Genomic DNA, 144,179 nt, shown 5'->3' with positions numbered 1-144,179 from the left:
TAACCTCACCCCTCCCATTCTGTCATGAGTAAAAATGCTTAAAATAATTAGGGAAAGGCAACATTAGACACCTGAGTAATTGTTCCAAATTTTAGAGACATTTTCGATATACAGATTTCAGAAAACAAGATGTTAATCATCCCTATGACATTTCAGAAATAAGTTACAACATTTTCTACTTGGTCAACTGGACAAGGCACGTAAGGAAAAATAACCATGCACCCAGGCTAGACTCTGAAGAGACAATTTTACCAAGACTAGACAGATCACTTATGGTGAAACTTTAGGGAACTTTTTTTGACCATAGCAGTGGGGAAATAACTGGGCTTGGTGAGCAAATTGGAATTGGCACAATATTTCAGACGCATCCCATTCAGGAGTACTTTGATGAACAGAGCAAGAGCACTAAAAAGCTGTAGAATTTAAAATTGAAAAGCCAACATAGGGGCGCCTGGGTGGCTCAGTCGTTAAGCGTCTGCCTTCGGCTCAGGTCATGATCCCAGGGTCCTGGAATCGAGCCCTGCATGGGGCTCCCTGCTCAGCGGGGAGCCTGCTTCTCCCTCTCCCACTCCCCCTGCTTGTGTTCCCTCTCTTGCTGTGTCTCTCTGTCAAATAAATAAATAAAATCTTAAAAAAAAATTAAACTAAAAACAAAAAAGAAAAGCCAACATAATGATCTCTACCATTCTCTGAGGTTGTGATGAAACATTCTGAAATACTCTTAAAGTCAAAATAAATATAAGCCTATTTCCACTCTCAGAATTGGCCCTTTCTTTTTTTTTTTTTAAAGATTTTATTTATTTATTTGAGAGAGAGAGAATGAGAGAGACAGCACATGAGAGGGGGGAGGGTCAGAGGGAGAAGCAGACTCCCCGCCGAGCAGGGAGCCCGATGTGGGACTCGATCCAGGGACTCCAGGATCATGACCTGAGCCGAAGGCAGTCACTTAACCAACTGAGCCACCCAGGCGCCCAGAAGAGGCCCTTTCTGACACATACTAAAACTGGACCTCCTGAGAGCTTCCTGTAGCTACTGCTGATCTTATAAACATCAAGATCAGCTATGCATTCCAAAATATCCATGTCTCTTCTAGAGAGTGCAAGTCCCTTATGAACAATCACCGTTTTCAACCCTTCACCAAAAACAAGAGTGTGCCATGCTGGAAGAAAGTTATGCAGTGGTGTGAAGATCAGAAGCACAAATTGAATAAGAAGCTGACTTTGTTAATCCCTGGAAAATGAGTGAGAAAGGGGATTTTTAAAATCAAGAAAGAATGATTTTGCTTTTTGTTTCAGTCACTGTTGTATTTCTTCCTGTCACGTTCCTTCCTACACTGCGTATTTCCTCCTCAATGCGTATGATGAGGTCTACGCCAGTGGAAGCAGGGCGATCTCTAGAGTAAGATGGTTTAAGTTTAAATGCTGGTTCTACCATTTCTTTCTATAAGATTTTGGAAAAGTGTACATTCAAGATCCTCTTCTGTAGAATGGGGATACCTAACAACACTATCTGATAAGTGTGTTGTGGAAATTGAGCACATAAAGTTCTTGGCACAGGGGCTGGCACATAATCAGTGCTCAAAAAAATGGTAATTACTACTACTTTACACATGTAGATGCTCAGTTGGTGCTGATTGGATGGACATATGGATGCATTGTTGAAATAAAAGAAAAGTCGGTGTCTACCGGCAAATAGCTCAGTTGATATAGACACAAGCCTTCTATTCAACCTGTTTACCATCATTTATCTGTCTGGAAAGACTATGAATACCAGAAATGTTGAACGAGAAGATACCCAGAAAAACACCAGCCCAGCAGACCACCACAAGAGAATTGGAATCATCCAGCAGTTCAGTCTTTCTAGCTCTGGGTCTAATTTGCTAAAATTTTGAATTCCTACAGCGTTTTGAAAAGTCATCCCATAGAAATTCCTCCATTCAGGGGCGCCTGGGTGGCTCAGTCAGTTAAGCGTCTGCCTTAGGCTCAGGTCATGATCGAGAGTCCCGGGATGGAGCCCTGCATCGGGCCCCCTGCTCCTCGGGGAGCCTGCTTCTCCCTCTCCCTCTGCCTGTGCTCTCTCTCTCTCTCTCTCAAAAAATAAATAAAATCTTTGAAAAGAAATTCCTCCATTCAGGGGAGTTTCCTCTTAGCTTTTTAGTATTGGAGATTTAAAACCACCTAAAAATCTATCAGGCTAATAATGATATATGTCTCATTCTTATCACAAAGCACTGGCAGGTAGGTCTTATCATCTCTAATTTATAAATTAAACTGAGAAAAAGTTCTCATAACTTGTCCCAAGCATATATCTAGCAAGTGGTAGAGCCAGGATGCAAACTCAGGTCTTAAATCATACTTTTGGTATGGTTTGACCATTATTTCAACAAAAAAATGTTCAATACCAACTGTGTGTCAGGCAGTATTTAGGTACTATGGATATAAATCTAAATATTATAACATGACTCTATCAAAATATTTACAGTTTCGGGGTGTTTGGGTGGCTCAGTCAGTTAAGTGGGCGAACTCTTGATTTTGGCTCAGGTCATGATCTCATTGGGCTCTGCACTGAGCAGGGAGTCTGCTTGAGATTCTCTGTCTCCCTCTGCCCTCCCCCACCCCTGCTCGCTCTCTCTCTCTCTCTAAAATAAATAAAGAAAATGCTTTTTAAAAATGTTTATGATTTAGTATAAGAAACAGAGATCTACACGCAAAACCCCTCTCTCATGTTCTAAGTAGCTTATGAAAAACGTGGATTTCTGGGTCCCACCCCAGAGCTCAGATTCAGTAAGTCTGAGTTATAAGCCAGGAATCTGCACTTTGACCCAGTCTTCCTGGGGTAATTCAGGCCACACCTAGAGAAGGGTTATAATGGGGGTAAGTCCAGGAACAGAAAGGAGGACATCCTTGGAAGGTGGTTCCTACACTGGGGATTAAAGGACCCACTGGACTTCCTAAGGAGGAAGAGGGGGAAGGGAGAGAGAACCATTCCCATGGAAAAACAGAATTGACCAAACTTTTGAAACATGAAATTCATTTGTGAAAATGTGGCAGTTCAGTGTAGCTGAACTAAGAGGGAGCAGAGGGGAAAGGGCTTAGAGGAAGTAAATCTAGAGGTAGATGGGCCCAGACCCCTGAGGCCTTGTGGGCGAGGCCCAGAGCCAGAGGACACACAGAGGGCAGTGCATGTGTGAGAGGCAGCCTCCCACCACCCCCTGATCTTCAGTTTGTGCAATCTACAGAATTGTGCGAGTTTATTCCTGAATAATTAGATTTCCATTGGAATGGCCTGTTTCTGTTAAAATGGGTCTCTAAGGAGGATTTGAACCAAGCCAGGAGCAGGCTTTGACATACAAAACACATATTTAAGATGAAATGGTGAATCTTCAAATTGCTTTTAAGTCAATACAACCAACAAAGCTAATGAAAGTGCAGCAAAGGCGAGACCCAAGTAGTAGCTCTTAATCTTCTGCACTTTACCTCATGGATCTGAAGTTCTTTCCCTCAGGTATGCTGAGCACATGTAAAATCCTTATACCAAAGACCTTGTCCTGCTTAGAGACCTCCTTAATCTAAACCTCTGTTGATATTCCCTGGGCTCCGAGTAGAAAGAGCCTGCCTCTTCCACCATGTCTCCTCCACTTCATTTGTGGGGAATGACACCCGGGCTCGATAGTCTTTGGTTTGAGGAAAGTGAAAATATTAGAATAAACTTATCTAGATAGAGAGGAAAAGGACCCCAAAACACGCAATCTTGTAATGCAGCATAGTTTTTGATGGTTACACAAAGACAGCTGGCTGAGCTTGGAGTCAGAGAGATGGAATGGCTCCATTCAAACCATCTGTGAGACCATGAAGCAACAAGGTTAGACTCTCTGTTAACCGGCTAGGGGAATCCTATCATGTCCCCTCTCTCCCCAGGAAGGGCCAGGATAGGAGACTCCAGGAAGCAGGAGATATCACCTCATAGGGTGGTCCTGGGTCTCATGGTGTTTCTCAGTAGGACACTACTGACTTTCTTTTTTTCTGGACAATTGTTTCTTTGGTAAGCCTTTACCATTTATTCTAAAATATTGGTCATTTCTGGTGCTTGCATACTAAATACCAAAACTGGGGTCTCCAGTCATTATGACAACCCAAAAACACCTCCTATGCTTCCAAACACTCCCTAATGGCAGTGGCATCCCCCTGTGAAGAACCACTGAGTAGAACTTTAGATCCCTGGTGAGGACCTTCAGCATCATCATGGTTCCACATCCCCATCTTGTAGACACAAAGTGAAATCTTCTGCAGACTATTAAGTAGGAACAGGCCCAGAACTCAATTTTCATGGCTCTCAGACAGACATCCCCTAAATCTCAGTGCTGTCAAACTCTAAAAAGAGTTCCCAACCTCCTTCTGGTATCTCTCATTCATACCCTCTAAAAACTCTCTCTTGATCACAAAGCAAATGTAAATCTCTAGCAACTTCTCCCTTTGGCAATATGTGTCAGCCCACTTTTTTTCAAACTGAAGGTACTGCCTGGTCCTGAAGCCAATAGGCAAAATCTATGCTTGGAGCTAGAAGAAAACCCAGGCATCTTCAGATGGAGAGTGTGGGCAAGATGAAAAGGGGGAATATATATATGTATATATATATATGGAAATATATTATATATGGAAATATATTATAATATATATAATATAATGTATGTATGTATTTATATATGGGGAGAGAGACTTATCCTCATGAAGTTTTAGAATGCCAAGGATAAGACAATAACTTAAAAGCTTCTATAAAGGAGAAACAAATTTCTTCAAAGGAATAATAATCAGATTGACATCATAATTCTCATCAGAAATACTATGGACTCTGAGAAACAAACTGAGGGTTCTAGAGGGGAGGGGGGTGGGAGGATGGGTTAGCCTGGTGATGGGTATTAAAGAGGGCACTTACTGAATGCAGCACTGGGTGTTATACGCAAACAATGAATCATGGAACACTATATCAAAGACTAATGATGTAATGTATGGTGATTAACATAACATAATAAAAAAAATAAAAATAAATTTAAAAAAAGAAATACTGAATTTGAGTACCAATGGTACAAGTAAATACCACTGCCTAGTAGGTAAACAAAATCTTCAACATTATTCGAGGAAAAACATTTGGAAATTAAAATTCTATATCACTCAAATGAGAAGATAAAATAAAATGCATATATATGTGTATATATGTGTGTGTGTGTACATACACATATTTGCAATAAAAAAGCTTACCTGCTGTACAAAAATACTCCAAGGTGTGTTCCACCAAAAAAATAAAAAGTCCTAGAAAGACTTTGGCTCCACAATACAATGGAACTAACCCAGGAGTTCAATAAAAAGAAATGTAAATCCTGCATACCAGCCATACAGCACACCTAGAAATCCACTGACCTTGGTGCTTCCAGGATGTTTTAGGACTCAGTGCAGGCAGGCCACTCCCAGGTGGAGCAGGAGGAGTGTTCCTCTGGCTTTGGCCTCTCGTTCACAAAGGAGCTCCAATTCCTCCTCTAAAACAGGTTCTGCATGTGGTTACAGAGATGCACTGATGAGGTCAAACTTTTAAAATTTTTTGATGATTTGAGCTTCCTTCACAGAAAACTTAAGTAACAGTAGCTTAAATAATATAGGAATTAATTTTTTTCTCATGAAATTAAAATATCCTAAGGTTGGCAACCCCTAAGGCTGGCCAGTGTAGCAGCTCAAAGGACTCCAGGATGAGGACTCCAGGAATGCCTAGCCTTCCCTCATGAGCTTGCTAAGATCTTCATGCAACCTATTAGGCAAGAAGAATGGGAATGAGAGAAGGGTCAAAGGGCAGATGCCAACTGGGTTTGCTCTCCCTTTAAGAACTGTGCCCAAATCTCTTCCAGATGATTTTCACGCATATCTCATTGAGCAGGCCTCTCCCCCAAGTACACCTGCTCTGCAACAGAATCTAGGCAATGTCATTTTTTTAAAACTAAGTATAGTGCCATGCCAACAGAATTATAGTTCTACTAGTAATAAAAATGCTATGTAAATAATCCAATTTGGGTACTTACTCACTTTTTATAATAGACTTTAATTTTTCGAGCAGTGTTAGGTTTACAGAAAAATTGAACAGGAAATACAAAGGTCCAATATACGCTTTCCCCCAACACACACACACACACACACACACACGTGTGTGCGCACTCGCGCATGCACTCAATTTCCCTTATTATGAGCATTACTGTGGTTCGTTTGTTACAATTGATGAATCAATATTGATACACTATTAATAACTAAAGTCCAAGTTTGCATTAGGGTTCTCTCTTTGTGTTATGGGTTTTGACAAGTGTATAGTGTCATATATCTGCCAATTTTTTAAATATATGAGAGCCCTCAAAAAAGTGGAAGTGGCCCCAAATTTTGTTGACCTCAATTAGACTCTGCTAAGAAGACCATCTTCAAAAGAAGTTTTTTTATTTCAACAAACAGTATGGTAAGCAAGTTATGCAGTGTCTGTAAAAAAAACAAAAACAAAAACAAAAAAAACCCCACAAACCTTTGTGCTATGATGAAGAAGAATGACAAATATTTTCTGTAAAGGGTCTGACAGTAAATATATTTCTTTTAAATTTATTTATTTACTAGAGAGAGAGAGTGGATAGCTCTTCAAGATCTTGATTTCACTTCTGTTGTATATATACCCATCACTAGGATTGCTGGATCAGATGGTGGCTTTGTTTTAATTTTTTGAGAAACCTCTATACTGTTTTCCATAGAGGCTACACCAATTTACATTCCCACCAACAGTGCACAAAAGTCCCCTTTTCTCCATATCTTTGCCAACATTTGTTATCTCTTGTCTTTTTGACTATAGACAGTCTATCAGAGGTGTGGTGATATCTCATTGTGGTTTCGATAATGGGTAAATGGATAAAGATGTGATATATCCATTATATCATATATATAATGATATATATATATAACTATATATATATATATATATATATAACTATATATATATATATATATATATATATATATATATATATATGATGTATGATACACACACACACTCAATGGAATATTATTCAGCCATGAGAAAGAAGGAAATCCTGACCTTCGTGACAACATGGATGGGACTTGGGGTTAAATACAATAAGGCAGACAAGAGAATGACAAATATTGTATAGTCTCACTTATATGTAGAATCCACAAAAGCCAAAATCATAGAGACTAGAATGGTGATAAATGGGGGCTGAAGGGTGGGAGATACTGGGAGATGTTTGTCAAAAGGTACAAACCTCCAGTTATAAGATGAATAAGTTTCAGGGATCTAATGTACAGCACGGTGATTATAATTAATAGTACTCTTTTAAATACTTGAAAGTTGCTAAGAGAGTAAACCTTAAAAGGTCTCACCACAAAAAAGAAATGGTTATTTTGTGACATAAGGGTGTTAAGTAATGCTACTGTGGTGATCATCTTGCAATACATGTGCATCGAATTAACACATGGTACACCTTAAACTTAACAGTGTTATGTGTCAATCACGTTTCTTTACTATTAAGCCTAGAAATATTCCTAAGGGGGGGAGGGGCAAGGGTGACATAAACAGCAGGGGACAGATAATCAGTCTTCACGGAAGAGTAAAAGATCAGGATAGCCATTCAAGTCCTGCGAACCTGGGACCAGCAACTATACCGTTACTGTAAGAGGTTTGTACATCTAGCTGAGTAGCAGTCTCCTGGCAGATAGACCAGATAGTCCTCGTACACATCAATAAGACTACTGTTTTTCAAATGTACTAGCTTCTATTGTAATTAAGTAAATTCCTATTTATTTAAAAGTATTATTAAATTCATTCATAGTATCTTCTATTTTCTCAATTAATAAGTATTAAAAGGCAATTCTTCCATATTTAGAAGTGTACAATCTTTTTAATTGTGAAAATGAGATTCTCATACTTAAAAAGTTAGGAACTGCTGTGTTAATAAGTGTTGGAGGCTCCATTCCCTGACCACAGTGCATTAAACAAAAGGAGAAGGGAGGCAGGGAGAATGGAGCAGCCCAGGTACACCATGGAAAACTGAAAATATTCTTCTGAGTAATATTTCTATTAAAGAAAAAATCAAATAAACATTTTATAAAAATGAGCAAGAAAGTTACATATTAAAACTTCTAAACTTAAAATCAATTTTGATAGTCTGTAATTCCTGGAAGAGACTCTTGATTTTAAATGAAATAGAAAATAGAAAGTTATCAAAATTGATTTTAAAATAAATAGAAAAACTGAATGTTCTTTAAACATAAGCAATACTGAAAAAGATGATAAACAGCCACATTCCAATAGAGCTCTCCCTTCAAAAAACAGATAATCCCTATCAAATTTAAACTGTTCCAGAGAATTGAAAAACACAATTTGCCAAGTAATTTTTCAAGATTAGCATAACGCAAATACACAAACTGGTACAAGAACAAAAAACATTTAAGAAAATCATAGGCTAATATGATTTACAAAAACAGTGCAAACACACAGTACTTTAAACAATAATAAATTAATTTCACCTTTCCATTAAATAATAATATAATGGCTAAATAGGGAATATTCTAGGATTTTATTTTTATTATTTTTTAATTTAATTATTTGTCAGAGGAGAGAGAGCGCACAAGCAGGGGGAGCGGCAGGCAGAGGGAGAAGCAGGCTCCTCACCGAGCAAAGAGCTCGATGAGGGACTTGATCCCAGGACCCTGGGATTATGACACAAGCTGAAGGCAGACGTTTAAATGACTGAGCCACCCAGGCATCCCAAGGATGTTTTATTAGAAAAATCTACATGAACAGATTAAAGGAAAAAACTCATATGTTATTTTGAAAGATAATAAAAAAACATTTAATAAATTTCACCTCACTTTCATGATGGAGGAAATATATTTTAATACCAATTGATTGAGCAAATACAGGATAAGACACCATAAATGAATTCAATAATACTTTTAAATGAATTTGTCTTTCCTTAATCACAAAAGGTAATTTGATAGTGGATGACAAGCAGAAGACTTCAACAAACAACAGAGTGAAACATTAGAAGGGTTGTTAATAATTTCAAGAATAAAATAAATACTGTGTACCCCAGGTTGTGCTGAAGTAACAGAAAAGACCCCAAATCTCAGTATTTTACAAGAACATAAGTTTATTGATTTCATCTTATGACAATTTCTTGTCAAATTTGGCTTTGCCCCACATCATATGTTTGGCTCAAATATCCCACTCCCTTGTTCTTTGTCACACAAGCACATAGATATCTATATGAAGATGTTCATTGGAGCATATTGCTTATAATAAAAAACTTTTGGAATTTAAAATCTATCACCAGGGGAATAATTTTAAAAATTTGGTAAAATCCTACTTATGGATCAAGGAAGTTTATCTTTAGGAATTGGTAAGATCTATGAATGCTAAGAAAAAGTTGTGGAAGGATACATAGAACACAGTAGAAGTCATTCTGGGCAAGTTGTAGAATTGGGAAAGGGTGATGGAGGAGTTCTCTTTTCTTGCTTTACACTTCAATATCATTTAAACTTATTGTACAGTAAATATATTTACATTTTATTTGAAATTAAAAATTAAAATTTTAAATATTGTATGTCTTTGTATTTTCCTGTCTTCTTAATTTGATGTATAAGTCTGTATACTCACTCTGTTTGCTTTATCAAGTTCTTGTGCTTCTAGGAGATTTTATGTGTTTTTTGCTATATTGTTTATTACATAAAAGTTTAAAATAGTGGTAACATCTTGCCTTTGTAGATTATATTCTTTATCATGATATTATCACTTTCTATATCTCATTTCATTCTTTGAAATTTGAATTCTACTTTCTAGAAATGTGTATTGTCATTCCTGCTCTTATTTTCCTTGCACTTGTTGAGGGTACTTGGCCTCTCACTTTATTTGTACCCTTCCCTAGTTACCTTGGTGCTTCTCCCAGATATTATATAGCATTGATTTAAAAAGTGTAACTGAAGCCTGAAACTTCAGAGTTTTAACAAAATCTTGAAACAATGAAATATGGTTCAAATTGGTTCTTTGAGAAGGAAAATGCTTAGCTAGCCATTATGTCTTATTCAACAAGAAAAATGTTAGCGAAATTTTACACGCTTGTTATCCTAAAATTTAAAATAAATATATGTGTATTATTTAACTTGTTATTATAAAGTTGAATTTCTGTGTCAGCCTGTTTGCTCACAAGAGAAAAGAATTTTCCTAATACATAAGAGTTTGCTTTAATAGTTCCAAGAACTGTTAATTTGTGACCCTGACACAAAACTGTTTTTTATGGGAAACTATTTATTTAAACTGTTTTTATTAATAAAAGAAAAATAAAACCTGTGTATTCTATCATGTGGTAAACCACATTTGTCATAGGAGGTGAATTTCAACTATCAATTTATATGTCACTGTGATGTCACCAAACTAGTGCGAATTAATTCTTTAAGGGACTGTACAGGTTTTCTGAAAATAAAACACGTTAAAAATTTTTCTTCTGGTATAAACTACTTTAAAATAACACAAGTGATTCTAACAGACTAAAACACAAGGCAGAGCTTTAATTTGCCATGTCAATAAGACTAGTATGAAGAAAACAATGATTTAATAAAGTTATCTTAAAGGTAATTTTCAGAGACACTGCAAGGGAAGAAGATTGGAAATCAGAAAAAAAAACCACAAAAACATGGCTAGATCTAGCCGTCTTTCACATTAGGACTCACACCTGCTGACAGGGTAGCTAAGTTGGAAGAATTTCAAGTACTATCCAACACACGCTACCAAAAATCCTTGCCCCCCAGCAAATCAAGGCCTCATGACCATGTCTGAGTTTGTATCCAAGAGAAAGATTAGGGGTGCCTGGGTGGCTCAGTCGTTAAGCTCAGGTCATGATCCCAGGGTCCTGGGATTGAGCCCAGCATCGGGCTCCCTGCTCAGTGGGAAGCCTGTTCTCCCTCTCCCTCTGAAGCTCCCCCGCTTGTGTTCCCTTTCTCGCTGTGTCTCTCTCTATCAAATAAATAAATAAAATCTTTTAAAAAAAAAATGAGAAAGATTAAATTGTGAACGAATCCTCTCTCAAGGCCCAGGCACTGTGAAAGACACTAGAAAACAGGAGGATATCTGTAAACTCCACCTTCCTGAGCTTACAGTTTAATATATTTGCCTATTACCCAGCTCTGCATCCAATATGGTAGATCAGCCAAATGGAGCTACTGAAATTTAAACAAAATTTAAAATTCAGTTTGTCAGTAACACTAACTGTAGCTGAAGTGCTAAATAGCCAAATGTGGCTAGTGGTTACTTTTTGGGCAGTGCAGATAGAGAACATTGCCATCATTACAGGAAGTTCTATTGAGCAACATTGCTCTAGCTGTCTGGTACATATGACTTGGACAGGGTTTTGATAAAGGATAGATCATTATATATGGTGACAAAAGCTGTTACATGATGAAAGGAATCTTGTTCCTGAATAAATCTCCATGGAACCGGGGCGCCTGGGTGGCTCAGTCCATTAAGTATCTGTCTTCGGCTCAGGTCATGATCCCAGGGTCCTGGGATTGAGCCCCGCATCGGGCTCTCTGCTCGGTGGGGAGCGTGCTTCTCCCTCTCCCACTCCCCCTGCTTGTGCTCTCTCTCTCTCTCTCTGACAAATAAATAAATAAAATCTTAAAAAAAAAATCTCCATGGAACCAAATGCCCCATAAACCTGGACATTCACCTTGGAATCTTATGTGAAAGAGAAACAAACCTATTTCTTGAACCACTGTATTTTGAGGGTCTCTTGGTTACAGCAAGTTTAAAATTAAGCTTTATCTCAGTTGTCATCAACCCTGCTTTCATACGTCCTTCTATTCCTCTTACCTTAATTAAAGCAAACTGTGCCCTTATATCTACCCATCCCTTCATCCCAGAAGATAGTCATCCATAAAAATAATTCACACTATGGTGTTAATGACTGAATTCCAATGGCTAGCATGTATTGTGTTAATCTCTCTCAGAATCACTTTTTTTTATTAATAGAGACATCAGAAAAAGGGATGGGAAGGAATCTCTGATGGAGAAATTTTAAATATTAACAACACAACAGTAGAGAGATATGTTGGAGTCTGAAGCTTTCCTGTCCTTTCTCTATACATTCATGGATAAGTCCTCTATATATAAGGGCAGCATTCAAATTCAGGATTTAATTGCAAAATCTACTTATGAGGAGAAAATAAAGGAAGAGAAAAATCCATTCCTGTGCTGTCTCTTTGTAAATTAATACTGAAAGGGGTAATCCAATTCTTTTCAAGCATCACCATTTCGTGGCTATAAAGGAGGCCACGTTACATTTATACCCTTGTTAGATCCATGAAGGAATTTAGCAAGAATTTCAGTACTTTAAAAAGCAAAACACCTTGCATACAAGAATCACTCAATAAATACTTGTTTGGACAGCCTCCATGAGGTGTCTTACATCCCTGAATTAGTCCAGTCAGCCAGTAACCTCTTCTGTCCTGAGTAAGATACTCTTACTAACTAGCATTTTTCTCTGCAAGCATCTACTGTCAAGGCCATAGCTGTGGCCCATCTTTATTACCACACCAGCCAATACAAAATGAAGAGAAGCCTCTTCTCCTCTCTGTTATACTTATGTAAGGTGGAAGGGTCCATATAGCAAGGTTGTTGGGTTCTCTCCATTGACCCAGATGCCTTGTTACTGAGCCTGAGTCTGGTTATATTGGCCAGATATTGTGGGGGAGCTCTCCCACAGGGATTTCACCATTCCTTCCTGCAATGTGACTTCTACTGCTGGTCAACTCCCATCCTCATCCCCCAGCTCCCTTCCTTGGGCCCACCCAGTCTGTCTAAAATGGATGTGGTTCAAATTTTATTTTTCTCCGGGAAGCTACTCAGCCCCAATCTAAGTCTCACATTGACTGTGTCTTATAGTAGCTCTTGGTCAATTACGATGTAGCTATGCCTTACAGTCTGGGTCAGAGTTGTTCATATTTTGTCACTTTGGTTAAGTGGTGTGCACGCTATATAAGCATATTGAGTTGAATTGCCATTTAGAATGTCTTCAGGAAGATTACACTATGATTCAGTTTTGATATGAAATGCTATTGTGTACAAAGAAAGGAACATAAAAAACAATGGGACATAAATTTGATCTTTGTAAAGCAAAAATTTGTCTTTGGTGAATGACTGAAATTCATATTATCTTGCAACAACAACAACAAAGTGCTTTGTAGGAACTCAGAAAGAAAGACATCTGCAAATAAATGAATCTACGTTACATTTTGTTACTGATATATGTGGAAAAGAATTGACGGTCATACCCAAGCAATGCATGTGAAGTCAGGAGAAATGGCCAAAACCATTAGAATGGATGAAGAAAATTGTAAAGCAATGAGAGGCCACTGTATGTGATTCATGCATCTGGCGGGATTAGCGTTAAAGCATCAAATACTATTTTGTCAGACACTTCCTTCTGACTTTGAATGGGAACTACTAAACTTCCAGTACAAGTGATTTAATTGAGAAAAACGTGAAATGGAATTTAATCAAATAGGAAAGCCTAAAGAAACCCAGCATGCTTTGAAATTACATTATCAATGCCATGAAATCAAGAAATCAAAATAGTGAATTTGGGTAACAAAAGGTAGCTTATCACTGTAACACTGTACAAGATTACCAATGGCCAGCAGTTTGACTCCATATTTAATTATAAACCACAAAAATCAAAGAATAAGAAATATCCCCCCCAAAATTAATTCCTTTCAAAAAAGATGCACAACAGCTGAGCAGATGGAGGACAGGAGACTAAACTCCATCAGGAAGGACCAGAAGCACTATGTAACCCATCAAGTGTGTTAGTTCTAGATGTTTTTGACGTGTGTGTATACAATTATAGCAAGGACAGAACAATAGCATCAAACTTGTTGGTAGATTGGAAGAAAATCCCAGAGAAGATGGCGGAGCATTCTTTAAGAAACGATGCATCATCAAGGCTCTTGAGGGCATAGAGAATGACACTGTAAAGAGTTCTGAGTCAAAAGTCGTTTGGAGGAGTCAGACCCTGAATGGGAAGAGTTTTAGGAATACTTTAACCAATCTATTTCATTTTCTTTTCCTTCATAAAGGAAAGAGTGATACATGATTTTTTTTTAAAACTATGTTAAGTCTAGAAGTTTCTTCAATACCTTTAGGTATAAAATAAATTTTTAAAAATCAGACAGAAGCATTGTGCCATGGTTTAACTTAAGATGTTTTATCTTTCTTTGAATCAGTGGCATCTTCAATTCAATGAAATAGAATGCACTTTTGGCTCCTTGCTTTTCTGGTTAGTTGTAACAGGTTAGACAACCTCAAGTACGTATACTAAGTATGGCCATTTTCAGTGGTGAAAATTAAACTCCAAACTCTCAATCCTAACTTTGCTGAGACCATCTGGCTTCTCCAGGAATTGTGTATACACACTCCGCAGGGCGGTTGATCTCCTTCAGCACCAAACCATGGTCTCCTTATGGGGTTCTCCTTAAAGAATGGGAATATTTGGTAACAAAATAATGAAATAGCCCTTTACATTTGCCACAAATACACCAAAATAATTGACGTTTTTCCAACATTCAATAAGCATTTTATATTATACTCTAGATATGACACTAGCCAGCTCTCATTTGAAGCAAACTTAACTTTTGGTATGGTCTTGCTATTTTCGCCCTAACTCATCATTAGTCAAAATATTAAACCTCAATATGTTTAATTAGAGAGGCATACTTTCATAGTTTCGTAATCTGTGTGAGGAATATAACCAGGTGAAGGCATAACAAAATGTAGTCACTCTTTCATCGAATGTTATAGTGCTCACAGAAGCAGCCTGCTGACAAGCACGATAAGGCTATTTTTAGCACATCACCTTTTTAGAACATTTGTGATTGTTAATTATGACCATTTGGAGCTCACAGATGGTATATGAAATTGTAGTGTTCTGCTTTAGATAAATGAGGATGGTGGTATAATAAATAAATCATTGTGAAATCAAAGGACATAGTTGGTGCACAGCATGGTGTATTTGGTTATTTATTACACACAGTACCTTGGTTGTTAATAGAGCTTTGTACTTCATTTCTAGCCACCATTGCATCTGCCACTCTGGTCTCCCTTTGACACGGTTTCCATCATGCTACCTCTCTACTTATAACCTATGGTGTCTCCTTTCTGCTGCCCCATCAATCCTGAGTTTGGATTCTAAGGCTCCATAATCAGATCACAACTTTGCCAATTGAAATATTTTTCCATGGCTCCCAGCAGGCAACTTTCCCCCAGTTAGTACATTCTTCACCCTGGTTCCCTATGCCTTCTGCTCATTGCCAGTCATATTCCCACTGATGATCTCCCCACATATAATGCCTATTTTCCTTCCTTCTGCCTATCAAAACTCTTCCAGTTCTTAGCTTAAATCCATGCTTACACAAAGCATATGTTTACTTCAAGTGTCATCATTTTCTCCCCTGAATTCCAAGTGCTCAATAAGTACCACATAATTTTACATTAATTGTTCCCTGATTATGTCACTGTATAGGTCTGGCTCAAAAGATGGCAAGGTTGCAAGTAACGGAAAGCCTGGCAGGCCCTTATGTAGCTTTCCCACCACACCAAATGAAAATGCAGGTGAGAGGTAGAAGAGTAGATGGTTAATAAATAAATACCTGTTGAGTGTCTAATACAGAAATAATCTCCAGCAAAACAGCAAAAGATAACGCTTGCAGGTTCATTCTCTTAAAATAGAGGAAGCTGAGTGTAGCAGCTGATGTAGAATGTTGACCCTAAATATATAATAAATCATTGCTCAGAAATTTACCTTTACAGAAAGATAAACACCTCTCCAAGCTTCATGTCACAGCAATCTAAAATTCCAGGGCTCAAATAATCGATTTAACAGCTGAGGCTTTCCAAGGCTAAGGAAGATTGTGCAACCAAAGGATGGATCTATTTTTTAGAAACCATTAGCTCTTTGTTAAAATATTCAGTGCCGCATTTCATGTTCACACAAGTATTTGGCACAGTATTTCAGTTATTATTATTCACTTAACACTTTGGTATTCCTACCACTGAGACGAATAAAAATCACATTCACACAATGAGTTATCAAATGTTACTTGAAAGCAAAGAATGAGGAGATTTGATTAACTACAAAGTGATTTACATTTGGAAAACTTAAATTTTCAAAACAAAAGTTTACGATGAACTAATATAAACAAAAAGAGAGAGAGAAGATAAAGAATCCAAGCCAAAAAAAAGTTTCAGGAAATTCTATTAGCGAGATGAAAGGTAACTTAGAAATTAATTATAGCATCCATTTGTCACATCGGGTCTTGATAGGCTATGTCTCAATGGCCCTAATTTTGTTGATGTAGGAAAGATGTAGGCTTCCTAGGGTGTGTGTGCATTCTTGCTGAGCAAACTGGAAGTGTAAAATGCATACTCTGTGGGCGATTGTTTGCTTGAGAGAAATTAATAAATAATGTGTTGAAGAAAAAGTAGAGAGACTAATCTATTGAAAATCTAATTACTTATTAACATTCCCTACTCAAAGTTTATCCTAAGATACCAATTTATTTGATAACTTAGATATTTTCCACCTCAGAGACTTCAGATAATGAAGGAGGTACATTGGATTCTAAGGTAGGTAGAATTTACTTTATTTCATTAATCCCCCGCCTCTTCTTTTCTCTTCATATTAATTTTTTCTGTAACTCTTCACACAAATTTTGGGTGACTCTTTTCAACAGTCATATTTTTACTTAGCCTTCGAGAGACACTAGATGAAAACCTAAGTTGTGGGCTCTGAGGATACCAACTAATAAGACACAGGGTTTCTTTATATACGAAGTAGCACATGAGAGAGTTTTTGTGCAGTTGAATGAAGTTAGAACTGCTGTCACAGGAAATTAACTTGTGCAGAAGAATTTGATGGGAAGTCAAGACGAGCTAAAGTGCTACTATTTCCCATTGTCTCCTGTGTGAACATACATATTTTTTTTTCTGTATCTCTCCAGTCATTCTTTCGAAGACAAAGGATTCTATAAATGGAATGCCAGGTGCCTAAGTGTGGTGTGTAATTATGTCCTAGTAGAGGTTTCCTTTTCTATAAGATTTCTGATGACTGAGTGCTTGGTATGTGGTTTGTTTTCTAATTACAATCAATCATTTTCTCCTTGAAGTCATTCTTGTAACACATCTCTGCCTTTTTTTTTTTTAGATCTATGACAAATCATATATTCTGTACTAATTCAGAAATGTTTTTCATTGAGTATCTCTCATCAAATACTATTTTAAAGAAGACATAAATAGTTGTGTGATCCCAAGGGTTGGCTTCACTTCAAATAGAAATGAAATTAATCCCATTAATTACCAGTATACCAGTTAACCATCAATGATTGCTATGGGGAGGACTAATCTTAAGCCTATGTAAAGAAGTCAATTTCTAGTGGTGGTAATGGATCCACATCCCCATAATGGCTTCCTCATACAGTTATTTATTCTTGAATTTCCTTCAATAAAAGATGGTTTTCATTTCTAAACTCCTGTTAAAATGCAAATAGTTCTGGAAGAGGTAATATCAGATCTAAATTCACACAGAAGTAAAAAATATCTAGTATCAACTGATATCAACTCTTTCCCGAGAAAATTTGCTCTGTTGCACAGCTGACTCTAAGAACTTGGAGGAATCTATCATGAAAGGAGGAAAGGATGCAACCAATCTCAGATATGCCAAGGACACATTTCTCCTTATTTGCAATCTTGCCTGCATTCCCACTGATTGGGAGGTTAGCAGAATTACTCCCAAACGTTTTCAATCTTAAACCCCATGCTCTGTCAGTTACTTGAGTCCCAGGGAGAGAAGATTGCAACTAGCATCCAAATTACATGTATAATCAAATCTTTACAACAACTGTAATTTACTGTATATATACATATGTTTAAATTAAGCGTTGAGGCACCTGGGTAGCTCAGTTGGTTAAGCATCCCACTGGATTTCAGCTCAGGTCATGATCTCAAGGTCAAGATGGCACCCCACATCAGGCTCTGTGCTCAGTGTGGAGTATGCTTGAGATTCTCTCTTTCCCTGTGCCACTCCCCCTGCTTGAGCTCTCTAAATAAATAAATAAATAAATAAATATCTTAAAAATTAATTAATTAGTTAGTTAATTGTTTAGTGAAGTTTCTAACGTTCAATCCATGATGTAAACTCAACCCAATTACCTTTTTGATAAACTGGGGAAAAAAAGAAACTAAGCCTCCTCAGATGGTCTTGAATTTCACTGACACTGTCTGGATCCTCCAAGGCATGAAGAATGAACAAATGAATGAACAAATGAATAAGTGAAAGAACAAAGAAACAAAAGAGCATAAAAATGAGTGGAAGAAATCCAGTAAGTAAACAATCTGATTACAGTAAAATCATTCTCCATAAGTGACTGCTCAACAGCTACAGGCTTTAAATATAACTATAGGTCCTTTGTGTCAGACCCTTCACTTGGTAAGATATACCATGAAGTCCGGAATGCCTAGGAAGAGTGATGACAGTTGCATTAAATGAAGGGGGGGATCGGAGGGGGAGACGAACCATGAGAGACTATGGACTCTGAGAAACAAACTGAGGGTTCTAGAGGGGAAGGGGGTGGGAGGATGGGTTAGCCTGGGGATGGGTATTAAGGAGGGCACGTACTGAATGGAGCACTGAGTGTTATACGCAAACAATGAATCATGGAACACTACATCAAAAACTAATGATGTAATGTATGGTGATTAACATAACATAATAAAAAAAAAAAAAGGAGAACTTTCCAATCTATCTCTTCCAATGGCGGGGAGTGCACCCCTAGCACGGCTGCTGGGGGTTTCAGGCTTCTTGCTCACCACACTGAGAAGGTTTGAGACTGATGGGGAATGATTCCGTGGTGATGTAGGACATTACTTGGAAAGCCCTGGTGCTTCATTGCGTTTGCTTTTACTGGCTTGTGGAAAGAGAAAAGATAGCTATTATGTGGTGCTCTGTGGTAAAACCTCTCATTTCACAAGATACACACGTGTGGGTTTCAATCCGAGGACTTTCCAGCTACACAAGTGGTGACTACTCCATATGCCTTAACCTCTGATTTACCCCAGAAGAAATAAAGGTCACACTCTTCATAAAATACAGAACCGTTTTTGCCGGCTAGAGTTTATTCTACACAGGAAAAATAAGAGGAAGTTTGATAGAATCAGAGCCAGAATATTCAAACAAAATAATTACTTGTCCGAATTATTCAGGATAAGAAGTTTCTCCCATTAAATAATGGCTTTACCAGGCCTATTTAAATAGCCCGATCAGCACTAAGTGAGACCTTATTTTAATAAATATAGAAGATTTAAGGAAAAGAGGGTTACTTTTAAAATTGCTGAAGAGATAACTAGTTAACTAAAAACCATGACATAAAATGTTGAAATATACTTACATAGCAGAAAAAAGTGCTAACTGAAGATATGGATCTTTCAGTACCAAGCAACAGAGAATTCTTTTTGGCCCTAATTTACCTGAAGAATCTTTTGCCATCACTTAAAAGACTTTCATGTAGTCAAAATCAATTTCTCACACTCCCTTGGACCATTTTGTTGATTTTTGACATCCCACATATGCAAAATCATTTACTCAAAGTGACTAGAGAAGTGGAAAAATTAGAGTTTCATGGTTTACGAATTGGAATTTAGACAGATTTTACAGCTTTGCTTTTAAAGAAAGGAAATGTTTTCTGCAGTTAAGAAATCACTCCAACAGATGGGCCTATCTCCTCTATTTTTATTTCTAGTTGGCTTACGGGTGAATTACCCTGGACATAGCTATAAATTTGAAATTATAGGAACTGCTGAGGGGTGATTTTTTTTTTTTCTGGCTATAAAATACAATGAGGACACAGCTGCAGCATCTAGAAAGTGAGGAAAGCTAAAACCATAAAAATAATACTATTTCCTCTTCCTTGTTTTGGATGCAAGCTATGAAACAAGAATGAGTTTATCTGGTTTCCCATTATGTATAATGATTAATCTGAGGCCACATTCCCAGAAGAGTAATTAGCCAGTCAATTACTTCAGTGTGAATCCAGCATTTCTGATTAAGTGTAACTTTACGATTAGAAGTTACCAAACATCCAATAAAGCATAGAACAGTGTATCTTTTTATACTGAGGTGGGAAGGGTGTGGAAAGAAGCAAAATATGACAGGAATAACTGGTTAATTTAACTCCACTGAAAAGAGCTCTTGGGACAATTGTGAATCACCTATTGATATGAGTCAGCACTGAAATTCTATCTACTTACCTTTCTATATATATGTTTGTTGGGTTTTTATATGTGTTTTGCCTGCTCCGTGCTCAGACTGTAACTATCTACTTTGTACATTATCTTTAGCAAGTTTTTCATTAAGAGCTGATTCTTCTGACATTTGACTCATTTCAGGGCTACCCACTTTTCCCCACTATCTCCCAATTACCTCCTATATATTGGTGTCAGGAGTAGGGCTCTGAATAGCCATTTTCTTTTTTCTTTTTTTTTAGTCAAGTATAATTGACTTACAGTATTATATTAGTTTCAGGTTTATAATATGATGATTTAACAATTGTATACATTACTCAGTGCTCATAATGATAAGTGTACTCTTAAGGGCCCTTCACCTATTTCACCCATCCCTCCACTCACCTCCCCTCTGGCAACCACCAATTCATTCTTACATTTAAGAATTTGTTTTATTTTTTTGTTTTCCTCTTTTTTCTTTGTTCATTTGTTTTGTTTCTTTAATTCCACATATGAGTAAAATCATATTGTATTTGTCTTTCTCTGACTGACTTATTTCACTTGGCATTATGCCCTTTATATCCAGCCATGTTGCAAATGGCAAGATTTATGGCTGGGTAATATTCCTCTGTGTCTGTGTGTGTGTGTGTGTGTGTACAACATGCCACATCTTCTTTATCCATTCATCTATGGATGGACGCTTGGGTTGCTTCCATATCTTGCCTATTGAAAGTAATGCTGCAATAAACAGGGGTGCATATATGTTTTTGAACTAGTGTTTTCATTTTCTTTGGTAAATATCCAGTAGTGGAATTACTGGATATTTTGTGGCAATTATACTTTTAATTTTTTTGAGGAAACTCTTTACTGTTTTCCACAGTGGCTATACCAATTTACACTTCTAACACGGGAGCACAAGGATTCCTTTTTCTCTACATCCTCACCAATACTTGTTAGTTCTTGTGGTTTTTATTTTAGCCATTCTGACAGCTGTTATCTCAGAGGTGTTATCTCATCATGGTTTGGACTAGTATTTCCCTCATGGTAAGTGATTGTTGAGCATCTTTTCATGTGTCTGTTGGTCATCTTCTTTGGAAAAATGTCTATTCAAGTCCTCTGCCCATTTTTAATCGGATCTTTTAAGGGTTTTTTTGATGTTGATTGTATAAGCTCTTTATATATTTTGGATATTAACCCTTCATCAGATATATCCTGTGTACTTTCATCTCCCATTCAGTAGGTTGTCTTTTTTTGTTTTGTCGATGGTTTCCTTCACTGTGCAAAACCTTTATATTTTGGTGTAGGCCCAATAGTTTAATTTTGCTTTTGTTTCCCTTGACAAGGGAGACACATCTAGAAATGCTTCTATGGCTAATTTCAAAGAATCAATGATGATGTTTTCTATGGTTTCAGGTCTCACATTTAGGTCTGTAATACATTTTGAGTTTATTTTTGTGTATGGTATAAAAAAGTGGTCCAGTTTCATTCTTTTGTGTGTAGCTGTCCTGTTTTCCCAACACTAACACCATTTGTTGAAGAAACTGTCTTTTTCCCATTGTATATTTTTGCCTCCTTTGTCATAGAATAATGGACCATATAAGCATAAGTTTATTTCTGGGCTCTCTATTCTGTTCCGTTGATCTATGTGTCTGTTTTTGTGCCAGTACCATACTGTTATGATTACTACAGCTTTATAGTATATCTTCAAATCTGCAATTGTGATACCTCCACTTTTGTTCTTTTTTTTCAAGATTGCTTTGGCTATTTGGAGTCTTTCGTGGTTCCATACAAATTTTAGGATTATTTGTTCTAGTTCTGTGAAAAATGTTGTTGGTATTTTGATGGGGATTGTATTAAACCTATATATTGCTTTGAGTAGTATGGACATTTTAACAATAACAATTCATGAGCATGGAATATCTTGCCATTTGTTTGTAGCATCTTCAATTTCTTTAATCAATGTTTTATAATTTTCAGAGTACAGGTTTTTCACCTCCTTGGTTAAGCTTATTCCTAGGTTATTTTATTCTTTTTGGGCAATTGTAAATGAGATTATTTTCTTAATTTTTCTTTCTGCTACTTCATTATTAATGTATAAAAATGCAACAGACTTTTGTATATTAGTTTTGTGTCCTGTGACTTCACTGAATTCATTTATCAGTTCTAGTAGTTTTTTGGTGGAGTCTTCAGGGTTTTCTATATATAGTATTGTGTCATCTGCAAATAGTGGAAGTTTTACTTCTTCTTTACCAATTTGGATGCCTTTATTTCTTTTTCTTGTCTGATTGCTATGGCTAGGACTTCCAGTACTATGTTGAATAAAAGTGGTGAAAGTGGACAACCTCATTTTATTCCTAATCTTAGAGAAAAAGCTCTCAGTTTTTCACCATTGAATATAATGTTAGTTGTGGGTTTTTCATATATGTTCTTTATTATGTTGAGGTATGTACACTCTAAACCTACTTTCTTGAGGGTTTTTATCATGAGTGGATGTTGTACTTTGTCAAATGCTTTTTCTGCATCTATTGAGATGAGATGCTCATATACTTTTTTTTTTTTTTATCATCCCTTGTTAATTTGTTGTATCACATTGATTTGCAAATATGGAACCACACTTGCATCCCTGGAATAAATCCCATTTGGTTGTGGTGAATGATTTTTTAATGTATTCTTGAATTTGATTTGCTAATATTTTGTTGAGGATTTTTGCATCTATGTTCATCAGAGATACTGGCCTTTAGTTCTCTTTTTTGTAGTGTCTTTATGTAGTTTTGGTATCAGAGCAATGCTGGCTTCAGAGAATACATTTGGAAGCTTTCTTTCCTCTTCAATGTTTTGGAATAGTTTGAGAAGAAGCATTGACTCTTTAAATGTTTGGTAGAATTTACCTGTGAAGCCGTCTGGCCCTGGTCTTCTATTTGTTGAGAGTTTTCTGATTACTGATTCAATTTTCTTGTGAGTAATTGGTCTGTTCAAACTTTCTATTCCCTCCTCATTCAGTTTTGGGAGGTTATATGTTTCTAGGAATGTATCCATTTCTTCTAGTGTGTTGGCATATAATTTTTCAAAATATTCTCTTATAATCCTTTGTATTTCTGTGGTGTTGATTATTTCTCCTCTTCAGTTTCTTTTTTTTTAAGATTTTATTTATTTATTTATTTATTTATTTATTTATTTATTTGAGAGAGAGTGAACTAGAGAGAGAGCACAAGCCAGGAGGGAGAGGTAGAGGGAGAAGCAGACTCCCTGCTGAGGAAGGAGCCTGATGCAGGGCTCTACCCCAGGACCCTGGGACCATGACCTGAGCTGAAAGCAGACACTTAAGTGAGCCACCCAGGTGCCCCTCTCCTCTTCCATTTCTGATTTTTATGAGTCTGGCTGAAAGTTTATCAATTTTCTTGATCTTTTCAAAGAAGCAGCACCTGGTTTCATTGATCTGTTCTGTTGGTTTTTTAGTCTCTATTTCATTTATTCTGCTCTAATCTTTATTATTTCCTTTCTTCTATTACCTTTGTGCTTTATTTGTTCTTCTTTGTCTAGCTCCTTTAGTTGTAAAGTTAGGTTGTTTATTTGAGATTTTTCCTGCTTCTTGAGGTAGGCCTGTATTATTATAATCTTCCCTTTTTTGAACAGTTTTGCTGCATCCCAAAATGTTGGACTGTCATATTTTCATTTTCATTTGTCTCCATGTATTTTTTTATTTCTTCTTTGATTTCTTGGTTGACCCATTCATTGTTTAATAGCATGATATTTAACCTGTATGTATTTGTGTCCTTTCTAGATTTTTTTCTTGTGCTTTCTAGTTTCATACCATTGTGGTCAGAAAAAAATGCATGATATGATTCTGAATTTGTTGACACCTGTTTCGTGACTTAACATGGCTTATTCTGGAGAATGTTCCATGTGCACTTGAAAAGAATGTGTATTCTGCTGTTTTAGGATGGAATGTTCTGAATATATCTGTTAGATCCATCTGGTGCAATGCGTCATTCAAAGCCACTGTTTCCTTGTTAATTTTCTGCCTGGATGATCTATCCATCATAAGTGAGGTGTTAAAGTTTCCTACTATTAATATATTACTATCAATTTCTTCCTTTATGTCTGTTAATAGTTGCTTTATGTATTTGGGTGCTCCCATGTTGGCTGCATAAATATTTACAATTGTTAGATCTTGTTGGATGGTTCCCTTTATGAATATGCAGTGTTATTCTTTGTCTCTTATCAGAGTCTGTTTTAAAGTCTATTTTGTCTGATATAAGTATTACCCCCCAACTTCTTCTTTTTGCTCCATTTGCATGATAAATGTTTTTTCCACCCTTTCCCTCTCAATCTACATGTGTCCTTAGGTCTGAAATGAGTCTCTTGTAGGCAGCATATAAATGAGTCTTGCTTTTTTATCCATTCAGTCACCCTATGTCTTTTGATTGAAGTATTTAGCCCATTTACATGCAAAGTAATTATTGATAGGCATGTACTTATTGCCATTTTGTTACTTGCTTGACAGTTGATTTTGTAGTTACTCTCTGTTCTTTCCTTCTTTTGCTCTCTTCCCTTGTGGTTTGATGGCTTCGTTTAGTGATATGCTTGGATTCCTTTCACTTTATTTTGGCACATCCATTATAGGTTTTTGATTTGTGGCTACCATTAGGTTTCTATACAACATGCTATGCATATAGCAATCCATATTAATCTATATTAAGATGGTTGCTTAAGTTTGAATCCATTCTAAAAATACTAAATTTTTACTATTGCCTTCCACATTTTATGTATATGATGTCATACCTTACATCTTTATATTTTGTGAATCCCTTGACTGATTTTTATAGATATAACTGATTTCACTGCTTCTGTGCTTTAACCTCCATACTCATTTTATAAGTGATTAATCTACTATTTTATTATGTTTGTGTAAACCTCTGAAAATTTTTCCTTTCCTAATTTTCTTTCTACTGATTATGGCCTTTTTTTTTTCCACTCAAAGAATTCCTTTTAACATTTCTTATAAGGCTGGTTTAGTAGTGATAAATTCCTTAAACTTCTACTTGTCTGGGAAATTTTTATCTCTCCTTCTATTCTGAATGATAGCCTGGGTGGATAGAGTAGAGTAACTAATAGAAATGCAAAGAGGAATGGACAAATTCACAATTATAGTCAAGTAATACCCCTGTCAATAACTGAGAACAAGGAGATAGAAAATTATATCTTCAACCAAATGACGTAATTGACATGTTTAGAACACACCATTCAAAAACAATAGGATACACATTCAAGAGTACATGGAAATTTTGCCAAAATAGACCATATTCTGAGTATTAAAACAAATAATTCTCAGTAGACTCATAAGTAACCAAGTCATGCAAAGTATGTCCCCTGGCTAAAATGAAATAAAATTAGAAATCAATAATAGAAATATATCTAGAATATTCCAAATATTTGGAAAGAAAATTACACACTTCTAAATAACCAATTGGGCAAAGAAGAAATCAAAAGGGAAAATTGAAAGTATTTTTGAACTGAATGGAAAGGAAAACACAACATATCAGAATTTGTGGGTTGCCACAAAAAGAAAAATGAATAGCATGAAAACTCTGTATTAGAAATGTAGAAAGATCTCAAGTCAATGATTTCAACTTCTAGCTTAAGAAACTAGAGGAATAAAAGATGCCCAAAGTAAGCAGAGGAATGTAAATAATAAAAGTCAGAGTGGTAATCAATGAAATAAAACACAGAAAAAATTCTGTTTTTTGAGATCAATAAAATTAATAAATCTCTAGCCAGACTGATTAGAAGAAAAAGTGTGAAGACACAAATTACCATTGTCAAGAATATGACAATTGACATCACTATTGATTTCATAGATGTTAAAATAAGGAAATATTATAACAACAATTTGAATTAAATGGACAAAGTCTTTGAAAGACACAGAATATCAAAGCTCACTTAAGAATAGATAGTCTGGGGGCGCCTGGGTGGCTCAGTCCTTAAGCATCTGCCTTCGGCTCAGGTCATGATCCCAGGGTCCTGGGATCAAGCCCCGCATCGGGCTCCCTGCTCTGCGGGAAGCCTGCTTCTCCCTCTCCCACTCCCCCTGCTTGTGTTCCTGCTCTAGCTATCTCTCACTCTGTCAAATAAATAAATAAACTCTTTAAAAAAAAAAAAAAAAAGAATAGATAGTCTGAATAGTCCTGTCTTCTTTTTTCAATTTTTTATTGTAGTAAAATACTCATAACATAAAATTTACCATATTAACCATTTTTAAGTGTACAATTGAGTGGTATTAATATATTCATAATAATGTGCAATAATCATTACCATCTATTTCAAGAACACTTTACATCTTGCAAAACTGAAGCTTTGTACTAATTAAATAACAAATATCCATTTCACCTTTCTCCCTAACTCCTGACAACCACCATTCTATTTTCCATCTTCATAATTTTGACTATTCTAAGTACTTCATATAGATGGAATCATCCAATATTTGTCTTTTTGTGATTGGCTTATTTTTCTTACCATAATGTCCTTAAGTTTCATCCATGTTGTAGCATACGTTAGCATTTCCTTCATTTTTCAGGCTTAATAATATTCTATTATATATATACCAGATTTTGCTTATCCATTCATCCGTTAATAGACTCTTGGGTTGCTTCCACATTTTACCTATTGTGAATAATGCTTCTACAAATATGGATATAGAATATTTCCTTGAGACCCTGATTTTGATTATTTGGGGTATATACCCAGAAGTGGAATTATTGGATCATATGTTAATTCTATTTTTAACATTCTGAAGAAGCACAATACTATTTTCAAGTGGCTGTACTTTCTCTAATTCTCATCAATAGTGCATAAATATTCCTTCTGTAAATCTTTGTCAACACTTGTTATTTTCTGGCAGTTTTTGATAGTTAGTCATACTAATGTGTGAGAGGTAGTATTTCATTGAAGTTTTAATTTGCATTTCCCCAATTATTAGTAACATTGACTATTTTTTTATGTGCTTATTGGCCATTTGTATGTCTTCTTTGGAGAAATGTCTATCCAAGTGCTTTCCTTGTTTTTGAATTAAGTTGTTTGTTGTCACAAAGTTTGTTGTCCAGACCATTGGCCAGGACCTGGCTGTACTTTCCATCCTACACATCCTTTTGTCTGTTCAAAAACCAGTCTGGGATCTTATACTGGTGAGGATTCTGCATAATGGTGATCACACGTTCCACCTCATCCTCAGTGAGCTCTCCGGCCCTTTTTGTTAGTAAGTTTAGGAGTTCTGTATACATCCTAGATACTAATCCTGCATCAGCCATATGATTTGCCAGTATTTTCCCCTTTTATGTGGATTACCTTTTTATTCTGTTGATTTTGATGGACAGATTTTTTTTTTTTAGTTTTCATGAAGTCCAACTTGTGTATTTTTTCTTTTGTTGCCTGTGCCTTTAGTGTTACATCCAAAAAAACCATTGCCAAAGCCTTGAATCTTAAAATCCATAAAATTCTTGCCCTCTATTTTCTTGTAAGAGTTTTAGGGCTTACATTTGAGTTTTTGATCCATTTTAAATTCATTTTTATGTGGTATTAAGAGCCCTACCTGATTTTTTTGCATATGGATAGCCAGTTTTTCCAGAACCATTTGTTGAAAAGACTCTCCTTTCCCCTTTGAATGGTCTTGACACACTTGTCAAAAATCATTTAACTATTATGCAAGGGCTTATTTCTGGACTCTATTATATTCCACTTGTCTAATTTGTCTGTCTTTATGCCAGTACTACACTGTTTTGATTATTGTAGCTTTGTAGTAAATTTTTAGATCAGGAAATGTGAGTCCTCCAGCTTTGTTCTTTTTTTTTGATAGGAATTTCATTGAATCTGTACATTGGTTTGGGTTACTATTAACATCTTAACAATATTAAGTCTTTCTATCCATGAACATGGAATATGTTTCCATTTATATATGTCTTCTTTAATTTCTCTCAGAATTTTTTTTTAGTTTTCATTGTATGCCTTTCATCTCCTTGGTTAATTCCTAATATTCTATTCTTTTTAACACTATTATAAATGAAATTGTTTTTGTAATTTCTTTTCAGATTGCTTATTGTCAGTATATAGAAATGCAACTAATTTTTGTGTGTTGACTTTCTATCCTGCTACTTTGCTGAATTCATTTATTCTAGTTTTTGTGTAATTTTTAAGGTTTTCTATGTATAAGATTATATTATCTATGAATAGAGATCATTTTACTTCTTTTTCAATTCGGATTACTTTTATTTCCTTTTTGTGCCTAATTGCTCTGGCTGGAACTTCTTGTACTACGTTAAACAGGATTGGTGAAAGTGAGTATCCTTGTGTTTTTCCTGATCTCAGGGGAAAATCTTTCAGTCTTTAACCATTGCATATGATGTTTACTGTAAGTTAGTCACATATACGGCTTTTATTATGTTGAGGTAGTTTTCTTCTATTCCTAGTTTGTTGAGGGTTTTTATTATAAAAGAGATTTGAATTTTGTCAAATGCTCTCTCTACATCAATAGAGATGATCCTGTGGGCTTTTTTCCTTTATTCAATTAACATGGTGTATTACATTTGATTTTTATGTGTTGAACCATTGTATTTTAGAAACAAATCCCACTTGGTTATGGTGTATGAGCCTTTTAATGTGCTGTTGAATTTAGTTCATTAGCATTTCATTGAAAGGTTTTTCATCAGTGTTCATAATGTATATTGGTCTGTAGTTTTCTTATAGTGTCTTTGTATGAGTTTGGTATCAGGGTAATGCAGGCCTCATAGAATGAGTTAAGAAGTGTTTCTTTTCATGTTTTTGAAAAAGTTTGAAAAAAGTTGGTATTAGTTCTTCTTTAAATATTTCATAGAATTCATTAATGAGCCATTAATTTAAAGCCTCTTCTTTGTTGGGAGATTTTTGATTATTGATCCAATCTCATTACTACTTATTGGTCTATTCAGAGTTTCTATTTTTACATGATTTACTATTGGTAGGTTTTGTGTTTCTAGGAATCTGTCTATTTCATCTAGGTTATCCAACTTATCTCATAGTATTTTCTTACAATTCTTTTTTATTTTTGTAGAATCAGTAGTAATGCCCCCACTTTCATTTCTGATTTTAGTAATTTGAGCCTTCTCTCCTTTTCATAGTCCATCTAGATAAAGGTTTGTAAATTTTGTTGACCTTTTCAAAGAACCAACTTAAGTTTTCATTGTTTCTCTATTGTTTTTCTAGTCTCTATTTTGTTACTCACTGTTTATTCTTTATTATTTCCTCTACTCTGCTAGATTTGGGTTTAGTTATTCTTCTTTTTCTAGTTCCTTAAGTTCTAAGGTTGCCTATGTCTTTTAAACAAATTGAATTTGTAGGTAAAAACCTTCTCACAAAGCCAGGCCTAGATGGCTTCTGTGGTGAATTCTACCAAACATTTAAAGAAGAAATAATACAAAGTATACATAATCTCTTCCACAAATTAGAGAAAAGAAAATAACTCCCAATCAATCTAGGAGACTAATATTATTCTAACACCAAAACTGGACAAAAATGTTAAAAGAGAAATAAACTACAGACCAATATTTCTCTTGAATTTGCAAAAATTGAAAAAAAGTTAGAAATTGAATCTAACAGTGTGTTAACAATCACAACCAAGTAGTTAACTTTTGAATATCAATCATGTAATTCACCATAATAACAACATTAAAAAAATAAAACCATATAATTAAAGATTCATTTGTCCAACCCAACATCTATCATAACAAAAAGACTCGCAACAAGCAATAGAAGAGAATTCCTTCAACTTGGTAAAAGACAACTATACAAAACCTAGTTAACATTACACTTAATTGTAAAAACTGAATACTTTCCCCCTAAAATCAGGATTAAGACAATATCCATTGTCACAACTTCTTTTCAACAATAAATAGATGTTCAAACCAGTGCAATAAGATAAGAGTTATCTAGACTTGAAAAGTGGGAGTAAAATTATCTTTATATACAGACATCATGATCATCTATGTAAAAAGATGGAATTTCCAAAAATCCTACTAAAACCAGCAAGTTTAGCAAACATTGCAGGATACAAAATCAATACACAAAAACTATTGTATTTCTAAATTCTACCAACAATCAGAAATTACAATTCAAAAATAATAGTATCATTTATATTAGCAAAAGTTACAATATACTTAGGGATAAATCTGATAAAAGGTGTAAAGCTGTACACTGAAAACCATAAAATGTTGCTGAGGGAATTTAAAGAAGATTTAAATAAATGGAGAGATACACCTGTATAAGTCAAAAGTGTCAATATTGTTTTTTTTTTTTTAAAGATTTTTTATTTATTTATTTGACAGAGAGAGACACAGCGAGAGAGGGAACACAGCAGGGGGAGTGGGAGAGGGAGGAGCCGGCTTCCCACCGAGCAGGGAGTCCGATGCGGGGCTCGATCCCAGGACCCTGGGATCATGACCTGAGCTGAAGGCAGACGCTTAACGACTGAGCCACCCAGGTGCCCCTCAAAAATGTCAATATTGTTAAAGGTTAATTCTTCTCACAATGATGTGAAGATTTACTATAATCCTAATCAAAGTTGAAGCAGAATTTTATGCTGAAATTGATGAGATCATCTAAAATTCTATGGAAATGCCTAGAACCTAACACAGCCATAACAACTTGGAAAAAGAAGAAACAAGTTGGAAGACTACCTGATTTTAATACTTATCATAAAGCTAAAGTTATTAAGACAGCATGGTTTAGGATAAAGATATACAACAGGTTAATGAAAAAAATATAGAATTCACAAGTAGACATATGCACAGAAATGGACAACTGATTTTTTACAAAGGAACAAAGGCAATTCAGTGGGGAAAGATAGTTTTCAGGAAATGGTGCTGGGACAATTGAAAGTCCACATGTAAAAATACAAACTTTAATCCAAATTTAGCACCATATACAAAAATTAACTCAAAATGGATCATAAACATAAAAGTAAAACTATAAACTTCTAGAAAAGAACACAGGAGAAAATCTTTGCTTACCTTAGATTTGGCAAGGATGTCTTAGATTTGACACCATAACCATTATTTATAAAAGAAAAAGATGATATATTGGATTTTATCAAAATTTATAATGTATGCTCCTCCAAGGACACTGCTAAGAGAATAAAGACAAACCACTGTCTTGGAAAAAAGTATTTGAAAATTCATAGAATTGAAAAAGGCCTTGTATCTAGAATACAGATCTGGAATACATATTTAAAACTCTCAAACTCAGTAAGTACACAAAACCTAATTTAAAATGGGCAAAAAACTTGTACACTTCTCCAAAGGAGATGTATGGATGGCAAATAAATACATGAAAGATGTTTAAAAAAAACTTTAATAATAAAATCCAAACACCTTAAAGATTTAATTTATTTATTTGACAGAGAGAGACAACAGCGAGAGAGGGAACACAAGCAGGGGGAGTGGGAGAGAGAGAAGCAGGCTCCCCACTGAGCAGGGAGCCTGATGCGGGGCTTGATCCCAGGACCCTGGGATCACGACCTGAGCCGTAGGCAGACGCTTAATGACAACGCCCCAGAATCCAAACACCTTAAAAAAAAAAGATGTTCAACACCATTAGTCTTTAGGGATATGCAAATTAAAACTGCAACAAAACTACTCTAAAATTGAAAAGTAGATGATACAAGTATCAGAAAAAATGTTGAGGAACTAGAACTTTTGTACACTGCTTGTAGGATGTAAAATGCTAAAATCACTTTTGGAAAACAGTTTGGTAGTTTCTTAAATAGTTATACATATACCTGACACATGATCCAGCCATTCAATACATAGATATTTACAAAAGAAAAATGGAAGCATAAATCCACACAAATATTCACAAAAGTTTTATTTGCAACAGCCCCAAACTAGAAACAGCGCAAATGTCTATGTCTATCAACAGGTGAATGAATAAACAAATTTTGATACAACGATATACTTCCTGCTCAGGAAAAAAAAGAAATGAACTACATATACTGAGACAACACAAATGAATCTCAAAATAATTATGTTGGGTAAAGGAAGTCAGACAAAAGGGACTACATACTCTATGATTCCATTTATATAAAATCCTAGAAAAATCAAACTTATTTCTAGTCATGTTAAACACATTAGTGGTTGATTGAGGGAAGACAGGGAAGAGGAGGAGGGAGGAATTACGAAAAAGTGCAAGGAAACTTTTGAGGATGATGGACATGATTTTATCTTGATTGTGGTTATAGTTTCACAGATAGATATAAATATATGTCAAAACTGATCAAATTGCCCAATTTAAATATGTGCAGTTTATTGCTAACCATACTTCCAAAAAGCTGTAAAAATTAGAGTTAATTTTAATAAATCAACAGGTTATTAAGAGTAGGATTTTAACAGTATTTTAAATCATCACTATTTATCACATAGATAAAAGCAATCTTTCGAAACCAGAGAGGGAGACAAACTATAAGAGACTCTTAATCTCAGAAAACAAACTGAGGGTTGCTGGAGTGGAGGGAGGTGGGAGGGATGGGGTGGCTGGGTGATGGACGTTGAGGAGGGTATGTGCTATGGTGAGCGCTGTGAATTGTGTAAGACTGATGAATCACAGACCTGTACCCATGAAACAAATAATACATTATATGTTAATTTTAAAAAAAAGCAATCTTTCATTTTGTTTTTCAAACAGGTGACACACTTTAAGTTACTTTGAATTTGCTACATGAGATGAACATGCTTATTAACAAATTTAAAATAATATGTCATGTTTGGGAGACAAATGAAATCTTTAAAATGCAGATTTAGGTATACATACAGCTCAAAATATACCAAAAAAATGTTTTGTTTAAAATATTTGGGATCTTTATATTTGGAAAAAAATAATCAACTGGCTTATTTTTATACATATTATGTTCTATTTCTAAACATAAATACAAGAGCGACTGAGTGACTAAGTCACGAGTTCTATCATCCAAATATATTCAGAATCTCACTGTTTCTCACCACCTCCATTGTTCCCACTCTAGTCAAACACCATCATCTGTCCTCTGGATTATTACAATACTTTTCCACCTGTTCTCCCTCCTTCCCTTGCCCTTCCTCTAGCCTATTCTTAATGCAGCCCCCAAGACCTTATGGCATTCCTTTGTTCAAGTCTAGCCAATGGCTTCTTCATAGAAGTGAGAATTCTTACAATGGCCTTCAGGGCATTATCATTCATACTCCAATCATGCTGGTGTTTCTCCTACTCAGACATGCCCACCACATTTCTACTTCAGACCCTTTGACTTGCTTTGCCTGAACATCTTATAGCTTGCCTCCTCTTCTTCTTCAGAGATTTCCCAAACGTCACCCACCTTGACTCCCTACCTCATTCTCTGTCTTGTTTTTCTACATAATATCAACATTATCGGATATGTTATGTATTTCACTTATTTAGTGTATTGTATTGATTGTGCTGAAGACCCTAATTATTGGCCTTTAAGTATTTTACACATTTAGTACATCCTCCCATCAGAGGAGGAAGAATCTATCTTCATGCCCCTCAAACCTGGGCTGGCACCCCTCAAATTCCATTTTGAAAAGGACAAGATTTGAGTAATAACTTCTCTGCTTGCTTTTTTTTTAAAAATTAAATTTGCATCAGATGCCATTATTGCCTTTGATAATGTGAGTCTTTGAGGGATTGGAAAAATCTGAACATTAGATTTCCTTGCATGCCCAAGATTTTAGAGCAAGTATTTAATTCAAGGGTGATCAGAGCAGACAGTGTGATTTAAAAGTATGGAGTAGAATCTCTTGACAAGTTTTTTTCTCTTATGATAACTAAACATTCACTATCACTCATCTCATTTGGTCCAAAAGCTCTGTTTTTAAGAGTCATCAATTTCATCAGCTAAGAATCCCTAAGTATCAAATTATAGTTAAATTGAAAGCATTATAAGAATTAAAAATATGTTGGGACACCTTGGTGGCTCAGTCAGTTGAACATCTGCCTTTAGATAACAGCCCTACATTGGGCTCCCTGCTCTGCAGGGAGTCTGCTTCTCCCTCTCCCTCTGCCCCTCCCCTCTGCTTGTGCTCTGTGTGTGTGTGTGTGTGTGTGTGTGTGTGTGTATCTCAAATAAATAAATAAAATCTTAAAGAGAAAGAATTAAAAATATGTTATCATCCCTCCTCTCAAAAGCTTAGAGTTTAGTTGCAATAAATAAGTAACCCCAAGAGGGAGGGGGAGCCCCTAAATGATCTTCAGCAAAGCAGTCCCTTTTTGCCTAAGAAAATAAATGGCTAAAATGTTACTAAATATATATCTTCAATGATTTTAAAATAACTCTTCCATATCTCTACTCTTATTTGGATCATGAAAAGAGAAAAGACATTTTCCTTAGTAATATTCCCATTTCATTGACTCTTCTGGCAGGAGCAGCAGGCTACCTGTCACCACCAGGCTCATGAGCTCACATCAGCTAAATTATTATTGTTCTTCTATTACAATTGTTAATTACACAGAATGCCAAGAGAGTCAGCAACATCACTAGGATAAACAAGTGGAAAAAAGTGTCTAAATCAAGGCTTGTCCATGAAAAAAACAAATGATACACATCTCATTTTGTACTGGATAAATGTGAGGCCACCCATGCATTGGCATGTAAACTTCCTGTTCTGATCAAATAAGCTAGTCATGACAGATACATCATGTGGATATGTGTCAACACCCTCTAAACAATACAGCTGGTGTATAGTTGCTACAAGAAAAGATCCTGCAGCAACTAAGGTTTATGATCCCCAGCTATGAGTTCCACGTCAGTAGGATATAGAGTCTTGGGCTAAAAGGGCAGGGACACAACCAGATGAGAAGGGAGTGAGGCAAGAGAGATGGAAGTTACCATTACCAAAGGTGCCTTGTCTTACACAAACACAAACACACACACACACACACACACACACACACACACTATCTTTCTGAAAATCAGGAAATTGAGAGAAAAATAATCACATATTCTGTGGTCATACATGACTTTATTTCTTTTAAGATGATAAATTCCCCCCAAAGATCTACTCTATTTAAGTTATGTAGAATCATTAAAATCCTGATTGATAGAGCAGATGTGGAGAGCTATGCTGGCTTCCATATGACTTTCTAATGAGACTGACATTAGCCCAACAAAACACTTACTCCATGAAACAATCATACAAGTACCTTCTCTTTAATTGAACACTGCCATTCTTACCTCAATAGAGTAGTATCTGTGAGATTTTTCCTCACATTTTTAAAGAATCTATCTTACACTTCCAGGGAGAAAGAATCCATTTCTTGAGTGAGAGTAAAATAAAGAAGTAAGCTCGTTATCTGTGTAATTGAAGCAAAATTAAAACAACTTTACATCAATTATCTGACCAAGATAATCTTCATTCTCAGCTTCACTTCACACATGTAGTGTGTCTGTTTTCCAAGATGTAAAATTTTAAAAATAATAAAGTATTAAAAATACCTACCTCATAGGAGTTTATGAAAATTAATGGAATTTAAGTTAGGAGGAATGTAATTAGCTTGCCTGGAATTTGGCTAGTCCAGCTAAATTAACACCAGAGCTTTTTCAAAAATGTGCCATGAGACCCCTAAGATTAAGGAGTACAATAGCTACTCATGATCTCAAGTACAAATCGCCCCAAGAAAAAGTCCTCTCAAATCAGGGGCAACCCCTTGCCTAATGCATATGACCAGTCACCAGCTACAGGCTAGTGGAAAGAATAGTTTCCACCTCATTTACCAAAAATTCCTTCTGCAATAAATCAGCGAAAATGTACTAAGTGCCTTGTGTGAAGGAAGCCTGATCTATTGCTGGAGGGTCTGCTCACATGGGGTTGTTATACCCAGCATTGCATCCTGCTTAAAAACCCTGACTTTAAGCTCTGTGTTCAGAAACTCTGTAACCCTTAATATTTGGATCAATCAGAATTTCTAAAAACCTCTGCTCCTTCTAACAACTTTGTCCTACAAATTACTGCTTCTTATTAACCTACATATTGCAGCATAAAAACTAGTAATGTTACAAAATTATCCTTGGTTGGATTAATGAAAGCATTCCTATGACTTTCTGAATGCTGTCTTTGGACCATGAGCTTGGAAATTTTTCCATGTACTTAAACATTTAAGAGCGAATTGGATACTGGTCTCAATTCTGTATTTGAAAAGCTTGTGTTTGACTCCATAACCGGGAGCTTTTCTCCTGGGGTTTTCTAGATATCCATTAACCCTTGACATTTTAAACAAAATTTGCAGTAAGGGATGATAAAGGATTTGTCTCGCTTTGCCTTGGGTTCCTAACATGTAGCTTTTAAAAGTCAGAATTTCTTGAGTGATGGGAGTGTCTTTATTATTCATGAGCCCTTTAGATCACACCTGAGTTTCTACTAATGAGATGACTCAGGATGGAGGTTGTTACCTTCTGGAAAACAGCCGTGTGATTGAAGGCTATGGGCCTTGACCCAGCCAAACCTCTGGGAGTAGGAGGAGGGCTACAGACTGAGTTCAGCCCTATGGCCAATGATTCAATCAATCATGCCCATGTAATGAAACACCAATAAATACTCTGGATACCAAGACATAGGTGAGTTTCCAGGTTGTTGAACACATTGATATATCGATGTGGAGGAGGTGATTCACTCTGACTCTGTAGGGAGAAGACAATGGAAACTGTGTTTGAAATCCTCTCAGATCTTGCCCTAGGAGTCTCTTCATTGGGCTTTTCATTGTATCCTCTGTGATACAACTGTGCTTGTAATTACAACACTTTCCTGAATTCTATGAGTTGTTCTGGTCTAGTGAATTCTCAAAATCCCTGGATTTGTAGCAGTTGGTCAGAAGTATGGGTGGCCTGGGGACCGTGAACTTGCAATGGGCATCTGAAGTGAGGAAGTTTTGTAGGGATGGTGTCCTTAACCCTGTGGAGTCTGACACTAACTCTGGATGGTTAATCTCAGACTTGTACTACAATACACTAAGGATCCATATCTGTTGTCCGATTTTCAAAGGGCTCTTTGACCCAAATACTTACATTACAAACCACTGCTCTACAGAGTCCTAAGCAAAGAGTTTTCCAAATGAAAGAAAGGTTATTAAAGAAAGAAGTAAGAAGCCTCATTTACTATGAAGAATAGTCAGGTGGTTTCCAAAACTTATAAAAGATGGCTATTAAGTTATCAGAAATCAACAACAACAAAAAAAAGTTATCAGAAATCCTGCAGCTGTTTAAAAGCCAGAGTAAGTCTTAAATCCCCCTCTACTCTAAACTTTCCAAATGAAAAAAATAAAAAATGAAAGTGGAACACAAGGTTTCCCAACACAGAAAATTCAATACCTAACTCTTAATCTTTTCTACCTAACACTTCCCTCCCACTCTGCTCTCTAGACTCCACCCCATCACCTGCTCCCTTCCCAGTCTTCCCCCATCTCAGCAAATATAACACCGGTCGTTCAGGCCTTCAACCTTGGAATCTTCCTTGTCTCCTGTATTTTTTTCCTACTCCACATCTTCAAATCCTTCAAGATGTATTCAACAGCAGACAATATCTCATCTTCTACTGTACTGGTTCTCAAATTGTGGTCCATGAATTCCTGGGAGTCCTCAAGACAGTTATAGGGTGTCCACAATGTGTCCACTAAAGGGACAGTCCAAAAGAGTGAGCCCATCATTTCAAGGGAATATTTTTCATAACACTCCAATATTATTTGGCCTTTTCACTGCATTGATGCTTGCAGTGATGGTGCAAAAACAATGGTGGACAAAACTGTTAGTGCCTTAGCACAAATCAAACCAGTGGCACCGACCCTACTTAGCTTCTGAGACCAGACAAGATGTGCTGCCATCAGGCTGGTATGGCCATAGACAATCAGAGAAAGACATGTATCATATGATCTCACTGATAGGAGGAATTCTTAATCTCAGGAAACAAACTGAGGGTTGCTGGAGTGGTGGGGGGTGGGAGGGTTGGGGTGGCTAGGTGATAGTCATTGTGGAGGGTATGTGCTATGGTGAGCACTGTGAATTGTGTAAGACTGTTGAATCACAGACCTGTACCTCTGAAACAAATAATACATTATATGTAAACAACAACAACAACAGCAAAAAAAAAAAAAACAGTGGCACCAAGTGGTACTAGTGCTTTTGTATTCCTCATTGCCACACGTTCACAGGAAAAAGGAAAGAAAGGAAGAGGCAGTCAGTTTCATTTAAGAATGCCCCTAATGAAACAATACTAATTTTTAATTTTAATTTTATTAAGTATCAACCTCTAAATACATGCTAGATGACAAAATGGAAAATACACACCAAGCACTTTGTTACATGCTGAAATACACTTCTGCAATTATTTGTTGCAAGCTCAACTAACCACCTTGTTCACGGAACACCACTTTGACTTAAAAGATCACCTGACAGACAAACTATCATTCACATTGATTGCTTGCAGATATTCTCTTGAAAAATGGACAAAGTGGGCCTGTCATTTCAAGGAAAAGAAACCACAGAAATTGGGACTAATGGTAAAATTGAAGCTTTCATAGGGAAATTAGATTTTTTGAAAACTTGTATCTATCACTGTGGTCTTAAAATCTTCCCAATACTTAAAAATGTTTTTGATGAGATTGATGATGTTATTAGTGAATGTGATTTTTATATTGTACAGTAAAAAGTGCATCAACACTTGGAAAATCTGCATAACTCCATATTCAATATTTTCTAAATGACCAGTTCATGATGTTATCCAATTAGGCACGTGTAAAGATCTATTCACAGTCTGAAATAGACCAACGGGTTTTAAGATAACTGAGTACAAAAACTTCATTGGTTTGGCTTCATAGAAACTAAATTGTATATTACAGCTAAACTTGAAAAACTATTACTTAAAAATTTTGGTAGAATATCCACTATTAACTGAAAACTCTTCTGTTTTCTAAGTACATATCTCTGTAAAAATAGATTTTCTTCATAGACTTCAGCCAGAACAACGCATCATAATAGATTGAATGCAGTAGCAAGTGTGAGACTCCAGCTGTCTTCTATGAAGCCAAACATTAAAGAGACTCGCAAAACTCTAAGGCCATGCCAATAATATCACAAATTTCTTTTTCTTTTGGAAAGTACATTTATTTTTCATAATAATGTTAGTATGTTATAGATTTATTACTGTCATTTTTTACATGAATCAATAAATGTATTTTTTATTGATTGATTTTTTGAGCGAGAGAGAGCGCATGAGCTGGAAGTGGGAGAGAAGGACAGATGGAGAGAGAGAGATAATCTCAAGGAGGCTCCACGCTCGGTGCAGAGCCTGAGATGGGGCTTGATCTCAGGACCCTGAGATCATGACTGAGCCAAAATCAAGAGTTGGCACTTACCCGACTGAGCCACCCAGGTGCCCCATCAATAAATGCATTTTTAAAGACCTCACTTTTAGTTTCGAATGTGGTAAGTATTGATAGATATAAATCCACATCAACAAAAACTTTTTGAGGTCTTCAATAATTCTTAGGAGTGAATATAAACAGGCTCTGAGACCAAAATGTTTGAGAAATACTGCTTTGCTGTTGCCACTCCGTTCCAAGCCATTATCATCACTCTCTGAATTTTTGTACTAACCTCTCACAGATCTCCCCGCTCCCATCTTGTTTCTTTGCATAATATTCCCAAACCACATCCAGATTCTTTTTAAATGTAAATCAGGTCATGTCACTCCTCTGATCAAAATCCTCCAAAGACTTCCTTTCAAAATCATTTAAGGAAAAAGGTGAAGTTCTCACTGGCCTACTAACATTACACGTGATCTTTACTGATGTTCTGCCATCACCCCCTCCTCACATCTGCCCCCTCCTCACATCTGCCCCTCCTCACATCTGCCTCCTCACATCTGCCACAGCTGTACAGCTGCTTGCTGTTCCTGGAATAAGTGAAGTGAGCTCCCACCCAGCTCTTTCCTCAGGTGAGAGTTCATTTCCCTCATATATCTACACAGACTGTCTCTTTGCCGGCTGTAGGGCTCTGCACAATTTCACTTCACTGAGGTCTTTCAGGACCAGTGTGCCTTCTATGACTGCTTAAAATCACAACTTTCCCGGCCCCCTGTCCTGCGTTCTTTTTCTCCATATTGCTTTACTACCCTTAGATACACTGTGCAGCCTATCAATTCTTTTTTCAGTTTATTGTCTGTTTCCCTCCACTAGGAGGCAAGAATTTTGCCTGTTTTCTGCACATGTTATCCCCGGCACATAATAGGCACTCAATGTATATTTGCTAAATGAGTAAAGGAGTGAGCGAATGAATGATAACATATGGGGAGAGCAAAAAGTCTCCAAAAGTTCCAAAGAATTTAGTCTAATCCAAAACATTCTTTAGTGGTCTCAAGGAGTAATCTAATCTTTTTTCAGTCTTACCCTGAACCAAGACTAGATAAAATTAGGCAGTAAGCAAAGTCAGGAGCCAATCTGAGTCACATATTTATGCATTCCGGTCTGATGACCAGCCCATCCTCTAGAAGCTTCCCCGGCATCCAGTTCCTCAGTTTTGCTCAAAGCTTTGTCAATGAATTCTCCCAGCAATGATCTGCCACATGTCCACCCCACCTTTGGCCTCTGGATGTACAGTCCTACCTCAGGCTAATGTGGCTTCAGAATTACAAGGTTGGGGATGACAATGAGGTCGCCATGCTATGTTAGCTTTCAGGTATTCTGATAGCTGGACCTACCATGCCTCAGAAACCTGATGAACAGGTTGCAATACTCACAGGTTGTTTGTTGGGATAGCTACCTGTCCACCTGGACCACCTGGAAGACTTCTTACTCTGCTTCTGCTTGTATAAATATCCAAAACTTTGACCTTGGTTAGATTAGCCAATAATACTGTATCTCACCTGTCCTTACCTTTTAAAGGGTCTCCTGATTCACACTAATCTATGCTCTATGACTCCTTATTTCAGTCCCTAGAGCAGTGCTGTCCAACAGAACTGCCTAAAGTGATAGCTGTGGCCATCTCTGCATGGTCCAATATGATATCTACTAGCCAAATAGGTCTATTGAGCACTGAAAATGTAGCTAGTACAACTGAATTTTAAATTTAATTTAATTTTAATTAATTTAAATTTGAATAGTTACATCTAGCCAGTGGTTACTGTATTGGATACTGCAGGCCTGGAATTATAGACCAGCCTCATGCTTCAGACTCTTCAGAATTTCTAGTCTGGGACCACGAAGGTCTTTCTCTAGCTGCCTTAAGTCACCCAAGGCATTAACTCGGGCTTTATAATGCAAAGGCCATCTGCATTTTTAACAATGGCCTCTTAAAGACCTTCACTGATTCAGGGATGAAGGGAACAGGAACCTTACATGAAACAAACCAAAAAAAGTGAACTATTTCCAAATATATGCGAGGCTAGAATTGTCATTTGGAAATAAAAACTTTTAACTTCCTCCATGACTTCCTTCCTCTCTAAATTTGTATTTGCATCAGCTTATTGATCACTATCCACACCAGAAAAAGTATTTGGTTTATTACTCTTCTAAATCACTCTTGCCTTTTTGTAAGCAACTGACCCTCTCTTTCTAGTATTGATGTTTTAATGGATGAATTATTACCACTTTTCCAAAGTTAAAGAAAATTGATCCAAACATTTTAAATGTAAAAATCTATATGTACAACCATTGGACTAGAGAGATGAAATGTCTATACAAATGAAATAATTAAAAGTGAATTTACTAGAGGTCATCCGAAACCTTATTTGTATATTCAGAACAAATCCAAGGACAAATTTATAGAAAGAATTTAAGTCACACTCCAAAAAGTTATTCTCTGTCCCTTTAAGATTTATATATATTTACATATATACATATACATTACATAATGTATATATATATATATATACACATAAATATGTATACGTACATTTGTGTGTATATATAGGTAAGGGATAAATCAAAACAAAGAATTCTGAAAGTCCTTTATGCTGAATGATATAAAAATCATGACATGAGGAGGCCCGGATATCTTACACACAAGCAAACACACACACACTGAAGCTGGTTGTGTTACTGAAAATAGTGATGATAGTAAAATAGCATACTATCTTTACCCATTGGTTGGTGAATTTGCCAGTAGTTCAAACAATCCAAAATGGTGAGTGATGTCATCTGGTCACTTGTCTATCCCATTGCTTCCCTGGAAATTTCCTGTTACTGTAGCTGCCTCTACCACTTTCACTGGGAGCTCTCTTTTGATCCCAAAGCTCTGTGACTCTAATCTCCCCGAAACTACAACTTTGGAGTCAATTTATGAATCTGCCTGCTCTATGGAAGCAATAGTTGGAAATAAGGGAGCGTATCAGGAAGGAAAAAGTCCAGAGAGTGTTTTCAGTTGCTGGCTAGCAGAGGACTTTCCCTAAAGGAGGAAACTTCGGGATATATCTGCAAGAATAAAGCCCGGGGCATAGCAGCCAGACATGTGTTCATATTTCTTTATCGTTTGTCCACCAGCTTCACTACTTTTGAGCATTTTTATGAAAAAAGAAAAAAGAAAAAAAGAACTCTACCTATGTAATGTCTTGTTATCCTCATAACAACCCAAGGAGGTATAGTACTGGTTATCCCCATTTTACAGAAAGATATGGAGTCTAAGCAACAGGCCTGGAGCCCCCAGGCTAATAAATGGCAGAGTTAGTTCACAGAGCATGTTGAGTGACCTGGAAATTGCTTTTCTCCTCTACGCAGATTATCTCATCACACAGATAATGTGCATGAAGGTCATTAGGGGTCATCTAAATATCTTGCTTCATTTCCTCCTGTCTCACAGTCTGACTGAGTGAAGAGAAGGAACAGCTGGGTTAATTCCTAGGCAGCAACACCCAGGAGAGCTTTCGACAGTAGTCTAATTTTATATGAAAATGCTACAAGATCACTTATGGCAGAGACATCCCCCAAATGAATCTATCTTAAAGTGAACACATCAGCAAATTATATTCATGTTTAAGGAAAGAGGTCTTGTAAAGACACACCCTAAAATATGCCGTTACATTTCTTTGGAGTGTGTTCAGGAGGTGAAAATAGCTAAAGAAATTGGCCAGCATTCCTTATCACACGATATTCCTAACCATCTGCTGCTTGTGCTTATGAAGACGGTACTCAGTGCTTAAAATTCTCATCAAAGAAAATGTGAATAACCAGTTTACAACCTGTGAGAAAAAGGGAAAAGAATGCCTCCTTCCCACAGCCCCAAGTTCAGATTTACAGCTAACACGTGTAGCTGTGGGTGGCCGTGCTTGTTTCTTAAAAGAAGATAATTGCACACACCACCAAATAACAAAACAAAAGGGGAAAATGTGTGTGGGAGGTGGGAGTGAGATGTTAGAATAATTTAATTACTGTCAGGTGGTTCTCAAGCTGCAAGGGGGTGGGGGAAAGCTTTGAAACAAGATCTATTACCCAGAAAACAATCTAAGCTTCCATCTCTACTCACTTTTACCAAATGATCCCAAAGTTTTCAAGAATTTGACAAACTTTAGGTTGATATATGAGGCCATTGCCTAGTGCTCCAAGCATAAAGCTAATGAGGTTAAAGTCTCAAGTTCAATTAAGGCCCTCAAGGCTAATAACTTTCACTCTATTCTAGGACTACTAACTGCATATTACACACTGGTGAACACTGAGACCACCATTTATAAAAGCAACTCTCTAGCCTCCTACAAACAGTATGTGTGGCCCAGGGTTCAGAGAGAGACTGGCAATTAATCCTGTTTTTGCATGAAACCCAAAAAAGAGGCAACTCATCTTACACGGGTAATAAGGAATGTAAGTATAAGAAGCCACTAAAACAGAAAGGAGAGGCTTTTAAAAGAGAGAGAGAAAAGACGTGTCTCCCTGCTGCCTAGCTAGGACCTGTGGTCTATGCTCCACTTCAATGGCCTTGGGCTTTAAGCATGGCATTAAAATGTACCACAGGCTCGGTCTGTGCCCTGCACTGAAGAGATACAACAGCAAACAAGATACCCAGGGTACCTTGTGGGGCCCCCCAACCTGTGAGAGCTCAGAGGCCAGAAGAGGAAGAAGACCCAGAGGAGAGGTCCCTGTGTGCTGGAGGCACGCACGGCCATGAGCCCTGCAAAGACGGAATTCTATGTTCAGGGAGTGGCCTGGAGCTCGTGTCCATAGGGACGTGGCCCGTTCCACGACAATGATGAAAGTTATAGCAGCAACAATGCTCTGATGAGCTCAGAAATCGACAGCCCTCGAATAGCAAGAAGCTGTCATGGACAGAGGTGACCGGGTCATTTGGGACAGGCCTTGGCTAAGGAGCGCGGTACATTGATTCAGATCATCTTTGGAACGTCAGCCGGCTGAAATAGAGGCCAGTTGAAAGGGTCCTGAATCTGAGAGTACTGACTTGATGGACTACCCAGCTCCATTCCCTACACCCCGCCACAGCCATCCCCAAATCCCACACTCAGCTTTGCCTCAGAACTGGAAACCAGTTGAAGATACATACATACACACATGCATACACACATACACACACACATACTTTGTGCAGTGTAATAAATACACCCATCACTGCTCGCCATCAACATGATCACAAATGTTGGCATTGACCAACATCAGAGTGTTAAAAGGCTATCGCAAACTAGCCACAAGACTGAGGTCTGTGAGCATCTCTGAATGAACAGAAAATCACAACTGTCATCTTGACACACTACAGAGTTAATTACACACTAATAAAAGTCAAAAACGGTTATACCATTATGGCTACTAAAATCCAAATGACGTTGTTTGTTTGTGAATTATTGGATTAAAGATATTAGGGCAAGTGAATTAATCCTTGCATTCCTTTTCTTACACACAGCACAGCAAAGTGCTTGTTTACTTGGCATGCTCCCTATTAGTCAGGGAGAAGCGCTTGGGCTGAGCCGAGTTCCTTGGTTACAAGTACGTCATGCGCCACACTTACACCAGGAAATACAGGGCTCTCAGGAAGTGCATTTGATAATGAAGCACTGAGAGCCAAAATTAGCCAATAATCGGCATTACTCTTCATCCTGAAATGATGCAATCATTTTTTACAAGGTAGTCAAGTGGTGGAGATCGGCCTGGTGGACGCATTAGATCTGTTTCCTAGCTTGTCGCTAGCTGGCTGATTTGAAACAGCCAGGTTTTAATGACTTCCCAGGGTTTCAGCTTCTCTTTTTTAAATTCTCAGATAGAGCCATCAGTGGTAGGATTTAGAAGTTCATATGGTGGCAAATATTCTAGACTATAAACTCTTTAATGCTAGGGACAATGTTTTAATCTGCTTTATATCTACTGAGCACAATGCTTAATATTCAATTAATGTTGGTAAATTATTAACAATGAGAAAATTAAATGAGCCCCATTTGTCACTAGCTGATTGGACAGGCTTTCTTGCTGCCCACTAGCATTATTAAGCACAGAGATGGGAATGACTAGCCCAAGATCACTTACAGACTCACATGGAAAAGCCTGGTGTGACATTCTAGCCCATGGAGACCATAAACCTGCCCAAACAGGACTATCTCAGTAATACACCGTCTCCTCCTCCCAACACAAAGAGAAAAACAGCTTTGTTAGATTCTCAGGATTCTCAGGCCCACTGGTTTCTGATTACTTGTTTTTGGCAGGCACTGCATAAATACCAAAGAAACAGTGCTGAAATTGAAGAGATTTTTCATCTCCATTCCTAGAAAATTCATAGGAATTATTATGCCTTGTGGTGGATGAGTACAGCTGGAATTCTCTCTATCCTGGAGAGCACATAGCAAAGATACTGAGACACCATTCCCAGGGAACCATAGAATTCGATTTCTGTCCTCTAGTGATTTATAATCTAACACTTGAGTGACTCTCAGCATTAAGACACCGTTAATGAACATGTAGGGTTGCATAGGCTCTGAAGTGACAAGAACTGTGTTTGAGATCTGTCACTTACTAGCTGTGTGACATTGGGCAAATCGCTTAACCTCTCTGGGCCTCGGTTGTTATAACGATTCCCATCTCTTAGCCTTCCTGTAAGAAAGACCCAGATGAAGCCAGGTATATTCTGAGAGGCTCAGTAAACTATAACACAAATTATACATGTTATTCATTATTGTTTTATAGATGCTTCTTTTTGTTAATCTAGAAGGTAGAGATCTAAACTGCAGGAAAATGCAATTTAAAAGCAATGATTCTGAAAGATACAGCTGCAAATTGGAGTGAATGCCAGCACCACAGAGTGAGTGAAAATCAAATCCTGGATTTAGCCAGGTGTCCGGAGATAACAGTAAACACCAGGAAGGTAATGATGTCTTTCTGCACAAGTGTGTTTAGAAAACGAAAGGGTTCGGCTCTCAGTCTGGTGTCTCCAATATCACAGTGATTTTTGACACCCAGAAATGATAAGAATTGGCATTTGCGCAATGTCGATCACATGTACTTATTTTTTTTTTCTTTAAATTTCAACACTATTATCTATTCCATAGGCAAGTTTAGCTTTTCATACAGGCCTAAAAATCTAATGACCAAACTTTGCCGATGTGCTTGCGTGAAAACTACTACTGTCAGTAGAAACAAACAAACAAACAAAGGCTGGAATATGCAAAGTGTGAGCCCCTCCACAGCAACAGGCTTCCGGCGCATTTATACTTTCCTATAAACCTGGGTGCCTTCTCCATAAAATAAGCAATTTTTTGTGGCATTTTTAATGGCCCAGTTCCTCTAGTGATTAAGAAACAAATTCTTTATGTATTTTAGTACTTTTCTGTTCAGAATAATTGTGTGTTTTATGGGGCAGTTGCCATATATTTCTCAGGTGTCTAGTTAACAACCTTTCCTTTGCACAGTTGGACTGCTGGTGTCAGTTGGTTGTAAACCCCTTCATTTTCTTATCTTCTATCCCTCTCTCTCCTTCCCCTTTGGGTCCTCCTGAAAATTGCCGCGGCTTTCCTGACACGGAAGCACCGAAAACAGATGGCTCTCCTCTCCGGACTTCGTTGAGTTACATCTGCAGAACTACACGGGGGCAGAAATGTAGGTCCCAAACACATTTTGCTCCTCTAAGAAGGGATAACTGCCGCTTTCTGCACTGCGATCAAAGAGAAGCTGCACCCACGAAGTGTCCGGTGAGGCATGCCTTGGGATACTGTGCACGTTCCTTCCTCGGAGCAGTCTGTCTCCATGGAGATAGACACACAACAGAAGAATCAAGCCAGGGCCAGGTGGGGACCAGCAGCAGCAGGGGAGATGCCAAGAGTCAACAGATGGGAAAAAACAAGAAACACTAAATGGGAGACTCAGTTGTTTGGGTGGGTGAATTTAACTTCTAGCTGTTTTTAAAAATATTTCCTCATCTTAAAATGAGAAAACAAACAAGATGGTCCTCAGGTGAGTAAAACTAAAGCTTTGGCGGTTCACTTAATTTCATATAATTTCCTGAGGGTCAGAATATTCTGTAATCACTTCAATGTTTATCGTTGTAGATCTGCTTGATTTTCATTAAGCGGCATTAGTGAGAAAGTAGATGATCATGAAAACTGTTGGGTTCACTTGGCACATGATCACATCCCCACTTAAAGCCCTCATCAAGTTGCACACATGATATGATCTATTAAGCTCTTGGCTTTCTCTAGCATGTCATTAATTTCAGAGAGTGATTTCTAACTATCACATTTCAGAAATTGTCAGAAACGTTTTTCTTCTTTTGTTGCTTGTCGCCAAGTGAGAACAATCATGTAATGACACCACATGTTTCAACATGCCTTTTCCTAATGAGTCTTTAGGGGGAAATTCAACTTATGAGAATTAAGAAAACAGTCTGCTACTCCCCATAACATCAAAACCATAGGAACATGGCTTTGCATGCATAATACTGCATGACTATAATGTCTGCAAGGGGGTGGTTATATTCCACATAGAATATGAGCTACCACTGCTAATCAGTACAAGTATAGTGTTGCTTGCACATGCCAATATAAAGTCTCCAATAACATATAATTTGCTACCATTGCTAAGAACTAAGGAATAAAAGGGAACTGTAAAAGATCACAGCACAAGCTTTCAGCTTTGCTTCTGAACGGTTCTGTTACATGCCACATGTCACAAAAAGCGAATGTGCTCAACAGTACAATTTTTAAAAAGCAGGAATATGTTCATTTTGCTCCAGCCCCACTCAGGATTAACCTTAGCCATTAGTCTTGTTTTCAAAATAAAATTGTGAATAATAATTGGTGTAGGAAAAATAAGGTGGTAAATGAGGCCCCTTTATCCAAACCCTCTGTCCTCCAAGACCAAGAGTGACTTACCACTTGGGACTTGAAGAGCCGGTGTGAAAGCCAGTGTCACGGTAGCCAAAAGTGAAATGAGAGTGATAGTCCCAACTACATTCCCAAGGTTATGCTTTTTAAAGAGATGCCCTCAAGTTTATGTCAGTGACACAACACCTTTTTTATGATACTGCGACGCTGTTCCGTTACATTGTGAAGACTCTTTGGATACAGCACAAACCTGTGATATTTCAAAAGGCCGAATAATTCACTTACTTAGGAAGTACTCTAACAACCAAGACATGAAAATAATATAATTTTTTGTGCTCAATGTTATAGTTTAATTTAATTCATGATAATCAAAGTCAGTCCTTCTCTATGATTTGAGTCAAATGGAAAGGTCTGCATGCTCCAAATATAACGCTTTTGTCCACCTGAAGTCTTCTTAGAGTCAATTGTAGATTCTGACATTATTTCCAGAAGAACACTATTAAACTTAAAATTCTAGAGACACCTGGGTGGTTCAGTCACTTGAGTGCCCAACTCTTGGTTTCGGCTCAGGTCATGATCTCATGGGTCATGAGATCCAGCTCCGCGTCAGGCTCCTCACTCAGCGGGGAGTAGTCTACTTAAAGATTCCTCCCTCTGCCCCTCTCTCAGCTCATGCTTGTGCTCTCTCCCTCCCTCTCTTTATCTCTCTCTCTCTCTTTCTTTCTCAAATGAATAAATAAATCTTAAAAAAATTATTAAACTTAAAATTCTATCATCAAGAATTAAATTATAGTAGTAAAAAACAAAAACAACATGGTTAGCTAAATTAGTATCCTTCAGGAAATATGACCAGAACAAATAATACAGGTAGAGATATTGAGATTGAGATTAAGGGAGAGAAAAAGATTGACATTTACTGAATGCATGCCATGTACACAGAATTGAGCACTTTCCATGCATTATATTTTTTAATCCTCAGAATGAATTATTATCGCTCCCGTATTACATAGTAGTTCACACAGCCAATGAGGAGCAGATTCTGAAATCCAACTATACTGATGAGAAAATAGGGGTAGTCGGTGGGTGTGGAGAAAAGTGTGGAGAAGGTCCAGTGCATGAAGAGGTTCCGGGACAGCCAGGACAGTAGTAGGATGGGTGTCAGAAGAAAAAGCTCCAAGGCAAATTACACTGAAGGGATGACCTAAATAGAATCCCAACATTGGCTCTACACTATTTCATGATTATGTTGACAACTTTTGAAAAACAGAGGGGAGAGTGATTCACATAGTGGAAATTACAAGTGTGCTTCAATCTTCAGATACTTCAAAAACAGTAGTAAAATGCTGTTGGAGGGTTACTGTAAAAATTAAGTGGGGTAGTACTTGTGAGTGTGATGTGTGAGTGTGTATATGCATGCACATGGGAGTGTACGATGCACGTGAAGGAGTGTGGCATGTCTGTGTGTGTGTGTGTGTGTGCGCATGCACGTGCACATGCAGGGTAAAGCCCATTTAGCATATCATTGCTTTATGATCCTCTATTCACTTACCTGGGAAAACCACCAACTCTACTTAAAACTATCTACCTACTCTGAGCCTGCCCTGTAGAAAATAAACACAGCTGTGCCAACTGGGCTCCCTTTAAATTCAAGATGGGTACCAAAAAAAATGCCCAGCAAATCTAATATGTTTTTTAGAAGCAAATTTTTCCCAAGCAAATTTTCCCCAAGGTCCATTTAACACCTTTTCATATGTTTTTTGACCTCCAATATTCCCTCTAACCCACTCTAACTTTTAACTGCTGATCTCAGTTCATATTTCACTGACAAGCTAGCTACAATCATACAGGAATTCTCAATTTTCCCGTCATCACCTCTACCTGCATCTACACCCAAACGCTCTGCCTTTCTTCTTGTTACAGCCGAAGAAGTTTTTATCTTCCCATGAAAGGCTAACACATTTGCGCTCTGGATCCCATCCTCTCTCTCCTTCTCAGGGATTTCTGCAACTCTTTTGAATCATTAGTCTTTCTCACTTCCATCAGCATGCAAGCATGCTCTGATTCCCCATCTTTAACAAGTGTCCCTGTGATCTTGCATCCCTCCCCAAAGACTGCTCATATTTCTCTGCTCCACATCACAGCAAAACTTATGAAAGTAGTTGTCTAATATTTATTACCTATGTTTTCACTTCTAGTCATCACTTTGACCCTTTCAGTAGGGCGTCTGTCTTCCCTTCCAACCCAACAGAACTGTTCATAACCAGCCATCAACAACTTCCAAAATACCAAGGAAAATCTTCACTTCTCTGACCTCATTTTACTCTCAATAACAGTCTATGGAGTTGCACTCTCTTCTCCTTGAAAAATGTTAATCTCTTGGCTTTCATGAAACCAACTCTTTAGGTTTCCTTCTACCCCATCACCCATTCTTTCTCAGTTCCTTTGCTGGCCCAAGCCCAAATATATCAAAACACAAAAACACAATATATCAAGACTTATGGCAGGCTGAGAAAGCAGTGTTCAGAGGGAAATTTATAGCTTTAAATACCTATATTAAAGAAAAGAAGACCTCAAATTAATAGCCTGACATTACAGAAATAAAAAGACTATAAAAGCATACTATGAAAAATTATTTGTCAACAGTTTGATAACTTAGATAAAATGGGCAAATCTCTAGAAAGACACAAAACTTACTCAAGAAGGAATGAAAACTCTAAGTGGACTTAACAACAAATAAACAAACAGAAATAATAGTATTAAAACTTACCACAAAGAAATGCCTAGGCTTAGATGGCTTCGCTGATAACTTCTACCAAACATTTAAAAAAAGAAAACCAATCCTTCACAAACTCACTCAAAAATACAAGAAAACACTTCTCAATTAATTCTGTATGGCCAGTATTTTACTTTTGCCCAAACCAGAAAAAAACAATATAATGAAATTACATCCCAATGTCTTTTATGAATATAGATGCAAAAATCCCCAATAAAATTTTAGCAAACTAAATTCAGCAACATATACAAGGATCATACACCATAACCAAGTGGGATTTATCCCAGGAATGCAAAGTTGGTTCAAGATAGGAAAATCAATGTAATAGACCATTTTAATAAAATAAAGGACAAAAACAACATGATCAACTCAATAGATGTGGAAAAAGCAGTCAACAAAATCCAACACCCTTTCACAACTGAAACACTCAACAAGCTAGGAATAGAAATGAACCCCCTCAAGCCGATAAAGAATATCAATGAAAAACCCACACCTAAAATCGTACTTAATAATGAAAAACTGAATGGTTTCTCTCCAAAATCAGAATTGTAACAGAAATTTTTTTTTCTGATTCTGCCCCTTTTATTCCATGTTGTACTGGGGGTCATCTCCAGGGTGATTAAGCAAGAAAAAGAAACAATAGACATCCAGATTAGAAAGGAAGAAATAAAACTATTTGTATATAATGTATAAATGATGACAGCAAAGTTGCAAGATACATGGTCAGTATACAAAAAAAAATCAATTATTTCTATATAAGAACAACGAGCACTTTGAAAATGAAATTAAATAATTCCATGTATAGTACTGTGAAAAAGAATAAAATTCTTAGATATAAATTTAACAAAAGAAATTCAAGACGTCTACAATGAAATCAACAAAATATTACTGAAAGAAATTAGAGAAGATCTAAATAAGTGGAAAGACATCCCATATTCATGGACCATTAGACTTATTGTTAAAATATCAGTAATCCTAAAAATTGATGTTCAGATTCATCGCAATTCTTAAACTACTGTCCTTTCTGCAGAAATTGTCAAGCTGATCTTAAAATCCATATGGAATTCCAAAGGACCCGGAATAAGCAATCTTGGAAAAGAAGAACAAAGACGGAAGACTCATACTTCCAAATTTTAAAACTTGCCACAAAGCTACAGTAATCAAAACAATGTGGTAAGGCATAAGAATAGATATATACATCAATTCAATAGAATTGAGAGTCCAGAAATAAACTCACGTTTTTGTGGCCAATTGTATTTCAACAAGCCTGCCAAGATAATTCAAAGGTATTAAGTTCAATGGTACTAAGATATCCACATACAAAGTAATGAAGTTGGACTATCTCACTTATACACAAATGAACTCAAAATGGATCAAAAAATCTAAATGTATGAGCTAAAACTATAAAACTCTTAGAAGAAAACATAGAGAATTAAATCTTCATGTCATTGGATTAGTTGATGGTTTCTTAAATATGACACCAAAACACAAGTGAGAAAAGATGGAAAAAAATGCATAAATTGAACTACATAAAGTTAAACCCTTTGTACTGCAAGTGATACCACAAAGAAAGTAAAAGTATAACCCACAGATTGGGAAAAAAGATTCATAAATCATATATAAGCACCTTAAAAAAGACAATATCAAATGCTGATGAGAAAACAGAAAAACTGAAATCCTTCTTCTTTGTGGGTAGAAGTGTAAAATAATACAGTCACTTTGGAAAACTGTTTGCATTCCTCAAATTCTTACAAAGGAATATCTAACATTAGAAATTGACTGAAAGCACTGATACATGATATACAGAACAGATGAATCTTGACAACATACTAAGTGAAAGAAGCCAGTCACAAAAGACCACATAAGGTATGGTCCCATTTATATTAAATGTCTAGAATAAGCAAATCTGTAGAGACAGAAAGCATATTATTGTTTGCCAAGGGTTGGGAAAGGGGCAAAGGATAATGACTGCTAATGTGTATGAGATTTTCGCGGGGGGGTAGTGATAAAATGTTCTAAAATTTTATTTTGGTGATGGTTGCACAACTCTATGAATATACTAAAAATTGAATTGTATATTTTAACTGAGCAGATTTTATAGTATATGAATTATATCTTAATAAAGGTGAGAAAAGGGGAGCCTGGGTGGCTCAGTCAGTTAATCGTCTGCCTTCAGTGCAGGTCATGATCTCAGGGTCCTGGGATCAAGCCCTGCCTCGGGCTCCTTGCTTAGAGGGGAGCTTGCTTCTCCCTCTCCTTCTGCTACTCTCCCTGCTTGTTCTCTCTCTCTCTCTCTCTCTCTCTCTGTCAAATAAATAAGTAAAATCTTAAAAAAAAGGGGGAAGACACAAGGTTCCTGGATAAGATGCAAAGACAGAAACATATGTCACTTAAAAATATTTCATCTGTCGGCAGCAAGGACTATAAGAGTACATTAATCTTAATTTGAAATATACTGGTAGTTCCTACATAGAAAATAATTCATAAATTATATGAGAGAGCTATGTATTCATGGACCCCCATCTTAAAAGATTTGTAGGTAGAATGAAAATTAATTCAGGTTGGGGCACCTGGGTGGCTCAGTTGGTTAAGCGACTGCCTTCGGCTCAGGTCATGATCCTGGAGTCCCAGGATTGAGTCCCGCATCGGGCTCCCTGCTCAGCAGGGAGACTGCTTCTCCCTCTTACCCTCCCCTCTCTCATGCTCTCTCTCTATCTCATTCTCTCTCAAATAAATAAATAAAATCTTTAAAAAAAAAAAAAGAAAATGAATTCAGGTTATGACAACACTTAAACCCTTCCCCTAGGGCTTCGCATTGCATCGTCAAGAGACATAAAGATTACATCATAATAAAGATGATTATAAAAGTAGAGGGAAGGTCTGGTTGAGGATTACATCTAAGTTTCCTCAAAACAGAAATTCCAGGTTACTGCCAAAATATCTATGAAGATATAGTACTTTAGGCAAAATATAGATTTCCTTGTACAGGGAATTTCATTCGTTTGTTTTGGATTTTTAAAATAGACTTTATTTTTTAGGGCAATTCTAGGTTCACAGCAAAATTAAGCAGAAGAAGCAGTGTGGAAATGTCCCCATATTTGCACAGCCTCCCCCACTATTAACATCCCGCACCACAGTGGTACGTCTGCTACAGTGGATGAACCTACATTAACACATCATTTCTACCCAAAGTCCATAGTTAAAATTTTGGTTCCCACTAGTTGTTGTATATTTTTTTGTTTTGTTTTGTTTTTTGTTTTATATCTTCTTTTTTCTGCTCAAAATTTATTATGGACATTTTTTCATACCCATATATATACATCTACTTCTTAAAAAACAAAATCACTTTTTAAAAAAACAAAATCATTGTATTCCATGCATTGGTAGGTATGGATGTACTTTATGTAAATGGTTCCCTACTGATATTTGAGTAGTCTCTAATTTTATGGTATTATTCTAAGAATATTCTGGTAGACAAATTTGGGTTTTTCTTTTTTTTTTTTAATTAACATAGAATGTATTATTTGTTTCAGGGGGACAGGTCTGTGATTCAACAGTCTTACACAATTCACAGCACTCACCATAGCACATACCCTCCCCAATGTCCATCACCCAGCCACCCCATTCCTCCCACCCCCCACCACGCCAGCGACCCTCAGTTTGTTTCCTGAGATTAAGAGTCCCTTATGGTTTGTCTCCCTCTCTGGCTTCATCTTGTTTCATTGACAGATGAATGAATAAAGAAGATGTGGTATATATATATATACAATGCAATAATACGCAGCCATCAAAAAAAATGAAATCTTGCCATTTGCAATGAGGTGGATGGAACTAGAGGGTATTATGCTAAGTGAAATAAGTCAATTGGTGTGGTATATTCTATGGGTTTGGAGAAATGTATAATGGCATATATCCACTATTGTAGTATCATACAGGATAGTTTCATTGCCCTAAAAATTCTCTGTGCTCTATTTCTCCCTCCCTCTCCACAAACCCTAGCAACCACTGATCCTTTTACTATCTTCACAGTTTTGCCCTTCCCAGAATGTCATATAATTGGAATCATATAATGCACAGTCTTTTCAGATTGGCTTCTTTCACTTAGTAATATGCCTTTAAGCTTCCTCCATGTCTTTTCAGGGCTCACTTCTTTTTAGGACTGAATAATATTCCATGATCTGGATGTACCACAGTTTATTTACCCATTGACCTTGCTTCCATGTTTTGGCAGCTATGAATAAAGTTGCTATAAACATTGTGCAGGTTTTTGTGTGGACGTAAATTTTCAATTCATTTGGGGAAATACCAAAGAGAGGGATTGCCACCCAGGGTCCTGGGATCGATCCCCGCATCGGGCTCCCTGCTCAGCGGGGAGCCTGCTTCTCCCTCTCCCTCTGCCCCTCCACCCCGCTGGTGCTCTCTCTCTCACTCTCTCAAATAAATGAATAAAAAAAAAATCTTAAAAAAAAAAAAAACTGTAAGATTCAGACAGAAAAATAAATCTACCTAAAGAGGAAACATCAATTCTAAGTCACATTGTCAGATGACAAGAATTCAAATTCTAGAAGAGTTTTAAGAGAGGGAAATTGTAACTTTAGCTTTTTCTATACCAGTGTTGTTGGTCATTTATGAAAGTGGAAGACAAATATTCTCAGAGATGCAAGGGCTCTGACAAGCTGTTACCCAGGTAACCTTCTTTCAAAATCTACTTGAAATGAACTCTAAGTTAGATAAAGCAAATTAAGCATTCAAGCATGGAGAAATTATTGTGTAAGAAGAGGGGTGATAAATACAATTTTCCCTGTCCTCCGTGATTAGAACATAATCCTGCACTATAGGTCCCTAGGACTCTGTACGTTCTGGATGACACTTGTCACAGTTGCTGGTGTATACATGTTGCTATAACTGCTTGATCTGTGTCTGTCACCGCCCACTACACTGTGTGGTCCTTGCAAACAGGCGGTGTGTGCTATTGCTCACCTTTGCACGTATTCCTGCCAACCACATGATGCCTGGCATCGGAGCGGACTCTCGCTTCTTTATGAAGAAAAAGAACCTGGCATTTCTTCTGTCGTTGTCTTCACTCAAATGTAATTTATTTGTGACCTGTGTCTCAAGTACCAGGACTAAGCTGCATTTTTCCCTCCACCCCAGGAGCCCCTGGACAGTGCCCAGGCTCAAGAGTCACTTAATTCATATTTGCTAAGTTATTGAACACGATCCCTTGCCACACCCTCTCCCTCACCTTACACCCCTGCCACACTCTACAACCAAAAGCCATATGCTTTCTTACACTTCCATGCCTTTCTTTCTTTTTTTTTTATTTAAGATTTTATTTATTTGACAGAGAGAGACACAGCGAGAGAGGGAACACAAGCAGGGGGAGTGGGAGAGGGAGAAGCAGGCTTCCCGCCGAGCAGGGAGCCCGATGCGGGGCTCGATCCCAGGACCCTGGGACCATGACCTGAGCCGAAGGCAGATGCTTAACGACTGAGCCACCCAGGCGTCCCTGCTTCCATGCCTTTATATATGTTGTTTTCACCTCTGATTCTTTGCCCCACCTTCTCTGCTTCATGAACTCCCAGAGCCTTCCAGCCAGCTCCAGCCTTGTCTCCTCTGTCAACACTCGGGCGGAAATTGCTGCTTCCACAGCAATTGGACTATGTCGTACTAAAATTATTTGCTCATTTGTTTGTCTAGCATTTGGAATGGTGGGCTTCTGAGGGCTATGATTTTTACTTTCCCAACTTTAGGTGCCGTGTTACCCAACTCATAGTAAATGCTCATTAAATGTTTGTTTTTAAAAAATGAACCTACTGGGGCACCTGGGGGGCTCATTCGTTAAGCATCTGCCTTCTGCTCGGGTTGTGGTCCCAGGGTCCTGGGGTCGAGCCCCGCATCGGGATCCCTGCTCTGTGGGAAGCCTGCTTCTCCCTTTCCCACTCCCCCTGCTTGTGTTCCCTCTCTCACTGTGTCTCTCTGTCAAATAAATAAATAAAATCTTAAAAAAAAAAAATGAACCTACTGAAGGAGCCACATGGGCATGTAAATAGTTGCTGATCTATTCAGAAGGGTTTCCTTGGGCCATATTTGAAGTAGCAAAATAAAAATGGATACCATGCATGGAGGGAGGGTGCGCAAATGATGAGCAGGCATTTCCGAATTTACCTGAGGTTGGTTTCAGTATGGAGGAGGATTTTGTCCTCCATGTGTGTCAGAGGACACAGAACTTTCCAGGTCTGGTAAATGCAGCTAAGCTCAAGGTTTAGGTCCATCACACTGAAATTATTTTCTGTCTTTTGGTTACCATCATGAAGTTTTACTGCTTTTAGGCTCTTCCCTCAACACTGAAAGATGAAAAGAAGAAAATTCTTCAGTGTCTCAAGCTTTTTAATTAATAGTTAAATCAAGAAATTCCCCTTATCAAAATTTCCCTTAGTCTATTGTACTAGGCTAATTTTCTCTGTCATGTGAAAGTGCCATAATTTTTGGTACTTAATGGACTTGAAGTTTTAATGGGAAGATTTACTTAATCTTTTAAAATCTGGTTTTAGTTAATATATACTTTCTTAGCTATAGACACTATAGTTAGATTTGCTTGGTCTATAATTGGTCTCTCTTTTTTGAACCTATTTTTGCTGAGGTTTGTTTTTTTTTTTTCTGCTCTTGAAGAATGAGATAATCTAACTCCAGCTGCCTATTGATGAGAGCTTTCATGTACAGTCGCCTTGTAAATAGCACTCCTGCTGAGAAACTGCACATAAGGAGAACCGAAGTGTACAGCCTTGCCTGAGAGAGCACAAACACTTTTGGATGGACAAAGGGATCTGAATAAAATGAGAAGCAGCATAACCTAATAGACCCATGGGTCAAAATATGCTAAAAAGAATTCAAATTGCTATTATAAATTCATCTGGAAAATATTCTACAAAAGTCAGTACTTTCAATCTCACATAAAAGCATCCTATTAAAACAGGAAATGCCAAGGTATTACAAGAACAGCTACACCATTCTTGATAGCATAACCGAAATATGGATGTCCTAGAAAGCAGTCTTCAAATCCTATCTTTACAATGCCAAATCCATTTTATAAAACTTGCGAAAGACATGTATCATATGATCTCACTGACATGAGGAATTCTTAATCTCAGGAAACAAACTGAGGGTTGCTGGAGTGGGGGGTGGGGTGGGAGGGATGGGGTGGCTGGGTGATAGACATTGGGGAGGGTATGCGCTATGGTGAGTGCTGTGAATTGTGTAAGACTGTTGAATCAAAGCCCTGTACCTCTGAAACAAATAATACAAAACAAAAAACAAACAAAAAAAAGAGATCCAAAAGCTTAAAAAAAACAAAATTTTGGAAAGTTCTAGAAGCAGTCAAACATCATAGGAAGGATTGCTCAAGATACCATTTCTTTCACATAGGAAAAGGTGAAATAATGTTGGTTCTTGCCTACAAATGCAAGAAAGAGAAGCTTGAGAAATTAATGTTCCACTGTTAATCAATTGCACCCAATTATCATCACAATTATTGCTGATGTTTAATTACTCTTGTCATTTCTGATTTGACCTTTGCAAAGTACAGGTACTAGAATAGGACTCAGGGGTTGAAGAGTCTAGTTTCAATGTTGCTATGAGCCCATGGGTAAATCCTTTCATCTTTTTGGGTTTCAGTTTCTCTATTTACAAAATTAAGAGGTTGAATAAAATTATTCCAACTTTGGTTTTGTGACTAAAGTTAGTTATATAAAAATGAGATTTAATCATGATCTGGAAATAACAAGATGAAAATTTGATAAAACTTCAGAGAGGATATTTGACTTCAAAGACAAAAAAACAACATTCAATTCATACTTTGCCATGTCACCATCTATAGATAAGACTGGTGTCAAAGGCCCAAAAAGAAAAATGGTAAAACTTTAAGCCAAGAAAGGCAAATAAATTGCTGATGGCATGCCAACACTACCTGATTGGTAGAGGCTGTCTAGAGAAGGATATAGAGGATTTTAAGGCCACGTCTGAGTTCAGTAGGAAAGAATGCTGTGATTTATTAGTACTGTCTACTGCGGGCTCCAAAGAGAAGAGTAGTAGTGTATGCAGGATATTTGCCACATAAAACAATACTCTGACCGTGTATAGTGGATTCCTGTTATTTGTGTCTGAGGACTTAGAACGACCTCCATTCTCAACATAACAGTCTATCATTTGTCACATGAATACAACAAAATGGAACTTTAAAATGGAAGTAACTTCTTTCAGGCTCTTAATTATTGTATAAGATTAAAGCAGAAAAGCTAGTTGCAGCTACAGTCATCTTTTGAGTACCAGTAGTAGAGGCTCTAGAAATTTACGGGGCACACAGCTGCCCAGAATAAGAACTCCACCTTCAGCCTCTCTTGCAGATAGATGGGGCTATTTGCCTAAGTGCTGACCAATGAGATATCAGAAGAGGTGATGTGAGCAGCTTCCAGGTTGTGCTCTTTCCCCTTCCTGCTGGTTCCAAGGCCGACTGGGTGAAGGGGAGCCACGAGGGAACGACAGTGGGGTAACCCCTGGAGTCACTAGATCAGCCATATACTGCTGACACATGGAAAGTTACTATCATGCTCAAGCTGCTATAATTTCAGGTCTCTGTTAGAGACACGTGCCTTACCTAATAAAATAGTTACTTTGGGGTATGGAAATGTGCATAAGAAACACACGCCTTCTTACGGAATATGTGATTTAGGAGAAGGTCATTACCATTGTGTGGATATTCCGAGGCAGTAACAGGAGGTGAAAGTAGCGGTATAACTACAGGAGGTAACAGTAGTCATGCAGCTACCAAGCAGAACTTTGTAAATGTTTATTTCTTACACCGGGGTTACATGGGTCAAAGCCAGCCAACCATCTGTTTATAAATAAAGTTTTATTGGAACACAACCATGTTTGTTTGTATGTTGTCTGTGGCTGCTTTCTGAGCTACAATAGCAGAGTTGAGTAGTTCTGACAAAGACCATATGGTCCATAAAGCCTAAAATATTTACTATATGGACCTTTACAGACAAAGCTTATTGGCCCCTGACTTAAAAGATGGAAGCCTTGGGTGCCTAGGTGGTTCAGCCAGATAAGCGTCTGCCCTTGGCTCAGGTCATGATCCCAGGGTCCTGGGATCGAGTCCTGCATCGGGCTCCCTGCTCAGCGGGAAGCCTGCTTCTCCCTCTCCCTTTGCCTGACGCTCCCCCCCACTGCTTGTGCTCTCTCTCTCTCTTTCACTGTCAAATAAATAAATAAAATCTCAAAAAAAAAAAAAGATGGAATTTTCTCACCCACAGGATCTCTAACTGAACTAATTTCAGATATCACTTTTTTTAATTTCCATATGGTACTTTGTCACATCTCTGTGTTAATATTCCATATCCCCCTTTCAATTTATCCAAATTCTCTATTTTTTATCAAAGAACCATTTAAAACTTTGTAATCTCTCCTCACTTCTCTCCCTAGTAGTAATTGCACTTGAGTGCCACTTAACCCAGTGGCCATTTTTCACAAAAAGATATTATCTCTTCCCCAATAATTAGTGCATTACAAAGGTGAGCTGGGAAAACCAGGGCAGGGAGGCACAATCTCCCTGTTATGCTGCTTAGTGACTGATTCCCACACTGGTCGCACAACCAATGAAGTCCAAGTTCATTCCCTGATTTCAAAGGTCACCTCGAAACAGAGCCTGTCTGGCACTGTGAAAGATCATGTACCTACAACTTGTAAAGAAAACAAGACTTCACGTTAAATCCAGAATGTTATGGGTCTATTCTAGCAGAAGTTTTAGGAGATCAGCCAGTCTGCTTCAAAGGTGAATTTGACTTGAAAGGAATTTTAAATGGAAAGAAAAAGTGAGACTAATGAAGAATATCCTGCATTTATCTCAATAGCAGTCAAATAATCAAAGGGAAAAGCAAATTATTGTGTTTCTAAATGTAAATTAAAAACCACACTTGTGGGGCGCCTGGATGGCTTAGTCGGTTAAGTGTCTGCCTTCGGCTCAGGTCATGATCCCAGAGTCCTGGAATCGAGCCCCGCATCGGGCTCCCTGCTCGGCAGAGAGCCTGCTTCTCCCTCTCCCTCTGCCTGCCTCTCTGCCTATCTGTGCTCTCTCTCTATCTCTCTGTCAAATAAATAAATAAAATCTTAAAAAAAAAAAAAAACACACATGTCAGAAGTGGGCATCCAACTAATAGGGAAAAGTTCATAATGTTCACTCTTAAATTGCTGGCCTCTTGCATTCATTCTTTCAATATATGTTTAAAAAGAAAAATTAAGAATCCTAAGATATTAAGAGGTGAAGTCTCTGCAAAAATAGCTATAGATCAAAATTAAGAAAAGACAGAGAAACTCAGTTAATATATGTGAGTAAATCTACACATAAAAAAGTTGTGCCTGTATTTTTAATGCAGTTTTAAATTAAATTTATTTCATATAACCACCATCTATAACATATCTTAGTACCTATGAGACTTCAGAATCTAATTAAAAACAAAATATTCATGTTCAGAAAATTCCAACATTGTTGGAAGTAGGAAATGTTTTAAAATTATATATAGTTATGTAGATATTTAGAACATGCACTAATTTTAGTACATTTATTATCCTTCAGAGCTGTGCTATCTAATATGGTAGCTACTAACCACATGTGGTTTTGAAATGTGCCTAGTCCAAATTTAGATAGCAGAAAATACACACTGAATATTGAAGACTTAGTGCAATAAAAAGTGTAAAATACCTCCATTTTTTACATTTTGATTGCATGTTGAAATGATAATATTTTAGATACATTGGATTAAATAAATACACAATTAAAATTAATGCATCCTTTTTTAGCCTTTTAAATGTAGTTACTAGAAGATTTTAAATTATATGTGAGGTTGGCATTGTATCTCTGTTGGACAGCGCTAGTTTTGAGTATCGCAAAGTACTCTCTTGCTCAGAGAAACCTACCACCACAACGCTGGTACTCAATGAAAACTGTGTGCTGGATACCTCAGTGAGATTAAAAAATCATTCTGTCTACCCCCAATGAACCTAGCAAATTCTAAGTCTCTAACAAGAAATTCGGAAATAAGATGTTCAAATCCCATTGTTCTCCTTGCTTTTTCCACCTGAATTTCACTGATTCCAAAGAGAAGATTTTCTATGTGTGCAGAGCAAGATGCAGTGTTAGTTATAAGTTGGGAGGGAAATAGCTGGCCCCAAATAGCACAATCAACAAGAGAATGGTGCCCATGCAGGATACAATAACTATACTTGGGACAAAATTTGACCCAAAATAACCCCCTTTAAAGAACAAAAATTTAGTTCCTTACGTTATTTCTTTAGATGAAAACTTTTTCTAGTGTTTTTACCTTCACAATCAGCTGAGGGTATAGCTTGGTATAGAAGTCGATGAAAAAAAGACTTCTACAGAAAAACACTCATTGCTTCCTAAGGTTCTTCTCTGATAGGTTCTCCACAAATAAGATAATACTGCTTAGAATATGAATTCTAAAACATCATATTACGAAGTATTTATTTTACTGTAACAGTTCTGAAATGCTGACTTGATTTCCTGGCCATCTAATTTTACCTTAATGAACTATTTTATTCAATGAATCACTATTCTTGTAAATTCTTCTTCTTAACAGAACAGAAGGTGACAGCTAACAGCATGTGCCGCCTGACAACATCAGCTTGCCTCTAGCCCTGTTGCTTTGAACGATTTACTCAGGATAGAGATATTTGACCCTGCACAAAGGCAGTCCTTTGGATTTCCTCCTAAGGCCCACTTGAAAGTTATCTCCCACTGCTCTTTCGATGTCAGGCCTTGCCAAGAATAAAAGTGCTGTGTCACTCACTCCACTGGTTCTTTGTCCCTAAACAGATGAGAAATCCTTGTTTTCACTTCTCAGATGTCAGAGAATGAGAAGAGAGAAAAGTAATTTCAGTGCCCAGAAGTAGAGATGCCTGGGTGATCATTTCCAAACAATACCAATTGCTACTGAGGTCAACAGGAGAACATGAAGGCTGATTCTTCTGTTTCTAATTCACAGGTAAAGAAATACTTCACTTGTCAAAAAAAATCCATATTTTATTGTTATTTTTTAATTTAATGTGAGAACAAAGGCAAAAAGAAGCTGTGTTAAGTGTTCAGAGCATGGTTTCATTCATTAATAGGGATCATGACCATGGGGATAATAACCCTACCTCCTACCTCCAACTTAACCAACCCCCAGGAGGATCTCTCAGCTGTGCCTAACATACAAACGCCTGGGGGCTTTTCATACTGGGAAAGACAGAGGTGAGAAGTGATATGTATGGCAGCTTTTAGTACTTGGACTGATGAAGGGGAGAAGAGTTTACACAGGAGCCTTGGGGGAAAACAAAGTTGGAAAAGACAGAGAGAGAAAGAAGATGAAATGGTATCTAATCCCAACCAGCCTGTGAGACTAGGTCGAACCTTCCTAAGAAAGGGAAGAGAATGCCATTTGGATGCAGAAACTTATAAGACTCTGGATATAAGCCTGAGAGTGTGAAGGATAGAAAGTGGTTCCTCCAGTGTCCAGAGGCGTGAGCAGGCTAAGATGCGGTGTGGGCAGCCAGGGGCAGCCTGGTGTGCTGGTGGGTCCTTCACCAGGGGTGGCTGAAGGAGTGAGCATACGTATGGGAAGCACCACATTTACCTATGTCTTCTGTCTGTATCAGTGTCCTGCCATCAATTTCTTCCTTGTTTTCCTGCCATCACAGTCTTAACAACCAAATGTCAACATAATACCTTTTTTTAAAAGCCATTCATCAATCGTTTTGGAGAATGTGATGGATGGGAATCCCTGCTTTTGTCACAAGCTCTGTGCAGCAGCGGTGAGCTATAGGATGAGCATGGACACACCAGCGAAGACTGTTGTGCTCCCAGCCCAGCACAGCGAAGTTCTCACAAGTGCCACCGACAGCCGCTGCAGTCAGGTGCCTCCCGGGAACAGATTCTTGGGGTGGGCAGAGAGGCAAAAGATTAGAGGTCTTGATCAAGGGCACAAGTGAGACAAAGTTGAGGAGACTTTGAAGAGAGGCTGCGGTCAGCCAACACGTTCACGTGTCCTCCTCCTTCATACACAAAGCCTGGAGAGGCCTACATGCATTCAGATCTCATGCAACTTTTCTACCAGAGAATGAAGCAGGAATCAGAGTATGAAGTGAGAATCCCCAATCCAAGAGTGATGTTATTACTACATAACTGGAACAAGGAGAGAGAGAATAAAGCTGGTTCCATATTTTAGATGGGAGTTTTTCATTGGAATATATATTTCAAAATAAATCTGATATTACTCAGTAGATGTATTCATGAACATAATATGAAATTTTTTTGAAAATTAAATTATCTTTTAAAGTCTCTAGGAAAGATCATATTAGAAGGAATCTGTAGTAACACCCCTCATTAAAACATCACCCACTGAATGTATCTATTTTGTATAATTGGATTTTTACATCCCATTTTCTTGAAATGAAATATAATTGATATTATATTCACCATATTTTATCAGGTACTTAATATGTACCATGCTTTGACCTAGGCCCTAGGGGTTCAAAGATGAATAAAACTATAGTCTTTATCCTTAAATAGGTCATGGATTGTCAGAAACGATATTTACCATAACATGTGGAACAAAGCATTAAAAAAGAAGTGATTAATTCAGCACTAGTGGGAAGAAAGTTGGGAAAGCTTCATGACTTTGATGCTGGATATTAAGGATGATGAAGAATATGCCAGAAATTATTAAACAAAGGGATATTCCAAACATAAAAAGAATATGTACTTGGTTGCAGCATTATTTATAATAGCCAAATTATGGAAGCAGCCCAAGTGTCCATCGATAGATGAATGGATAAAGAAGAAGTGGCATATACTCTGGAAAACAGTATGGAGTTTCCTCAAAAAGTTGAAAATAGAGCTACCCTATGACCCAGCAATTGCACTACTGGGTATTTACCCCAAAGATACAAATGTAGTGATCCGAAGGGGCACCTGCACCCCAATGTTTATAGCATCAAAGTCCACAATAGCCAAACTATGGAAAGAGCCTAGATGTCCATCAACAGATGAATGGATAAAGAAGATGTGGTATATATATACAATGGAATATTATGCAGCCATCAAAAAACAAAAAACAAAAAACGAAATCTTGCCATTTGCAATGACGTGGATGAAACTAGAGGGTATTATGATAAGCGAAATAAGTCGATCAGAGAAAGACAAGTATTATATGATCTCACTGATATGAGGAATTTTTAATCTCAGGAAACAAACCGAGGGTTGCTGGAGTGGAGGGGGGTGGGAGGGATGGGGTGGCTGGGCGATGGACATTGGGGAGGGTATGTGCTATGGTGAGCACTGTGAATTGTGTAAGACTGTTGAATCACAGACCTGTACCTCTGAAACAAATAATACATTATATGTTAAAAAAAAAAAAAAAGAAGAAGAAGATACTAGGAAGGGAAAAATGAAGGGAGGGAAATCGGAGGGGGAGATGAACCATGAAAGACTATGGACTCTGAGAAACAAACTGAGGGTTTTAGAGGGGAAGGGGGTGGGGGGATGGGTTAGGCTGGTGATGGGTATTAAAGAGGGCATGTATTGAATGGAGCACTGGGTGTTATACACAAACAATAAATCATGGAACACTACAATGATGTAATGTATGGTGACTATCATAACATAATAAAATAAAATTTTAAAAAAAAGAACATTGATTACCAAAAAAAAAAAAAGTGGCATATGTATATACAATGGAATATTATTCAGCCACAAAAAAGAACAAAATCTTGCCATTAGCAACAATATGGATAGAACTAGGGAGTATTATGCTGAGATAAGTCAGAGAGACAAATGCCATATGATCTCACTCATATGTGGAATTTAAGAAACAAAATAAATGAACAAAGGAAAAAGAGAGACAAACCAAGAAATAGACCCTTAACTATAGAGAAAAAAACTTATGGTTGCCAGAGGGGAGATGGTGGGGTGAATGGGTGAAATAGATGATGGGGATTAAAGAGTGCACTTATCATGATGAGCACTGAATAACATATAGAAGTGTTGAATCACTATATTGTATAACAAATACAACATTGTATGTTAACTATACTGGAATTAAAATAAAAAACTTAGATTCAAAAAGAAAGTGAAAAGACCAAAAAAAAAAAAATTATATGTACCTGGTAGAAACTGGATGAAGGATACACAAGACCTCTCTATGTCATTTAAGCAAATATCTATGAATCTGTATTTCCAAATTAAATATATTTTAATGTGCTAATTCTCATATGTATTAATATGCAGCTTATTTAGGAAAAATAGCAAATTATCCTGGGTGAGGGATTGGGATGGGAGGATGCTGGGTAGGAAGTCAGGAATCAGTTTGTACTGCAGAAAAATAAAGCCAGCAGCAAGTGAAAAAATTCTTGAAACAATGGAAATAGAAGATAAAAAACTTAAAGAGGAATTTTTGAGATAAGACAAGCAAAAGTCTTCCATGATTCTGATAAAGAGAGAAAGAGATAAAGAGCATTTTAAGATTGGGGTAGAAATGCATGCCATTAATCATTACAGAATAATAAAGGAAGTTCTTATAGTGAAAGATGATGAGTTCAACTTGAAACTGTTGAAATTGAGTGTCAATACCAACATGGGATTGGAATTCAAGAACAAGGTCTTAATAATGTGTACTTCCTATGTTTGAGAATATTCAATTCTGCAGTAGAAGACAGAAAAACAAACAGGATGGACCAAACTCATAAGAAATGTTAAGTATGGTATAATTTTTAATAAGCAAACTTCTTAGGATATGTTGTTTGTGCGCATAACAAGTAAGCAAGTAATTTGTGAGACATAGGTAGAATTCATATGATATGTTAAATTTAGACAGTAAGTTAGTAACCTATAAGACATGTCAATAATCAGTCAGTGGAATAAATAAAAAGCAAAAGTGTTGGGGCGCCTGGGTGGCTCAGTCGTTAAGCGTCTGCCTTCGGCTCAGGTCATGATCCCAGGGTCCTGGGATCGAGCCCCACATGGGGCTCCCTGCTCAGCGGGAAGCCTGCTTCTCCCTCTCCCACTCCCCCTGCTTGTGTTCCCTCTCTCGCTGTGTCTCTCTCTGTCAAATAAATAAAATCTTTAAAAAAAAAAAAAAAATCAATCACCCAGTGGTGACATCCAGGATGGCCTCAGGTTGACGCCATGTGCACTCTTACCCAAAAAACGCACTAAGACCTAGGGCTATTTAGCAGGCTAATTGACAAGCTAAGCTATGTACAGATGTTCTTGGCCCTGAATGGCTCCTGTAGAGCAAGTATGTGTCACTGGCCCAGGACACCTTCTTTCTGGAACCCCTACCTCGAACCTCACCTCTAGTCCTCATAAGCACAACTGTAGCAGGGAGGACTGAGATGGCGGAGAGAGACAGCAAGGCTATGTGAGCCTTCTGAACCCCAGGTCTCAGGTTTCATAGTCCCTCCATCTCCTCATACCCTACCCCAGGAATGTTAATTTACCCCATCTCTTTGCCCTTGTTTGTTACTGTATGTTTTAAATTGATTGAATAAACCATGTGATTCAAGCACTGTAATTTGGTCTATGAGTCTTTCTGCCCTGTGCCTTCCAAGATAGCATGCCTCATAGCATACTTGGAATACACAAGGTAGTTCCCCATCTGATAGGTCTGAACTAGAGGATTATAATCACTGAGGTAGTTGAAATAATCCAACTAGACCCCAATTACTGTGGTTTAACATGGTTAGTTTTTGGTGTATGCAAGCTTTCAACAAATGTAAAACCCCGTAAGACATAATCAAGCTTCCTCCTTTGGAAAAGTACAAGCTACCTCTTTCAGAATATCTATTTCTGAAACCTTAAAGCAAACCTTTCGCAGACAAAAACCACGCCCTATTTATCTTTGTATCTCCACACCTAGCCTATCACAGCAACAGGGCAGATACGTAATGGTTTTTGCCAAATTGAAGAAAGTTACAGTGCATTTTCCTAACTGAGACATTTACATGCTGATATTTATATGTTGACTCTGACAAAGCTCATCACTGAAATCAATAAGCAATTTTATTAAAAATTGTGTGGATTAGATCATTTATCCAGACAGAGGCTGTCATGGGAAAATACTGACTGCCTCCTGGGCAGAACTGAGAGAAGGGAAATGACTTCCATAACACAGTGGTTCAAGACTCCTAGACCAGTGAACCTCAACTTAGTTTTCAATGGATTATGACAGAGATCCCAAATCCTCGATTCATTGTCAAAGGGAGTTAGCAAACAATTTGAGATTGTGGAGATGTGGAAAAGTAACCACATGTCATATAGATTGTTTGCTGAGGCGGAGTGCAGCACATATCATGACAAGCCAAGCCCCAACACATAAAATAAAAGGAAGAGAGAAAAAAAGTGAAAGTGTTTTTGTTTATTTATCTGGGATGATTATTAAATTGAAGCCATGTTAGATAAATTAGGGTTCATTCATACAACAGAATATTTTGAAGATTTTTAAAAAGAGATGAAAAACAGTTTACAAACTGCTATGGAACAATCAATCAGATATGTCGTCAAGCAAAAAAAAAAAATCAATGTGAGGAGCAATTTGTATAGCATGTTTATATTTTGGGTTTAAAAAATGTAGACAGACACTTGTATACGCATAAAATTTGTGGAAGGACACATGGTATATTGATTATAGTGGTTGACTCTAGGAAAGGGAACTGGGAATTGTAACATGTAGCAGAAAGTGGACTTGCTTTTTGTTTTCATGTATTCTAAAATTTGTGGAAGTTTGCATTCATAACATTTTCTGAAAATAAAGTAAAATTATTAAAGATAAATTTTTTTAATGTCAGATTTTTTCTAAAATGCTCTTTCATCAAAAATATGTAAAACTCAATATAGTAAACAAATATATTTCAATTCATATTTATATCTACAGTGTGCTGTCTTCCACTGTGAAGTGGAAGATTTTTCATTGGAGATTTGCTGTAACTTCTTAAACAGGATAAAAGCCTATAGATTCTAACTATGTTGTGTATTTGGTTATATATTTAGAGCACTTTTCTTTCAAGGTAATATGTCACCAGATGTCATTAGCCCACTGAGCCCTGTTCAATTCTAGAATTTAGTTACATTCCAGGTTAGTTGATTACACAAATTTCACAAATCAAAAAAACCTTTCTTCCTTTCTAGGAGGTAGTACTTAGGAGATGGCACCATTAAGTCCCAAATTGTGAATTTTACCCTTCAGAAACAAGACTGAGAAGAAAATGAAAGAAATGCACCTTGGTTTTCTCATCTATAAAATGGGAATAATTAGAGTAATACATAGCTTGATAATACACATAAAACCCACAATAAGTGGTAGTTGTAACTAACACAGCTTAAAGGTCAAATGAAGATATTCTGGTTCTATGTAAATATTTATGTCTAGAAAACGTAAGTTTATTGTCTTATTTAAGTAAAACTGTAAATGCCTAATGATGCTTGGTGATGACTATTACCTTCCTATCACAACTTGGCACACATCTCTCCCAAATATCTATGATTACTCGTTTGAATCGGAAGTGGCTCATCTACCAGTGTATTCACAATTAACTGTTTCCATTGGCTTTGGTAAACAAAATAACCAAATTATTGTTCAAATTTCTTGCACAGTTGTAAAATTCAATTCATCTAAAAGAGCTTTTTAAAGGTTGGTTAAAAAAAAGAAAGAAAAAGAGGCATGTTATATATTTACCTTTCAGTGATGAAAAACTTGAACTAAGATCATAAAGATAACAGGAATACACATTTGGGAGGGGGAACATTAAATCCATCTTCCTAAGGACTGATATAAAGACGAATTTTATTTTTTGTATTAACATATAATTTATTATTTGTTTCAGGGGTACAGGTCTGTGATTCAACAGTCTTACAAATTTCACAGTGCTCACCATAGCACATACCCTCCCCAACGTCCATCATCCAGCCGCCCCATCCCTCCCACCCCCCTCCACTCCAGCAACCCTCAGTTTGTTTCCTGAGATTAAGAGTCTCTTATTGTTTGTCTCCCTCTCTGGTTTAGTCTTGTTTCATTTTTCCCTCCTCCCCTATGATCCTCTGTCTTGTTTCTCAAATTCCTCATATCAGTGAGATCATATGATAATTGTCTTTCTCTGATTGACTTATTTTGCTTAGCATAATACCCTCTAGTTCCATCCATGTCATTGCAAATGGCAAGATTTCGTTTTTTGATGGCTGCATAATATTCCATTGTATATGTATACCACATCTTCTTTATCCATTCATCTGTTGATGGACATCTAGGCTCTCTCCATAGTTTGGCTACTGTGGACTTTGCTGCTATATATACTGGGGTGCAGGTGCCCCTTTGGATCACTACATTTGTATCTTTGGGGTAAATACCCAGTAGTGCAATTGCTGGGTCATAGGGTAGCTCTATTTTCAACTTTTTGAGGAACCTCCATACTGTTTTCCAGAGTGGCTACACCAGCTTGCATTCCCACCAACAGTGTAGGAGGGTTCCCCTTTGTCCGCATCCTTGCCAACATCTATCGTTTCCTGACTTGTTAACTTTAGCCATTCTGACTGGTGTGAGGTTTCGATTTGTATTTCCTTGATGTTGAGTGATGTTGAGCACTTTTTCATGTGTCTGTTGGCCATTTGGATGTCTTCTTTGGAAAAATGTCTGTTCATGTCTTCTGCCCATTTCTTGATTGGATTATTCTCTCGGTGTTGAGTTTGATAAGTTCTTTATAGATTTTGGATGCTAGCCCTTTATCTGATATGTCATTTGCAAATATCTTCTCCCATTCTGTCTGTTGTCTCTTGGTTTTGTTGACTGTTTCCTTTGCTGTGCAAAAGCTTTTTATCTTGATGAAGTCCCAATAGTTCATTTTTGCCCTTGCTTCCCTTGCCTTTGGCGGTGTTTCTAGGAAGAAGTTGCTGTGGCTGAAGTTGAAGAGGTTGCTGCTTGTGTTCTCCTCAAGGATTTTGATGGATTCCTGTCTCACATTGAGGTCTTTCATCCATTTTGAGTCTATTTTTGTGTGTGGTGTAAGGAAATGGTCCAGTTTCATTCTTCTGCATGTGGCTGTCCAATTTTCCCAACACCATTTGTTGAAGAGACTGTCTTTTTTCCATTGGACATTCTTTCCTGCTTTGTCAAAGATTAGTTGACCATAGAGTTGAGGGTCCATTTCTGGGCTCTCTATTCTGTTCCATTGATCTATGTGTCTGTTTTTGTGCCAGTACCATACTGTCTTGATGATGACAGCTTTGTAATAGAGCTTGAAGTCCGGAATTGTAATGCCACCAGCTTTGCTTTTCTTTTTCAACATTCTTCTGGCTATTCGGGGTCTTTTCTGGTTCCATACAAATTTTAGGATTATTTGTTCCATCTCTTTGAAAAAAGTCAATGGTATTTTGATAAGGATTGCATTAAGTGTGTAGATTGCTCTAGGTAGCATAGACATTTTGACAATATTTGTTCTTCCAATCTATTAGCATAAAACAATTCACCCGGGTTTGGTTAAATTGACCAGGTAATCACCTGTAGTCCATTTTTTACTGCCTTTATAAACACAGTCAGGACATCATTTATTCGGAGCTTTAGCAAAGAATCATGTTGCTGTCTTAAACATTCCAAAGAGGGTTCTATTTCAATGACTAGTCCTTGAGAGTAAAGATAAATCAGACTAAATCACCTTAAGGTTTACATACTGTCAACCAGCAATTATCTAATTGATTTTTTAGTGATGACTAGAACACCAACTACTTACTTTGAAAACAAATAGCCATGGTGGTTTTATGAACATTCAGATCTATGATCCAAACAAACAGGGAAAAAAATATGGATCTAAGAAAAGATTGAAGATGCACAATTGGACAAGAAGATAGGGTGTAGCATGAAACACAACAGGGTTAGTCATTGGAGAACAACTACCCTGCAAACCCAGACCTCCTCCAGCCCTCTTCTGATGCTCATTCTCACACCTGCTCACCACCATGAAGGGACAGAACTAGCTGCTGCTTCAAGAGGCTGCTCCTTACCTATAGGTGACCTGCCTAGAAGCAAAGTGTGGGGGTGTGGGAGGGGGTGGGTGTGACCAAGCAGAGCAGAAAGCCTATGCAGGTCTCCTGTCTGTTACATAAAAGGGGAGGGGGAAGGAGAGGGATGGGGAGGATCAAAGACATACCTGGAGGAGCCCCAGTGAAGGACCACCTTTGGCAGGAGATCTTTATTCCATGACTCAGATAGGTAAAGAATCAGGAAGATTTTCAAATTCAATTATTTCTGAGACCTAGCTGATTTTCAGTCCACTGAATTCCACAGCTGGAACAAACAGTGAAATCTGTTCAGGTTAACAATGAAATAGTATCAAAACACATGCTTTAAAAAAAAAAAAGAAAGAAAAGAAAAAAAGGAAACAAAGAAACAACAACAACAAAAACCAGAAATCTCATCAAGTCCTCTGGAGCCTGAAAAGGAATAAGAGAACACATGTGTTTGAAATGAGGAAAATTATTCACAGCCATCCTTATGTCATGTAATGCTCCCTAAAAATGGTTGTTTTATTCTATATATTCACTTAATCACTCATTTAATGTTTTCCGTAGAAAGTGTACATTTAATGTGATAAAAGCCTTGTTCTAAGCTGGGATAGAAGAAGAAACATGCCGATAGGGAAGCCCGGGCCTTCCTTTCTGCATGAAGATGCTGGCCAAAGGCTGCAAAAGCAGGTGGAGAATGCATGCCACCATTGTCAGTGAGAGAACAAGATCAAGACACCAGCCCAGGAAAAACAGAGAACCTCATGAACCAAGCTAGTCATCCTCCTTCCTGTGAGGAGAGAGTGAGAGGAGAGTTCAAGTGTGGAGGCTACTGGCACCTGGTAAGTAGAGGCTACTTCCCCAGTACATTCCTAAGAAGGTAGAAGTGTTGGTAGAGTCCCTATTTTACACAAGGAGCATGAAGAGTGGGAGAAAAGTGTTTCCCCTCAGGAGCCCTAATTCTAATTAATACGGATTCCTCACTGCCCACGTGACTCTCCCACAAACCTGTAGCCTGTTCCCTAAAACATTTCAGGCACTTTCACACCTCGGGGTCTTCATTCATGCTGTTCCCTTTCCCTGAGTTCATTCTCCTCATTCCCACCCATCTTGTCTTCCCCAGTTGGTACATTCCTCTTCATCTCTGAGGTGATCCACAGTATACTCTCCCTTTAGCATCTTTCCCCAACCCCCTACCCCCATGGGGAAACGAATTCCTGACACTCTCATTTGCTTTACCAACTTGGGCAATTGAGCCTCACTTTTTTCATCTCTAAAGCAGGAATAATAGTACTTAACTCCTCAGGGCTAGTGTAAGGATGAAAGCGTGCCTTCAGACCTGGTTGCTAACTGGTGTGTAATAAATGTCCCTTTCCCACCTGCACTCTGAGACTGGAACTAAATTTCCTGTCTCTTTGTTAAATAAGCCTAGGACCAAACATACATTCCTGTGAAGATGTTAAAAAATACTGAGACAAGCAAAAATAACTTAGCTATTTGCTCTAGGAAATATTTGTTCCTGGAAGATACGACTGTGAGCCAACTAAAATAGTTTACATATCAAGAGAGAGTTTACTCATCAAGACTCATTTCAATCCCCTTGCCTCACTGTGCTTACCAATCCAAAACTATTATGTCATAAACCCACACACTGCTAGTTTGACTCTGTTTGTAAACCTAAAGTTGCTTAATCAACACATCGTTTCAGAGATTTGACAGTTGACACCTCTTTGCCTTAATTGAGATTCAATAGCACTTTGCTTAAACTTCTATTACAGCACGTGGCTATAACTTTGTTATTGGTGATGAGCCAGTCATCTTCCTTCTTCTATAAAGCGGTAAGCTTCTAGAAAGCAAGATCATGTCTTTTCGTCTCTGTGATTCCCGTGTTCATCTTCATAGTTTGCCAATAGTTGAGCCAGAAAATAAAACAACACATTTTTCCTTGAATGAATGAATGAACGGTCATCCTTGAGGTCACAAATCTACTTCTAATCCACCGACCTAGTGGTTTCATGGAGGTTGCTCCCCACAGAACACTTGGCAATGTCTGAAAACATTGTTTATGGTTGTGACAAGGGGAGGGGGGCACTACAGACATCTGGTGGTAGAGGCCAGGGGTGCTGCTAGATCTACAGCGCACGGGGCAATCTGCACACAAAGAATTAGCTGGCCAAAATGTCAACATGGCCAAGGTTGAGACATCCTGCCTTAACCTGCCATACAGGTTGAGAAATCCTGTCCTACCCTGGTACCTTCTCCATTCTGCTCTGGGTCTCAGGAGGCTTATCTGGAATGCAACGCACCAGCAACCTGCCCTCCATCTCTGGTTGGATTCAACCAGTGGGAAGTACCAGCCAGGGATCAGAACATAGCAGGAGAACAGGGACCAAGCACTTAGTTCCCCAGCTCCCTGCCTGCCAGACCACAGGTGCTGGAGGCTGCTGTATCTTGGGTTCCTCTAGGAAAGTCACCGTCCCTCCCCAGAGGCCTCTCTGACAGCGATAGCTCTCCCCAGGTTCTAATAATTGTCCCCATCCCTTTGCCTCTACAGGCCTCGGCTTAGTAAGTGCTCCTCCTGTTGATAACCTTCACCATCCTTCGTTGCTTTCCCTAATGCTGCTTACACCCGGGTAATTAGCCTCTTCGTCGAATGCTCCTCAATTACTCTATTTGGGTGCACCATCTGTTTCGCAAGGAACCCTGACTGATACACCTACTAGGCATAGACACCAGGTAAAAAGATGGCTGAACACATCTGCATCGGGCTGGTATGCTCTCATGACAGGCGTAGCAACTCTGATTCGAAATATATTAACAGAGTGTCAGGACTCCTTAGAAAGGACATTCGTGCCTCTGAAAAGGCTGTTTTCATTTATATCTGTTGGGAACTAATGTGGTCCCTAACGGCAGAAACTCAAGGGTACATTTTAAAGTTGTTCCTGAGGGGGAAAAAAGAAGAAAGCTTCACTTCTGAGCCTTAGTAAAGCGGTTTTAGGGCAGTAAAAACCATTATACTTTAGCAAAAACAACCACATCAAACTATAACATTTGTACTGACTGGTGAAAACCATTCCATTAGCCTCTCTGGCATGTGGGAACTGTGAAGGGAAAAACTGAGAAATAAAATGTTTGATCTACTCACCTCAATTCAGAAATTACTGAAGTTCAGAAATTTGTAACCAAATTAGGAGAAAACCAACAGAGTAAACAAACTTTTCTCATAGACCAAAAGAACCTATGATTAACTCTGATTTTTAATTAAATTTAATATGTGTTGCAATATTTACTGAGGCCCTTCTGTATAACTAATATTTGGGAAAAGAGATCGTATTTGAAATGGGAAAAAACAGCCTAACATTTTTACTGGTATATGAAAGCACAAGCCCAGGTATAAATCTTTTTAGCGCTGTCAAACCCAGAAAGGGAGAATTATATAATGGAATATACAAGAGCCGGGCTGGAGGTCCTTATGCAGATGCAAGCTGATTAAAATTAGCACTTCATGAAATTGCTTTCTTTCTTTCTTTTTTTTTTTTAGATGAAAAGTGATTCTAAGTGGGACACAGCTATAAAAGTAAAAAGTCCTCATTTTTCAATCTATGCTAAAGGTTCTTTCCATGCGCGACCTTATTTGGGATTTTAACCTAAGACTATAATATGCAAAGGACTTTTAAAATTGTTTTTCTTCTTGCTTGTTTGGCTTTAATGAAGAACTGCCAAGATTATCTGAGGGCAGAGTAACTAACGTGGTAGAAAGAGAATTCAAACCCTACGTTGAGGACTTTGAAAGTAGCATAGCTTTGGAAAACGACTGAACTTTGGGAGCCATGGGTTTATCTTTAAGTCTGAGTCCTGAACTTGCTGAGAGGATTAGGTGAGAGCATGCACGCATCCAGAGCACCTTTCACATGTCTGGCGCTCAGGAGCAGTTACTGGTGATTAGTGTCCGAGAGTCACCCCTCATTTAGCGGCAGTGCTGTCATTCCATTCAGCAAACTCCGGGTGCACACCTGTGATGCACTAAGTACCGCCCAGGTGCCTGCAAGGGGTTTCTAATTGTGTGAGTACAAAAATAGCCTGAGGCAATTGGAGTTGAAAAAGAGAGAGGTTAAGGTCCAGCAGGAATTTTAATTGAAATTGAAATTCCTCTCGGATTGCTGATTCAGATCCATTACTACCATCACACTGGAGAGGCTGTGACCTGGTGCTCCGGAAAAAGGATACTGAGAAATGTAAAGGGTCTGTCTGAAGACTACTTTGTTCCATTAGGATTTCTAAGATAATATACTCTTCTGAGATATCTTCCGCACGTGATCAAGCTAATTGGTGCACTACCCTACTAACTTTGTCAGTTACTCCCGCCTATCTTCTATCATGTGCCTGGGTTGTTTCTGTTTAAGGTTGCTTTGTTCTGCTGACTCACCAGCGTCAGAAGTACATGCTGCCTATCACTGACATTTCTCAGAGACACACAAATTGGACTGAAGCACCGGCAATTAATATTTCCACTTTTCTCTGCGTGACATATACAATATTATAAGTGGTACTCTAAGTGTAGAAGTGAAATAAAATTATGGGAAAAGATGGGGTTTTTGGAGACCAAAATCAATGACAGGTGCACTTTACTTCCAGACAGGCTTATAAAGGAGAGGAAAAGAGTAAGGCGTAATGTAGTATAAGGTACATTTTTTAAAAATCACCCCTCTTTCCTCCCAAAAGAGCTTGAGGCAGGAGGTAGAATAGCATCCATGCCATTAAATCATTTTAAAAATCCCTAAAGGAATATGATGATTATTTTGTCATTTAATTGTTTTTATTATATACAGTTAACCAAATATAATTTATGATTCAAAAGTCACATTTTTACTTATTTTTTAAATCACATTTTTTATGTGAGTCCCCAACCTACCAGCCACACGCAAGCCCCAATCTTACAAAACCTCTTTAGAGCCATACAATGGATTTTATGTATGGTTATTGTATTGTATGTAGCCACACAACGGTTATAATGACAGTAATAAATCCAAAGCTCTTAAATCGCATGCAGGCCCACACCTGGCTGTTGGGAGTTTCCCTCTCCACATCCTCCTCTCCCTTGTTTCCAGAACTCAGCAGGGGTTTGGAACACAACAATGACTCCTTCCCCACCTCACCCTCCACCGGGCACCCTCCCTCCTCACCTCCTCCAACTCTTCACTCAAATGCCACTTCCATGAGTGTTTTCTTGGTTGCCTTTCCTAAAAATCCTAACACTCCCCACTTCCCACCCCCCACTTGATTTTTCCCCTTAGCATTTTTCATCATTTAACATATTATAACATATCATCAACAGCCCTTTTTTCCCTTGAATATGTATATACACCTTGCTTATTAATCTACCTCCCTCTACTAGAATGTCAGAACCACAGGAGAATTTTGTATGCTTTGTTCATTACTATAGCCCCAGGGTCTAGTGCAGTGCCTGGTACTTAATAAATGCCACATATTTTTGTTGAATGAATGAAAGAGACCTTCCTCTTCCTGATTTTGGAAGCCCACATTTCCTTGCAAGTTCCCTGGGGCCAACTACAAAAGCATCTTGAATTAAGAAAATGAACAAAACCTGGAAAGAAGGGAAGAGGATGTCTGCTTGTCCTGATTCAATGTCATATTGAATCATTGTCTGATAGATCCATGCAGAGATTGTTTAATTCTCCAGGGGAATGTATCTTTTGTGTTTTTTTAATTTTTTATTGTTATGTTAATCACCATACATTACATCATTAGTTTTTGATGTAGTGTTCCATGATTCATTGGTACTGTGGAAAGAGCCAGGGCAATGTATCTTGATTTGTCATATCATTTACTATTGCTTAGGGTCCAGACTCTATGAAGTTACATAGTAACTATCAGATTTTTGTCTGATAGAGATTAAATAATTTCTGTACAGAAGAAAAAATAACCCCAAATGTTATATTTTTATTGCATCATTGGACCTAAACCAGTTTTGTATCTAACCTAGCAATCTTCTTTTCTTCCTTGCCTTTAAATGTATTTTGAACCAGCTCTACCACTCTGCTGGTTCTCTCGTCAATGAGTTAAATAAATCTTTAACATGTGCTTATTCTATATTTGTAGAATAGTCGCGTTTTAACTTTTTTTTTTTTTTTTTTTTTTGAGAGAGCGGGGGACAGGGAGGGACGGAGGAAGAAGGAGAGATAGAATCTTAAGCAGGCTCCCTGCCCAGCACAGAGTCCAACGTGGGGCTCGATCTCATGACCCTGAGGTAATGACCTGAGCCGAAATCAAGAGTCACATGCTTAACCGACTGAGCCTCCCAGGTGCACCCACATTTTAACATTTTAAAGGTAGTGTTTTAGCAGCTTTGGGGGCCACACCACTGAAATGCCCAAATAAATGATGGAGATCAAGTTAAGAAAGAGAAAATCTGGGTAGTTAGTATTTTTGTTTGTTTGTCAGATTAATTGTGAGCTCAAATCAATTTTTAAAATGTGCCCATTTAAAATGTGTAATGGGCAGCAACTCTGAGATCTGGGCCACTCACTTTCTGTGATTCTGAGTTTACTTGGCTGAGGCTGTGGTATTCAAGCGTCAAGCTATTTGTCCAGGTGTTTGTAGTGGAGAAAACCCTATCCCTCTTGGTGTGTGAATTTGAAATATTTTACTACACCTGCGTGTATTAATAAAATAAATTATAAAGCTTTATAAAGGAGCTCTGCTCTGGTTGTGTTATAGATACTAATAAGCCCTTACATAAATCTAATATGACCAGAATTCCTGGAAAATAAACTAAACTTCCAATACTTCAAATGTACTATCACCCATTCCCAAAATCTATGAACAAACCACTAGTGAACTCAGAATGATTTTTATATAAAAACCCAAATTCATGTAATCAAAGTGAATCCTGGGACATATTAGACTTGTTTGATCCCTTTGGTTTAAAAGCAGCTGTATGTCTGCTCCCTCATTTTCTCTATGTAGAGTATATTATGAGAAAACATGTCACAATAGATCTCTATTTGTTTTCTCATGAGTAGACTATTTAATCTGAATTCCCCAAAGTCTTATACTGGTTTACTGATCAGAGAAGCCAACATATTTTCACATAAGGTTTTGGGTTATGAAAAATATAACATGATGTATTCAATTAACAGTTATAATTCTGATACATTTTTACATCAATAGTGATTGTGTTTTATAGTGCATCAGCTTATACATAACTTACAAGACCTTTAGTTAACATTAAGAACTGAAGACATTAGTAAATTGAGTTAATGAATAATCTTTGTATATCTGGATAATTTCTAATAGGACAGAATACTATAAGATTGGCCAGCAAACATAGTTATATACATGTGCGTATATATTTACATATACATATAAATAATAAAAGTATACATACCTACATACACACACAGCTTTGCTTCTTTTAATATGTTGCAACATGGCTCTACCTTGAGGTCATTTTAAGCAGGGTTTCTCAACTGAGGTACTACTGGCATTTTGGACCCCATAATTCTTTGTTGTAGAGCACCGTCCTATGCATTGGAGAATATCTACATCCCTGCCCTCTACACCATTAGCACTGCCCTCCAAGTCACAATAATAAAAAATGTCCCCAAACATTGCAAATATCCCCTGGAAGAAAAATTGAGAACTACTTCATTAATGAAGGTGTTCATTTTTGCCATTTTAACAATGTGGTAAAATGATCCCTATGACTATTGGGAGTCATGTTAGATTTACTCTGACTTTCTAAAATGCTTAAATGTGACAAATTTACTCCCCATCCTCCCACTTTGTTCTCTCTGTAAAGTAGAAGTTAGTTAAATCAGTTAAGAGTTAAAATTAATACAGGTGATTAAGACTGGTAGGAACAAGAGTGGCAGAGAAATTACACTGTGTTTAAAAGGTAATGGAGAGTTTATTAAGGAAAAAGGATTTTGTCCTAAAATTAAGTCTGCTGTTCCAGAATATGAATGAGAAGAGTGAAGGTTCAAACTTGAATGGATAGATAACATGGTAGAAGGAGTGCAGAAAATGGTTGTATTGTCTCGGTTTATAATAAATCCAAGTAATGAACCTAAATGTAAGCAATGACTTACATTCATGATTTGACAAAGTTGGCACAGTTTTGATAAAATAGTTCAAGTCTAGAAAGAAGGATAGAATTCTGTTAATCCTTCATGACCAAATGTTATGTTAACATAAAATTAGAATTTGGTTTTCTTTCCATTAAAATTGATCTTTCCATTAAAATTGATCTTTCCATTAAAATTTCCATTAAAATTCCATTAAAAAGCAGTATTTGATCTGCTCTTAACAAGGAGTAGGAAAGGTTATTATGTATTATCTATGCACTCTGTTCAGATACCAGAGAGTCCATGTCTCACCAGAATAACATTTTGTGCTTTGGCTGATTTAGTCATTTCCTTGATTGTTTTTTTAAAATCCTCACTGAAGGAGCTAATGTCGTGATAACTTCTTCTGTACTTAATTTAATATACTCCATTGTCACTTTGATTAATAAGTGGTCTAGCTAAAACTATCCATGTACTCAGGCATCTGATTCTCTTAAGGAATGGCCCGACTTCCTCTCTTTTCATTTTTGTTTTTTCAATACTAGAGTCTAAAACTGAGTAACAAAATGTCAAGTTGTCTTTTTTTTTTAACTGAGGTGTAATTGACACAATTCTGTATTGGGTTCAGGTGTACAACCTGATTGTGACTGATATTTGTGTACATTGCAAAATGACCACCACAATAAGTCTGGTTATCATCTGGCACCTTATAAAGTTTATGTGATGTTATTGACTCTATTCTCCATGCTATACATTACATCCCCATGCCTTATTTATTTAATAACTGGAAGTCTGTTCTTCTTAATCCCCTTTGCTCCTTCACTCCCCTTAACCACCTTCTGCTCAGGCAACCAGCAATCTGTTCTCTGTATTTATGAGTCTTTGTTTTGCTTTGTTTTGTTTGTTTGTTGTTTTGTTTTTTAGATTTGACATGTAAGTGAAATCATGTAGTAATCATCTTTCTCTGTCTGACTTATTTCACTTAGTGTAATACCTTCAAGGTCCATCCATGTTGTCACAAAGGGTAAAATTACATTCTTATTTTTTATGGCTGAGCAGTATATATATATACTGGTATACCACATCTCTTTTATCCATTCATCCGTCAGTGAACACTTAGGTTTTTCCATATCTTGGCTATCGTAAATAATGCTGTAAGTAACATAAGGGTGCATATATCTTTTGAAATTAGTGTTTTCATTTTCTTTGAGCAGATACCCAGTAAATGGAATTGCTGGATCATATGGTAGTTCTATTTTTAGTTTTTTGTAACCTCCATACTGTTTTCTATAGTGGCTACAACAGTTTACATTCCCACCAACGGTGCATGAGGGTTTCTTTTCTCCATATCTTCACTGACAATTGTTATTTCTTCTTTTTTTTTTTATGTTATGTTAGTCACCATACAATACATCATTAGTTTTTGATGTGATGTGGTGATCCATGATTCATTGTTTTCATATAACACCCAGTGCTCCATGCAGTACATGCCCTCCTTAATACCAATCACCAGGCTAACCTATCCCCCCACTCCCCTCCCCTCTAGAACCCTCAGTTTGTTTCTCAGAGTCCATAGTCTCTCATGATTCATCTCTCTCTCCGATTTCCCCCCCTTCATTTTTCCCTTCCTTCTCCTAATGTCCTCCATGCTATTCCTTATGTTCCACAAATAAGTGAATGTGAGACAGGAATCCATCAAAATCCTAGAGGAGAACATAGGCAATAACCTCTTTGACATCGGCCACAGCAACTTCTTTCAAGATACATCTCCAAAAGCTAGTGAAACAAAAGCAAAAATGAACTTTTGGGACTTCATCAAGATAAAAAGCTTCTGCACAGCAAAGGAAACAGTCAACAAAACAAGGAGGCAACCCACAGAATGGGAGAAGATATTTGCAAATGACACTACAGATCAAGGGCTGGTATCCAAGATCTATAAAGAACTTCTCAAACTCAACACCCAAAAAACAAATAATCACGTCAAAAAATGGGCAGAAGACATGAACAGACACTTCTCTGAAGATGACATACAAATGGCTAACAGACACATGAAAAAATGCTCATCATCATTAGCCATCAGGGAAATTAAAATTAAAACCACACTGAGATAACACCTTACACCAGTTAGAATGGCAAAAATGGACAGGGCAAGAAACAACAAATGTTGGAGAGGTTGTGGAGAAAGGGGAACCCTCTTACACTGTTGGTGGAAATGCAAGTTGGTACAGCCACTTTGGAAAACAGTGTGGAGGTGCCTCAAAAAATTAAAAATAGAGCTACCCTATTACCCAGCAATTGCACTCCTGGGTATTTACCCCAAAGACACAGATGTAGTAAAAAGAAAGGCATATGCACCCCAATGTTCATAGCAGCAATGTCCGCAATAGCCAAACTGTGGAAAGAGCCTAGATGTCCTTCAACAGATGAATGGATAAAGATGTGGTTCATATATACAATGGAATATTACTCAGCCATCAGAAAGGATGAATACCCAACTTTTACATCAACATGGATGGGACTGGAGGATATTACGCTAAGTGAAATAAGACACTTGTTATTTCTTATCTTTATGATATTAGCCATTCTGACAGGTGTGAGGTGATATCTCACTGTAGCTTTGATTTCTGTTTCCCTGATGATGAGTGATGTTGAGCAAACTTTCTTGTGTCTGCTGGCCATCTGTTTGTCTTTTTGGAAAAATGTCTATTCAAATCCTTTGCTCATTTTTTAATCAGATTGTTTGGGTTTTTGTTATTGTTGTTATTGAGTTGTATGAGTTCTTTATATATTTTGGATATTAACCACTTAAGAAATTCATGATTTGCAAATATCTTCTCCTTTTCAGTAAGTTGCACTTTCTTTTTGTTGAGGGGTTTCCTTCACACTGTAAAAGCTTTTTAGTTTGATGTAGTTCCATTTGTTTTGCTATGTAATCGGGGAGCAAGGCAACCACCTGCACTCTCCAGTCTCGGCAGGTGATACAGCCCCTGGTCCCTGCCTATCTGAGTAAGGTGGGGGGAAGATGCTGCCTCTGAGCGTACCCGCCTATGCTAGCAGGCTATGTAGAGTGCAACAATAGCATCAGCCCGTGCTTCTGTCTCTAGGGGGCATCTCATCTGCCCTCTGCCCCTCCAGCCAATGCCACGGCTCAGCAAATGAATCACCTTCACATATACTTTAGGTGCTTTTCAAACTGTTGGGTGTTTTCCTAGGTCTCAGGGTGAGTGACACTGCACACAATCCCTCCAAGAGGGGAATCTCCATTTCCTATAGCACTTTGGGATTCCTCCCCTGAACATCAGCTCCATTGGTTTTCCAAGCCAGACAATCTGGGGGCTCATCTTTCTGGTGCAGATCCTAGAGCCGGGGTGCCTGATGTAGGGCACTGACCCCTTGGTCCTCCTGTCTGATGAGATCCCTTCCTATTGTGTTAGGGGTGGGGTTTTTTGTGAGACCTTGTCTCACCTCTCCAACCCATCTCAGTGTGGTCTTTTTATCCTTTGTTGTGGAGAAGAGTTCTTCTAGTTTTCCATCTTTTTCAGAGGGAAATGATCTATATATACAGCTATAGATTTGGTGTGTACATGGGAGGAGGTGAGTTCAGGATCTTCCTATACCATCATCTTGGACACCCCCTCTCAAGGTGTCTTTTATACCTAAACTACCTTAAGGATCTTCCAAAGGACTCCTGAGAAATCACAAAGATTTGGGTTTTTATTTAACTAATGTATTAATGTCCTGCTGCCACTGTAACAAATCACTGAACACTTAGTGCCTTAAAACAACACAGATGTATTCCCTTGCAGTTCTTGGTATCAGAAGTCCAAAATGAGTTTCAGTAGGCTCAAATCAAGATGTTGGAAGGGATGTTTCCTTCCAGAGACTCTGAGGGGAGAATCCATTTTCTTACCTTTTTCAGCTTCTAGTGGCCACCTATCTTCCTTGGCATGTGGCTCCTTCTTCCATCTGCAAAGCACATCACCAATTCCATCATCCCATTACATTCTCTTCTCTTATATCTTATAACCATAATGATCATATTGGGCAGACTTAATAATCTCCCATCTCAAGATCCTTAATTTAATCATGTTTATGAAGTACCTTTTTTCATGTAAGGTAACATATTCAAAGATTCCAGGGATTAGGACATGAAGATCTTTGGTGGACGTGTTATTCAGTCTACCACACCTTATTTAAAACAGAGTACCAGAGGGGAGCCTAGCTGGCTCAGTTGGTGGAGCATGTGACTCTTGATCTCGGGATTGTGAGTTTGATCCCCACAGTGGGTTTAGAGATTACTTTAAAAAATAAAATCTTAAAAGAAAAAAAAAGATGGGGCGCCTTGGTGGCACAGGCAGTTAAGCCTCCGACTCTTGGTTTCAGCTCAGGTCGTGATCTCTCTTTCAAATAAATAAATAAATCTTAAAAAAAAAAGTATGAGAAATAATTAGGTTTTATGGTAAACTCCGTATTTCTTGAGTAGCTCCACATCAATGTAAAAGCTATAGGAAAAAGTTGTCAAAGAAGAAAGTCGGTCTTCCTTGGGTTAATTTTGTACAAGTAAAACATTATTAATATAAATAAGTTTTATATATGTAACAAATCCGTTGGAAGGCATCTAAAATAACCAGGTCAGGTAAGTTTTTTAATGATTCATAGAACCCATGATATAATGTGGCACAACCATGTGACTATTCAGTCAACTTTCAATCTGATGTTTAAATCATAAAATACAGGTTTGTAAAACAACAATAAACAGTATCTAAGAGTAAATAACATTTCTCCAAAAGAGAGACATGATGCAAGTGTATGTCAAGATAACTTAGGTAAAATGTATTTATATGCATCTCCTTTTTATATCCCAGTTCACTATACAAATGATTACTGAAAGTTAGTGTTCTACGTGGAGTACATTACTACATAATAGAATATGATATGCTCTTTTTACTTAAGAGCATTTATCTCTAAATTTCACATGCTTTTTTCCATTTAATGTTTCATTTTAAAAATTAGCTTTAACAATATTTTCCATTTATCCAGATTTACACTTTTCCAAGGCAGATTGAAAGATTTTGAAGATTTGTCAATGACTTTGCTCTTATCCATATATGCTCTTATACCAGAGGGAGCATTGGTCAAATTCTTATGGAAGAATTATGTAGTGTATATACTCCAACAGAGAACTTCACTCTCCTTTATTCTGTGTATTGGTTACTGAAATAAATTAGCTACATTCATTCAGCCTTACCATCAACATGTGGTTTCTGCTTTGCCTTATTTGTCTGAAGACTTAAGACTCCAGACTGAAATTGTCTGAAAAACCCAGTCTTAGAGCCTTGTAGAAAGAACTGAACCAGGTACCATTCACTAGTTCACTATTGATATTTCTTTCTTTCTTTCTTTTAACTATTGTATATTTCAAGAAATATACTCATGGGAACAGGCTTTGGAGCTTAACTCAACATTACTTAGTCAACCATGAAACTGTCCTGGAAAACTGAATCAGGGTATCTAAGATGGTTTTGAGTTCAGAAGCAGATGACTCCCAGGAAAATCATTCTGCCGAACCAAGATCCAGTAGACCAAGACTTAAGTGAAAGTAGGACGTTCTAAACTAATGAGGGAAATGTCATGTGGCATTTTTGTGGGGAATATTTTTGGAATTAGTCTTCATGTTCTATTTTCTGATACATATATAAGGAAGCCCTTTATCTTTTAAAAATCTGTAATTCTCGGGCACCTGAGTGGCTCAGTCGGTTAAGCGTCTGCTTTCTGTTCAGGTCATGATCCCAGGGTCCTGGGATTGAGTCCCGCATCGGACTCCCTGCTCAGCAGGAGCCTGCTTCTCCCTCTCCCTCTGCCTGCCGCTCCCTCTGCTTGTGCTCGCTCTCTCTGTCAAATAAATAAAATCTTTTTTAAAAAATCTGTAATTCTCAAATTATGCTTTTGTAAACTGAAATTTAATTGAAACTGAAATTTAAGATTCTTTAAGTAGTATCTGGTTCTCACAATTCTAGATTTTATAATTCTGGCCTTCAGAATTCAGGAACAAATACTTTAACTGAATCTCCTTTTCATAGCAATGTAGTTTTTTTGCATAAAATCAATATAAATTTATCCTTCTTTGCTCAAAAAAATCATTTAACAAATATTTATAATCAGGCCATACCTAGAGTGTCATACTTGAGAATAAAGCACATTTGATGAGCTTTGACAAGCCCACCATTAGGGAACAAGGCTTGTACTTCATGTGTGGAACCAGTGCCCAAAGATCTTTCTTAGGAAATGGTCTGGTACCTGTCCTATGGCTGGCAGGTTCCTAGACTTAATAGCAATGGAGAAGATCAGGAATCTTAGTAGATTGTCAGGACTTTAAGGAGACAAGAATTTAGCCTAATTTATAGATAGTGCTGGTGAAAACTGGAGATTAATTTCTTAGGTTAGGTTTTCTAGAGTCAGAACACAAAAAACAATAAGACTTTTTGCTGAGTCTTTGGAATAATTGAAGCTATTGAAAATACCACCTGAGACTCCTTATAAAACTTCTAGACTGAAGTTAATTCTCTGGTCTTGTCATTGTTCAGCACCTATAAGTCTAGATTCACTAACCACACTCAGAGGCTCATATCTTTAATTAAGACTTCTTACTAAAACTATGTAAATTAATCAGGCCAAAACACAGTGATAGCCTCTTTTGTGTGTGTGTGTGTGTGTGATCAAAAATAATCCTTAGAGAATATTTATAATAACTTGAAAACTCCCCTGCCCTGTATATAGTTTGTTCTGGTCTTTTTTTTTTTTTTTTTAAGGTATAATCATAACCCTCATACAAATATGAAATGAACACATATCAAAGATTTTATTTAATGTATTCATTAATGAGAGAACCAGCAACATATTCCAACAGTGTCAAAGAAAAATTCAAAGACCAACATATATGTAGACAAGAAGGATGCTGAAATAGTTACAAATAAATGCAAATTGGCTTCTTTGGGTGGAGGGGATGGTGAGGGGAAATCAATTGTCTCTCCACAAAACAGAATTCATTTGCATGTTTATAGAGTCATTTGCATTGCTAGTTATTACAACTAACGGAGTTGTAAAGAGCTCAAAGTCAATGAAAGGTAGAGATAACCCTGAAGGGTGCACTAGAAAGGATACTTAATCATCATTGATTTATATATTTAGCCCATTTCCAAGTCTTTCAGAATTTTTTCTGACACCTATGACATCCCATTTTCCCTCTTTTTGTAGAAGGCTTCTAAACTCACCTATGAAGTGTGGATTTTCCTCCTCCCTTTCCCCTGAAAAGACTTTCTTAACCACCTTAGGACTAAGAAATCCCAATAGGAGTACTTCCTTCCCACTAATTTCTTCACAGCTGAGCAAGGTTTCCCCAGGGACTGCATCTACAGTCTCACATACCCTTCCTCTGAGGTTCCAGTTGGCTGGCTCCTTGGGGACCTTGAGCCTCAAAAGAAAATATTGACATGAAGTAATAAACCCCTTAAAGGCAGCTCATGTCTCCATTGGTGAAAAAGAATGAAACTCAATGTTACTTTAATAATTAAGCCCCAACCAAGGGGCTATCCAAATAGACAAGCACCCTAAGGGTTGGGCCACTCAAAAGTGCTTGGTGTGCAGGTTGGGGAGGGAGGAAGACCCTGGTGCTCAGGAGCCTGGCCTTTTCCCAAGCTTTCCCTATGAGGAGAAACCCTAACCCTCCCCTGTCTCTGCCCTAAGGCATTTCCTTTTGTTCTCTGTAAACTATTTTAAAAGCTACCTTCTATTTCAGTGATGTTAGGCTCTAAAGGCAAAGTTTGAAGACAACTGAAGTCATCTTAGAGTCCTTAAAGGCATCACATAGATATATGCAAATATATGCAAATAGGGTACACAATGGATTAATTAAAATAAAATCTAGTAGCCTTAAATAGACACCAAATAATAGTCCTAGGAGAGGCAATTAAATCTATTGTTTACAACTACTCTCTTTGTTAGCTGATTTTTTTTTTCCAAATGAAGAGGCAAATCATTTTCTTTTCTACTCTGATAGAAAGGCAAAAAAACATTGCACTTATTATCTACATCATTGTTGTCTGGAAAAACATAGCCAAACAACGTCCGTTAACAGGAAAAAATAATTCAGAAATAGGGCCACAGCTAAGAAGGCTTTCAGGGTCTGACCACTGCTCACTACTTCAGCCTCATCTCCTCCTTCAACTCCCCCCTGCCCAACTCTCAGCTCCCCTTATACTGAACTTCTGGCAGCTCCACCATCCCAGCAGCTCCCAGTCCCCCCCAGGGCTCACATTCTATCCCCTCTGCCAGGAGAAAGAACACAGAGCCTGCCTTCAAGAGCACTCAACCCAGTCAGGGAAAGCGACAACTAGCAGGCAATTATATAACCCAGCATGCTGAGTGCAGCAATGGAAATGTGAACAGAGCATAATGGGAACATGAACAGGAGCACCTATGGGAGGCAGGTGGGGTGGTCAGAGAAGACCCTAAAAGACATTACACTTGAGCTGAGGACTCAAGGAAGTATAGGAAGCAAGTGCTGCTAGAAAGGAAACCTAAAATAGACGATTTTATGATCTGTATTTGGAAGAGCTACAGGGAGTTATGCGTGTGAACGGTATGAAATGAAGGTCTGGGTTGGCCATGTTATAAGATAAACTGAGGCATGTCAAACTTTTAAGAGTCTATCTGAGCAAAAATCAATTCCCATCAGGCAGCAACAAACCAGAAGCAGTTAGGAGCGCGCTCCACCGACAGGAGCTCAAGCAGAGACTTTTATAGAGAAAAGGCAGAAGCAAAGTAAGGAAATTATTGATTGGTTATTGCATAAAGCCTAGTTGGCAGTTTGTGACTGGTTGTCCTTAGGTTTTGATTACATAACCTTGAGGCATTTATAGGCTTAAATTTTTGTTTGTTTCCATAGACCACAATGTCTTTAGTGCCACCTCAGTCTAATGGCCTTTTTGTTTAATTAAAACACCATACTAAGGAGCTTGCACTTACTTCATCCACTGGGGAAAAGGGAGCCATTGAAGAGCTTTCAGTGAGTGATAGGATAAACTTCTCTTCTAGGGTTGAGACCACCTGTCTGCATCTTTACAGAAGGAAAAAGAGCAAAGAGTCAAGGAAGTGATACCAAGTTCAAAGGCTGTTAGAGTAATACCTGGGAGCGACTGTGGTGGCTTTCATTAAGGCAGTTGCTGTGGTCAAGAAAGGGGGGCACATTTTAAAGATATTAAGGATGGAGAGAATTAACTGGACTGATGATTAATTAGAATATAAACAGCACTGGGATGAGAAAGAACTAGAAGTTAACTCCCAGTTTTTGTGCTTGGCAACTCTGTAGATACTGGTGTTCTGCACTGAGGTAGAGGTAGAGGAGGGGAAGATATTGAGCAGTATAGTAAATGTATTGAGAAATAAGGACTTGATGTCCAGGAGGCAGATGGAGTGTGAGTTTAGTAATAGGGGGAAAATATCCCATAAGAGATTAGTTGCCAAAACAGGGGACAAAAAGGATAATGGTGGCCAAAGTAGGGCAGTGACAGCAAAGATTTAGAAGCGACATATTCTAGATGTAGTTAGGAAGCAAACTGTTTCTTCCCCTTCATTCTCTAACCATTCAAACATTAGTCACTAGCCCAAGACTATATTAATTGTCTTTATGAAATAAGTAATCACAAGCCCCAAAATTTTGGATGGTGAAGACTTTGGCTTGTGTTATTAACATCTTTTTCCATTCTGATATCTAGAGCTTAAAGTTCTTGCAAGAAATAGACCGAAGCCCTCCCATTTCATGGGCACAATGGGGTGATTTACCAAAATTGTATCACTAATTGACAGCAGAGCTAGAGTTAGATGCCCTTCTAATACTGTATCTTTCCACCACACTATGTTACTGCTGATCTCTCAACCTGATATTTACTTCTAAGTATTTAAAACAGCCTTCTAAAAATCTACAGAACATCAAGAAGCCACATTTGAAGCCATCCATCCTTATCCCCCGAGGTACATTAGAGCTCAAATCATGAAATTAATAGTTACTTGCTTACCCAGAATCAATATATTCCCTGGCTAAGATGAGTGATTGTCTTTGGAGATAACATAAAAGAGATCTGGAGTGAGTGCCGCTGACAGATGGAAAAGCGAAGCTGGGGAGGGAGACAGCTGCAGTAGAAGAGAGAGAAGAGGCCGGCTTCAGTCAGGCCAATCCTTCAAAGTCGCAGCATGGCTCGCCCCAGGGAAGAGTGGAGACGTGGAATTAATAACTGAGACCTTGGGATTAAGAACCTGGAGACTGGAAATATTCAGGAAACCCCATTTCCTAATCTGGGTCCCCACATTCTAAGTGTCCTCTGAGTTTGGATCAACATCTCCGTCAGTTTTTAATTAATTAACCATATGTTTATGTCCCAAGTCGGGAGTAGACATCCACCCAAGAACCTGATATTCCAATGGAAAACCTATAATCGAAAGGGTAATGTGGTCCTAGGTTAGGGTTAAAACCACATAATGTGTATAGGTTATCAAAATCCCTAAAATGGGTCTGCTTTATTCAAATTATTTTATCATGAAGTGAGAAAATGAAAGAGCCATATGAATATAATGAATCTAAATTGAAATGCTCTATTCTTTATGAGCCACTTCTCCTTTCAAACTATGTCAAGAACAAGTGTTCACTAAATGCATTCCTTTTAGAAGCTGTCTTAATGTGGAAGTGAAATACTGTGTATACTCGCTATTTCCATGGTAACTATTTTCTTACTAAATGGAAAGAGCATAATCAACATTTAAAACCTTTTATTTCCTGAAGCATTCCACTTTTGTGAATGTGTTTTATACATAAGTTACATGCAGTGTCTCCCCCTTTTATTTTCTTCTTCTTCTTCTTCTTCTTTTTTTGAGAGAGGGAGAGTGAACAGGGAAAGGAGCAGAGGGAGGAGGAGAGAGAGAATCTCAAGCAGACTCCACATCCAGCGCAGAGCCCAACGCAGGGCTCGATCTCACAGCCCTGAGATCATGACCTGAGAGGAAATCAAGAGTTGGATGTTTAACCCACTGAGCCACCCAGGTGCCCCTATTTTCTTCTTTTAACTAAAACTAATTTTGTTAAATTTGGTGGCTAATGTATAGGAAGAATGATACAGTATATTTGTTGCTCTGTGGTTTATGAGATCTATTGCTTTCACATTTGAATATTTTGCTATAAAAACTGACATACATCTTTTCTCAAAGTGTTAGAATTCAGAGCTTTGAAAAAGATAATCCAGTTAGTATATGTCCTAGATGCGTTCAGTAAACACTGCAAGAAATGCTTTGTCTGTGCTAAAAAATAATTTTTTAGAAAAAGATGAAATCATATCTCTTGTACAGATACGAAAATGAATATGTTTTTAAAAATTTTATTTTACTCATTATAAAAGAACTAGGTCATAAAGCCTCTCTCTATGACCAAACTTTGGTCAAGTTCCTCTGAGCCCTGTGCTCAACTAGTCCTCAGCCTCGGTTCCTAGTCCTTCATGCCCCAGGATCTTCTAGGTCCCAGTGTTGGCAGGGGGGATAATTGTACCTTCTAGTTCTCTGTGCCTTGCAGCCGCTTAGGCATCAGCTCTCTCTGCTCTGCAAGGTCAGTTATCACCTGTCCATCTGCTTCCTGACTTTCAAAATTTGATTCATGTCTCCAATCAGTAGTCCACTTTCCTGTTCTTTTTGTCCTTTTGGTTCATTACTGTACCTTCCTTTATTGTCAATCAAAGGGGCTTCAAGAGAAGAAACAGAGATATATGTCTGTATTCAATCCATATGTTTAAATAGCTTCTTGATGATTGGTCAGTACTTTATATTTTTAAGGCCTCAATCTTTGTTCTGTCCCGCATTTTGCAAATTTACCCTCAATTTGGTATTTGCTTTCTAGTGTTGAATATAATGTTTTTTGATGGACAAAGCTTTTTTTTAATGTAGCAAGACCTACCAATCTTCACAGTAACACTTTAAAAAGCCCTCTCCACACCAAAGTCAGACAAACATTTATCTAGAGTGATTTCTAGTTCACCTAAAAGTCAATTGGTTTGTTTTTAACTTAACTAGTGCTAGGTTTTGGGTGAGTTATTTCAGAATGGTTATTTGTGCCTTGTTTTGTTTTGTTTGAACTTGCAATGTACTACAATGTTAAGTTGCTAGACACTACATTTTTATACTTAAAAATCATTTTCAACACAAATAGCCCCCCCAAATGTGGAACACTTTCCAGAAGGTGTAGCCTGAGGAAATTTTGAGACTCACCCTTGTTCAACCCCCCACTCTCATATTCCAAAGAAAATGCCAAACTATTGCTAAGTGTCCTTACAATAAACTTCTAGTTTTTCTTACGATGAATGCATTAATATTTTTCTTTAACATCCAAAGTTGCCAACTTAAGACACTTTACGGCCTCAAAGGTCACTTTCAGTTCAAAGAGAGAACTAAATCCCAGCCCTAAAATACTTTCTAGCCATTATGAGTGGAATGGGCAGCTCACAGTTGCCAGAAACAATTCTGTCACCCAATTTTTTTAGAAAGGAGCACTAAATGAGTCCATAGAGTATATGATTAAATTGTTGTTAGATAATGAAATTCCTCCAATAACTGATAGAATGTGAAGGAAAATTTGTTTTCTCTACTCAATACTTCTGACGCCAAATGTGTGGGTTTTTCTCTCACATTAAGCAATTTCCCAACCGGACACCCAAGGGGTATCCTACAATCCAATTCTGACATTAACTACCTAGAGGTAAAGCAGACTCCACAAGTTAAGGGTTCAGTCCCCAAAGATGACTCTCTACCTCAGACACCAGTAGTAAGTCCAAATTACCACCTGCACTGCTGACCAATTGGCTATAAATTGAAGATTCCTGCAGCCCCGTCCTCAGATTCAATAATATGCTCTAACTGCTCATAGAACTCAGGAAAACATTTCTTTATGTTCCTCTTTATTATAAAACATACAGACAGAGATAGATAGAGATACCTAGGGAGAGGACTGGAAAAATTCGGAGTTTGATAGTTTCTGTCCCATGCAGTTTCGGTGCCTCACCTGCCTGGCACAGGGATGCTTTCACCAGCCCGGAAGCTCTATGACCCTTGCTGTTTGGGGTTTTTATGGAGGTTTCATTCCATATGCGTGATTGAGGAAACAACTGGCCATTGGTGATGAAGTCAATCTCCAGCCCCTCTCCAGGTCCTGGAGGCCAGTGGGTGGGGCTGAAAAATTCTACTTACTTGGTGGCTTCCTCTACGACCAGTCCTCATCCTCCAAGAGTCACTTCAATAGCATAAACTCAGGTATGATTGAAAGGCTTTTATTATGAATAACAAAAGATACTCCTCTTATCCCTATCTCTCAGAAAATTACAAGGGTTTGGGGAGCTCTATGCCAGGTACCAGGGAGAAGACCAAATATATATCTCATTATATCACAATATCATGGGATGTGAAACATACATTTAGTTGAAACAACTGTAAAAGTACAATGAAAACATGTCAGAGACTACTTCAAATAAGGACAGTTGACATGCTTAATTACTCATGCATGAATGAAACAAGCCCTTCAAATCTTTTCTCGAGGAATAATCCCTTCATGATCTGATTGGGGACTATTAAATCATTGGAGATAGGATGACAAGCATGCTTCACATCCATTTGAAATGTCCCAGAACTATGCATGTACTCTGAAGTGTTGATGGACAGTAAAATAAAGGGAGGGAAGCACTAGAACAGTTTTCCCAAGACAACTGAAAGGTTTGGGCGCTGATCAGGTAGTACACCCACAAGACAGTCAAAAGGTAACAGGGCAAGAGACAGCAATGCTATGATACTGCTCCCTCAAATCGCCAATTTACTCCTTGAACTAAAACCTAGCAATGCAGTGAAGTAACACTGAGCAGGGAGACCCTAGGGATTGACATGCAAATAAGCACTCCAGGCAACCCACACTGAATTCTGCACCCGGGAGGAATGTTTGGGGTTCTCATTTGCATGTCGGTTACCGGAAAGTATTTTCAGTTCACGGCCATTTTAAAGCCCTCCTTGTCAGAGCCTGGGAACAAACCGAAGTGTCTGAACCGAAGTGACCAGGCAATGAGTATCCTTCTGTAACTCATAGGAAGACAATATGTCTTCTATTGGGAACATGAATATTCTCTTTAGATGTTTATCATGCAAACGGAAGAGAGCCTACCCACTAGTGTGAATATCTCTTTTTGAGGAAAAGATCTCTGACCACATCGACCTCTTTTCTGCCTTAATCTCTGAATTCTGAGGTCATGGAGCGTCCAACTGAGCTCCTCTTCTCAGAAAGAGTAGTATCTCACTCTTCTGTTGCTGCATCTGCTTCCTATTTATAAAGAGTGCACTTTGAGAAAAGAAATGTTTCTTTAATTCACAGCAATATTTATTGCTTCAGGGGAATTCCAGTCTTATCCTTTGGCAAGTTCACAGCTCTCAATTTAAACAAGCAAAGCAAATGCATTTTCTCTCCTTCCTATGAAAAGGCTGTTGTTAGCAGGACTTTGTCTCTCAAGGGTAACCATTTCGATTATTTTAAAACAAACAAAAATTAAACAAAATAAGATCATCTTAAAAGTCCAGAATCCACCCTAGAAATTTCTTTTCCACAGCATCTTTGTAATTAGCACAATTCAATCAACTTCCATTATCATTGTTCTTTAAGTGTCCACTCTGGGTGAGCTGTACTAGTTGTGGTTCAGAGTACTCACTTCTAGACTCTAGCCTCCAACACTTACCAGAAAAAAATGCAAGGTGAGTCCATACAATAATGTACATTAAACACTTTCTAATAGAATCTCATAAGTTGGATATGGTTTTCTCCTTAAGGACAAAGCACCAGGAGAACTATTGGTTGTATAATGGTGAATAGAGGTGTAATCCAGGATGATGTGCTTATAAATAAAATAAAACAGGGGCAATGATAACATCTCTTTTCTCTGTACTAAAGGAATGCTTTATAATAGTGGCCAGATTTGGGCAATGAATACAGATGAACTAGGAGCCTCCAACTCTTTGTGCCTCTTTGGTATACACAGCTAGTTCTTCAGAAATGTGTTCTTAAGAGTGGGATAATTATTTTAGATATGCTGGTGTAATGGACTTCATCAGTCTCATTCATGAAGCTCATTTCAATGTGCATCTATTACCAACTATACTCAGAGGATCCTCTGGAGTTCAATTCCAGCCACTTTTACCAGTGACACTCAAAAAGTTTTCTCAAACTCACAATCAAGGACTATGCAAAGAAAATACATAGATCACACAGTGATTGTTTATGTACAATAAACTGCAAATACCACCTCCTTAAGGAATGTCTAGGTATGTATCTATTGCTTTTAATCCCAACTAACTCATTTCAGTTTATTAGTTCTGCTCCACATAAGAGCAATGCAAACATTTTTTTAAGCATGCAAACAGTAAATCATATCTTCCCCACTCTTACAACCCAAAGCAAATATTTAACATTTATCTTATGTTTCTTATTATCAAAGCACCTTCTGTCATGTGAGAGAAATACATTTTACTTTTACTCACTATATAAATGAAAACACAGGGATACAAAGAGAAAAATAACTTAGATTATACATACGGTCTATGACATCGCTGATATCTGAATTCAGAATTTCTAAGGTACATTCTCATAAATGAAGGCATAAGACATAGAAGTCTAGGCCAATTAGAGCCATTGAATGGGTATTACCTGCTCAGTGGAAAGTGTGAACTTTATAAATGTCTTATCAGTATCTTTTCCCAGAAGTCATTTTTTTCCATATTCTTCACCAAACAGTCTCAATAAAATAATGACCTAATTACTTAAGATCTTTGAAACAGTTAAAGAGAATATGATGAATGGATTAAATTTTCTGTCCTTTTTATGAGTAACATTACTGTAAATCTGGTTATATATGGAGTTTGAGCATTATTAATCATTCTTAAATGCTAAGACAGAAGAATTAGACTTTTATTTTAAAAAGTTATCTCTTAATGCTTACCAGGCCACAAAAAAACCCTACTAAAATATTCATTATATTTGTAATTATTTAGTAACTAACTATCAACATATTGAGCTATTTGAAATCATATTTCCTGGAGACCAGTTGCTTTCCAAAAGAAAATCTTATTCTGAAATAATGATCATTTAATTTTAGTATGAAATCAACTCCCTTCTTAAGGCCAAATCCTGTCCAAAGCCACTGTGATTTTGAACTCTAGAGAGAAATCAATCCCAATTGAAAACTGCACTCTTCTGCACAATCTTATTTTGTAGGGAATACAGCTTAAGTTTTATAGTCCGATTGCAAAACAAATTGTTTACCAAAGACTAGGGATAGATACTAGAACCAAAATAAGACAAAAATATGGGGTTTATTAACACATATTAAATAAATGGTGGACCTTGGATGCTCTTTTTCCTAATTCAAAAATTTAAACACATTTCAGTTCAACATTGACTGAAATAACACAAGCATTTTTCTCTCATTTTATTTTGGCTCCCTATCATTGCCAATATTTCTTGGTCTGCCAAGAAACGGGACTTCAGAGACAAATTACAGATGAAATAGGAAGGTTATGAATCCCAGAGAAAGGAAAAGAGTTGAATGGCATGAGGAGATGGGCTTGGGAGAGAAACAAAGTGAAATAAACAAAGGGAAATGTCTTAACCAGAGCACATCTAGAAATGTAAATCTAGTCAAGGCAGCTTAAATAGGGGTGTCACAGGATCTAGGGAACAAAAAGTTCACTGGGAATGGAAGATTGGCACCAAGATTGCTCTTCATCTCTCAAAGCCACATGGCTTCCCTGAATTCTACTTCTTTGTTCTGACCTCTAGTTTTCTAACTTTCTCTTCAAAACTTTGTTTCTTCTTTTCAGAATCATTGACAGGTAGGTGGTTCTGGTTCTGTGTGGTACAGATTCCCACCCTAGCTCTATAAGACTAATTATTTCAATATGAAATATTTCCTCCATTCTGATTGGCCCAATGTGGATCAGGTCTCCATCCCTTTCCAGTCAGCTCTGGTCAAGGGCAGAATCATATGGCAATAAGGTTGCCCCTTCTGGACCATATATGAGACAAGATATCTAAAATGGGGGTGTAAGAAGGCGTAAAATGACCAGTGTCTGTATATTATGGAACAGAATAAACCCTGGGGATTTATATAGAAATAGCTACTTGTTTATCAGGCTTACTTGTTATCTTGAGAGGCTGAATTTGAGAGCAGGCAGTGAAGAATGAAAATGAGACTGATGTTATAAAGTAATGAAATAGATTTCTGTAAGAAATCAAACTCTCCTGAACAACAAATACATCAAAGAACATACTGGAACTTATGGGATGCAGCAAAATCAATTCTGATAGTAAAGTTCATAGCAATAAATGCCTACATTAAGAGCAAGAAAGATTCCAAATAAAAACCTAACTCTATGCCTTAAGGAACTAGAAAAATAAGAGTAAACCAAGCCCAAAGTTAGCAGAAGGAAGGAAATAATAAGCACAATTGACAATCCTTTAGCTAGACTAATCAAGGGGAAAAAAGAAAGGACCCAAGTCAACAAAATTATAAATGAAAAAGGATACATTACAATTGATACCCCAGAAATTCAAAGGATCGTTAGAGGCTACTGTGAATAACTGGGTGCCAATAAACTGGACAACCTAGAAGAAATGGAAAAATTCTTAAAAACATACAGTTTACCAAGACTGAATCAGAAGGAAGTAGGAAATCTGAATAGACTAATTACTAGTAAGGAGATTGAATCAGTAATCAAAAATCTGCCAATGAAAAAATGCCCAAGACCGGATGGCTTCACTGGTGAATTTTACCAAACATTTAAAGAATTAACACCAATCTTTCCCAAATTCTTCCAAACAAATTCAAGAGGGAACAATCCCAAACTCATTTTATGAGGCCAGCATTGTCTTGATACCAAAACCGGAAAAGGACAGTACTAGAAGAAAAGCTACAGGCAGCCAATATCCCCAGGCCAAATAGATGCAATAATTCTCAATAAAATACTAGCAAACTGAATTCAGCAGCATATTAAAGGATCATTCAACATGATCAAGTGGGATTTATTCTTGGGATTTAAGGATAGTTCAACATATGCAAATCAACCAATATGTTACACCACATTAAAAGAATGAAAGAAAAGAATCATATTATCATCTCATAGACACAGAAAAAGCATTCAACAAAATTCAACATCCATTCATGATAAAAGTGCTTAACAAATTAGGCATAGGAGGAATGTATCTCAACATAATAAAGGCTATATATGACAAGCCTCAATGGCAAAAGGATGAAAGCTTTTCCTCTAAGATCAGGGACAAGACAAGGGTGCCCACTCTCAGCACTCCTATTCAACATAGTACTGAAAATCCTAGCTAGAGCAATAAGGTAAGAAAAAGAAATAAAATATATCAAAATCAGAAAGGAGGAAACGAAAATCAACTATTTGTAGATGAATTTTATATATAGAAAAATCCTAAGAACTCAACTAAAAAACTATTAGATCTAATTAATGAATTCAATAAAGTGACCATATAAAAAATTAACATACAAAAATCAATAGCATTTCTATACACTAACAATGAAATTTCTTAAAAAGAAATAAAGAAAAGATCCCATTTATAATGGCATCAAAAACAATAAAATACTTAAGAATACATTTAAATAAGGAAGTGAAAAATCTCTATACTGAAAACTACAAAACATTGATGAAAGAAATCGAAGAAGACACAAATAAATGGAAAGGTATCCTGTGTTCATGGATTGGAAGAATTAATATTGTTAAAATGTCAATACTACTGAAAGCAATTTATAGATTAAATGCAATCTCTATCAAGATTCCAATGACATTTTTACAGAACTAGACAAAATACTCCTAAAATTTATATGGAACTGCAAAAGACTTTGAATAGCCAAAGAAATCCTAATAAAGAAGAACAAACTAGGAGATATTACCACTTCCTGATTTCAAGTTATATTATAAAGCTAGTCATCAGAGCAGTATGATACTGGCATAAAAATAGACAAATAGACCAATAGAACAGAATTGAGAGCCCAGAAATAAACCCAAGCATATATGGTCAACTAATATTTGACAAGGGAGCCAATAATGCCCAATGGAGAAAAGACAGTCTCTTTAATAAATGGTGCTAGGATGACTAGATATTCACATGTAGAAGAATGATACTGGACCCATATTTTACACCACTCACAAAAATTAATTCAAAATGGATTAAAGATTTAAGTGTAAGTTCTGAAATCATGAAAGGACTAGAAGAAAAGAAACAGCTAGAAGTAAACATAGGAACATAGCTCCTTGACATGGGTCTTGGTAATGATTTTTGGAGATGTTACCTAAAGTATAAGAAATAAAATAAAAAATAAACAAATGGGACTACATCAAACAAAAAAACTTCTGCACAACAGAAGAAATGACCAACAAAGTAAAAAAACCTATAGAATGGGAAAAGATATTTTCAAACCATATATTTGGTAAGGGATCAATATCCAAAACATATAAAGAACTCAATTCAATAGCAAAAAAATAAATAACCAAATTTAAAAATGGGCACAAGTCCTCAGTAGACATTTCTCCAATGAAGATATACAAAAGGCCAACAGTTACATTAAAAGAAGCTCAACGTCACCAGTCATTAGGGAAATGCAAATTGAAACCACAATAATATATCACCTCGTGCCTATTAGTATGGCCAATCATCAAAAAGAAAAGAGATAACAAAGCTGGCATGGATGTGGAGAACGGGAATCCTTGTGCACTGTTAATGGGATTGTTAATTGACACAGCCACGATGGAAAACAGCATAGGGGACCCTCAAAAAGTTAAAAATAAAACTACCATGTGATCTCACAATTCTACTACTGGGAATATATCCAAAGGTAATGAAAACACTCAAAAGAGAAGAACCATGAGAGACGATGGACTCTGAAAAACAAACTGAGGGTTCTAGAGGGGAGGGGGGTGGGAGGATGGGTTAGCCTGGTGATGGGTATTGAGGAGGGCACGTTCTGCATGGAGCACTGGGTGTTATGCACAAACAATGAATCATGGAACACTATATCTAAAACTAATGATGTAATGTACGGGGATTAACATAACAATAAAAAAAATTAAAAAAAAAAAAAAAGAAAAAGAAAACACTCAAAAGATATCTGCACTCCCATGTTTATAGCAGCATTATGTCCAAGAGCCAAGACATGGAAACAAGTGTCCATCAATAAATGAAAAGATAAAGAAGCTGTAGTATATATATATATATATATATATATATATATATATACACAGAATGGAATATTAAACATTAAAAAATGAGGAAATCCTAACATTTGCAACAACATCGCTGGACCTTGAAGGCATTATGCTAAATTAAAAATCTGACAGGGGCCGCCTGGGTGGCTCAGTCTGTTAAGTGCCTGCTAGCTGCTCAGGTCATGATCCCAGGGTCCTGGGATTGAGCCCTTCATCTTGGCTCCCTGCTCAGCAGGGAACCTGCTTCTCCCTCTCCCTCTGCCCCTCTGCCCTACTTGTGCTCTCTCCTTCACTCTATCTCAAATAAATAAACAAAATCTTAAAAAAAAAAAAAAGAAAAAGTCTGACAGAGAGAGACAAATACTGCATGATCTTACTTATATGTGGAATCTAAAAAAACCAAACAATCAAACTCATAGAAAAAAAGATCATATTTGTGGTTAGCAGAGGTGGGTGTTAGGGGGAGGGGAGTTGGAGGAAGGTGGTCAAAAGTTACAAACTTCCAGTAATAAGATAGATAAATACTAGGAATGTACTGTACAACATATATAATATAATAATTATAGCTAACACAGTTGTTAAAAGAGTAAATCCTAAGAGTTCTCATCACAAGGAAAAAAACTTTTTCCTTTATTTTTTCTTCTTTCTTTTCTTTTTATTGTGCATATATGAGAAGTTGGATGTTGGTCAAATCTATTGTGGTAATCATTTCACAATATATGTAAATCAAACCATCATGCTTTCTGCCTTACACTTATACAGTGATGTATGTCAATTATTTCTCAATAAAACTGGGAAAAAAGCATACAGTTAATGAAGCTGCATGATAGGGTTAAAAATCAAAAGCCAGATTCTTTGGAGAATGGCATAGTGATATGGATAGGAAAACATGCATAGTATTTGTGGGGTTTTTTTGATTGTAGAATTTTTATTTTATTTTATTTTATTAGTTTTTTTATTTTTATCACCCGGTTACCCCAGCCCCCCACCCCCTCCCTTCTGTAACCCTCAGTTTGGTTCCCGGAGTCCAGAGTCTCTCATGGTTTGTCTCCCTCTCTGATTTCTTCCCATTCAGTTTTCCCTTCCTTTTCCCCTATGGTCCTCCACGCTATTACTTATGATCCACAAATAAGTGAAACCATATGATAATTGTCTTTCTCTGCTTGACTTATTTCACTTAGCATAATCTCCTCCAGTTCCATCCATGTCGATGCAAATGGTGGGTATTCATCCTTTCTGATGGCTAAGTAATATTCCATTGTATAAATATGGACCACATCTTCTTTATCCATCTGTTGAAGGACATCTTGGCTCCTTCTTTTTTGGCTGTTGTGGACATTGTTGCTATGAACATTGGGGTGCATGTGCCCCTTCTTTCCACTACATCTCTATCTTTGGGGTAAATATCCAGTAGTGCAATTTCTGGGTCATAGGGCAGCTCTATTTTTAACTTTGTGAAGAAACTGCATACTGTTTTCCAGAGTGGCTGCACCAGCTTGCATTCCCACCAACAGTGTAAGAGGGTTGATGTGCACATTATTTGTTAAGAATAGAACATTAACCATAACTTTGCCTGTTATATATGGTAAGAAATGAAAAAGAATGCCAATAGTTATGCCTTGAAAACTATAATGCCAATACGCTATGCTAAAGAAATAACTCTTTACAAAATACCATAAATAAAATAAATAATTGTATTTCTATTTAAAATGATTCATCATGGGTCAGAATGAAGGCATTCTTTTTTTGTGTGTATTCTTATTTTTTTAAATTTTATTTTATTATGTTATGTTAGTCACCATACATTACATTATTAGTTTTTGATGTAGTGTTCCATGATTCAAATGAAGGCATTCTTAACGGGTATCTACAGATCACAAACCAAGTTATCCTCAGTTATAAAAACAGAAGTCTGAATCTCTAATCTCTTCCAGGTTACGATAGTTAATGTACTTACGAAAATGAGTGAATCCCTCTCATGTATTTGATACAAAACATCTTAAATGTAAGAAGAAATACAGTAGTCCCCCCCCTACCCATGGTTTTGTTTTCTAGGGTTTCAGTTACCTGCCGTCTAGAAGCAGGTGAACCTCCTGACTGTCCTCAGAAGGTCAATAGGAGCCTCACACTACGTCACGGTGCCTACATCCTTCCCCTCACGTCATCTCATGGAGTAGGCATATTCTCATCTCACATCATCACAGGACGAGGAAGGGTGAGCGTAGGACAATAAAGAGTTTTGAAAGAGAAAGCAAAACCAGGGCGCCTGGGTGGCTCAGTCAGTTAAGCGGCTGCCTTCGGCTCAGGTCATGATCCCGGGGTCCTGAGATCGAGCCCTGCATCGGGCTCCCCCTGCTCAGCGGGGAGCCTGCTTCTCCTTCTCCCTCTGCCTGCTGCTCCCCATGCTTGTGCACACTCTCTGTCAAAAATAAATAAATAAAATCTTTAAAAAAAAAAAAAGACCACATTCACATAGCTTTTATTACAGTATATTGTTATAACTGTTTCATTTTATTATTGTTGTTAATCTCTCACTATGCCTAACTTATAAATTAAACTTTATCATAGGGAAAATACATAGTATATATAGGGTCTGATACTATCTGTGGTTTCAGCCTTTTACTGGGGGTCCCCCACAGATAAGGGGTGACTACTGTAGAACTCTTTGTAAGCAACAAAATTAGTAAACCCCAAGATGTTGTCACCTTTATTTAGTATATCAAATATATATTTATCAAACCAGGAGTACTTACTTTTTGTTTTACCCAGCATTCATTCAGAGCAAAAACTTGTTAAATAATTCTCCATCCCAACAGTTAAAATAGTTTCCAGTGTGCTTTAAGGAATAATAATTAACTTGGAATTGGTATACTAATGGAAGACTAGAATGCTTTTTTCCAGATCTATGGCTTTGAAATTTCCTTAACATTTCACATATTGACCTAGGATGTACATAAATAAGTTTACATATATTTTACACTTATATACACATGATATGCATATATACAATACTACGTATATATTAAGTATGCATATATGTGAAATAAAAGTTTTACAAAACAGGGGCGCCTGGGTGGCTCAGTTGTTAAGCGTCTGCCTTCGGCTCAGGTCATGATCCCAGGGTCCTGGGATCGAGCCCCGCATCAGGCTCCGTGCTCCGCGGAGAGCCTGCTTCTCCCTCTCCCACCCCCTCTGCTTGTGTTCCCTCTCTCACTGTGACTCTCTCTGTCAAATAAATAAAATCTTTAAAAAAAAAAAAAAGTTTTACGAAACAGTACTTATTCCATCTATACACAATATTCTCTGTTATTTTTACTACATTTCCTATTCTATTTTCTCTTTTAAATTATGTTGATCACAACCCACTAGATTGATTTTACAAGCCATTAATGAGTTGCAATCTATAGTTTGAAAAACACTGCTCTCAGCCAATTAAACATTGTACTTTATTTCAGGTTTCTTCAATTAATTTGATATACCTACAGACAGACTGTTTCATTTACGAAGTGATAGCCAAGACCAATATATGACTTATATTGGTCTACCAACCCATAAATGTTCTTCCTAGTAACCCATGCAGGCTTTCTTTATAAATTAGTGTGGTTGGTGTCATTGTAAATCTTACAGGCATTTCCTTTATCTGCAGAAAGTATCTATTTTCAAATGGAGAAAAGAATCCCCACTGAAAAGCAAACTAAATCACACAGTAAATCTAATAGAAAGTGATTAATGGGATTGGTTGTCAGCATAGTCCAGCTTCCTTCCCTCAAGAAGTGTGAATAGGACCTCAAATCCATCTTCATTAATATGTTACCACTTAGTGTGGTGTTCTAGAGATACATTTGCTAGTTAATAATTAATCAGAAGGGTTTTTACTAATAGTGGCAGGAGGGAGAATGAATGGGTACATCTGCCCTGCATAGAGAAAGATTTCCAATGATGACACCATAGTATCATGCCTTAAAGATATAAGAACAGTGGCCTTTATGAAATCTGGATAGCTTGATAGATTTTTAAAAGTACAATCTTCTTTGGAAAAACAAGTTTTAGTCTCACTACATGAATAATGCCCACAGTACCTCCCCTTCTGGCCCATATAACCCTAAACCTTCCCTGTCATAAAACGCCCTGTGCTTATCCTTCAGAATGCTCACCATGACTGTAATTAGTTAGTCGATCATTATTCATTTTTATGTCTGCGATCCCACTTAGCTGGCTAGTTCACTATGGAACCCACAGCGCTTCGCTCGGTGCTACCACATCAACAGTTCTCAATAAATACTTGTTGAGTGAAGGAGTGAGTGGAAGGATGAAAGTGAATAAACATATTAGAAGGTCAATGATCACGTATTTTCTGCTTTCCAATAGAGGTAGATACTAACAGCACCACTGGCACATTTTCTGTATATTTACTGAAAAGCATGTTCTGTCTCCTCTTATTCATGCAAGCCAAGAACTCTTCGTCATGTCCCCATTGTATTTCATTCAGTTAGTGTTTATTGAGTTCTGGCTGCAGACCAGCAACTACAATCTCTCTCTAATCCATCCATTCCACTCAGTTCCTTGTGCCACGGCTTCACCATTTCTCCCTTAGATTATGGCAATAGTCTCTTAGATTTTCCCTGCATCCTACCTCCAAAAGTGCCCTCCATCTATTCCATATATGGTTGCCCAAGTAATCTTCCTGAAACATGTGATATTCTCCCGCCCCCAAACCTCAGAGCTAAACTCCTAAATCTGACATATGAGGCTCTTCCTTTTTCTCCTTGGTTCACCTCCCTGACATCAATTCTATGCCCCATATAAATAGCATAACCCTTACCCATGCTGTTTCATCACTCTATAACTTTGAACATTCTCTTCCTTCTTCTAGGAATATCCTTCCCACTTTCTTTACCTGAGAAACTTCCATTCATTCTTAAGGATACAGTGCAAATGATACCCTTTCTATGAAACTTTCCCTGGTCCAGTTACTCTTCTCGACCAATTACCCTACTAGGCCATTGTTCATTTTCTGTGCTCTTATTTCACTGTGTATTACACCCATAAGAGTATCTATTGAATTGGACTGTTACTGTTTATTTACATGCTTATTTCTGGCTTCTTCCACAAGACTGCAAAGCCCTTCAGAATGAACATTCGTGAACAAAAAATGAGAAGTTGGGCATAAATTTATTTCACTATCTATAGTACCTATCACAGATGTTGACGATAATAAATGGTGTCTGTCAAAACCCAGAGTTTCTGGAAATGTAATCTCATTTAGCTAGTCTGTGCCAAAAGGGAATTATTACAAGGTATTAGGCAGCTAACGAAATGTCCAGGAGAGGCAGGTTGTGTAGCTTGGATGCCACCCAACCAACAATACTCAGCTGAACGGAGTAGAACACTCAGTTCCTCTATAATCCTGTTCTAGCTGAAATCTCACCGTCCTGGGCCAGTGACAGGATCAGTAGTTCCTTTGTCAAAGTTTCACCAGAAGAACCAAACATTTCACTACCAAACTTGCCAGAAGATTCTGTCTCCCTGCATATTTAAACCAACCACTCATTACTCACTTCTTCTTTCCAAATCTCAACAACAAAAAGGAGACCATGCACCACTCCAGAAGGTTCCATCACAGCACGCAAAGCCTGTAAGCCTATACTGAGGCACAGTTCACACGAGTTACATATGGCTGAGGAAATATAGCTCACATGTGAAATCTTAACTGCAGAGGAGTCTAAGAAATGTGGTTTAACCTTCCTGCCTCAATGGTTCAGGAAGCCATGCTAAAAGGGGCAGGAGTGGGTGAGGAGTGAGCCACTTTGCAGTTTCTCTCACACACATGCCTGATAAATGGTAGGGAGGGAAGGAACACATAGAAGGTTGATATATGAAGGTCATCTTATCTCCTCCATATTCCGCTATTTAAGTAATTCAAATTTAGCTTTTAATTAACAAAATGTACCATTATTCCTTCAAAAATATTATTTATGTTCTTTTTTTCAGGCAATTATTTCCTTTGCTCTGTCGTTAGTATATCACCTTTTTCTAAATGTTTCTAATGCTCATACCATCTACGTGCTTTTTCCAGTTTAGCTTGTGATTTGACATATATTGCATTCCTTTTCATTTGTGTAAGAACATGAACCCTCTGATTATAACACATAATGACTCTAACAACAACAACAAAAGATTCTCTCAAATGTGAAATCATAATTCTAAGTTATTTCTATGAGAACAGATAAATTGAACATAATTTCGATTTCTTCTTCTGTACTTGGTACCTTTATAGCACATTAGAGACAACAATTAAGTTACCTATTTTTAGTATATTAAGTAGGGCACTCTTTTGTCAAAATTCATAAGCCAAAATAAATTCATATTTTACCTGGGTTTTAGTTTTTGTCCCCCAAAGATCAAGCCCCAAATTAGCAATCTTGTAGCAAATTTCCAACTCATGGCTTTTATGTACCCAGACTGAGGTTCTAAGGATAAAATTATGCTTAGTGATAGCTCTTATTCTATTCCCGATTCAGACACTGACTTCTTGAGTGATACAAGTGAGGTACGTAAGATACAGTACTTTCTCTAAGTATAGTAAATAAACTAGGAATTGTTAGGAGACTCACCCGCAAGACAACCTCCCATAATAAAGAATTATTCAATCTAAAACACCAATAGTACCGTTGTTGAGAAACCTTGATAAACTGAGAGCTGATATATGACTAGGAATTGGCTTGGTGGGAGGATAAGGGGAGGATAGAGCAGGGATGGAGGAATGGCAGAGGGCAGTGTTCCGGGGAGTGACAACCACTTATATGAAGGACCTCCACACTCACTGATTCACCATTTTCTTTTTTATTGTTGTAAAAGACACGTAACATAAAATTTACCATTTTAACCACTTTTAAGTATGTAGTTCAGCTGCGTGAAGTACTTTCATATTGTTGTGCAACCCTCATCACCATCCACTTCTGGAACTTTTTCATCTTGCCAAACTACAACTCTATATCCATTAAATAACAGCTCCCCATCCCCCCCTCCCTTTAGGCCCTGACAATCACTATTTCGTTTTCTGTCTCTATGAATTTGACTACTCCGGGTACCTCAAATAGAGTATTTGTTCTTTTGCGTCTGGCTTATTTCACATAGCGGAAGGCCCCCAAGTTTCATCCATGTTGTAGCATGTGTCAGAAGGGCTGAATAATATTCCATTTTATGTATATACCATATTTTGTTTATCCATTTATTCATCGATGGGCACTTGAGTTGCTTTCACCTTTTGGCTATGGTAAATAAGGTTGCTATGAACATGGGTGTATAAGTATCTGGTCCAGTCCCTGCATTCACTTCTTTCGGCTATATGCCTCACATTCACAATTATTTTTATGTACCAACTAATTTCCTGGCATTGTTGCAGTGCTTGGTCTATAGTAAGAAGAACACCCAAGATCCTTCCTGTTATGGCACTTTGTTCCTAGTGAAGGAAAACAACACATGAATAAGATCATTTCAAGAGAGCTCTATAAAGAAAATAAAAGGGGAGGTGATATGGAGTTGAATATGACTGGAACTTGGCATGCTAAGAAGAGAGCCAAAGTAAGAAAGTTAGGAGAAGCCAGGTAAGAACGCTACATATTATTTTATGGACAATGAAAAGTTCAGGGGAGCTAAATGAATTGCCCAAGGTCACACAGCTAATGAATTCTACAGTCCAGGCCAGAACCCATTAGCACTACCTACCTTTACTCTACAAATTTTCTTTAGAACCACAAAGTTGGATGAGGGCACATGTTTCTCAAACACAGCAAGCTGCACCCTACCTCTCACACATCTGATCTTTTCCATCTGCTCTCATGATTCCTCCAGAATCAGCTCTGTGATTGGTAAGAGGACATTTTAATTTTCTACTCATCCACATTTATTCTATACCCAGCTTTGCTGCTGGTATTCCTCTTTGCTTATTTACAGAAATCTTTTACAAGTACAAGATAAAATAGTATTGATTCTAAAAAGAAATGTCACATTTCTCCATAGCCCAGCTTTAAAATAAACAACTTCTATTCTGTTAAAAAAAAAAAAAAATCACATATGACCTGAGTAAGTAATAACTGACAAAATAGAGAAGCAGTCTGTCGAACAATAAGAACACTGTTGCTTCTAACCCTTGCTTTCATTCAAGGTCATGTGCAACTTACATAAATATTGCATGAAACCTGTTTTGCAAGAAATCACTGTCTATGACGATTTATAGAGACAGAAGTACATTGGCAGAGTCTACCTTTTCAAATGTTTTGGGCTTCTAATTTCTATCAAGAGGAATAAAATGATCCTTTTTCACTAGGTAAACAGAGATTTTTTTTCATGTAGAATTAAGACCTTAACACAGCTAATGTGCACAGTTAAGATTTATCAAAGGTTCTTTATGAAAGAATGTGTCAGGTGACAAGATATGTTGTAATTCATTTCAAAATCCAAACCTCATTAGTTGGATAAGCAAGAATAAGTTATAACACAAGTTTATATCAAGAGAAATATGTAAGATATTTTTCTTTTTTATTCTCATTTAATCTTTTGCTGTAATGTGAGCTGTTATAGAATTATATAGTGAGTAGTTATTCTTAGCTTTAAAAGTGCTTTATAAAAGGAGGCCAATTTTGCTGAATATATTTGCTCCATCAACAATTAGTTGCTGAACAACTATTATGTGTAAAGCACTTTAATAGGTGCTATTGAAATTGTTATATGTCATTGTGAAGCAAAACATTTTTCTACATATATTAGGTGATTGGTCTAGTATAATAAAGAAAAATACCTTGTGTGGAAAGATTCAACATGCTTTAGAGAAGTTTTACATTATTATCAAAAATCCCATAAGTACTGCCAAGGGACCTCCTATTTTTATCATTTAGAATCAACCTCAGATATAGCACTTTGCAAATACATTACTTAATGTAATACTACAACATGTAAAAAGGGCTTTCCATTGCCTTGCTTATCATAGACTCTCCTTCTACCTCTCCCACAGCTCTGCAGCCTCTTTTTGCTTACTCAATGCTCCGCTCATTTTTATGAAGTGTCGGGACTGTGGATACCTTGAGGATACAAAGGTGAATAAGAAAGACAAGGTTGTTCTTTTATGAAGTTGACAGTCTGGTTGGGATAACAAAAAAATGACATGAAGTTCACAGACACCACGATAGGGAAAGTAGATGTTACCACTGGGGCACATAGCAGGAGCATTGAAACCAGCATAGGGTGGAAGGAAGGAAAAGGGGAAATGACAAGGAAAGCATTCCAGAGGAAGACACATGTATCTCACTCCTTGCGAGCTTCTCCATAATCTCGCCATTAACACAGGAAGAACCCAGATTTAGAACCGAGGTTTTGAACCCAGTTCTATGTGACTCTTCTATAGCATACTGCTAGCTACCCCCTTATCCCCAGTTGGCGCATTCTTGAGTTGGTCTTGCTTTCTTAAATCCCTTAGTTGATGAGTTAAGGGGGGCCCCAGGGATTGTGCTTCCCAATGTATAATGTCATCTCCATTAGTCTCAATTTTTTGCTGTCTTGGTTTTAGGAGTGAATTTCAATTTCTAGTGAGACTGGAGCACTCTCCTAAATCCTAACTTGTTTGTCCAGGTCCCTGACCTTCTGTCTAGTCCATGCCAAATTCTCCCAATCTCATTCCTACGCTTCCCAGGCATCAAAGTTTCCAGTGCCCCATAACTTCCATTATGGATGGGCCCAGAAAACCCATCCAATTGAGCTTCAAGGAAACAAATACCATTCCATGAGAAAAGTAGCCATATCCCCATGAACACTGTAATAGAGCAGACACTGCTAGGTGTCCCTCGCTTGGAGTGGGGATGCGTGTCAGTAAGTGCAAGCAATACAAATCATGTCAAGCTTCTTTAATGGAAGAAAAATAATTGGAAAGAAGTTGTGGAGCTCAAAAACTAAATGAAAATCTAAAACACTGAAGTTCAGAAAGACCAGAAACCAGAGCTGTTCTGGGTACTGAGGTAGCAGGAATGAAAGGGCATAAAAGGTCTCTTCAGGAGGCCACTACTGGGACAAATACATTCCCCAATACTTCTGCTTCTTTGAATACATTGCCCAATACTTCAACTATAGGGAGAGGGCATCAGGTTGGCTAAGTTTAGGCCATGTGCCCACCCATTGGCCAGAGGAAGACAGGTACCACTATTGACTATATCCCATAAGAAAGGAGTGTTTCTCCAAACCACATCTGGGATGCTGTTATCACAAAAAGGGAGAATAGATGCTGAGCTGCAAAAATAAAATTGTCCACTATAGGAGTCAGTCTTATTGCTGGGTGAGTTCTCAGAGTCCCAGTCTTGTGGGTTCCTCGTCTATACCCTTCTTTGCACTTAACTGAATAAAGTTTCAACATGCCTTCTAACTGGTTCTACATGGGTTCCAAAGCTCTCAACATATGAATACCAATCTTTGAAATATAACTCTCCGATAAGAAGTAAGTATAAATCATGGAAAAGAAACTATTTTTCTCAAGAATGGTAGATTTTTAAATACTACCCATGTAAATAACAATGGGAACCCACCAAGAAATCCCTTTCTTATTTAAAAAACAAAACCAAAACCAAAAAACAAAACCTGTATATTCATATCATTTAGAGCAACTCCTTAAGGAAAAAAGTCATGCCCTATGTCTTTCCTAGCACTCAATAGTTAACCAAAATATTAACTAATAATCCCTCTGCCTATTGAGCTAAGAATTATTTTTTTATTTTATTATTTTACAATGATAAACTGTTGTTTTATTTAAAATTATAAATACAGGGGTGCCTGGGTGGCTCAGTCTGTAAAGCGTCTGCCTTCAGCTCAGGTCGTGATCCCAGGGTCCTGGGATCAAACCCCACATCAGGCTCCCTGTTCAGAGGGGAGTCTGCTTCTCCCTCTCCCTTTGCCCTTGTCCCCACTTGTGCTCTCTCACTCTCATTCTCACTTTCTCTCAAATAAATAAATAAAATCTTTAAAAAATAAAATAATATAAAATAAAATTATAAATACAGAACACCAGATAATTTTACAAAGATTAGAACTCTGATACTAATTTCCATTATTCTGCTTTGTATATTTAAATTTTATAAATATTTATTGGCTTTAGAAGATAATTGTTTTAAAAACTAATATCCTACACACTACCTCTTAATATTTACATTAAATATTGATTTATTTTCCTATTTAACTATTTAAAACTCTTAAATTTGCCCAGAAAATTAACAACTCTCATAATTATCATTAATTGTTCTTGCATTTTACTTTGCATTGATAAATATAATGTATACTTCAATTGATTGGATTTTTTTGTTAAAATTGCAACTTTTTTAAGTTTTTTATTTTAATTCCAGTATAGTTAACATACAGTGTTATATTAGTTTCAGGTATACAATATAGTGGTTCAACAATTCTGTACATTATTCAGAGCTCATCATGTTAAGTGTACTCTTTAATCCCCATCACCTATTTAATCCATCTATTCACTTACCTCCCCTCTGGCAACCATCAGTTTGTTCTCTATAGTTAAGAGTCTGTTGGTACCTGGCTGGCTCAATCAGTAGAGCATGTGACTCTTGATCTTGGGGTTGTGAGTTCAAGCCCCACAATGGGTGTAGAGATTACTTATAATCTTAAAAAAAAAAAGTGTTTCTTGGTTTGTCTCTCTCTCTCTCTTTTTCCCTTTTATTCCTTTTATTTTTTTAATTTTATCCTATATTATCCTTTTATTATTTCCTTTTTATTTCTTAAATACTACATGAGTGATATCATATGGTATTCAACTTTCTCTGATTGACTTTTTCACTTAATATTATACTCTCTAGCTTTATCCATGTTGCTGAAAATGGCAAGATTTCATTCTTTTTATGGCTGAACAATATTCCATGTATATACACACCACCTCTTCTTTATCCATTCATCTATCAACGGACACTTGGGCTGCTTCCATAGTTTGACTATTGTAAATAATGCTGCAATAAACATAGGGGTGCATGTATCCCTTTGAATTAGTGTTTTTATATCTTTTGGGTAAATACCCATTAGTGCGATTACTGGATGATAATGTAGTTCTATTTTTAACTTTTCCGGAACCGGCATACTATTTTCCACATTGCCTGCACCAGTTTGCATTCCAAACCAACAGTGCACGAGGGTTCCTTTTTCTCCACATTTTCAACACTTGTTGTTTCTTGCATTTTTGATTTTAGCCATTCTGACAGATGCGAGGTGATTTTGATTTGCATTTCCCTGATGATGAGTGATGTTGAGCATCTTTTCATGTGTGTGTTAGCCATCTTTGGAGAAATGTCTTCTTTGGAAGAAATGTCTGTTCATGTCTTCTGCCCACTTTTAATTGGATTATTTGTTTTTTTGTGTGTTGAATTGTATAGGTTCTTTAAATTTTGGATAAAAACCCTTTATCAGATACGTTGTTTGCAAGTATCTTTCCTCATTCAGTAGGCTTTTAGTTTTGCTGACTATTTCATTTGCCATGCAAAAGATTTTTACTTTGATGTAGTCCCTATAGTTTATATTTACTTTTGTTTATCTTGCCTCAGGTGTCATATCTAGAAAGAGGTTACTATGGCCAGGTAAGAATTATTTTTATTGAGGTATAATTAACATACAATAATATATTAGTTTCAGGTGTACAATATAATGATTTGATAGTTGTATATATCTCAAAACAATCACCAAGATAATTCTAGTTAACATTTATCACTATATATAATTACAGAATGCTTTTTTTGTGATGAAACTTTCAAGATCTACTCTCTTAGCAACCCTCCAATATGCAATACAGTATTATTAACTATAGTCGCCATGCTATATGATAAGCTAAAATTTTTGAGCTATTTTACTATTGCATTTTTAGGATTCCTCCATATAAATTGTTATGAGGGCAACACTTAAAATTACATCTTTTCTGTTGGGTCTTCCCCATTAACCACAATGCAAGCACAGATATCTTGAGGTGTCAGCTCATTCTGTCTTCCTATATATTTCTTTAAAGAATATTCACAAAAAGGCAGAAAATACTGACTGTTTTTGTTTTTGTTTTATTCTCCTTATCCTTGAGTGCCTAAATGTTGGTCCTGGTGACACTCTCTGGAGTGAATTTTCTAAGACTTGAAATGGGAAGGCCTGATATCTATCACTGTGACAAAGCTTAGTATGGATGAGCCTGAAGAAGAGAGTAATAATGATGGCAATAATAATACTAACAACCATATGCATTGAGCCCTTACTGGGCAGAGGCTGTGCTCTATGCACTTTGCATGCTGTTGGGAATGATCTAAGACAGAGGCATAATTTCAGGAGAGAAAAGAAATAATTACTAGAGCCAAGCCCTTGAGTAGATAGAAGGGGATGGGAGCACAGGATCCAGAGTTCAAGTGGAGAAGTTGGTCTTAAGTAGGAACAAGGGGGTCCATCCATAATAACATTGCTAAGACACTGATGGATTTGGTTTTGGAAAGATGAAGGAGTCCTCTGATGATGGCTTCTAGTTTCTCAGAGAGATCAGAAGAAAAGAGAGAAGTGTGGGTAGTTGTTGGAGATATGAGGAAAATGATAAGCAACAGAGTTGCCACTATTAACCTTTTGCAGATATAGAAGACCTTGTCATCAGAATCTAGAGAAGAGGGGAAAACTGCAAATTCCGTATGGAATTTGGAAGATTTCCAAAGATACCCTTTCCAAGATACCCTTGAGGTTGTGCAGAGCTCTTAGGGGCTGACTGTGAGTTCTCGCAAAGCAGACTGTGGCAGGACAAAGAGAAACAGTGTTTTGTGAATATCATGACCCTAAATCTAAACTGTACTCCAGTAGAAAGACCTTGAGAGAAAGAAGCTCCATAATATTTTTTTTTTCTTCAATCCTGGGCCTACACACTTCTTAAGGTAGGGTCTATCTATGCTACATCTTCAGTAGTAGGCACAATGTCTGGAATGGAGAAGATGCTTGGTAAATATCCTATGAATGAATTGATAAATAGATGGAAAGATGAATAAAAATTTATGAAATTTTTTATATAGTGCACTTTTCTGATTTTCCTTATAAAATTCTGTGTCACACATGTGTGATAGTGTCATACTTGGCTTTTGACCAAGCTCCTACTCAAAAACCAAAGGAAATCTCCCAGACTTTTCAGAAGGATATTTTCACTAGAACTAAAAATGAAATAAAGTTTCTGTATTACCTATAGACACTTACAACCATCTAATATATGCCATAGTAAGTATCCTTCTTTTTTTTTTTTTAAGATTTTATTTATTTATTTGACAGAGAGGCAGAAGAGCACAAGCAGAAGGAATGGCAGAGGGAGAGGGAGAAGCAGGCTCTGCACTGAGCAGGAAGCCTGATGCGGGACTTGATCCCAGGACCCTGGGATCATGACCTGAGCCGAAGGCAGACACTTAACCATCTGAGCCACCCAGGTACCCAGTAAGTATCCTTCTTTATCACTTACTGGCTTGGGTATGAGATATATTCTAATACTAAGTTCTTCCATGAGCCCAAAGTCTGCTGGAGTGGTCACTCCAAAATATGTTCTACTCTCTTTGCTCTAAGAAGTTACCTTAGTTGAGATGTAAATTCAAGGCACATGATTAATGTTCTCTGTTTACCTGATTCAGCATCTTCAATCAGGAGGTGTTCTCTTTTGGACCATGAGGGTACCTACTATACCCCTTGGATTGGTCAAAAGGGTCCAGATTTGACTTTTCATTTATCAAAAATCCTATCTATGCAACCAGAGGCCATAGCGGTTGCTACTTCAGGAAAGCGATGTCTTCTTTTAATACCTTAACCTCCTCTCTTCCAGATAACCTTTGGCACACACAGAAACTCATTCTTAGAGGAAGAGCTTATGTCTCATTTGATATCCTCATCACTTAGCATGGTACCTGTTGAAGGATTGAACACATGATTGACTAGTGAATAAATACTGAATTACTCTTAAAAAAAAAAAAATACTGAGTTACTATAACAAGTGACCCACTCTAGTCATTGGAATTCAATCTCTACTCCATGCTGTAGGAAAGGCAGCAACACTGAATCTTTATCTCAATGTCTGACCTAACTTTCAACCATAGTTTAACAGTCTTTCCCTCAAGAATTAACCACACACCACAATTGTCCTTCCAGCCCAATTTACTCCCACTCAGCAGGAAAAAAAAAAAAAAATCAACCACTTAGGGAATCTCAATGTCTAGCATTGACTGTTCTCAACTAAGAGAGGGCAAAATACATTCACTTCTTCTACAACTTCTAGAAGGCAGCTACTTTCAATTTTCCTGGAGCTGTTCTTTAGTAATAACTTAACGGCATCTTCTGTGCATGATTCCTCTTTCTAACACCTTCTTCTGTAGCCTACATTAAGTTGAAAATGCTTTTAATGAAGTACCTGGGGAAGTGTGTGGGTACAAGCCCTGGAACTTATGTCAAGCACTCCTTCCTTGTGAGAGTTACAGATTTTCTTCGCTTTTGTTAAATATCAAAATCAAAATAAGCACCACCCAGCCCGAAATTGTGAAATAATTAAAATGATCTGCTTTCCCATTTAGCTCCAACATGGGCCAAATTCAATATTTTTCCTGTAGAGGCAAAGTACAAGAGATTGTAGAAGCAAAGAACACCAGATTATAAATCAACGAAGAGAGATTCTGTTCTAATATTCAATTTGCTTTGATTTGGGGAAAAGCATGTAACTTCTTTCACAGCTTTCTCCATATTGAAAATAAGGCATTTACTTTCTAACTGATAAAGAATTGTGGTGATCTGGTGAGATGATGCTCATATACCTCATGGATCTTAATAACACTGAGTACCATTTTACTTAACCCGTAAGAGCTTCTTGGCATCTCCTGCACACAGCTGCTCTTTCAAACATTTTCTTCTGTAGTCGAGTCTACATTAAGGATGAAAAGCTTTTAACTAAGTGCACAGAGAAAAGAGGCAGCTTTTTAAATCATTTATAGAAAGGAATTAATAACAAACATTTTTAAAACATCTATAATTAAAACAAGTCATGCTTTAGGGGGGAAAAAAAAACATTCCATTACTCTCCCAGGGAAAAAGAAGCAATGAGCCAGTGCTGAGCCAGTTTCTATTAGCCAGGCCTTCTCCCAGGCTCTGTCCATTGCTCTTCTCATTTGAATCCTCACAACAGCTCTTTGATACAATTTTATTAGCTCCTCCTTGATATAGAGTAGATGCTAAATCAGCAAGACACCTAGCATGGTATTTTAATAAAATACAATTAAATATTTGTAATATTATTGCTTTCAAATATAAGACAGTAAGATTTTGGATCTCCTATAATCAGAAATCTGGCTTCTCTTTTGGCTTTCCATCTAACATTGTGGCCCAAAGGCAGATGGAGGGCAAGCCCACCTCAAGGAAGCAGGGACCTAGAGGGAAACACAAAGACTTAACGCACCAAACCACCATAAATACATCCACTCAGAGGGAAGAAATCTGAACATTTATCTACAAGCCACAGCCTTCTCAATCATTTATAAAATGAATTAATAGCAAATGCTTTTAAAAATCCATAATTAATCCGTGCTCCAGACACAGAGCCACCACTCTATACACAATATCCGATGAAACACTGAGAAATCACTCATGGCAAGTTTAAGACTTTCTCTGCAACACTATAGGGTTCATGATGATGATTAGATCTGTTTTAGGAAGTAGTGTTTAGGAACCAATTACATTTTCTTTGTACATTTCAGTCATAGTGCAAGTAAATATGCAGGCCAACTACAAAATGATTACAAAGACAGCCAATGCTGAGGGCATGAAGTCTATAAATCAAAGAGACCACCTGGAGATTTTCCTTCTATCAACCAAGATCATTGGGCCAGACGAGTAAGTTAAAGCCAAAAATGAATACACTCGCTGCTTTCCTGCAGTGTGGTTTTGGGTGATAAAACATTCATTTTCAGTTGTATGGTCTTAACACCCTCAGAAATGAGACTTTTACCATTGAGATTATTTTCCTTTACATCACATTCTAGACAGCCAACTCTTCTCATGTGTGCCACCAAATTTGACCATTGAGTAAACTTTTCTTTTTTTCCAGTCAAAGTGCTTTATATAAAATAAAATGTTGGGTTAAAAAGATTGTGAGACAATGCAACAGATTGGACTTCAAAGATAAAACTTGCTGTGAATACAGAGATAATAGTTATCATCTACTTGTGACTAAAGAAAAAGTGTGTGTTTACTAAAACAGGTGAGAATTTTGCTATAAATTTATACAGGATGGGAAATTTCTCTACTCAAATTGTGACACAGACCTGAGAAGCAAACAGGTCCAATGAAATAAATTGTAGATATTTTTGTAAGTCCTACGAGACGTCACTCATTCATTCATTCAGCAAATATTTACTGAGCCCCTACTATGTTCCAGGTACTTCCCTAGGTACTAGCAATGCAGAGATATAGATATGGAAAGCACCTTCCCTCAAGGAACTTATATTTTGTCTAAGAAAACAAACAATAAATAACTAGACAAAATATAGGTCAGAGAGTTGTAAGTACTATGAACAAAAATCAAAAGAAAGCAAGGTAAGAGGAAGTAGGGAGGGGACAGGAATTTTATATAGAACTGACAGGGAAGTCCTCTTTGATAAATTAATATTTGAGTAGGGATCTAAATTAACGGAGGAAGAGATTCATGAAAATACACGAGAAAAAAGAACATTTCATGCAGAGGAAATAGTAAAGCTCTGAGGTAGACACGAATTTGGAATGTTTGAAGAATAGCTAATAGGCCATTACGGCTTGAATAGAATAAATAAAGGGGTGACAGAAGATGAGGTCGGAAAGTCACCAAAGGTCAGTCCATGTGAGACCTTATAGGACAAAGTAAGACATTGGGTTGTATTCAAAGTGGGATAAGAAGTCATCAGAAAGTTTTGAGCAAGAGAATCACTAGATTGTATCTCTGTTTAAAAAAAAAAAAATGCTCCAATTGTTGTGTGGAAAATAGACTAAATGAACTGGATTATTACCTAACTATATACAAAAATCAATTCCAGATGCACTAAAATCCTAGATGTGAAAGACAAATTTTAACTCTTCTAGAATAAATTGTGAGAATATATTTATGATCTTAAGATACAGTAGAATTTCTGAAACTAAGCACATCAAAGGAAAAAAGAGGGAGAGAGGGAAGCAGACACACACATACACACAGAGAGAAAGAGAGATGTGGAGAGAGAAAGAAACATAAAGGGAAAGATTGAAATGTTTGACTATTTTAAATTTTTAAACTTCTGTTATTCAAAAGATGCCATAAACAAAGTGAAAAGACAGTCACAGCCCAGAATAATGCATTTTCAATGAATAGAACTGATAATACCCTGAATATATTAAGAATTCCAATGTCAATAAGAAAAACAACATAGTAGAAAAATGGGCAAAAGCTTTAAATAAATATTTCAATGAAGAGGACAGCCAAAAGGCCAATAAACATATAATAAGATGCTCTACCTCACTAGTAATCAGGAAAATGCATATTAGAACCATACTAAGATAACTTCACCCATCATATTAGCAAAAACCAAAAAATGTGACATTTTCAAGAGATGACAAGAAGGTAGAGAATCAAGAACATCTCATTCACTGCTAGTAGGAGAGAAAAATTGGAACAACCATTTTGGAGAGAATCTGACATTATCTTGTCAAGTCACAGATGTGCATACACTACGCCTCAGCATTTAACTCCTATATATCCCAAAGAAACTCTTACAGGAGTGTGCAATGGAGACACACAAAATAGTGTTCACTGTAACTTACAATAACAAGAAGTCAGAACAATATAGTTATGCATTAACAGGAGAATGAATGAATAAATTATAGCATATTTATATAATGTATTAATGTAGCAGTAAAAATGAATTGTGAGCTACATATTTCAACAAGATAAATTCTAAACAAATGTCCCTGTGCAGAAAAAGAGCAAGTTACCAAAAAACTATGCACAAAGTTTAATAACATAAAAAGTGTATGAATATATAAAAGAGAGACGGATAGACACGACAATAATGAATACCAAAATCAGGACAGTGTCTGTGTTTACTTTGGTTCTTGCCCACCCACCATCTCCCCAGCCACCCAAGAAGCAGACACCAAGCTGGGATTAGATGGCAAGAAACTTTTTAAGGAAAATTGCTGTGAAGGATAAAGGGGAAGGAGCAGAAGTAGGCAGGAAAACTTCACACCGCAACCCAGGGTTGACACCTGTGAAAGGAAACAGGGCAAGAAGGATTGGGTGGGAAGAGCTCAGAGAGCAGTAGTATTTAAGAATATTGTGGCCAGGGGAAGGGAGGGGAAAAGAAAACAAGAGAGGGAAACAAACCATAAGAGACTCTTAATCATAGGAAACTAAGTAAGGGTTGCTGGAGGGAAGGGGAATGAAATGGGGTAACTGGGTGATGGACAATAAGGAGAGCATTTGATGGAGTGAACACTAGGTATTATATGTATCTGATGAATCACTGACCTCTACCTCTGAAACTAGTAATACAGTGTATGTTAATTAATTGAACTTAAAAAAGAAAAAGAGAATGTTGTGGCCAGGCCAATGAGGAGTCCTTAAGTCAGAGTCATCTGCTAGAGAAGTCCTGCCTCACAAACGAATGGGCCTGAACCTATATCCCACCAAACTCAGTCATTGCTGGGAGCAGTCTGGGAGAAGCAAAGACAGTGGTTAATTCAGAGGAGAATCATCTGGGATCATCATTGCTTATGCTTTTGCAGCTGGGGATCTGGGTAGTCTAGTTTTCACGGGTGTCACATTGGCTCTGTCTGAGCGAGGGTATAAGGGAGGAGGATGTGATCCAGGAGAGATATAAAAGAGCTCTAAGTATATTTGTATTATTTTACTTCTGAAGCTGGGGAGTGGGGATGTAAATGTTCACTTCGTTATTCTCTTTATTTCAGGCTGAGGGTGGGAAAAATGGGAAGTTAATAGGTTGATAACATTGAATTTGGACAAGGCTTTCCTGATATTTTGCTGTAATGTGGAGCACAGCAACAGGACTGAGGGAGCCTTCTTGGTGCTGATTCAGTTTATGGGTAAATCTGATACATGAGAAGGAGGGAAAGATGCAGGAGCAAAGTCCTTAAGTGCTGAGAGAGGACGGGTCCCATACACAGGAGGAAGGAGTTGGCCCTAGGTAAGAACAGGGTAAGTTTATTCACCCTTGAGAACAGCAGGCTGAACTTGTGGTAAAGATGCAGGTAGAAGAATAGATTTTGTGGTGGGAAGATGAGGAAGTTCCCTAATGACTGCTTTCATTTTCTCGGTAAAATAAGAAGCCAGCTGATCAGCTGATAGTAAGGCAGAGGGAAGTGGTTTTGGAGGTTTGAGGAGAGTGCAATTGCCGAGGAGTCCCAAGGGCTCACTTGAGGTTTGTGGTCAGAGATTCAAAATGAAACCCGTTGGCATGGTTGTGTGCTTTCTACCAGCCATAAGCAGGTGCTCAGACGTAGGCTCGTAGTTGGCCCAGAGGATGGAGGATTGGATTTCACCAAAGCAGGCTTTTGCCAGGCGAGTACTGAAGAGAAGCAAGGTAGAGGGATTTGGGGGTACAGGGAAAGGCAATATTACAATGATGGACTATGGGAAGGGAGCATAACGGCATCTTTTAACTTTTCCCTTTACCTTGTATTTTCTGAAAGATGGAAGTTACAGCTAAGAACTTGATAAATTTCAGTTAAGCATTTTTGGCAAGATTACTTTGTAGACAATGCTGTGAATTTCATATTGCAGCACATCAGGAGGCACAGAATGTCTGGCCATCCTACTAGTTTTGACTCTAAGATTGATCTCCATGAGAACAATAAATAACCGGGTAGTACCTTGCAAATATCCCATCTCAAATATGTAAATCTCTCAACTGTGTCCAAAAAAAAAAAAAAAAAGTCCAATACTCAAAAGTATGATGCAAACACAAAAGCTTGGAGACCTGCTGTTTCAGAAGGCTACAGCATTTTTGACATTGAAGGACTCACAAGCCAGAGTGAGTTTTATAGTCATTGTTATTGGAAGCACAGGATCCCAGGGTGGGGGGAATCATGGAGAATAATAGGAGGAAGGTATACCTCATTTTATCCCCTTCCTCACTCTAAGCCTGAAACTAAATGAATCCACTTTCTAAATCTAAAGATTCTACATCTTTGTGGTTTTTTTTCTGTACATAGTGAGATACTTTCATTTGTATTCCAGAACTCTGGGCAATAGGTGGTCTCTTTTTCAGTTCATCTAGCAAATTTATAATTTTGGAAATTATGAGGGGGTGGTGTTATACCCTGAAAGTCTTCTTCTGTGATCTTATTGCATCCCCTTGAGTGTCTGCATTATTATTACCTTTTATTTATTTATTTATTTATTTATTTATTTATTTAGGTAAAGTTTTTTTCAGTCTTCTGTTAGCTCCTATCACCTGGTTACTGAACTTGGACTTCCTCCATCAGGCCACTGTAGCCTCTTAAAGAGGGAATAATTTTCCTTTGCCTTTTCTACTTCCAAAATATACTCTAAATTACAATCACTTCTCACCATCCGCACTACCAACACCCGTGTCCGATTCCTCATCATGTCTTGCCCGGATTTCAGCCACAGCCTCTGAATGACCTGGTCTCCGGCTTCTACATTTCCCCCGCCCTTGACCACAGCAGCCTGAAAGATCCTTTTAAATTCCAAGTCAGATCCTCTTACTTCTCTGCTCCCTTTCCTTCAAGGGCTTCCCAGTTCACTCAGCATAAAAGCCAAAGCTCTTACAATGGCCGACAAAAGCCTTACAAGATATGGTTTGGGTTACTCCTACTCTGGTCTTTCTCTGCCTCAGCCCTGTGCTGGCAAAGGAAGTGATAGGTCTTGTTTATCTGAACGATACCAGACATGCTCCTGTGTTGGGGTCTGTGCCCTGGCTGTTTCATCATCCTAGAGGGCTCTTTCATTTCGCTTTCCTCCCTGACTTCAATTCTTTGCTCAGTTGTCATCATCTCAATAAAGCCTGCCCTAACTACTCTATTTAAAACTATAACTTATTCTGCCCACTCAGGACTTTTATTTTTTTATATCGTTTTATGGGTTCTATTTTCATCTTTACCATCCTACCTAAATTCCATATTTATTGTGTTTATTATTTATGTATTGTTTGTCTCTCCTGCTAGAGTATAAGATCCATGTGCCAGAGATCTTTGTTTTTATTCACTGATGTGTCTCAAGTGCTTACAATAGTATATAGAGGACATTGGATATTTAACAGACATTTGTGAATGAAAATGGAATAAATGATTTTTTAAATTATCCTTTATCCAAGATTTGTCCGTTTTTCTTTCGACCACTTTGTTTTTACTTTTTCTCCTCTGTGCTGTTTATTTCTTCAAATGTCTGGCAGTCCTGAGATACCCATTTATATTTATGAATGAAGGCAGCTAGGATACTGTATCTCTGCAAGTACAAAGGTCTGTTTCTGTTCTGTTCTGTTCTGTTATTTATTTATTTTAAAGTCCGTTTCCTTTAATGGAAGGGCTGGTGGCAAGGAAGCTTTCACGCAACCCTACCAACCCACACAGCCCCCCTCATCAGGCTGAACTGATGAGGGCTATATCCTGTTTGCCTACACCAATCCCACACTTTAATAGAGCAATTTAGCCTGAGGGTAAACAGATGAGGCCAGGAACTCTGTTTGTATATTGATGATGGTGAGACAGGAAGGAAAGGTAGAGAAGGCAAGAAGATATCCCTTCAAGCAGTCATTTCAGTGGGTCCGTCCTTCACCTTTCTTTCTGGCTATATCATGTCTCCAAGACTGCTCGAGGAACTGTTCTTTCTCTCAAGGGATAATTCTCTACTTCAGAGTTCAGCACATATTTGGCATGAAGGGCTCTCCAGTCTAGTTTATTGCTCTGCATAACCCCATCTTTTTTCAGTCTTCTAGAAATTCTCTACCAAATTGACTAGCCTGTTGCCCCAACCCACATCACCTTCTTCTCTACTTATGATGACTCTATTCCCTTTTATATGTTTTAACTAGCATCTTCATGGAATTTAGGGAAAAATATGTATAAAGAAATGATTAGTCCTCTATCTTGAACCAGAGCCAGAAGAATCTCTGAGGACACAGTAGCACTTGTTAGGAAAAGGAGAAAACCATTTATCTGAAGTAGAGAAAACTCGTAAGTTTCACTTCAGTTTCTTTTTCTTCTTTAAATTCAAGTAAAATCACACTTCATATGTTGAATTTTAATTTAATGCTTTTAAACATCGAAGCAGAAACTTCCTCCGTGAGCACCAGAGAATGTAGCCATTCTCATACAAGAGAACATGGTCATCATCCATACCATCTTCAAAATGATGGATGGAAAGGCATGAGAGCTGATTAAAGACATCAGAATGTTTCTACCATTCATCCATAAAACCCCACAGACATATATCTGGTGTATATGTCATATAAATTCATATATCTGCTTTATCCCAGAATTCTTTATAAAGATTATATAAATCCCTTACTTTAATATGGTCTTTGTATTTGCAATACCCAAAAGACAATGGCAAAATTGATTTTATAACACACTCTGCCATTTAAAAATACAATGTATTTTATCCTTGGTAATAACCACAAAATGATAAACTGACAGTTTTTAAATGTGTGTCAAATTTCTTTTGTTATCACCAAATTGAAAAATATTTCTAAATGCATTCCCTGGTGATAACTGACAATGACTTTAGTATCCTCAAATCTTTGATTCAACTATGTCAAGAATAAATTCTTTTCAGAATTTCAGAATAAATTTCTTGAAGATGAAAAATTTCTTATAGATTTAATTCATTGTAGTGGTTAAACTGTTCCTTGTTTCCCCAAGTTAATTGTAAAATAGAATAAACATGAACTGGATTGCATTACAACAAAAGTGATACAGGAGACTATGATGTTATACATAAATTGTCACTTCAGGCATAGTCTCTAGAAAAAGCAAGGGTTGTTACAATGAAGATCGGGGCTGCTCTTTGAAGAGAATGCAGAGCTCTCCAAGTGATAACTTACAATGTTTCTTCAAGGCATTGATCTAAATTATACTTACCTTAAAACCAATGAAACAGCAACATTCATTAACAAAGTAGGTGGCTGCCTACCTGCCTTAATTGGAAGGTTGCCTCCAGCTTTCTCTTTTAATGGAGTGCCATGGTGCTTGAAAGCCACAAAATCTGACCCATTCTTTGAGCCTTTCAGGAGGTTCCTCGTAAATAATGAGAAGGTTCTTGGGCAAAAAGAGGAGCTTCCAGCTGGGAGAGAGTCTAACAATCGTGTATACCTGATTTTTACCTCCAGTTATTATCTATACAATCTCTAGCAATAAACTCTTTCATTTAAGGCTCTTATAAATCAAAAATCACTCATACTCTCTTAAGTAAGAAAGAGAATCTATTTTAGATTCAGTGAAGCTTCATGGGAAACCAAAAAACCCCAAAAAACCAAAAAACCAAAAAAACCACAACTACACCCAGGTGAAAGGATGGGTAGAATTCAAGGTAACTTTGGGAGCAACCACTTTCTAACTCCCGTTTTTCTCAGCGTATCTGTGCTTCTTGGAATGCATCCGTTATTTTCCTTTCTGTTGCTCAGATTCCTCTGCTTACTCATCTTTTTTTTTTTTTTTAAGATTTTATTTATTTATTTGACAGAGAGAGACACAGCAAGAGAGGGAACACAAGCAGGGGGAGTGGGAGAGGGAGAAGCAGGCTTCCCGCTGAGCAGGGAGCCCGATGCGGGGCTCAATCCCAGGAGCCTGGGATCATGACCCGAGCCGAAGGCAGACGCTTAATGACTGAGCCACCCAGGCGCCCCTCTTAAGCATGACCATAAATGACAGCCTCCTCATTAGGCCTGTAGATCCTTAAGTCAGTGACTTATTGCTGGTTTTTTTTTTTTTTTTTTTTTTTAATTTTTGGCTCCAAGTCCAGAGAGGAAAAATCAGGTAGCTAATCCCTTCCTACCAGACCAATCTACTGGAGTCCTATGTCACCGGCAAGCAGTGAGTAGACCAACCCTACGCCTGGCATTTACGTTGGCCCAATACCTGTAGCCAGAGAGAGCGTGGTCGCATGGGAAGTAGGTCTATCCAGAGGGACCAGGCAGCAGAGGCAGCAGGACGTGAAAATCTCTAGTAAACTTTCTCCATCTCATTTCCTCATCTGCAAAAGCTGGACAAGCAATGTGCTTCACAGATTTTGCGGGTGACTGAGGTATTTTGTTGACTTTTTACTTAAATAGACTTAAAATGGCATATTGTCCTTCAGTGCTTTTTGGCAAATGCCACCACTTTATTCATCTGATGTAGTTGACACCACTGATGGTGGCTGTGTTCGTATTTGATCTTCGTTGCAATATTAGCATACATGAGAGTTGGCTCCAGAATACATAAACATTGCCTGGGCTTTCAGAACATCGCATTGAGACTAACTTATTAAACAACGCATATTTGTAGAACACTTTATAGTTTACAAAGTGCTCCACATTGGCACCATCATCTGGCCACGTTTACTGCATAGGCTTCCCTTCCGAGGGCTTATGTTCCTATTTCTGCTGCATCTCTGTTGCTTTGAGACCAGAGCTCTGCTCAGCCGGGCCTCAGGTTTGCTGGGGCTGCTTCTTTCAGGCAGAAGGCTGCCAAACACGTGATTCATGATTCAATTTGGATTTTTTAAATGATAAAAAATAAATCCATAAGTGAGCCCAGTGTTCACTGGAGGAAAAACACTCAGGATGGGAATACTCTGGGAAGTCAGGGACCTGGAGAAGCCATGGCCTAATTTTAAAGTAAAGCAGAAAGCTTAGGAGATTAATATAGTTCAGTTCAGAAACTGTCTTGTAGTTGCCTGATTATCCAAAGATCAAAAAGTTACCCCTTACTCTCCCTATTTCAAACTTCTTGATATCTTGCACTATGGTTAAACACCTTGGGTAATGGGGCATCTGGGTGGCTCAGTCGGTTGAACATCCGACTCTTGATTTCAGCTCAGGTCATGTCTCAGAAGTCGTGAGATCGAACCCCATGTCAGGCTCTGCGCGCAGCAGTGAGTCTGCTTGGGGATTCTCTCTCTCCCTCTCCCCTGCCGCTGTCCCCACTTGCGCTTGCACATGTGCGTGCACTCTCTCTCTCTAAACAAATAAAATCTTTTAAAAAATCTTATATTACAACCACCATATTTGTATGACTTCAGAAGTGAAAAAGTAGCCTGTAGTCTTCTTACAGCTGTCTTAAAGAAGCAGGTGCCCTGCAAAAGGTGACTGTTTTAAAGTCCCATCCACAAATTATTGCTATACTCCTCTGTGGGTTCTTCCTATCTAAAAAAATACTGCATGTAATTGCACCAGTGAATTGTATCCAGGTTCACCTTTAAGTGTGATATTTAGGGAGACAGTATAAAAGCAATCTAATAGCAACTTGTGTTAGATGTGTTTCTTATCAGCTTCTCAGTTTCCAAACTCATCAAATATTGAAGTTTTTGGAGCCAAAACCAACCCTCCAGAACCTGAAACATTTATATGGAACTACACTCAGAATATAAAGAGCTAGGACAGGAAAGAAAAACAAGTCCATACAACCACAGTGTTCTGTTTCTCCCAGAATGCGTGTTCTGAAAGAAATACTGAGATGCAGTCAAAGACTGAGAGTCAGGTCTATTGTCCTCCGGTTCCTGCGACCCCCTGCCCCTGAGCAAGTGATAGCAAAGGGCTCCATTACTACCCATAGTGGGAAGCCCCCCTCTGGAAGCAGGACTAATGGAAGCCAGATCCTAGATCATTGTGTGGCTTAGCTCTTGGTCTGCCTATCTTAAAATGGGATCATAGAGGGGCGCCTGGGTGGCTCAGTCGTTAAGTGTCTGCCTTCAGCTCAGGTCATGGTCCCAGGGTCCTGGGATCGAGCCCCGCATCGGGCTCCCTGCTCAGCGGGAAGCTTGCTTCTCCCTCTCCCACTCCCCCTGCTTGTGTCCCTTCTCTTGCTGTGTCTCTCACTGTCAAATAAATAAAATATTAAAAAAAAAAAAAAGGGATCATAGAGTAATGCCTGACTCGCATACTTCAACTGGTTGTTTAAAGTATAAAATAGGATCATCTATGTGAAACTATTTTGAAGAGCTAAAAATTGCTGTCCAAAATCAGGAATGAAGTGAAGGTAGGCTATTTTTGCTCAGAAACCAAACATTGTTTCTGCTCTTCGCCACTGAAGAGAAGCCTCAAACTAAGTAATTTTCTTTTCTTGGATATAAACAGTTTGGGAAAGAATGTTCTTACTGTGATGTATTCCCTTACCTCCATCCCACTAGGCCTTTCAGAATTCTGCTGACATTTCTCTCGACATATTTGAGGATTTTGCTGACATTTTCCTTAGGGCCCTTTCAGCTTCTGACTACAGCACCGTCCCAGAGCCAGTCCACATGTCTTAGGGTTTTGTTATGGCGGCGCCCACATCTAGGTACCAAAACCCATTCTGATTATCCATCACAGCATTAATAAACCACTTCAAAACTTAGTGGCTTAAAATAATAGCAAACATTAATTTTGCTCACAAATTTTCAGTTGGGGCAGGGCTTAGAAGAGATCGTTCATTTTCACTTCACAGCATTGTTCGGGGCTGCTTGACTAGAATCTGGAAGACCCACTTTCAAGATGACAAATTGGTGCTAGCCACCATCTAAGGGCTCATCTGGGCTGTGGGCCTATCTATGTGGGCCTCCTGGATGTGCAGTTAGCTCAGGCTTCCTGGTGGCATGGTGGCTAGGTACCAGGAGTGCGTATCCAAGAGACAGGAAGAGAAAGTTGCTAGTTTCTTAAGACTTGTGCCTGGAAACTGTCATAGCACCCTTTCTACTATATTCTAGCTTTCTCTCAGTCTTATTGCATTGGTAGAACCACCCAGAACAATGATATATAATAATGTTCATTGTGTGAAGATTTCTTTGTTTATTCCTGACTTGAATGGGAATGCTTCTAATGCTTTCAATTAAGTGTAACAAGGGAGTTAGCATTGACATATGTATGTTTTATGATGCTAAAGAAGTATCCCTCTATTTCTATTTTACTAAAACATTTTACCAAAAATAAACATTGAATTTTTATCAAATGCTTTTTCAACATCAGTGAGGACGACATGTTTTTTTTCTTTTGATATATTAATCCTGTGAACTAAATTAAGATATTTTCAACTACTGAATCCTCTTGAATTCCTGGAATAAACTGATTTGGTAACAGTGACTTATTTTTAATACTTTACTGTATTTATTTTATTTTATTTTATCTGTCTTTCCCACACCAAACTAAAAGGTCCTTGAAGTCAGAAGACATTTTGTTACTCATTATTGTTTTTCCCTGGTCAAATAAAGTGACTGGTAGCCAATAGGTCCTTAGAAATATTTGTTGAATGAATTAAATAAATTACAGGAGTTCAATAATTATTTATTGAAGTCTTCTCAATCCCATTTCTAGAAAAAATTGCAACCATGATTAGCATAGTCTTGATCATTTCCTTCTCTCTGTTGTGTGCATTACTTGGTCAAGGTTAATGTATCTGCAACCACAAAGCTACAAAGGGGCAGATAGGTATTTCCTATGAAATCTATTTATAGGGAGTCAAATCATAGTGTATGACCACACACACACACACACACACACACACACACACCCATGAACTGGCATATTATAATAACATCCCTTTTGAGGTAGCTAACAGGACCATTTATTGTGATGGTCAGTAGCTCCTAATTATTGCTGCTAAAAAAAATGTTCTTTAATGTTTTCATTCCTAATGGCTACCTTCATTAGTACTAAAGGTTCTGAATCCCTGACTTTGTTCTTCATGCCTTAGTAGCCTAACAGCAAGGAACCAAATTCAAATTTTAAATATATTGGCCAAAATTTAGCGTGCTTCTATGGCTGAAGATATGCTGCTGGACCTAAAAAGTGGTATTAATCACAAACAATCATCTTAACCATTTGGAAAAACACGACTACTGTTAATATTTTGAAAATCAGTACAACTTTCAATATAAATAAGGCAAATGAAAGCCAAATAGCCAAATTCAAGCCCTGATTCGATCTTTATTCATGGACTAACATGTAAGTGTTCAATGCCACTGTAACTTCCATTGCACATTATTTTTAAACATTTAATAAAACTCCAAACACAGAAACTAAGAATAAGAAATTTAGGGCTTAATAATATAAGCTTATAGAAAAAACGTCTATAAGCTTATAGAAAAAAAAGTCTATCTGTAAATCTTAACAGAATTCTTTAAAGAGGCCATTTAAATTATAAAATTTAGAGCTGCTGACCTAACTTCTAAGCACGATAAATATTAAAACCTAACTAACTTCATCATCTGGAGAAGTTAGAGCCTCTACAAACATGTGTCTTCCATAGCAGACCCTCAACAATTAAACAATCTTAGGATTGGAAGGGAACTGGAAGATCCCTTAAGAGTACTAAATGGGATAATATAGGTGAAATGCATATACAAGAGCCTAATACAGGACCTGGCATTTTGTAAGCACCCAATAAATATTTGAATTAAATCTATTTCCATTGTCAGTGATTAAAAATAAATATTTCAGATAAAATTTCTACAACAAGAAACATTGTTTGCCATAATTCAGAGAACCCAGATAAGCAAGCACATACATTAAACACACAGTAACAGTATTGTGCAAGTAGACAGAAAGCTGCACTGAATTTCAAGTCAGAAAAACTAAATACAAATCCTAGTTTTACCATTTATCAGTTGTCTGAAGTTGGAAAATTCATTTAACTCGTCCATATATCCATTTTCTGACTTGTAAGAATGGGAATAATCATCTCAATCACATACTGTGCTAGTTATTACAAGCACGAAGTCAAATAAGATAATTCATTGCAAAGAACAATATAAATCTAGGATATTAATGTAATTGCTGTGATCATATTAGTACAGTTTCACTCTCTGGACACTGAAGAGTAGGTTTGGAAAATGACATACAAATTCATCTGCAATATTATAGGAAATTTCAAGAGAGATATGGAAATTAATGTTTTTGGAAAAGTAGTGTTCCGAGGGTATACCACATTGTAAAAATAATAAATCACTACAAATCAGATACAACAGATAAATTTTGCTCTTAACACAGTAAATGCTTCAGGGCCCATGCAGTTTTCCTCAAAGAAGTTTAACTTAGGGTTTATAACCAAACACCTCCGCAGTGGCAAGAGAGGACTATATCAACCACCTTGAAACCATCCAGTGACTCACTAGAGAGGTTCCTCAATTCTGGAACAGTTTTGCAAATATTTTTAAAATACCAGATAAATTGGCTAAGATGTAAAATATAAAGCTTTGGGGAGGCTGATATAAATAATTTTGAAAATAAATTAAATATGTGCCCTTAATTCATCATAAAAGAACTTTCAGAAAAATATGAGAGGCTTTAAACATAACAGGCTAAATCACACATCAAGATACCTTTGCAATAATTGGACATTTTATTCTTCACAATAAAATACTAAACTATGAAGCATGGTTTCCTAGTAACAGCAGTAATACTAGGTAAATAAAATAGAATTCAGTTTACAGCAATCAGCAACCATTCAGCTTCCAATGAGAGGTTGAAATCATTTGGATGCTTACTTTTTCATTTCATTATCATAAAATGAAACAAAAAAGAAATTGACTTTCTAAGTATAGAATTATTTTTTCAAAATTTGGTGGAGGCATTGAAGTGGTACCCCAATGTTCTCTGGACAATCTGGGCCCTTCTTGGCCAGTGTATAATTATCCCCAACAAGGTTCTCCTTACCCCATGAGTGAAGGAGAAGGCTTCCCACATGAAATAAATTTTGAAGGGCTAAGACCAACCTCATCTCTACTCACTGATTTGTGAAATACCACACTTAAAGTGTTTATTTTTGTTTGCCTGGGGTTCTTTGTTTTGTTTTGTTCTTGCCTTTTATGTAAGGCTTTCTGGTCCCACATTTCAAAAATGCAAATATTCCAATATTCACACTCATGTCTCCAGTATAAACCCTTCAACCAAATTAAATGCTGGACATGTACAAGAATTGTACCAGGATACATAAGAGATGGTTTGTGTAAATAACTCAACTTGGTACCTACTACGGAAATGCAATGAGCCTGTCTTGCTCCATAATATCAAAGGAATGTAATGCTAAAATCATGAGAAAGTGAAGGATATAGATAGGATTTTTCTACTCTACTCTTAAAAAATCTTTGATACCTATAGCCAGTCATTTACAACCAATCACTAGCAGACAACAGAATGGTAAGTAAAAAAATAATAGTGGAAAAACTCAGAAAAATGATCTCCTATAAATTTTATATGTATTGCTTTTGACATGTAGAGATAGGCAGAAATATCATATTTTATACTAGAAAAATTACTGTTCGTGGAAAGTAATGATGTAACGTATGTTGTTTTGTAAAACACATCATGTTACATAGGAGGCACACCATATGTTCATGTTCTGGAACATGGTATGCCATAGTATGCCATAGCATAGCAATCTGTCTTGGTTATCTACCAAAAATCCATTCCCCTAATCTTCCTTCCTGAAAGATCCCTGTTTTTGTTTTGTTTTGTTTCACTGGCCTGCCCTACTTCCTCTGGTCAGTGCTTAGGAAGGATATTCTAATTCCTAGCTGAGGAGTAAAGGCTCATTAGTCCATGCCAATCATGGTAACCCTTTGCCAGTGACTGGCTTAGAAATAGGCATGTAGTGCAATTCTGATCAATGAAACAAACTAGAAGTCCACTGTGGAGCCTTCTTTACTGTTTAAAAAAATAAAAAGACAGGGGTATCTGGGTGGCTCATTTGGTCAGGCATCTGACTCTTGATCTCAGGGTGGTGAGTTCCAGCCCCAAAGCTTGGGCCCCATGCTCAGTGTGGAGCCTACTTAAAACATTTTTTTTTAAAAAGACACAGAGAAAAAATAATCTCTTTTACTCAACAGTGTTTTGTCTAGGTGCAATGCCTGGAACCACTGCAACTATTTTGTGACCACTAATGATGGATGATCCAGTATACTCAGGATGGCAGAGCATAATAGTGGAAAAACCCAGATCCTTTACCTCATCACGCAACTTAATTAACCAATCCTGGAGCTCTTTTGCCTCTGGACTTCTTATCATGTAAGATAATACATATTACTGGTTAAGACCATTGAGTTGGGCTTTTTTGTAGCCAAAAGTATTCTAACTACTACAGAATATATGTTTATCACAGCAAAGCATTTGAAAGGTCTCGTGCAATATCCCTGTATATTCAATGGAGAAATGTGGATTGAAGAATAGTTTAATTGGGCAGGTTAATAGATGGTTACATAATGGAAGGAAGTCTTTGATAGTGTGTCTGAATTCTTTTTGCCTTTAGCTTCTTCTGAACTTTTTTGTAATCAACAATGGATAACTACACAGAAGACGTAGGCCATGTAGATAATTTAGCAGAAAGCAATAATGTGCTAGATGACAGAATCAGAACTGAAGATTTCTTTTCCCAAGGAATTATATGAATGCCCGATGTTTCTATCCTACCTCAAGATTCTTTTCAGCTCTTACCCACCTCAGCTTATCTGTGAAGCTTTTCCTTATCCCCCACTCGTAGACACAGTTTCATACACATATCCTATCCCAGTCCAGCCCCTTGTCTCTACCACTATCCCAGCTCTCACTGCACCTTCATATATATTTGTTTACTTATCTATGCATGTGAGCTCCCAGAAAACAGAAACCATGCTTTATTCATCTTTGTACCTTCAGCCTCCCATTTGGTGCCATTGGTGGCATAAATGCCTGCCTGAATAAAAAAGCGAATGAATGAACAAATAAATGGGTTGATTGTAAAGAAACAGCTTCCTTTCTGTGAAGCTGAAGGACAAGAACAAAAGAAACAAAATTGAAAAGTTAATGGAAACTACTGAAGAACAGGAACAATCTGAGTTTAGACTCAATACAACACCTTATTTAGAAACATTTCAGGAGGCTCTTCTCTCTCCTGACTGAGCCTTCCTTTCTTTCATTTGTGACCTGTCCACATATGTGTGTGCACATGCATGAACACACAACATAACATTATAGGTGGCCACAGTTTTTCACACTCTTTTAAGACTTTCTTTGCAAGTGCCCTCAATTGCTAGGATTATGCTTTAAACAACAATCACTGTGCATTTGCGGTTATTATAGAAATCACTGGTAGCCTAGACAGAGTAACTTGTCCTTCAGCCTCTGAAAAGTCCTGTGCCTATGTAGAATACTTGGAATTAAAATCTAATCTGCACATAATTTCCTACTCTTTCAACAGGCTGCTGAAAATGTTTTACTTCCCACTGTCTTCTCCAGTGCTGCTCCAAGTTCCCTTCCAAATACATGTCAACATATAAACCTGAGATATAAGATTTATGCTACTTCTTTATGATACACAACTAAATATCTATATGTTTTCTAGAAAAACTAACAATTCAAAATAAAGCATATATATGTGTTAAGAATTAAAAGGATATATCCAGTTCACTTGAGGAGGAAATAGAGATGCGTTGTTTTCAGAGTACAGCAAGAAAGCCGAAGGGATGATAGACTAATGCTTAGTTGGAACTCAAAGGCACAGCCACTAGAAATCAAAAACAGGCTAATAAAACCACTGACCAAATCATAAAAGCAAATTAATAGTAGAGTTTTATTTCATTATCAAAACAAGGTTCCAAGTTAACCCCTGTACGTGGAATGAGCTCTTGCTAAACGTTCTTGAACGTCCCCATTTAGACTGTGTTGTGAAATCAAACTGAGAGTTGGCAGGAAAACTGAACACCTGAAAATTCACGTATGAGTCTTTGTGAAGACGAATTTAAATTGTCACTTAAAATTTAGAAAATGTGACTAGAAGGCACTTGAGTAGTTATTTTTGCCTAAACTTAAACAATCCAAACTTAAAACTATCAGAGGTGACCAGCCTCTATTCTCTCAGACTATGGTAACCACCACTTCCTTCAGCTCCAAGTGAAAATTATTTGTAAGAAATATAGTGTTGGGAGATAGCCAGGGTAATAGATTCTCTATGTCATGTCTTCCATGATTCTATGATTTTTAGAGGTTTGTGCTTTGTTACAGTGTGTTAACTATAGAAAAGGGAAGAATGAGCATTATACTAACCTACATGTATATAGGTGATAGAATATAGAAGTTCAAATATTAAATTTCAAAACTCAATTCAATAATCACTGACTGAGCTCACACTCTATGTACTGCTATATATTTTATGCTTTGCTATGTATTGATTTTTAAAAAGTCACATTTATGAGTCCTACACTCAAAAAATCTTATCCTCTTAAGGAAAGTATAACCAAATGATGAAGAGAAGTGTTTCTCAACGTATTTTCAACCACAAAATATTCACCATGAACTAGTCACATCATGATCTTATGGACCTTGGGTCTGAACCTGATGTCAAATGCAATAAGACATTTGGGGATCCTGCAGGTGGAAGAGCGTATTTTGCATATGGCAGTTAGGCTAGAAGGCACAGGGCAGCCTCTGGAGGTTTTAAAATATTGACTCCAAATTTTTTGACATGGCTCATGTCAAGAAGTGGGGTCTTTATCCCTGCCCCATGATTCTAAGTAGGCTTGTGACTGCTTCAATCAAGATGAATAGAGTGAAAGTGACTCTGACTTCTGAGGCTAGAACAGAAAGGACCGGTCACTTTCCACCTGGTTCTCTTTTGAATTCTTGCTCTCTAGATGCATCCTTTCAGGAAACTCTAAGACCCCAAGGGCCATGTAATGAGAAGCCCAAATCCAGGAAGAGGCAACGCAGAGGCGCTCTTGTTGACAGCCCCCAGCTGACTTCTCCTTTTGAGTCATCCTAGCTGAGATGCATATATGTGAGATAAGAATCCTCTAGATCAGTGGTTCTCAAATATTAGCATGCATTAGAGTCACCTAAAGGCTTATTAAAAACATAGATAAATGAGTCCCACTGCTGAAGTTTCTAATTCAGCACATCTGGGATGGGACTAGATAATTTGCATCTAAATTTCCCAGTGATTCAAGAACGACTGCTGTAGATGATTCAAGTCATCAATCATTGGTGAAACCCTAACATCATGGAGCAGAGAGAAGCCATCCCTGGTCTGCCCCGTCTGGATTCCTGGCCCACAGAATCTATGAACAGAATTACTCCACCTTTTCCCATTCAAGAAGGTATGTTAGAATGAAAATTAGTAAAATGACATTATAGGATACTTTTAATTCATTCTAATTGATTTCAAAGTATAACATTCACAAACTTCCATGCTTTAATGATTAGCTTTAACTATTAATGTGATGCAACACAGTTCACAAGTGATTGTAAAACATCACTGCTTACTCACCACATCTAGAAGACTACCCTATTTAAGAGCATGAGCTTTGAAATTAGTAGAGCTGGTTTTGAATCTCACCTCTGCTACTTAAATGCTAGCACAGCAACCAATGGGGAAGGGGAAAAGCCTAAGGGGTTTGTGTGCCTGGGTTTAAATCCCAGGTCTAGCACCTTCCAGCTGCGTGTGATCTGAAACAAGATACAATCTGAGTAAGTCTCTGTTGCTCCATTCCTAGAATGGCCTGAGAAGACTGTTGTGGTCATTAAACGAGATAATGCTCTTAAAACAGTGCCTGGGACTGAGAAGTCACCCTGTAAATATCTTATGAAATGGTATGTGTCCTTTAAATAGGCTAACTCTGAGAATTAGAACTTCCTCTACAAAACCATGATAACAGTCAATATCAATCTCATAAGGTGATCGTTAGGATTAAATAATAAACAATACATGCCCAATAAAAGGCATATGATGACAATGATTATACTGCTATGAAACAGGATATTAGCAGGGACAGAAGGTATAAATGAGCAAGTTCTATTCCAATAAAATAGAGCTTGCATGACATAGAGTGTCTTAGCCCGGCACTGATCAAATAGTAAAGGAGTATGTGTTATTAACAGTTCCATGATAGAATCAAAGGGATTCCTGAAAGTCTGTTCATTTACACTCTGAAGCTAAAGTAAGAACTGCACTAAATCATCGTATATTCTGGCCACTGTCCCATTAGCATCAGATCCCGGGAGTTGTGAACCAAGCACCATCCCAGCAGTTGTGGATCAAGCAATTTCTCAACCTCCAGTATCTACTCCTCTTTCTTCCCTCGGTACCCAAAGTACAGGTTTGAGGTACCATTTTTAATAGACCTTGCACTACTGGATTATTAGACAGGCAGAAAATCCAAAGGAATATTAGTCAGTAATGAATACGTTAGCTAATAACTCTGAGACGATGCCTTTCAGGAAAGAAGGGGGACTTTAAAAAACTAAGAACCTTCAGGACCCAACAAAATAAATCTATAGTAATGTAATGATGGGTGAGCAGATTGCCATTTGGATGTGAGATTTCCCAGTTCAGTTAAACCACAGTTCATAAGAGGCTACTTTCTTCTAAGGTTGGTCTAATGATTACAGATTTTAAAAAACACAGACATGGCTTTCTTTAAAAATTGTTTCTTATTCATGATGTGTTTTATTCTTTGTGTAACTAGAAGAATGCTGAAAGAAAAGTTAGGTAAATATTTTCCTTCTCTCTGGATGGGGAAGAATTTTCTAAGCATAAAGAAATAAAAGAGGTCACAAAAGAAAAGATAAATAGATTTGACTACACAGAATTGAAAGTTTCCATATGTTAGGAAACACCAAACTAAATGAAAACTGAGAAATAACATCATCCACAAAGCATTTATGTCTATAGTATACAAACCAGTAATAAAACTCTAACATCTCAGTAGAAATATGGTCTAGAACCAGACACAGATAATTTATGTTATTAGTGGAAAAAGAATTGCAAACTTAAACTATATACATTTTCCCCCTTAACTAATAAATTAGCAAAGATTTTGAAATATGTTAATATTTTATGTTGGTGAAGAATGTTAAGACCAAGATTCTAATAACCTTCTCGTGAAAGTGGTCCAATTTTTCTGGAAAGCAATTTGGCTAAATAAATGAGAAGTAATAAAAAATGTTTTCAATCCTTGATCCTGTGAACCCACTTCTAAGTAAACTTGGAAAATTGCCCTGTCAAATAATCAGAGTTTCAGTCAAAATCTGAAGGACAAAGGTATTTACCAAGGCTTTCTTTATAACAACAAAATTTATAGAATAGCATATACTTGACATTCTGGATTAAATAGTTTTATATTTCTTATGAATATTATGCAGTCATATAAAAATTTCAAATTCTAGTGATTTGAGAAAATTCATACCAAAAAAATAACAGAAAAAAATCAAGATACAGAACAGGATTTATCAGAGATAGCTTTTGAAATTTTTTGGTATTGGCTTTCTGGAGTGCTGCATTGAGGTATATGCTGACATAGCATCTGGGCTCAGCAGGAAAGAAGGCTGTGATCAGTAATATCTGCCATGGGTATAAAAGGTAGGGATGGCACTGTATCTGCCATCCCTAGTAGTACATGCAACATGGTCCCAATCATTTATCAGCATATACGTGTGCTGTGTGTGTGTGTGTGTGTGTGTGTGTGTGTGTGTGTAAAATCACTCCATTATAACTGTGATTATCTTTAGCCTGTGCTACTAGGGTGATTTGATTTTAAAATATTTGGGTAGTTTTAAAATTTACTATATTGAGCACATATTGATTTTGTATTATTATTTTTTTAGATCTTCAAATTGTTCAAATGATTTTTTAAAGATTTTATTTATTTGAGAGAGAGAGATTTATTTATTTGAGAAAGAGAGCATGAGCAGGGGGAGAGGGAGAAGCAGGCTCCCTGCTGAGCAGGGAGCCCAGCTTGGGGCTCAATCTCAGGACCCTGGGATCATGACCTAAGCCGAAGGCAGACACTTAACGAACTGAGCCACCCAGGTGCCCCTGTTCAAGTGATTTTTTTTAACAAGATATTACATTCACTCTGGGGAAGGTGACAGGAGTAAGGGATAAAAACATAGGCAAATAAATTCTAGAGAGATTTTGTAGGTGCTTTCTTTTTTTTCCGGGAGGTAAATGTGTTATTAAATTTAGAAATATCTTTCACAGTACAGGTTCGCTCAGAGTCTCTTCAAATTTGGTTATGAATAAGAATGTGACCTTTTGTCTCCTATGGAAATCCAAGCACTTGAAGGAACATTTCTGTGAATGAGCTAAAAAAAGAATCAATTTTTGTCAGTATAAATAGCCAAAGGTCCTGAAACTAATAAGACCACCTTTGAAAAGGCCAGTCTTATGGTGAGCTTTTAAAATTTTTAAACAATTAATGCTACTTTTCTTTTTCTTTACTAATTTGTATACTGCTCAGTCATCCCCACTCTCAAAGCTGATTTTGATATTTTCTAAGCTCTGATTTCTTTGAAGAGAGTAATTACCAGGTGAAGAAGGAAGTGGGTATGGTTTCTTGGCTGAATTTCTTCCACCTTATGAGGCTGTCTCAGAATTGGAAGCCATAAGCTTCAGGGAATCAAGAGACAAAGGGCCCAGATGCAGTTCTCCCTTTAATTAGCTCTGTGACATGAGACAAGTCATTTTCTCTGTTCCCTCTCAGAATTTCCACATCGGTAATATGAAAATACAGTGTTACTGTCCTCCAGGGCAGGATATGTGAGGATAAATTGAGTAAAAGATGCAAGATGTATAAGTCGACAGGAGGCCATCCTTCCTACTGGGTCTCTCTTGCCCCATGACAGTGTACAAATCCCTCCTAAGGTGTTAACTGATAATTAGGATGTTAACTACCAGCCAAGGAGTCAGGGATATTTGAGTTTTTAAAAGTAAATTAAGTGGGATTGTCCCCAGTTTCAGAAGTGGACAGTGGTGGCAAGATAGCTAGTGCTGACCCCGGGGAGTTTTGGGGGAGGATGTCTGGCTATAATTTCCCAAATCCTCCCCCAATTCTCTTAAAACAAAATCCATTAAGACAATCATATATTACCTTTTATTAAGTCCTATTAGACTACAGCTGAGTGAATTTGTCACCTTGCTCACAGCTGATGTTTGTATTCCTCTGCTCCTTCATTGTATATCTATGTTCCTAGGAACATCCAGATAAGTGTTAATGTACTGTTAACCTTACTGAGAGTAGAAACAGACTGTGAGAAGTCATTATTGGATAGGCTCCCAATAACTGGTATCTTCTTGGGGAAAGCCTAAATATGCCAAGGTTACATCCCAATCAAAGTGAGGACTCTCACTGCTTCAACGCATAGGCCCCTTTACGTTTCCTTCCTTACCATGTCTATATCCGTTGCAGGTTGAACAAATGCTTCCTCTGTGGAGGCACTTGCCCTACCTCCCTATTCATGGATGGACAAAAGAACAACATGCCAAGAGTTTTCATGGGCTGCATTACATCACTTTTGGAAATATCTTTGTTTCCAAATTGTGGACTTGCAAAAAAATTATCTAAGCTCAAATACTGAAACATAAGGAGTCTTGCTTTGCACTTATTTAAATTTTTGATGAAATATATAAGCTAGATCTTTTGCTCTATATATAAAATATTATAATTGCATTAAAACTACATTCTATTTTTCCTTATTATGTAGAAGGTTTTTCAGGAGAGCATGGTCCAAGATGGAGGCGTAGGAAGACCCCAAATTCAACTCCCATGGACACACAGAATCTACAATTACATAGAGAGCAAATCCTCCAGAAGAACTGAGGGCTAATTGAACAGCTTCAGCACAACCAATGATAGCAGGACCACATAGGGAGGGGTAGAAAAGATGGAGACAAGGAACCTCACTCACTATGAGACAACCTGCAGTAGAGAGAGAGATCACAGAGGGACAACTTCACCCGCCCTGGGGCACAGCAAAGAAACAGTAGTTTAAAGGACAACTAGACTATAAGTAAAGGAAATCCACTTACTCTAACCCTACAGCATCCACCTTTCTGCACTCCCACAGCAGTTCAGTGTGGCAAACTTCACTATTGTCTTATTTTAAGAAATTGCCCCAGCTCCCCCAACCTTTGGCAAACACCACCCTGATCAGTCAGGAGCCATCAACACTGAGGAAAGACCTTCCAGCAGCAAAAAGATCACAACACGCTGAAAGCTCAGATGATGGTTAGCATTTTTTAGCAATATAATATTTTTAATCAAGATATGTACATTGTTTTTAGACATAATGCTATTGCACACTTACTAGACCGCAGTATAATGTAAATATAACTTTTGTGTGCATTTGGGAAACCAAAAACTTCATTTGACTTGCAAATGTGCAAGTGCAACATGTGCTTTATGACAGGGGTCTCTCCGAAGTAAGCCTATATTGACAATAGCCGAGATATGGAAGTAACCCAAATGTCCACCAATAGATGAAAGGATAAAGAAGATGTATGTATGTACATGATAAAATACTACTCAGTCATAAAAGAGAATGAAGTCTATCCATTTATAGCAACATGGATGAACCTAGGGACATTATGTTAAGTGAAATAAGTCAGACAGAGAAACACAAAAGCCATATTGTCTCAGTATCACGGAATGCTATGGTCAAGAAAGAATTCTTGAGATGTTTTACTGTGCAATTTAGTAAGTTTATTCAAGTAGCACGGGGACAGGACCCATGGGCAGAAAGAGTTGTACTCTTGCTGTATGAAGCTGGTGGTTACATGCTTAGTGCTCAAGGGCAGGTGGGGGGGGATATTCAGGGAGTATTAGGTCATAAATGTCTTCTTCGAAAATTCTAAGTGTAAAACTACTTTTGCAAGATTTCTTTGGTGTTTATTTCAGCTCGATATTAGCTATCAGTGAGATTTATAGGCAGTCATGAGACCCTTTAAGAATATTACAACCAACACTTATTTGATCCTTATCAAAACTCTGTGGGCTATAGGTGAGCCTTCTGTGCGAAAGGTGAACATTTTTCTGCTTCTATCCCTCATCAGTATGATTTCACTTGGATGTGGAATCTAAAAAACAAAACAAGCAAACAAAACAAAACAGACTCACAAATACAGGAAACAAACTGTTAGTTTCCAGAGGGCAGAATAGGTGAAGGGGATGAAGGTTTACAAACTTGCAGTTATAAAATAAAATAAGTCATGGGGATGTAATGAACAGCATGGGAACAGCGTCAATAATATTGTAATAACTTTGCATGATAATAGATGCAAACTAGACTCATGGGGATCATGTCATAATGTATAAAAATATCTAATCACTCCGATGCACACCTGAAACTAATAGCATATTGTTTGTCAATTATATTTCAGTGAAAAAAAAAAGTTTAGGCTACATAAAAATAATACTTAACCTGGCTGGTATGGGTATAAATTGTGTCCACCATTCTGGAAAGCAATTCAGCCAAATACATTGGAGCTTTAAGTGTTCTCATGCCATTTGATCCAGTACACTTTCAGGAGTTTTTCCGAATTCAATGATCATGTATATAGACAACTGTTCTTATCTACAAATATATTCATACATATTATTTGTAATAACAAAGGCAGTCCATAAAATAGAGGAAACTGCATAAATGATGGTACATTGTGCATTATTATGCATATTATGCATAACAATGCAGCCTTTAAAATGATAATTACATGGATTTTAAGTAAGTAAACATGCAGACAAAATCATAATAATTGTTATAAGGTTATAAAACTATATACATAGAGTAATCCCCAATAGGTTAATAATATTCAGTATCTGCTTAACATAAGAAGGACTGGAAGAAAATACACAAAAATGTTAACAAGGTTATTTCTGGGTTTGGGTGAATTTTGTGTTTTTAAATTTTTTTTTCACATTTTTCTGAAAATTTAATATAATGTCATTCAAATAAAAAAAAGAAATCTCTCCACCTCCCCCCAAAAAGAAAGATTTTCTCTGGAAAGATTAAATTTTTAATATAATATCCACCCAAAATGTATGCATGTAAGAAAGTGTTATATGACATTTTATGTAAAATTAAAGATATTCCTTGATTCTCTGTCCCAAGGGTAGCCATTTTTTCGATTAAAGTTAAAAATGTCATTGTGGAGCCTTGAAAAGAAGCTTATCCAAAATAAAGAACGTTTTAAAAAATGCTTAAATGTTGCTTGTGTATGTCTTTAAGAATAAATACTTATTTCTACTAGAATCAATTTATTAATATTTATATTTTGCTTGACAGAAGTGATGTTTTTCCAGTTATTCAGTCTTCTCACCAGTGGACATCATTCTCCAAAACAGGAATAGTAAATCTAAAATTTCCCCCTTCTTTTATTTTTTCTGTTTACTTCTAGGCATTACTATGATTTGCTAGGGGAAAAAAATATTAAATCATCTTCTTAAGGTCAAGTCACAACTGATTCAGAAATTGTTTGATTTACATTGGTCCCACTGTATCATCTCTGTGGTACTTGCAGTGAGGTAAGTGATCGATCCTGCATATGGCCAGCCAGGCAAAGGCCCATGTTGCCCTGAAACTGCTGCCAAATAGGCATCAATTAAGCTCAATGGAACCATACACAGAAAGATGAGCATAATGGCAGCATGCTTCTGAGTCCCCAGAAGGTGCAGGGGTACAAGCTAGCATCACAGACATAAATTAAACAAACAGAAGTGGGGCGAGAAGGTACAGACAGGTGTGAGGCTGGACCTGGGCTTTGGTGCATGGGTTCTCTATGTCAATGGCTTTATCTGGTGGAAACTTTTGTCCCACTTTGGACTGGCAGCTTCTCGGTTGAAGTGGGATAGTGTGCGACCCTTGGTATGTTGCATAAAGCTATAGAGATAGGCTTTCTTTTCCTATGTGGCCAAGTGGCCACATTTGATAACAAGCCTCTTTCCTTAGTGGACTTGGGCTCCAAAAAGGCAGATTGAAATAATTCTCCCCCCCCACCCCTGCCCCAATTTTTACTCTCTTTGACCCATTCCCTACTCTGATCAGATCCAACCTTTCTGGGTGAATATAAAGGCAAACTTAAACATCAGTATAAATACCTTGCTAAATTTTAGTTTGACAAATTTGAAGAGCATAGTCAGTGGTTTAGGAAATAAGCTTAATGTCTGTAACTTTTAAGACAGTATGGAGATAACATCACACATTATTCCTTCATTTATTACATCTATATACTTATGTTTGTATCTATAT

The sequence above is a fragment of the Phoca vitulina genome, unplaced genomic scaffold (assembly GCF_004348235.1).
Source record: "Phoca vitulina isolate PV1807 unplaced genomic scaffold, GSC_HSeal_1.0 scaffold5, whole genome shotgun sequence".
Taxonomy (NCBI): domain Eukaryota; kingdom Metazoa; phylum Chordata; class Mammalia; order Carnivora; family Phocidae; genus Phoca; species Phoca vitulina.
This window is presented reverse-complemented; position numbering follows the sequence as displayed.